The 121,896-nt window shown below is 34.6% G+C and overlaps 8 protein-coding genes and 1 long non-coding RNA gene across 16 annotated transcripts in view; 5 read left to right on the top strand and 4 right to left on the bottom strand.

The window, feature by feature from the left end:
• Nucleotides 1-984: 984 nt before the first annotated feature.
• LOC100267686 (leucine-rich repeat receptor protein kinase HPCA1) lies at nucleotides 985-7,538 on the top strand. The gene is made up of 19 exons (XM_002269383.4): nucleotides 985-1,249; nucleotides 2,208-2,319; nucleotides 2,421-2,492; nucleotides 2,672-2,746; nucleotides 2,841-2,912; nucleotides 3,027-3,188; nucleotides 3,296-3,370; nucleotides 3,516-3,587; nucleotides 3,688-3,759; nucleotides 3,872-3,940; nucleotides 4,122-4,196; nucleotides 4,313-4,384; nucleotides 4,559-4,693; nucleotides 4,778-5,232; nucleotides 5,322-5,486; nucleotides 5,567-5,703; nucleotides 5,877-6,096; nucleotides 6,301-6,536; nucleotides 6,793-7,538. Exons 1-19 carry the CDS (start codon nucleotides 1,162-1,164, stop codon nucleotides 7,261-7,263), a joined length of 2,835 nt encoding a protein of 944 aa, XP_002269419.1. The 5' UTR covers nucleotides 985-1,161; the 3' UTR covers nucleotides 7,264-7,538.
• A 10,906-nt stretch (nucleotides 7,539-18,444) lies between these two features.
• On the bottom strand, nucleotides 18,445-21,003 carry LOC100265982 (uncharacterized). The gene is made up of 5 exons (XM_002272438.5): nucleotides 20,207-21,003; nucleotides 19,649-19,904; nucleotides 19,114-19,272; nucleotides 18,883-19,029; nucleotides 18,445-18,758 (listed from the first exon to the last, which is right to left on the bottom strand). Exons 1-5 carry the CDS (start codon nucleotides 20,248-20,250, stop codon nucleotides 18,639-18,641), a joined length of 726 nt encoding a protein of 241 aa, XP_002272474.1. The 5' UTR covers nucleotides 20,251-21,003; the 3' UTR covers nucleotides 18,445-18,638.
• Nucleotides 21,004-21,021: 18 nt separating this feature from the next.
• Nucleotides 21,022-26,766, bottom strand: LOC100245372 (cinnamoyl-CoA reductase 1). The gene is made up of 3 exons (XM_002269346.5): nucleotides 25,914-26,766; nucleotides 24,233-24,582; nucleotides 21,022-21,393 (listed from the first exon to the last, which is right to left on the bottom strand). Exons 1-3 carry the CDS (start codon nucleotides 26,400-26,402, stop codon nucleotides 21,231-21,233), a joined length of 1,002 nt encoding a protein of 333 aa, XP_002269382.1. The 5' UTR covers nucleotides 26,403-26,766; the 3' UTR covers nucleotides 21,022-21,230.
• Nucleotides 26,767-34,470: 7,704 nt separating this feature from the next.
• LOC100243669 (methionine S-methyltransferase) lies at nucleotides 34,471-40,663 on the top strand. Its single transcript, XM_002272332.3, has 3 exons — nucleotides 34,471-35,968; nucleotides 39,771-40,085; nucleotides 40,271-40,663. The coding sequence occupies exons 2-3, from the start codon at nucleotides 39,792-39,794 to the stop codon at nucleotides 40,433-40,435; spliced, it is 459 nt and encodes a 152-aa protein (XP_002272368.1). The 5' UTR covers nucleotides 34,471-35,968; nucleotides 39,771-39,791; the 3' UTR covers nucleotides 40,436-40,663.
• A 23,126-nt stretch (nucleotides 40,664-63,789) lies between these two features.
• On the bottom strand, nucleotides 63,790-65,905 carry LOC104881028 (uncharacterized). The gene is made up of 3 exons (XR_787071.2): nucleotides 65,047-65,905; nucleotides 64,248-64,349; nucleotides 63,790-63,985 (listed from the first exon to the last, which is right to left on the bottom strand). It is a non-coding gene; the product is annotated as an uncharacterized LOC104881028 (long non-coding RNA).
• Nucleotides 65,906-66,546: 641 nt separating this feature from the next.
• On the top strand, nucleotides 66,547-75,924 carry LOC100265963 (uncharacterized). 5 transcript variants are annotated; one of them, XM_010659600.3, is made up of 10 exons: nucleotides 66,547-66,756; nucleotides 67,554-67,625; nucleotides 67,702-67,826; nucleotides 67,929-68,089; nucleotides 69,678-69,747; nucleotides 70,587-70,641; nucleotides 71,671-71,772; nucleotides 72,499-72,537; nucleotides 74,482-74,528; nucleotides 75,531-75,924. In XM_010659600.3, exons 1-10 carry the CDS (start codon nucleotides 66,667-66,669, stop codon nucleotides 75,634-75,636), a joined length of 867 nt encoding a protein of 288 aa, XP_010657902.1. In that variant the 5' UTR covers nucleotides 66,547-66,666; the 3' UTR covers nucleotides 75,637-75,924. The 5 variants fall into 5 exon arrangements, with proteins under 5 accessions (XP_010657902.1, XP_002269195.1, XP_010657903.1 ...); XM_002269159.5 differs by having other exon boundaries at nucleotides 66,554-66,756; nucleotides 71,671-71,754; XM_010659601.3 differs by having other exon boundaries at nucleotides 66,554-66,756; nucleotides 75,578-75,924.
• A 16,114-nt stretch (nucleotides 75,925-92,038) lies between these two features.
• LOC100248807 (NAC domain-containing protein 35) lies at nucleotides 92,039-94,234 on the top strand. The gene is made up of 3 exons (XM_002271935.4): nucleotides 92,039-92,452; nucleotides 92,589-92,857; nucleotides 93,428-94,234. Exons 1-3 carry the CDS (start codon nucleotides 92,251-92,253, stop codon nucleotides 94,088-94,090), a joined length of 1,134 nt encoding a protein of 377 aa, XP_002271971.1. The 5' UTR covers nucleotides 92,039-92,250; the 3' UTR covers nucleotides 94,091-94,234.
• A 7,274-nt stretch (nucleotides 94,235-101,508) lies between these two features.
• The window catches only part of LOC100259239 (nuclear intron maturase 2, mitochondrial), a 23,515-nt gene continuing 3,127 nt past the window's right edge, over nucleotides 101,509-121,896 (bottom strand). For 2 of the 4 annotated variants that reach the window (XR_009467115.1, XR_787073.3), the window contains exons 3-6: nucleotides 113,948-114,080; nucleotides 107,800-109,269; nucleotides 107,549-107,680; nucleotides 101,509-102,051 (exon numbers count right to left, since the gene is read on the bottom strand). The gene's annotated coding sequence lies outside the window, so the exon portion shown is untranslated. Of the gene's footprint in view, nucleotides 102,052-106,612; nucleotides 107,167-107,548; nucleotides 107,681-107,799; nucleotides 109,270-113,947; nucleotides 114,081-121,896 lie in introns of those variants that run through there. The other 2 variants (XR_002031187.2, XR_002031188.2) reach the window with 2 other exon arrangements.
• Nucleotides 111,340-111,741, top strand: LOC100253899 (14 kDa proline-rich protein DC2.15). The gene has a single exon (XM_010659602.3). It carries the CDS (start codon nucleotides 111,340-111,342, stop codon nucleotides 111,739-111,741), a length of 402 nt encoding a protein of 133 aa, XP_010657904.2.

Here is a 121,896-nt window from a genome sequence, read left to right as displayed (position 1 = left end):
ATTAATCGGACTCAATCTGCCCAAATTACAATCTTGAAATTTTACTTTTTTTCATTAAATTCTAATAAAAGCCCTTAATATAAAAGCCTATTTGAGATTTGAGCATAGTATAACAATGACATGATTGTTTCCAAAAAAAAAGTTTAGGAAGAAAATTTAGACATAAGTAAAAATATAAGAGTGATTTTTCTAATTCACTCTAAGAAAGAATTACTTGTACATGTACCTAAAAAGTTATTTTAAACACGCAACAAGTTTAGAGACCTGTAGATTTAAAATTATTCTAAGATTAATTTTAGCACTTATGACGTAGCTTGTAGCCGTTTGGATCACGGGAAGTAGGGAAAAAGGTGGGGTTACTTTCCTGTAGTCTTTGATCTGACTAGAGACGCAGAAATTCCAGTTTGAGATGGAATTAAAAAAAAATGAAGGGAAGATTGCGCAAGCGTAGAAGGTTCAAAAAATGGTTTTCAGTAATGAGTTGTATGAAAACCCCTAAAGATATTCAATAGTTTACTGGTTTTGAGCTTGACCCAAGAGAAAAGAAAAGAAACGCTTGGAATGGTGAAAAGTCCACGAGTACTTGAGATCAAATTAAAACAGTGGCGGCTCAGAACAGAGCGATGTCATCATCAACATCAACTCCAACTCCAACTTGAAGGCAGTAAAGATAGTTTCAAGGGCACAAACACAAGGGAAAGAAAAGCCCGTGAAAACAACTTGACACCAAGGAAAGGCCCACAGAAAGCTGAAAATTCCAAAGCTATTAAATTAAATTGCACTCTCTTTGAAAGTTCACTGTAGTTGAAAGTTGTTTTGGATTATTATGAGACAAGGACCTGAAAGCTTATTTTCTTCATTAATCTTCAACAAAAATCACCAATCAAACAACGGCCTATACCAACACGTCATGATAATTTGCGGATAACAGAATGCCACCCACTGACTCATCTTTCTTCCACATGATCTTTTCTTGCTATTTTGTAACCGTAGTGTTGACGTTGCAGGAAAAATATACTGAGTCAACCCCCATGAACTTTTCTTACTAAAAAGGATAAGGAAAAGCACATGTAAATCTTCATCCAGTGCTTGGATATTTCGACAACTGGGTTTCGTTCATATGAAGGTTTCAAGGCCTTTCGTTGGTCACTTTGTTGAGTAATGGATTCGAGATTAATTCTGGTCTCTCTTCTGATTGTTTTCATCCAATTTAATTCGGCTACATGGGCAAGTACAAACACGGATGATGGTAGGTTACTTAAATTCTTACATCCACTTTCTGCACTTGATTCTTCCTCGCCAGTTAGGTAGGTTTTCACTGATATCTGTACGAGAGCTTTTTATTTCTATTTAGCCTCAAAAACAGCTAGCTAGCTCCCTTTTCACCTCCTCTCCAATATTCTCTCAGTTTCCTCTAGTTCTTTAACTCCTGAATAGGTCACTGCCCGCCAATTTGGATGATTATGATTAAGAATACGTTTGGCAGTGATTCTAGGAAACACATCTAACCTTTTTAGCTTTTGAAAATTTTGATCAAAAGAGTTGTTTTGAAGCAATAGAAAGACTAGAAATACTTCCTAAAATCACTATCAAACAAGTTCTAAGTTTAGTTGCTGCTAGAAGGTGTTTTGAAGAATTCTGTAAAGATTTCAAAATAACTGTATAGACCAGTTCTGCATGTGTCTATGCATGCAGAGATGTCCTTCTGAAAGTGAACAACTGAAAAAAAAAATATGCTTGGCAATTCATCTAGCTCAGAAGAATATTTTTCTGGCAGCCTATTACCAGTGGTCTGCTCAGGGGGGTCAGGTTTTGATGTCTACGTTGTCAACTCATTAGACATGCATAAACACCATGAGTTCTGATCAAGTAGTCTTGCTCATATATATGATTTTGGTGATGCCAGTTAAGGCTCCTATTTTGAAGATTTGGGTTGTAGGTTGAGTACTGGGAACTGAAAATTACTTGGTCTATCCAAGAAGAGGCCACGTGCTATTGCTTTTTGTATAACAAATCAAAGTTCTGGAGTTAAACCTGCTTCTTTTTTCAATAATTCCTTTCTTTATTCTCCCTCTCTGGAATAGATTGGAAGGTGTTTGGTTTTGGAGTAATTGGGGTTTTGTTGATTGAACTGTTGACAATTTCACTGTGTTCTATTTTGATTATTTTTATTTAAAAAAAAAAAAAAAAAAAACATGATGATGCAGCTACAGCTCTCAAGAGTTTGTTGAAGAACCTCCCGTTCACTTGGGTGGGCGCTGATCCCTGTGTCAACGGTTGGGAGGGAATTGGTTGCTCCAATGGACGTGTGATCTCCATGTAAGTACTTTGTGTGTTTTCATCATTTAATGGTCATGGAAATTTTCCTTATTTTGCCTTGTATTCTAGACATCAACCTGACCATGCATTTCCAATTTCAGAACATTAGCTAGCATGGATTTGAAGGGTGAACTGTCTGAAGATTTCCAGGGGCTATCTGAATTAAAGATTCTGTAAGTCTTCTACTCATATATTTCCTCTATTCTCAACAAATTCTCTAGTCCAGCACGATTTCATACCTTCACTAGATAATGATTCTGCTGTTGGTGGTAGCTGTTTCTGTTAATCCGTTTTCCCTGCAAAGTATAGTTCAGATTGCTTCCTGGTGATCAGCTCTTTCATATTCATTCAGGGATCTATCTTACAACAAGGGTCTAACAGGAAATATTCCAGCATCAATTGGGAGTTTAAAGAGCCTAACAAACTTGTAAGGAAATTCTGATTGTTGTTAGACCATTGGTTATCCAGCTTGTGTGTTATGATCCTTGTAACCATCCAATTTCTTTTGCCCTTCCTTGCAGAATCCTTATGGGTTGCAGTTTCTCTGGTCAAATTCCAGATACAATAGGATCTCTAACAAATCTAGTCGTTTTGTAAGAGATGGAATTCTTTTGTTGTTTTGGTGGAACAGTGGATAAATATGCTCTGAATTATTTTCATTTAGTATATGACCAGTATAATTGAATCTCCATTTGAATTCTCTGCAGATCTCTGAATTCTAATAGCTTCAGTGGAGTCATACCGCCTTCCATTGGTAATCTATATAATCTCAATTGGCTGGATATAACTGAAAACCAAATCACTGGAACCATTCCAATCTCTAATGGGGGTACACCTGGTCTGGATATGCTCACCCAAATGAAACATTTGTAAATTCTCTTTGCATTTCTGACCTAATTAATTACCCTTTTCTTATTGTGATCACTCCACTGCCTCAACATCATTAAGCAGCTAACATTCTGTCAATTGTCTACAGCCACTTTGGGAAGAACCGGCTCTCTGGCCCAATCCCCCCTCAACTTTTCAGCTCAAAAATGACAATGATACACTTGTGAGTTCTACTGAACAGGCTGCTATTTACTAGATTCAGTATTTCAGTACTCAAATACGTAGGTTTTGGAGATACTCATTCTTAAATAAAGAAGTGTCTGGTTAGGCAAAAATGCATATCTTCTCTAATAAAGTATCTTGTGCAGGCTTCTTGACAACAACCATCTTACTGGCAGTATCCCTCCCACACTAGGACTTGCGACAACTTTGGAGATCATGTAAGCATCCGCATCACATACAAATATATCTCTACTGATTTTTACTGGTGCTCTGTATTTATGCGAAGCATTTGTAATGAATTCCTTCTCCTGGATACAGCCGCCTTGATAGGAATTTATTAAGCGGACCTGTTCCTTCAAACCTCAACAATCTTACAAGCCTCACTGAGCTGTAAGCATACAAAGAACTAAAGTTTCTAAGCTGGTTTCTTGAGGGAAGTCAGTCTTATCCTGCATTAAAAAATTTCACTTTCTAAAAGAGGCTTTTGATCATCCGTTTTCAGGTTGCTGTCCAACAATAATTTGACTGGCACTGTGCCTAATCTTACAGGCATGAACCACCTCAGCTACCTGTAAGTAGCTAATTTTATCAACTTCATCTATAGTGTAAGTGACAAGGAGGAGCATTTTCTCAACTTCTAAAAGAAATTGCTTTAAGTCCTATTTGAATCTTGTGAAGAACGAGGAAAAGGAAAAGGAAATGCTGCAAAAATCTTGAGAAAGGAATCCATTTGACCGAAATGTTTTCTGCAGGGACATGAGCCAAAATAATTTTGAAGTGTCAGACTTTCCTTCATGGTTTTCAACTTTACTGTCTTTGACAACATTGTAAGTCATCTCTATCCCTCAAAGTGTGCACACACACATGCCTGGGTGCATAAAAGCCTTTTATGAGAAGCTAAAAGGAGAAGATTCAGAATCCTTGGTTATTTTTGTACTGGCAGAACGATGGAGTTCACAAAACTTACGGGAGATATTCCTGTCGCCCTCTTCAGCCTTCCCCAATTACAGACTGTGTAAGTATCAGCTTAACCTTGAGTTCCTTGCACTATATTTTCAATGAAGTGGGTGCTGAGGAATCCAGACAAATGTGTGATTTCCTTATATTTTAGCATAGCAGAACCAACTCACATATCTTCATATCATGAAAATTATGATCATAAGCTCATTGCTTTACCATGTGGTGACAGGAAACTAAGGAACAACCAGATCACCGGCACACTAGAGTTTGGTTCTGCCTATAACAGCCATCTGCGACTCGTGGATTTGCAGAAAAATTACATTAGTGAATTTAAACCAGGACTAGAATATGAATTTAAGATAATGTAAGACATAATACTCCAGATGTTATTACTAGCTTATTACCATTTGTCATCCGGTTCAGTTTACTTCTTCATTTTTTTTTGCAGACTTGTAGGTAACCCGATGTGTCAGGATGAAGGTAATGAAAAATACTGCACGCCTGCCCAGCCCAACTCCTCATATTCAACACAACCAAAGCACAGCTGTATCATCCCTTTCTGTAGTTCAGATTTAATTCTCGGCCCCAACTGTTCATGTGCTTATCCATACATAGGAACCCTTGTCTTCAGAGCTCCTTCTTTTTCAAACTCGGGAGACTCAAGTGATTACAAATCAATTGAGCAGTTCCTGATGCAACTTTTTCGGTCCCTGCAACTTCCTGTAGACACAGTTTCCCTGAGTAATTCGACCATGGTGGATGATTACCTTAAAGTTAACCTGAAAGTCTTTCCACAGGGCCAAGATCGTTTCAATAGAACAGGAATTTTTTTGGTTGGCTTTGCTCTCAGCAACCAAACTTCAGCATTCTCCTTCATTGCTGATCCGTATCAACACTTTGAAGGTAATTACATATTCATATCAAACTAGGAGAAATTTGCTGCATAGTTTGTTCATCTCATTGTGATGCATTTATTCCCTCTCATCATCTAGAGGTACCTTCACCCCCGGGAGCAAAGAAGTCATCAAATACCGGCATTATTGTTGGAGCAACAACAGGTGGTTCCTTCCTTGCGCTATTATTACTCTTTGCAGGGGTTTATGCTTTTTCTCAAAAGAGGAGAGCAGAAAGAGCTACTAAACAGAGCAATCCTTTTGGTAAGACTAAAAGACTTGATCTAAATTAACCCTCTTCCTGAATGGGATGGTATTTATGAGTCATTTGTCATCAAATGCAGCAAAGTGGGATCAGAGAAAAGGCAGTGGTGGTATTCCTCAGTTAAAAGGAGCAAGACAGTTCACATTTGAAGAGATCAAGAAATGCACCAACAATTTTTCTGAAGCCAATAATGTTGGATCTGGAGGCTATGGGAAGGTAAGGTCTGATTCTCTTTTCACTACAGAATTAGTTTTACATGGACCCTTTTCTTCTTTGTAGAAGTATTGCAGATGGCAGACCCGTCTGCTTTGGACCCCTCTGAAAGGGATGTCTTTAATGCTAGCTCTGATTGTTATCTTTTGAACATTTTGTTGTTACCATGTTCACAGGTGTATAGAGGAATCCTTCCCACTGGGCAAATGGTTGCTATCAAACGAGCTAAACAGGAATCAATGCAGGGTGGTCTGGAGTTCAAAACTGAACTTGAGCTTCTATCAAGAGTTCATCATAAAAATGTTGTCGGCCTTGTAGGTTTCTGCTTTGAGCACGGTGAACAGATGCTGGTATATGAGTTTGTCCCCAATGGTAGTCTCAAGGAATCTCTTTCAGGTACTTCCCATCTATTTCTTCACCTTATCTATCCAATAGTAATTCTGACACCTATTGGCAAGTCAGTTTCATACCCTATAATAATCAAATGCCATTCCTGATCATAAAAGAAGTCATGTTATTCATCACAAAGCATCAAAGAAAACCAAAGGATACTGAATGCAAGCTTAACAAAGTTTACCTGGTTTATGTCCACCTATGCAGGGAAGTCAGGAATCAGGTTGGACTGGAGGAAAAGACTCAAGGTAGCACTTTGTTCAGCCAGAGGTCTGGCTTATCTGCATGAGCTTGCTGAACCTCCCATCATCCATAGGGACATCAAATCAAACAACATTTTATTGGATGAACGCTTAAATGCAAAAGTTGCTGATTTTGGTCTCTGCAAGCTTTTGGCTGACAGTGAGAAGGGTCATGTTACCACTCAAGTCAAAGGGACAATGGTAAGAACAGCATCTTACCCTCTTACTCAAGGAAGGAGAATGCTATTTTGATGAAATGATGGAACATGATCTTGGTCTCTAGAATCGTTTAAGTCATAGCCAAATCTAATAGTTTCTTTAACAAGAAGAACGCCTGTTGTCTATGACCTTAAGAAATAACGAGAGTTCAGCAATTCTGGAGGTTTGAGTTCATTGAAGATTCAACAGCATTGCTTAAAAAAATTTCACTGAAGTTGAACTTTCTTCATTGTTGCAGGGCTATTTGGATCCGGAATATTACATGTCCCAACAATTGACTGAAAAGAGTGATGTTTACAGCTTTGGAGTGCTAATGTTGGAGCTAATATCAGCAAGAAAGCCAATAGAGCGAGGGAAATACATCGTAAAAGAGGTGAAGATAGAGATGGATAAGACAAAAGATCTATACAACCTTCAGGGCCTTCTTGACCCAACCCTGGGCACAACACTTGGAGGGTTCAACAAGTTTGTGGATCTAGCACTGAGATGTGTTGAAGAATCAGGAGCTGATAGACCTAGAATGGGTGAGGTGGTGAAAGAGATTGAAAACATCATGCAGCTGGCTGGTCTGAATCCCATTATTGAATCATCCTCTGCTTCAGCAAGCTATGAGGAGTCAAGTACGGGTACTTCCAGCCATCCCTATGGCAATAATTCCGCTTTTGATAATAGTGTGGGCTATTCCCCTTCCACAGTACAGCCCAAGTGAGCACAGGTGTCATTTTCTGTTTCTTACATTAAACTTGTTAGTACTTGGCTGGTTCTTTCTGCTTAGGAGTTATCTTTATCTCCTGCCTATGTGGTGGCCTCTCCATCCAGCCTTGAACTTGTATGGAATTTGTGATGTTTGTTGAGCCTACATAATGTTTGTATCATATGGTGAGAACAATACTAAGTGCATAGGTTGTGATGGAAGGAGTGAAATTCTTGTATGATACTATATATAAATAAATAAAAGGATTACCCTGAAAGATACAAAAGAAATTCATAATCTTGTTACAGGAATCCTACACTAAGTTTGTGGTTTGCAAGCCCTCTACAAAGAATAGTTGTTTTTCATGCCAAGGAAGTGATTCTAGTGTTGGTGCACAACCTTTCCAGATGTGATGATCCAGTGACTATCCAAGTCATTTGCCAATCTTCTAGTGTCACCTCCTCTGTTGGTGGCTGCGTGTGTCTTGGCTATGTAGGAGAAGAATCTCTTTCTTCTGTTCTTCTTCCTCCTTTATAGGCTTGAGTCAGACGTTCGAGGTTGCATGGTGTACACGATTGACTTGGCAGACCTGTGTCAGGTGGCACATGACAGGCGAACCCTGATGCTTATTGCTAATATGACAAGATGAGGTTTTTCTTTGCGATTTGTTCCTTATACACGACTTGTTGTTGCCCTCGGTATCTATGCCACATGATCCATGTTGGCGGCCCGATAGCTTCTTCTTGGTAATCAATTTTTTAGTTCTTCTAAGATCGATCAGGGTGGACTCTCTACAAAATTCGACCAATACAACATCCAAGTACCCCTTCCTAGCAAAATTCACTACCCTTTAGAAGGCAGTTTTTGTAGTGAAATCCACCACCCTACTTGAGCGGGTGGGTAGACCCGCAAGTTGGTTGTCTTCTATGGTCGTTACCTATATCTAGCATATACCTTTTCCATTCACAAGTTGCCAAAAATTGTTAAAGTCTTCTTTTCATCACCAAGTAGAATAGGAGGTTGGTTTTGAAGGTTCTTATGAGGGACCTTACCACAAGTGAAGTGATTTACAGGTGAAGTGAGTTTTTGCATCTTCATTGCCCTCCTGCCTCCACTTCTTCTTGACAAAAGACTTGAAGAGTAAAGGGTCATTCTTGGGAAAATAGTGTCAAAAAATAGTGGTTATCCAAGAGGTTGCTTCTTGTGTTGGTCCTTCCTTTAAAAGAGTAGGCTTGAAAGGCTAAGTTATTTATCTTTGATAAACTATCTTTGGTCAAGTAGTTTCTTGCAGATGTTGAGCTTGCCCAAGTTTAGTTTGAGGAGTCATATTAAAGCGAGAAGTGTGATCGAAAGTTAGCATAGACACCTTTGTTTTTTGTTTTTGTTCTCATGCCACAAGTTTTATTGGATAGTTCTTGGTAGATTTGGTTCAAGTTAAGGATGGTGGCTTGTCCATATCTGATCTTTAAAGTAGTTGTTTTTCTTGTCACTAGCTTTCTTCAACTTTTTGATTTGTACTTGGTTGTTTTTTGCTCCACTTAGGTGCTAAGTACTCACATGATGGAAATGCCAAAAAATTTAAGTTAGTGTTGAGGTGGTTCTAAGCATTATAGTTGAAATTGGTTGGGAAGTACATGACATAGCTCTTAAGGGCTTGGCTTGTGATGATGCAAATCTTTTAAGAACTGTACATGATAAGGTCAAGCCTTTGAAAGATCACAAGATTTCTTTGGTATTTGATGTGAGCTTACGAGCAAGCCTTGGTCTTAATCTATCTTGGGAACGATGATAGAGAGAAGTACTTTGTGTATGATACTGAACTTTAGCCATGGGTTTGATGTTTGTTGATTAGGCTTGAGTATCTTTCTCTTTTTTCTCCTATATGCAGGTGATGAGGATTGCCAAAGATCAACTTACCATGTTTAAGGATCAGGTCACAATTGGTACTATGGTTTGAGTAGCTTGGGAATTTCTCAAGCTGGTTGTTGGGGGAATTGAATGGTGATGCAAATCTTTCTACCTTACCCACGAGTGTAAGGTTGGTGTACCTTTGTGTTAAGAGTTCTGATATAAACAAGGTTGAACCTTCTAGTGGTGATGGCAAAAAGCATGACCCTTTTGTGCTTGCTATGACTTTTCTACCAAAGTCTCTATGATTATGGTGGTATCTACCTTGTTTTTACCCCATTGTGATGGGATTTTGCTTGTATTAGGCCAACATAACCTGCTTTTGGACAACACCTATGATTGGAGCCAAAATATGTGCTCTAATGGCACATATTCGATATGATTTGTGCACAAAAGGACATTCAAATCACCCAAATTGACCTAAATTAATGCTAAGGCCCTAGGCATGAGTTTAATTTGTACTTTGGAGACTTATCTCAGGTTCAAGGGAAGAAAATGAGCAAGTTGAATCACTTTAGATTTTGAAAGATCAAGAAAATACTAAATGAGAAAATAAGTGAGTCAAGACTCATGGATCATGAGAAAAAGCAAGACGAGGATATCATGAGTTTGGAAAATGAGAAATGACCATTATGGAGTAAGAAATAAGGCAAGAAAACATGGGAAATGAGGCATAAAGCAAGATTCAACTACATGAAAATTTGGAATTCAAAATCTGGTGGCAACATGTACTCTTAATTTGAGGATAAATTTGGAGTACTTCCCAAATTCCATTTTAGGTATGCTATATATTGTTTCAAAGCTCAAGAAATCAGAAGTCTAACACTTCAAACAATGTACAAATCATAGCTGAAATGAAAAAGTTATGGTCATTTGAAGACAATTATGCAAAGTTGAAGGGCATTTTGAAGTGATTTCAAAATTCAACTTATGAATTTGAAATCCAATTCGAAATGACCCTAACTTCGAATTCACCCACTGCCACTTTGATGTTTCGCCTCTTTTACCTCAAGAATTGCATCTAAAGCACTCCATCCGCCCTAAGTGGACCCTATACAACTAGAAATCACCATTTGATTATTTTTTAATCATTTTTTAGATAATTATTTTTGTAATAAGTGGTCAATGAGAGTGTGTCACATGTTAGGTAATTGATGATATTATATAAACTCTCTTAGTTCTAGGTTTGAGAAATCTTGGATCTTTTTTCGAAGAGTTTGACATTGGAAATGGAAGAAGACGAGAACTTTGGTTTGTTTTCTTTTATTCTTTATTAAATATATTGTTTTTAGTTTCCTATCCTTATGAGTTAGTTTAGGGAATGATACGATAGGTTATTACCCGAAACTAGTGATTCTTGGTAATTATTGATCATTAGTTATCATCTTCTCTATCGTTATTTTCCCCAAAACAAAGCTATAAGGAGTAGGAAGGGTTAAAAATCCAAACCTTAAACTAGTAATCAATCTCATTCATTTGATAGTTTTAGGAATCTGTTTTAAAAATGAAAAATTAGGTTTCGGATGCAATTTCAAGTTATAGAACTCAACTTGATCATGAGCAACCAAGGATCCCAAAACCCTAAGATCATATTACTTAAAAGACCCTTGTTTTCTCTAATTTTTATACCCTAGGTTGGATTGTGGAAAGCCCCAAACTCGAATCAATGGAATTTAAAATCAATATTCATTTTTTTATTAATTTAATTTTTTTACTTAGTTTCATATTATTCACATATTGTTTTTCACTTTATGATTTAAACAAAAACAATTCATTTTGGTACTAGGAGTACTAGTATTGACAATTTCCATAAACAAATCCTTGAGGATGATACTAGGAGTACTACAAAAGTTGTAGTGACTCTTTCTCTAGTTTTTTTTTTTATACCGGAGTTACTACATAAAAAGACTAAGTATTTTAGTACAACCGAGAAGTTCGGTCAACCTGGAAATTCGAATTTGCACTATGATTTTTGCTTTGTTAATATTTCATGAGTTAATTATACATGTTTAATGATGTTGGGAAAGTGATTATGGGATGCTACAACTTATGGGATATTGTAAGCTTATGGGATGTTGTAGGCTTATGGGATGCTACAAGCTAATGTCCATTTCTCTTCCCAATGGAAGATATTGAGTTATAACCAAGACCTCTTATTGAAGTGACTAGTCCTTTGTATTGGATCGTGTGCATGTCTTGGTTGCCCTATAAAATGATCATAACTTTGATTTTATAAACCAAGCAAGCTCTACTTTTGGGGTAATCCTCTTGTGAGAGTTATCTTCTGATGTTGGGGCTTAAGTATTAGTCTATGTAAGACATTTTATGGAGGTTTCATGCCCAATTTTTCCTATTCTCAAAATTTATTGATGCAAAGATTTAATTTTTTATTAGCATCGATAAGAAATACTCAAAACAAATATAGTAGTTTGAGTGTAGTACCTTTTTAGGTGAGCTTGATTTCAAGATTGGTGTGTTTTTTTGCCACCAAGTCGGGACTACCAATACAACTTTTACAAGGTCATTTTGAATACCTACATTGGTACTTGTAAGAATCCTGACCTTTTGGTTGTAAGTTCATGTTTATCGTTGTTGATAGATCAACATTATAATCAACACTCTTTGGTTTTTAGTTGAGTAAGCCTACAAGATAGTTGAGGGTTTTTTAACCTAAGGAGGAGATCTATCTATGACTAGCTAGCATTTTCACATGGAGGTTTGATTATACTCATTGTAAGCAACCAGTAAAGATTATGCTCCATGCTATGATATTGAGTTCACAAGTTGGTCCATCTTTGGTAAAGGAAAACCTATCTTGGGATAAGCTTATCATGGTCAATGTAGTTATCGCACATCCCTTAATTCTTGTTTCTTCTTGGTATTGCCACTATACTGGTAGACCAGGTCAAGTAAAACCTACAAAGAGTAAATTTTCTACTTCTTATTGTAGGACTTGATTTTTCAATAATGCAAAACTTTGTTGTTTCTGACGCATTGGAAAGTAGTGGTTGCAAACATTAAGTCGGTGAAAGAACATCTCGAGGTTTACCCCATCTTGCCCTAGGGTTGCCAAAAAAACACATCAATATTGTTAGTCAACTATTGATGATGGCTTTATTATAATTTGATGCTAACGACAATTTTCAAATTGGTCATCCTTTCTTCTTGATTGTCAACCATGATTCTCAAAGTTATGATGTTCATTCTTTTGATCAAGTTGTGGATCATTTACAATTGTCTAACGACACTGTCAAGCTATTAACTGATCTCCAAGGATTTCTACTACCTCTTTCCCAATTTGAGTTTTTTTATGGTAAGAAGAAGTGACCATACCCTCAAAATGTACCAAAGGTTGTTTAAGAATGGTGTTGTAAGGCAAGTAAGACTTTTTCACCAAGAAAAGGGTTTTGGTTTGGACTAATCTAGTTTTTACTTTAGGTTGAGCTAATATAAGGCATAAAAAGATTCTTCATAAGAGTCTATAGTTTGGGTCGGAGTCATAACCTTTTCATTTGTTGAAAACAGTCATTGAAAAGTACATTAGGTGGACTTCCTGTATCAACAAGTATCTACCAAACCTAGTATAACCCAAGTTGTTTCTTTCTTAGTTGTGTTATGATCAAGTTGATTTGATTGATACTTGAGTGTTATCTTAGCCTTAGTCTGTTAGGTAGGTTATCCTTTACTAATGACTGAAGTAGTGGACTTCTTGGAGTTAGGGCTTTTTTAAAGGCCTCTATCATAGTGTTTTAATCGTTGTTTTCTACTTACATTATTTTTTATATAAATCGATAAACAAATTTTCTCAAGGACTCCATAAGTGGGTTAGCTTACATTGAATAGATAGTTCACACTTTTCCTTGGTCAAGGATTGTAGGCGTACTATTTTAAGAATAGTTCATAGAGCTGGTGGAGCTATGCATTGACTATATGGGCAATTGGTAGAACCATATAAGAGTGGGTTGTCATAAGTTAATAGGAAATAGTTGGAAAAGTAGTTCTTCACTGTTGTCTACTAATATCATGAGTTGCTGACAATGGTAAAGATGTTCAATTAGGTTTCTCATGCCATCGTGCAAGTTGAACCTTGGGGCCATATAGTGAATAGGCAGCTCTTTTTGAAGCAAATAGGGAATGGTAAGTGATACACATGCTTGGTTCCAATGCTTCAATGCCTTTAGAGTTAAGTCAACTTGGAATTTTTACCAATAGACCTCCGTAGATAATTCTTTATACTTACGTACTAACTTTGTTTAACTCCAAGCTTGGTCATTTGAAGGATTTTTAGTTTGAGACCAACTAATAATGAGATAGTGGTGTCTTATGATGCTATTCTCTAAGAGTCCTTCATGTTGCATCTAGTCTAATAGACTTTTAGGCCTTAAGATGAGCTTCCTGTGGAGTTGACGTGTACCACCACCTTAGCTCTATACAAGTAATGCACTTCTTTTGTGGGTCACCAACCATAAATTGGAAGTAATGTAGACAAATAGCATACCAATCCCGAGTTGTTTGTTGAAACATTCTAATATCATACTTCACCATTGGAAATCTAGTCATGCATTAACCTTTTCTCCTCCCCCAAGTGAGGCTCCTTGGTGTGTTTCTACTAGGGTTGGTCTCTTTGCTAGACTCCCCAACTTGTTGCTCTTAATTAAGAGGTTGTTATTCTATGCTAGCCTGAGATTCCCGATCTATTGTTTGAATGATCTAATCATTAGGTGAACTTATTTTGTAGTATGTCTTGCCTTGAAATGGTTCCTACATCATAAGTTAACACACAAGTTCAATTGTTTAGTTCTCATGCAATCAGTGGAATTTCTAATGTTTCCAAAGTATATAGAAGGAAAAGATTTAGGTTAAGTTCTTTACACATTGGAATTGTTAGAGTTGGCTACTTAGGTTTTGATGATAATTCAACTTTTCTAATAGAGAACACATTTAAGGACATTTTGGTTAAAGGTTTTACCACAAGGATGACACATGCATGTGATAAGAGGGACAATATTTCTTCTTCTCCTAATTGTAAGATTACATAGGGTTGCTATATATCATTTTACCATAGGCTTGAGGTTCTATATAGCTAGTACATGATGTCATGGGACAAATTTTTTTTTTTACAAGTTGACGCACAGGTTGACCGCCTTGATTTGCTAAATGTCAAGAGTTGGTAATATTTACTTTTAAGGGTTATGGCAGTTCACCAAACCTTGAGGTAGGTTGCTTCCAAGGTGCCTATTTTTGGGTAGGTTGACTTTAGGTAGCTCCTATATAGAAGTCAATCTTAATGTAAGGTTAACTCATACTCAAAGATGCAACTCAACTTAATGCATGCAAGTACAACCTATACTAGGGGGTAAAGAGAGTTCAACTTAGCAAAGAGACGTCCTGGACTAAGTTGATTAACACAAAGAGGTGGGGTTTTAGGTTAGTGTTTTCTTCAAGGTTCATAGAAGAGATATCTTTAGATCTTTTCTAGTTATTCATCTTGACCATTTAATTTTTTGCTAGACTATCAGTTAGAGTCTTTATTTTGAGACTAAGGTGGTGTTTGTTTTTTTACTTAATTCTAAATGGAACCTTAATACTTAATAGTGTTAAATATTAAGTTGTTTGTTTTTATAGTATTTTATTTCTATTAAGTATTAAAAAGTAAAGAAAAACCAATATGTTCTTTTTTCTATTTAGAAAAAGCTACATATTTTGGCTTTTTCTATTTAGTAAAAAGTTTATAATAAGTCATGAAAAAGTAGAAAAACAAACAACCTAAATTCTAAAAACAAATTGCTTTCAACAAAAAGCAAAAAAAACAAACACCACCTAACTTAGCTTTAGGTTTTTAGTTGTCAGGTTTTCCTAACTCATAAGATATTGGTTTTCCACTGTTTTCCTTTGTAGAACAAAATAAATAAGCTAGAGAAAAATAATTGTGTTAGAGAAGACTTATTTGGACTTCAACTTATCACTTGCTTGGGTAACAAAATTTCCTTCCATTTAGTTGATGTGTACGTGAGTTGATATCAGGATCATTCTTGTGCTTTCTAATGACTTCTCATTAAGGTTGGCTAAGTTAGATGACATATTGAGTTGTATTTGATTTATGAAAACCTGAGGTGCTTTGAAGTATGTTTGTCCACCATATGTTGTTGGTGACTTTTATAGCCTCTTAATTTCATACAAGTGCCTTCAACTGAGCATAAAACCATTAGCAGGTTTTTTCTGAAAGAAAGAATCTTAAACTCCCGAGCTCTTAAACTCCCGAGCAAGTTAAATGAGATGCAGCATACCTTGGGTAGTTGTTCTGATAGGGGTTTAGCTATCAGCTCTTAAGGAAAGGTGTGTTGGCTGGTAGGTACAGGTCAGGTTGCTTTACTGGTATTTGAGAATGAGGTACCTTCGGATGCCCAAGATGAAGGTCTTCTGGTTTTCTATACCTTGGCCTTGCAACTAGGTCTCTGATCACTTTCCAATGTGCAATAGCTGCTGACTTGTAAGCTCCACCTTCCATACTTGCTTCACTTCCCATGCAACTATTTTTAGGTATGATCGCAAACAAGGAGGGCCAAGTCGTACCACCAGAGGCTTAGGTCATAGAACCTAAGGTTGCAAATCTTAGGTAAACATATCACCTTAGAATTCTATCATATTCAAGAATTGCTCTCAGTATGAAACAAAGGGTCTTTAGGCACTATTCTGATCCATATTTGGTTATTTTCAATCCAATAATTTTGAAGCTTCAAAGCTAATCTTCTTTTGAATATCACACAAGACAAAAATGATTGAAGAAAGAACTATAAAGGGAAAAGAAATAGAGGAGAACTCCCCTAGAAAGATTCAGCTTCATTTTTGGTCCTCTACAACGACTTTTTGTTCTAAGCAGGGCTAAGACTTTCCCACAAACGGCGCCAATGAAGAAGCTCAAATTTTTAATAGACAATTAAATTTTATTCCAATATTAGTTGAATACAAAGAGGGAATACAGAAAAGGATCTTGTTTTTCAGAGAAGGAACTCTCTCTCTTCTATTTGTTGCCTATTTTTACAGCCACTCTTTATGTGAAGGAGCAAGCTTTTCTTTTCTGTTTTTGTGTCACTACAACTTTCTGCCACAAGCTGTCAAAAGTGCTCGAAGGCATTTTTTTCAGCATCAAGTAGGAAAGGAGGTTGGTTATGAAGGTCGTCTCTCACGAGGGACCTTACTCACAGATGAAGTGATTTACAGGTGAGGTGATTTTTTGTATGTTCACTATTGATTCGAGATTATTCACTACAAACCTCAAACAACCTGCTCCAACCGGCAGGCAGAGCTCTTCCAACTCATCTGACCCGAACCTGTGGGGACGTAGAGCAAGCCTGAGCTCATCAGACATGTATCCAAAGCTGAAATCACCACCATTAAACCTCATGGAATGCCTTCCATGATCAGCTGAATACTGCTGAGGAGAGACTGCAGGAGTAAGTTGGAGGAGCCGAGCTTCTAATGGAGCTCATCAATTTGGAAGTGAGTATCATTGAGGTGTTTCAAGAGAGTGGATAATGAATCGAAACCAGAATCAGAAGAAAGAATTAAGATAGGCGAAGGGTCATTAAGGAAGTAGAGAGTGAGAAGGTTTATGGCTTATTTTTCAAGTCTAGGACACATTTTCTGTCAATTTCATTTGTTATGTTAGTGTGGTATATATTGCCCATTCACTGCCTAGCTGATTGACAAATCATCTACAAATGCAAGTATGAAAAATCTATTTGATAATGTTTTTAAAACAGTTTTCAAAAAATAGTTTTTAACAATTTTTGGGAATATAATTCGATTTAAGAATCCAAATATAAATATGATTTTCTCGAATTTATTTTCTATGATTACACTGGGCACTTATATACAACGTAAAAAATTCTTAAAATATAATCCATACTTTAATTGTTTTTAAAAGTATTTTACAAAAGCAATTAAAAATACGATATCAAAATTGTTCTAAAAAATAAGTTTTCAACACAAATTCTCAAAAATTGTTTACAGGATAAAATTTGTTAAATGTAATTTTAAAATTAGAAAATTATTTTTAAAAAATAGTTTTCAAATAGACTCGTGAAATCTATGGGATTTTCTATCTATGAATCGTAGAAGTAGTAAAATCTGATTCTCTTCTTTGGGGTTTTTTCACATTGGAGAGTTGAGTTGACAAATTGGAGTTGGGAGGGAGAAGAATTCTCATTTTTACGTGGATTAGATAGAATTGAAGTACCAAAGCAATGGACCCCTCTTCCTCGTGAAGTCGCTTCCCATCACATGCCATGTTTCGGTAGAAAATGAAATTCTGTCTTCAGGGAGAATAAGGTAAAGGAATGTAAAGCAAGAGGGCAATGAACTAATCAGCAAATGGAAGGGATCCACACAAGGCTCCATGGATGACTTTGAACAGTAAAATTTAATGCAACCACTTTTAACATGTAGATTAAATTCCATGCAACACTCCACTTTGGACCCCATCCCAACCTCCATGGAGAAAAGCAGATGCCTCCCATTAAAACTAGAGAAAGTAGATGCCTATCCCTTTCACCTAAATTTGTTGATTCAAATAATTGGATTGAGAATGTTTGGAAATGATTTTGAAAATGGTTAAAATAAAGCATATTTTTTGTAAATAGGCATTTGAAAATTTTAAAAAAAAATTAAAATATCATTTAAAGTGTGTTTGATAATGATTTTAGAAAGTGTTTTTAACATCTTTAATACTTGAAAAATAAAAATTTTCCAATGTTAAAAATATTAAAAACACTTCCTAAAATCACTATCAACCATAATATTAAACTAATTCTTAAAATATCACTTTCAATACATATTTTTTTTGTTATGTAGTTGGATACCAAAAATACCATTAAGGTCTAGTCATTATAGGATTTTCTTAAAAATGTTACTAACAAAAATACTTTAGATAAAAGCATTTTGACTTTTAACTATAATAGGATCTAATTTTTAATTCCATGTTATTGCACACCTACGAGGCTACGACAATGAAAGCCATTTCGGGGTTCATTTCTTGAACCATGATCCTTCGGAAAGCCTAATAATCCCTTTCATCCCCTAACGATGAGGCACACGTGAGTCAAACCCATGACCTAACTGCGATAGCCTATGTTAAAATCAAAGTTTTACCCATCTCATCCAAAAGCCATTTTTACCCAAACATAATCACAACCACACAATTTATGGTGTTTGGTGTGGGATATGATCTGGGAAATCCTCCAAGGCCTCTCTGGCTACTTCTGACCAGTTCTTTAAAAAAACCACCAATAATAATAAACCGACTTATATTATCTTTTCATGACTCTGGACTTGCTTGAATCATAATGTTCTAGTTAACTAAAAAGTCAAGAACAGGTTCGACATAAGCAAATCCCAAGTATTGATTGCTTGGTTACAATAATCCATGTTATGGCTAGTAAATATCTCACTTTTCTCTCCCCAAGGTATACACAATGTCATCATCATACATCACCATTAATAGGACAAGCTTGCACTTGCTTCCTAAGGTTCTCAATGATCATAACCAGTTTGGTGTTGAGTCGATTCACAAAGCACTTGGGCAGCCATCCAGCAGGATCTAACTGGATTTTTGTAAGAAAACAAAAACAGGGTTGATTCAAGTCAATTTTGTATTCAAAGTTATCCAAGAAAATAGGCGAATCTGAGTTCCTGTTTGGTACATAATTTGCTGAGCAGTTTGGTTACCTGGATAACATATGTGACCATGCAAGAGTCATCCTCAAGCTTCTCCACAACCCAGCCTGACTGCAGCAGCAATGCTCTGATTGCATTATTTTGCTTTGGATGCAATCCAGCAGCTATCTCTTTTGGCAGTGAAGCTACCGCTACCACCTGCAAACCCACAGCTCAGTTTCTCTAGCAGTGTGAATAATGAGGGTTGGTAGAATAGATACTCATATGATAAAGACTTGTTACCAGGGTTCCATCATCCATGGTTTCACGCCGCTCATAGACAATGAACTCCCTGTTCCTAAAGAGGGGCTTAGAGCTCTCTCCAAACCTGAGGCGGATGATGCTGAGGTTGTCTTCGAGATCCTTGATGTACTTGGCTTCTACAAGATCAGAGTCCCATTGCTAGTACAATAATATAAAAGCCAATGACAAAGTTAGCACATAGATACGACATAGAGCAGTTCGATGCTGTATTGTTAATCGAATCAGAGTACTATCCTAGACTACGAATTTGCCAAGTTTCTTGTATATAATAGCCAAAATACAGGCATATTTTGTCACTTGCAAAGAAGACAATCACCTAAAGGAAAGGAGTAATGGACAATGCTTATAGAGACAAAAGTTTTCTTTTCAATTTTTTGAACCGGAATCCAACCACTGCAGTTCTATATATAGTTAAGATGGTCAAAATCTCCCTGTTAGAATATTTGTGTGGTTCTGGCTTAGCAAGTCTGATTATGCTGATCATCTTCACAGTTGGGAGAAACATGGGATTCACCTTTGCAGCATCAATGGCATTGGCCACGGTGATGAATTGTTCAGGTGAGACTGATCTAAGCAGCCAGCGGCTGCGAAAGGTGTGAAGCGATCCAGACCTCCGTTTTGATATCTCCACTCCATTGTCGAGCGTGAGGACTTTCCACCCATCACTGCTGTTCCCAACCCGGGTTGTGTCTGAGGCAGATAATAGCTCCTGTATACAGCTCTCACTGGCAAAGTACACATACCTTCTCAGGGAGTCCTCACTGATGGACCTTCAGAAACCAAAAGGATGGAAACAATGAAAACCCGATTCTGAGAATACAATAACGAATGTAATAGTCTAAAGAGCGACCAAAAAGTTAGGCTGATCCCTGCAAATGAACCCTTGGAAACCAAACAGAAAATTCAAATGGAAAACACAATTCTGAGAGTTGAATAACGATGAATGAAATAGTATGAGGGTAAAAAGTTAGCGTCTTTGAAAACCAAGAGAGTTATAATCCAGAAACAATTCTGATGATAAAATAATAGAATGATGAAACAGTACAAAGGGGATGAAAAGGTCAGTATTTACCAGGATCGGGTGCAAGGTGCCGGACTGCTCATCTCAAGGTACATCCACTGCTCCCAAGTCTTCGTTCCACATTGAGAAAATCAGGAAGATAGAGAAATATATATACAAGATTGAGAGAGAGAGAGAGAGAGGGTACAAGTTTAAGATTGGTTTAAGGGGAAGGAGGAGAAGTGGTGTAGAATAATATGAAGTGGGCCTATATCATTGATGCACATGCAATGCCAGAAGAACCTCCATAATTAGAATTGCACGTCTCTCTCTCCCCACCAACGCTTCGTATCTCTCTCTCTCTCTTAAAAGCCACCAACACTCCATGTGCATCATCTTCCCCACCCTTAGCCTTGATGCTCTTTTACAAGGAAAGAATCTTTCTTTTATCTAGAGAGAGGGAGAGAGATGAGCAAAAGACTAAAACAAAAGCCAGACTAGTAGAGGTTTAAAGTCACCTACATGTTACCAAAGTTTTGCCTGGTTATGGGTGACAAAGACACTATTCAAACACTGATAGGTCCCCAATCACATGCCAGGGCAAAGGCTAAGTCTCCATACCAAACATCAGGATGGACAAACCCAGTCCCTTTCTTGTTGGCCATGTATAGTAAAATTAGTGAAGCACTAGCTCATCACCTATTACCATTACCTGATCTCGATATATAAAAGGTCTGATATTTCAAGATGGTAATATTCTGCCCTGTGATCGTAGCTCGAGTTTTCAACTCATTCTGTCGATTCCCATTTGGCTGCAGGGTCGGTGTGGTAAATGACACAAGATGTAGTAGGTTCCTCATAATTTGTTCATCAACTAAAACAAGAAAGAACCCTGAATGTTTCATATCGTGATAATATGATAGAATATTAAAACTCTTACCATAAATATTTACATTCAAATTCTAGTTTTAAAGTTACTTTTGTACCAAAGAAAATAATGACAGTAATGATAACAAAAGAAAAAAGACATTTTATTTTCTTCATCATTATTACTAACCAATTTAAAAAGAAAAAGAAGTTCCAACTCTAAAAGGATCTAAGATTGCTTCTTTCCCTGCTCCAGGAAGCCTTTTGCTTTCAAGCTCTCCACCGCATCCTTAACAGCATCTTCAACTGGTGTAAAGACTAGTCCCAGATCTATCAATCTTTTTGCCGCATCTTTGCAAGCCATCATGCCTGGTTGGGTTTCTCCAATAAATCTGAAATCAGATAAGAAACTTAATCAAACAAAGAGGAAGAAAGTATTATTTGAAAGCACATCAAATTAATGAAGGTTATTTTTGTAGATGCATTTTTATTTCTTTTGGTTCATTAAAACAAAAAATCCAGGTTGTCCTGTTTCCTTATAACATTTGTTGCCAGCTGACCTTGCTCTCATTTACACATCAAAAAAAAGAAAAAAAAAATCCATGACATGGTAGGTCAAGGTAGTATTATCCTTAAAAGCAAACAGTCCTTGAAAAGATTGAAGATCACAAGGACAATGCACATAGCCATAGAATGATAAGTAATTAAAAGATGACTGTATTCTGGTGGCCTCTGAGGGAGGCCCTTGGGAAGCAGATGAAAGGCAACTATTTATATTAATGCCCAACACTTTATTTCCATCTTTCTTTCTTTGTATCCTACCCCTTTTTTTTCCTTTCCTTTTTTTTGACTAAATGCAGGCCACTTTTGATCTCACATTTTTCACAACTACTGTTAACTGCAAGCAGGTGTAAAGAGAGAACTGATCAATAATAATATTTGACTAAAGATTTAACAATTCATTTAATAAGATTAAAGTGGCAACAGAGAAAATCAGTTACAAGGCTACCTAATTTCCAAGGGTCAGGTGACTATATAATTATCTCTGCACCAAAGCCCTATGGATACCTTAACTAATCCAATGACTAAGGGGGACGTAATAAATGAACTACCAGAATTGTTTTCCTTTTTCCCATTTCTAGATCATAAAAAGAGCATTACATCTTTAGTTCTGAAAAGTCGATATCAACATATTCTATACAAACCTTCATCATAGCTAAGAAACTTCAAGAGGAATCCAGAGAAGCATCGGGATTGTAAAGCTTCAACACAGCCAAATAGAGAGCTACCAAAGCAAAAGGCACACTACATGTACAAATTAAAATGACCAATAGATATAAGGACATGTAGTGGAGTTTAATGGGACCAGGTTAAAGAAAGGTGGCACTCAACAAAAATGGGCATGTTTGAGCAATAAGAGGAGTTCCTTCTTGGACAAAGTAGAAAGAGGTCCTACAGAAGGACAAGAAAACTTGCATCCTTAGGTACACTACTGCTGAAGAACCAAAACTGCAATGGTAGAAGACCCTGTCTCGTGGGTGGAGCCACCACAAATAAGAACCCATTGAGAGGCTGAGATAACATGATGAACAATGAACACTAAAGAGTTTCTAATAATTGAAGATATACAATTAATATTTTGTCCACATGTGCACCACATGGAGCACATTTAATACACTCATCGGGTTCATCCAATTTCAGTGCGGGTAACAGATTATCCACAACATGCTGAACAATCATCCCCTACCTCAACTTTAGCATAAAGGCGTACTATGTTTCTTTTGTATTCTCTTCATTTTCCATCAAAAACTTCTATAATTATTATTATAGAGAGGGCAAGGTGCAATCAAATTATAAGTGCACAGGAGATTAACTTCATAGCAAGTGCAGTTTGTGGACAAGGAGTAGCACTGCACTTGAATGCAGCCACAATTACAAGGGACCATGCTTTTCGCTTCATGAAGTAGGCAACGTTGTAGTAACCTCTCTAACCCAACCACAATAAACACACATGTGGATGTGTGAGGTTGTCTATGATTTTCCTCATCCTTATAGGCTTGTATCAACAGTTATAATCTAACAGAAAAGGAATTCTGGTATAATCTGAAGAAAAGGACTAGTACATTAAACAGAGATATGTGTCATGAATCAGAGCTTGAAGTTAATGGTTAAATCCAATGCTGCTCCAACCATTACATTTGATATTTTTCTTTCCCTTTAGATGAGTAACAAAGCTGCTGATGGGGATAAATCTCCAAGATCTATTTGAAAAAAGGAAGAAAAATGGAAATAATCTGAGTCCTTTTTAGAACCAGAAAAGCTTCTTTATTAGAAATTCTTTTTTTTTTTTTTGATAGACAAAGAGAAGAAAAATGATTAAAACACGCCTAAAAAGGGGCGCTCCCTATGTACACAGGCAGTATACAAAGAAAGTCAAACCCAAGGCCACAAAAACAACAAACAGACTAAAAAAGAAACAGCTAAACTTCAACCCCATCACCCAAAAAAATCAGAAAGGAGAGATAGTCCAAGTCCAGAAAAGGTTTAGACCACTCTAGAAGAGACCGAAAAAAGAGGTTCCTTAGACTCGTATCTGACATTTCTTCCTCTTGGAACGTTCTTCGGTTTCGCTCTCCCCAAATGCACGAAAAGAGACAAATAGGCGCTAATCTCCACGCTGCTTTCCTTTTCTTCCCTAGGCCCTTAATTTTCCATTCGCCTATGTACACAGGCCCTTTTCTTTATTAGAAATTCTTATCGCAAGAAGTTTCTTTTAAGTTTTAGGTTTCTAATTCTGAAAGAAAGTTTATATGTTCTTTATAATTCTATTATTTGGAAGATGTAGGAGTTTTAGAAAAAAGAATGAAGGTCCTAATACTAAGTTTTTCGCATATCTTGCAATTTTCAATTATACCACCTCATTACTTTTCTTCTAGGTGAGATTCCTAAAAGGCAATTGTGAGACTCTACAGTTTCCTACCTTTTCATCTTTATCTTTTCCTTTTCCTATATTTTAAGTCATCGTTCCCTTCCTTAAATCCTAAAATATCTAAGCCCTATCCCACCCATTTAATTATAGACAACCATCTTAAGGTTGTCCTATATCAGCTACAGAATTCCTTGTCATATAAATTGTCAAGTAGAAGATGGACTGATAAATTATTGCATGAGAGAGACGACTAGTAACATAGACAATATTTTACAGAAGTAAAATAATGTCAGGGAACAGACCTGTGAACTGGAAACTCTGGGAAGAGTTTGGAGACTCTCTCAGCAAAATCGGCAAACTGATAGATACCATCGGTGCAGAGATATCTACCAGAAGCAGCAGGAGTCTCAAATAGCAATACTTGTGCCTTCGCTACATCTTTAACATGCACAGCCCCCAGCCAGTGATATTCCTGAGTTTCTGTTGATCCTTCGAGCAGCTGCTGCAATACAGCACAGCTCGCATTCAATCTTGGTTGTAACAGTTCGCCGAGACATGTGGCTGGATGGATAGCCACTACATCTATTCCATGTTTCCCTGCAAATTCCCATGCTGCTTTTTCTGCTAGTGTCTTCGACACTGGATACCATTTCTGCCACATTCATAAATTCAGAAAGGAGCAAAAGACGGACCTTAATATATCATAGCTGTGATAAAAAAACCAATGTTTAACTTTGATTTCAAAGTGGTTAAACAGTACAGGCATATAACTTCTATATCAGAGGAAGACCCAATTGGTTCATTCTTTGTCTATTTTCTTCCCCTTAATCATTGGGGAAAAAAGGATCATGCACCAATTTGTGGATTCATCAAAATACAACCATTGAGCAGACTGCTAACCAAAATGGGGAATACCCACCATTGATTTACAGGTATAGCACATGGACCCAAAGACATTATTGTGATAATTAGACACTAACATTAAGTCTAGATATCTTCTTCCTTTCTCTCCTTCTATGTCTAGACTGATACAAATCTTGGGTTTAATCAAAAACAAAATGAAACATACCATGTTCTCAGCTACAAGACACCTAACAAACAGATGAGAAAATGTAGCTATTGTTAGAGTACATGATATATGTGGTCAGCCCAAATCCTACAAACTTAAGCTTGGATAATTGATTGTTTAAAATGGTATCAAAGTCCCATTTAGCAAGAGGTCATGTGTTATGTGTCTCTTTATGTGCAGGTATGGGTCAGTACATATGCACATGAAAGAGGATTCTGGAGTGCATGATGTGCATTGTGAATCCAAATCCTACAAACTTAAGCTTTTAAGATAATTGATTGTTTAAAATGGTAGCAAAGTCACATTTGACAAGAGGTATCACATATGTGTTATGTGCATGATGTGCATTGTGAATGAATCTGAATCATATAACCAGTTATATTATACCAACCAATTGCACGACCAATAAATTGAAACAAAAAACATCCACATTAGTAGATGTGTTACTTAGCATCAATCCAACTTTTTCTTACATCATATTTGGTTCACGGAAAGTACAAAGGAAAAAAAAATAATACTAAGAAAAATTTCTCTCTTGTTTAATTTAAACATAGAAAATACAATTAAATGAAACTAGTTTAAAATTTTATTAACTTAAATCTATTTTTTATTTTACTTCCTTTTTCTTTTCCTGATTTTCCCTCAAATTTTCCAGAACAAAACATAACCTAATAGTTTCCATTTGGATTTAGGTTTGGTTGCAAAAACCAAACAGCTGGGCTCAGGACCACATCGATGCTACTGAATTGCCTTTAGTTTTATCCCTTCACGCATTCATTCAATTTTATGAGATTGGCCTCTTCAACCTTTATAAGCCTCATGATTAACACTTGTTTAGTAATTTCAGGCAAAAAATTAAGAAAAACAATTTTCTGTAAGATTATTCAGCGTAGAAGAGAGGAAAAAGAGAAGACCTGGCGAGATTTGCAGTAATGGAGGTCAGTCCAGGAGGTCTCGTTGAAGGGAATGTTGGGGGGCCAAGAGGGGTTGGGGACCAAGGCCGAAATGGATGAGGTGAGCACCACGCGCCTCACCTGGAACCTTCTAGCAGCTTCCAGAACATTCTTTGTCCCTTCCACCGCCGGCATTAGCAGCTCCTTCTCAGGATCCTTAGGGTCCTCGAGACTGCAGGGGGACGCCACGTGGAACACCCCGGTGCAGCCCTCCACCGCCCTGGCCACCGCTTCGGCGTCGAGGAGGTCAGCCTCGTACACGACGATATCGGCGGCGGCGGCGCCCGGGAGAGAGAAGAGGTGCGAGGCGTCGGAGCCGGGGAAGATGGAGGCGTGGATGGTGGTGTAGCCATGCTCCACCAGGGTCCGAACCAACCAAGACCCAATGAAGCCATTGGCTCCTGTCACACACACAGCTTCCTTCTTCTTATCCGCTTCCAATTCAGCCATCTCTGCTCTGATTTCCTCTTCTTCTTTAACAACCCACTGCCCTGTAATTCTATATTTCAATTTCTCACAGACTTGATCATTTAAAGTAATGGGTTTTGGATATTGGATTGTGATAAAAAGATTAAGATGGATTTGTGCTTATCTCTTTGCTAATCTGCTTCTTCAATTGATTACGTAACCTACAAATTGAATGATTTTATTTGGTAATGATTATGTTAAAAAATAAATTAAATATTTACTTCAAAAATATAGGATGATTTCTGGCTATAATTCTGCTTCTTCCCATTATGTAAAATAAGAATAACAGATATCAGAAATAAAGGCAAATACTTCTACCAAATATCATAATAATATTTCCATCTTTTTCTCTCTTCTTTTTGGGAGGGAGAATTATTTTTGGGGTAGATGGACCCCCAAATTAACAAAAAATCCATATAACTCTTCAATATGAAATAGTAACGGACAAATATACCCTTTAAGAACACATATAAAATATTTTATAAAATTAAGTTAAATAATTTTTTTTCAATAATTTTTTTTTTCAAAAATACTAAATTAAATAAAAGTAGTTTTCAAAAATCTTAAATTAAATAATTTTTTTTCAAAAATATTAAATTAAATTAAAGTATTTAAAAAAAATATTAAATTAAATATTTTTAAAAAATATTAAATTAAATAAATTTATTTTTTAAAAATATTAAATTAAATAAATTTATTTTTAAAAAATATTAAATTAAATAAAAGTATTTTAAAAAATATTAAATTACATAAAAGTATTTTTAAAAATATTAAATTAAATAAAAAATATTAAATTAAATAAAAGTATTTTTCAAAAATATTAATTTTTTTTCTCAAAATCAACAAAGGGCATTTTTGGAAATATTGAAGGATGATATCCTTCAACTCAATTTCCATACTTTCATTGGGTCTTGAATTCAATTTAAAGAGTTACATGAACCTTTTGTTAATTTGGGGGTCCATCTACCCCCAAAACATAATTCTCCCTTCTTTTTTTTTCAATTTTTCCTTATTAAGTTTAGATCTGGACCATCCAAAATGAATCATGAAATTTAAATTCTTGCATGAAGTTATAAATATAGGAGATTGGGTACAAAGCCAAGGTCCAAATCATGCGTTTTTCTTAGCTTATGTCTTGATTTATGTATCTCTAACATGTAGACTTTCTCAAATATATTTGTCTTTATTCTCTGGTTGAACAAAACCGACCAAGATCAACACCACAAGATGTTCTAATATTGTCACCCAAGCACCTTCATTCTTTCTCATACCTTTCCTTATTTTCATCTCAACCTTCTTAAATTAATTCATCTCCTTTTGTCATCTACATATCACCCATGTTCACCTCCCATTGATTATAACTTCTTGAGATCCTTTTAGTTCCCCTTCTTCTAAGTCCCACTCATCAACGCCAGCCCGATCTATGTTTCACCCAATTCTCTTATCAAACCTACTTGTATTTCACAAAAATTGAATATTGATGAATAGAGATAGGCAATGTCTAATGAGTTCGATGCTCTTATCTAGCATAGAATTTGACAACTTGTTCCTTCCAATTCACAACAAAATCTCATTGGTCGTAAGTGGGTTGTTCATGTCAAGAAAAATCCTAGTGACTCTATTTCTTGATAAAAAGCTCGTCTTGTGGCTAAAGGCTTTCACCAATGGCCCCATCTTGACTATACCCAAACTTTAAATCCAATTATCTAGCCTACCACTATTCATCTTGTTCCCTTTATTTCCTTCTCACATAATTGGTTAATCCAATAACTTGATGAGAACAATACATTTCTTCACGGTCACCTTTCAAATGATGTTTACATGACTCAACCACTTGGTTTTATATATCCAAAATTCCCTAATCATATATGCAAATTACAATAGGCTTTATATAGGCTTAAACAACATTCTCATGTTCAATATAATGAACTAGAAACTTTTATTTTATCTATTGATTTTTCCAATGCTTGATTTGGCACATTCTTATTTATCTGTGCTCATGATGGAGTCATTATTCATCTACTTGTCTATGTGGAGGATCTTATTTTTGCCGGTTACCATTTATCTTTTATGACATTTTTTATTAAATAGTCATCCACAAGGTTTCCCATTAAAGATCTTAGGTACATTATTTCTTGGGTGTCAAAATCTAGATGCTACTCACCTAAAGCAAGTACATTTAGGATGTTCTTTATCATACCAATATGTCCAATGCTAAGGAGGTACAAACCCCTCTTTCTACCAACCCAATTTTACTCTTGATGATATTGCTCACCTTATTGATGCTACTGAATACAAGTGTGTTGTTGGCAGCTTACAATATCTATTTGTTACACGTCTAGATTTTTTTTTTTTTTTGCAATGAACAAACTCTTCTAACTCATGCCTCAAACCACTATTGCCCATTAGGTTATGCTAAATAACTCTTTGTTACTTGAAAGGTACTATCTCACATGGCCTCTTTTTATGCAAGAATTCACCACTCTTCTCTAAGCTTTTTGTGATGCTAATTAGGGTGGGAATAAGGACGATTAGACATTAACCATTGCATAAATCGTATTCCTTAAACACAATCTGATTTCATAGGTTTCTAACAAGCAATGCTTTGTTGCTCATTCATTTACTAATGGAGAGTATCACATAGTTGCCTCTATTGCTACTAAACTTTCTTAGATTCAATCTTTACTCACAGAACTTATCATAACAATCTACAATATATTGTGATAATATGGGGACAATTTATCAATGTGTCAATCTTGTTTTCTGTTCTCGCATGAAGCATATTAGGATTGGTTTTTATTTTGTATGTGGCAAAGTCTCTAATAATAACCTCCACATCTCTTATGTTTCAACACAAGATTAGCTTGTCGATGCCTTAACTAAGCCCTTATCACACCAACAATTGCTCTCATTATGGTCAAAGATTGTTGTCATTTAAGGACATCCACTCTTACAAGGGCATAATTGTTAAGATAAAGTCTTTGAAAGTATGATATAATGTAATAGACTTTAGTTTCATTAATAAATTTATTTATTAGGATTTTGATTCTCTTTTTCTATTCTTATTTGCATTAATTATTATTTGAGCATTCATTCCTTTATCACTTGTATTGCAAATTACTTAGGTGCATTGGAACTTGCACACAAGATCCAAGTCATGTTTTCCTCGCAAGAGAATGAGTACTTCATAGTTGATTCATGGATTTGGGTCATCCATCAAGGACTATAGTGCACTATCTCTTAATTAGAAGATTGACTTGTCTTAGTCATCAAGATAGTTTTCCCATGATGAGTGAACTAGTGTGTATGGTTACATATTTGATATGAGTTATGATGAATCATAACATTAGTTATCGAATAGTCATGATTCACCAAACTACCATATTGCATAGACTCTCAACCTTAAGAAAATATTGAACTAGTGTTAAGATCATTGATAGCTTTAACTTATGGATGACTCTAAAGTGGTTATATATTCCTTACAAATTAGATCACTATAGATTAAGGTGGATGCCAACAAATATTCTAGATAGAGGCACCATGATATCTCATGGGTTTGAGATAATATGTCCTCTTAAATGATCCTGAGGACATGTGATTAGGAAAATTATAGTCATAATAATTCCTTAATTGGATTTTGACATATGCTCTTTATGAACTAGTGTATGTCAGTTAATTACATAATAGGAGGATTTAAAATTCAAGAATCAGAGAAGTAATCTTGAGATTACAAATACCTATTCATGGTGAGTCTACACGTAGTAGAAAGTAGGTCATGTCCGCAATCTAATAGGATAGTGTTATCAACCCATTAAGATTACATCTCTAATCCTTAAGTTGTAAGTCCTCTTATTATGTGATCAACTGATATATTTTAACTCATAAAAAACATATATTAAATTCCATTGAAGGAGTTACTGTGACAAAAAATTTCATGATTACATATTCTTACGATCACCCAAAAGGATACGCTATTTCAATTTCATGAGATATCATTGTGTTTTTGTTGTAAATATTTGTTACAACCAACCTCCATCATTAGTGACTCAATTCATAGAGAATATCTATTTTATTATCTCACCTGAAAGTCAAAGCCTCATATTGATTCTAGCACATAATCAATATCTTCTAAAGGTTGAAAATTCATAAAACATAATAACTTAGTGAATCATGACAACCCAATAGTCTTACGTCATATTATACTTAACACAGTTAAGTATAATAGTTTTAATTTACATAATCAAGTGTATGTCATGTTAAAACCTCTAAAATATTTTTCAAAACAAAAACTAAATAACTCACTTGATTGAGATCAGTGATGAAGGATTACAAATACTAGCATGCAATCAAATTAACTATGTACATTTCTTACCAATAACCTACTTTTTTTATCTTAATTTTTTTCTCTTTCCCCTTTTACTTCCTTTACTTCCTCTTTCTAACTTTTTTATTATACTTAACCATTTTCGCTAGGTCTTTTTGAAAATGAATCGGTACATCCCCTTACATTTAGGAGAAGATTTCGTTTCTTTACATGTGAAGGGGGATTTTGTCATTTTTCTACTTTTTGGATAATGGTTTATAATTAGATTACAAAATTGACATTCAAGTAATGACAAAATTTGACACGTAATTAAAATCTAAAAGGTCGTATTTATTGTGAGATCTTTTATCAAAGGGTCCCAATATAACATCGAATTAATATACACTGCAAAATGTGATTAATTAAGTCATACAATATGTATATTTAAATTTTATTATTTTGTATAAGTTCAATTTTATTATTTTGTACCTTAATCTTAATCTCATTGTTTTTAGTTCATTTTAGTATTTTATTTCTTCATCACATTATTAATATCTTCGTTCAACAATCTATATTTTTCTTGCAAAAAAATTGTGTGTTGTGTAAGCCAAATTTGTCATATTTACATAAATATTTTCTGAACAATCGCACTTTTTAGATATTTCTTTCATTTACTGTATAACCATCTAAAAATATGAGGGGGTGCTTTTTTATTTAATTTTAAATAGAATTTAAAGTATTTAATAATGTTAAGTATTAAATTATTTTTTTAATATTTTATTTTTATTTAAATATGAAAAAGTAAAAGGGAAAAAAACAACAAAATTCATTTTAGTTCTGAAAATTTATTTTTAATATTCAAAGAAAGTAATACAAGGTATACCTAGTGGTGATTATTAAGGATTTTATATATATATTTGTACTATTCTTTTAAAATAAATATTTATGAAAAAAATGGTAGGTATAAAATTAAGTTGACATTTATAATAATTAAAATAATAATTTTAAATTTGCAATAATCTGTAAAAATGTCAATTAAAAATGATTTGAAATAATGTAACGAAAACATTGAAACTATCTTTTGAAAAAAAAAAATAGTTTGAGTATAAATTTTTAATTTTAAAATTATCTTTTAAAGACAATTTTACATTTTAGTAATTGAATTAAAATTTTAAATTTGACATTTGATAAATTATCATAAATTTAAAAATAATTTTCAAATATAACAAGTTAAAAAAAAAAAATCAAAATCCCCATTTTTGGTTATTAGGATTAAAAAATAATTTTCAAATATAACAATTTAACCTCTATTATTTTTTATCATATTTCGATAAAAATGCCTTTATTCTTTTCTCGTAAAAATTAATCATTTCTTTCAACTAATTGGGATTTATGTAATTAAAGGATATTTTTGTAAAAAAATTGATTATTCTTCGTATAAAAACATGAAAGGGTTTAAATTTATGTAGGATTATTTTATCCTTTTTAACCAGGGGTCTCCAACGGGCGAGCCAGGCCGGGCCGGGCCGTAAATAGGAGGCCCGTGGCCCAGCTCGGGCCGGGCCTATGGGCTCGTTGACTGGTCAACGGGCCGGGCCAGGCGGGGCCATGCTAAAATGCTAGACCAGCGGCCCGGCCTGTGAGCCCGCGGGCTGGCGGACGGGCCGGGCCGGCGAGCTTTTTGAATTAAGCCAAAATGGCTTTCAAAAAAGCCAAGGGAATGGGGGGATTCGAACCCCTCCTCTCATGTTTAAACTTTAAGCTTCTAACCAACTAAATTACATTTTTTTTATGTTTATTAATTGAGTTAGTTATATATATATATAAATAAAGTATATTATTTTTTAAAAAAAAATTAAAGGCTCCAACGGTCATGTGACCGTTGGAGCCTAGCTCCAGCCCATGTGACCGTTGGAGCTAAGCCTCCAACGGTCACATGGCCAATTATTTTGAATTTTTTTTTTTTTTTTTAACCTTCCTATAAATACATTTTCTTCCTTTTCATTTTTTCATCAAATTCTCTCTATTTCTCTCTCTATTTCTCTCACATTCTACAATATTTCAAATTCTTTTATTTTTCCCTCAAATTATACAATATTGTTGGTGGTGCAAAACAAGCATTGGTGGCTCCAAGAGTTCAAATTTGCTAGGAATTTCTACATCGGTTCTCTAATTGAGTAACATACTTCACCCCTACTACTTTATTTTTTTGTCACATTTTTTTTTATATTTATTACTTTATTATTTTTGGCATAATATTTTATCAATAATTATAATATGACAAGTGCTTCTTCATCTAGTCCATGTGATGAAATATCATCAAACAAAAAATTTACTTCAAATATATGGAATTTTTGTGATAGAATAGAAATAATTTTAGAAAATAATAAAAAAGAAATAAAAGCAAAATGTAAAATTTGTAATAAATTTCTTACTGGTGGCTCAAATGTAGGCACAAGTCATTTAAAAAGACATAATGAAAATTGTAAAACTAAAAATAATGTAGATATTAGAAATTATATGCAATTAGGTAAAAATGAAAGTGGAAATTTAAAAACATTTTCTTATGATGAATCTAATTGTCGTGAAGAAATGATTGATTATATAATAAGAGCAGAACAACCTTTCAACATGATGGAAACTCATGATTTTGCAGGAACAATTCAACGAGGTATTAATTCTCAATTTAAAGGTTGGTCTGGAAATACAGTTAAAAGAGATATTATGAAAAAAAATTATACACAAAAAGAAATTTTAAAATTTTTTTTTGCAAATTTTGAAAGAAATATTTGTTTAACATCTGATATTTGGACATCTTTAACTCACACTGGTTTTTTATGTATAACTGCTCACTACATTGATAATGAATGAAAATTAAATAAAAAAATAATTTCATTTAAATTAATAAATGCTCCACATAGTGGTAAAAATATAGCATCTTTAATAAATGATGAAATTGTCGATTTAGGCATTCGTGATAAAATATTGACAATAATATTAGATAATGCTACTAATAATGATGCAACAATACATAGACTAAAACGATATTGGCAAGTAAAAGAAGATCATGCTAAAATATTTCACGTGCGTTGTTGTGCACATATTTTAAATTTAATTGTAAAGGATGGATTAAAAAATGTTGATAGTACATTGGAAAAAATTAGAGGCATTGCATATAGTATTAATAGTTCTCAAGCAAAACATGAATTATTTTTTTATTGTTGTAAAATGTTAAATATGAAAAGAAAAAATATAAATTTGGATATGGCCATTAGATGGAATTCCACATATAAACTTTTACAAAATATTACAAAATATAGAAAAGTAGTCGAATTATATGAAATACAATTAATTAACAATGATTGTGAAGCAGGTATTTATGCATTAAATGATTATGATTGGCATATTGCGGATCTTTTAAGAGATTTTTTTGAAATTTTTGATACTTCAACAAACATTTTTTGTGGTGTATATTATCCAACTTCAAATCGAGTTATTATGCAAATAACTAATATTTTTATTGTACTTAAAAAATATTTAAGTTTTGAAATATTTAATGATACAATATTTGCAATGATAGAAAAATTTAGAAAATATTGGGGAGAAATACCTTTACTTTTTTATATTGCTTTAATTGTGGACTCTAGATTGAAATTTGAAGCTTTGGATGAATGGTTAACAATTATTTATTTTAATAACCAAATAAAAATTGAAGAAATTAAAAATGAAATAAATTCATTATTATATAATTTATATAACTATTATAAAGAAAAATATGGTAATGATATTAATACTATTAAATTACCACCTACATCTACAAACTCCTCATCTTTTTATAAAGGAGCTCTAGAAATGTTGAAAAGTCGAAAAAAGACAACAAATAGTTCTCCAAATAATACATCTGATTTAGATAAATATCTTAATACTGATATAATTTCATTTGAAGATCAAGAAGATTTTGATATTTTAATATGGTGGAAATCACATCAACACAAATATCCTATGCTTTCTATAATTGCTCGTGTTGTCAAAGGTTGGGCTCTAGGTGAGGGTGGGTGTTGTCTTTCATCTCCCCTCTTTGCTTTTGGTTATGCCTTTATACGTTTGTCGTATAATTCTTGAATGCTTTGGGATGCCTTTTGGGCCCGCTTTCTTTTATATATGCTTTTGTTTTTACCTATTAAAAAAAAATGTTAACAGAGATCCTTCTCTAGTAACCATTGCTTCAACGAATCAGATGCCTTAAATTTGATTGTGTTTGTTTTCTAACAAATTTTGATTTTATTTTTTTGGTACTTGGTTCCTCTGTCAGTTTTTGGTTCATCCTTGATCTCAGCTATTCAACAAACCTAAGTGATTGAACCATTTATACTTGGTGTAGTAGACCTCTATGAAACAATAATATCTATGTCCATTTGCTCTAGCTTTGTCCAATATATTCTCACTTAATTCTGCTATATGATATTTGGTTCAGTTTTCTGTCTTATGTGAGTAAAACTTGGAATTGAAAGTTGAATATAATATCCATTTGTTCTATGTCTTAACAGGTTATATGTGTGTGGTTAGTGTATGTATGGTCTGAGAAATACAGCTTATAGTGCATAGTCTGAGATGTAATCTAGTGATATTTTGATGTGCATGTTGATACTCTTTGCTCATGTAAAATTGGTATCACTTTTTCATTGCATTATTACTGTGGAATCTTATGAATGTGCTTGATGTGTACTGAATTGTGAATGCTAGAGAAGCTATGCTAAGAAACAAACTCATTTAGTTTTGCATCAGTTGGGCAGATCCTGCAAGTGCTTGTTTAACTGCTTGTTTATTGTAAGTGTTCAGAATTTCAATTCTGAAAAATTAGATGGCTTAAGAATTTTGTATTGGAGTTCTGATATGTATCAGTTCCACATTTATAACTTAGAACATATTTTAAAATGTAGAAGAGCAGGGATAGGCTGCCCTAGTTTGTAGAATGGTCCACTTTAAACGTACAATTTCATTATTTAGGGAGTTCTAAAAATCTTCTTTATCTGTTAGTATTGATTTTTTTTTTTTATATTGTGTAGAGCAAGTTGCATTTCTGACTTGTTTTTCTCAATTCATGCGCAAGAATGTTGTCATATTTCCTTCAAAGGCTGTACCAATTGAGAATGCTCTTCAATTATTCTCACCCCGTCTTGCAATTGTTGATGAACATCTGACTTGACATCTTCCAAGACAGTGGTTAACATCCTTGAAAATTGAGGTATGGCATAATTTGCAATGCTCTTATACTTTGTATTTTTATATGTCCAAGCTTCACCATGATTTTAATTTTTTTTTTTGGTACTAAATTTATTGCACATGCACATATATGTATCTTGCTATGCAGTTCATCTTCTCTAGAGGTGGAATTTTTTTGTTAATGGTAAGATTCCCTAAATTTCTATGGTAAACTGATGAGTCATTTGTATGAATAAAAATTAGTTAGGCAACAAGATGTCTCGGGTTTAGAAGAGTGAGAAGAGGAATATATCTTGTGTGGTTTTCAAATATCCCTCTAGATGGTCTAATCTTCACATGTGATTCCCGGATCTCAATTGGTCAGCTCCTGGCATTTGATGTCCTTGGTTAGTTATATATGACTGGATGCATTTGTTTAAAAACTATCAACATATGGTCATCATGATCATCTTCTTCATCTTCTACTTCTGAAATCATGTCCAAGGCATTAAATTTATGAATAAACATGAAAATTTGTTTTGTGTGGGTCAATTAAAAACCCTGTCTCATATTTTCTTGATGTACAGTGAATTGTCTTTCATTTTTATTGCATTTATAGTTTGTATTTTTTGTCCTTCCCTCATTACCAAAACAATATTTAAGGAAATGAACTAATTAGTAACCATTAATCATGTAAGTTTGTACTTTTCTTGTCTTTTAACAATTCCATTCACATGTTGTCTTCATATGTTTTTTAATATGTGTTTTAATAATTGGGATTTGTTCATTTAACATTCTTTATAGGATGATTATTTTGGTAATGGCTTTGACTTTCTTCAAGATACATTCTTTAAGATGCCTTTTCTTGTTCCCTAATTAATTGGTTAAAAGGGATGAAATAATCCCCAAATTTGTAAACCTAACCTCTACCATGTTTTAACTTGAAAAGTAATCCATTTTTAACATAATTGCCCTTCAACATTTTGATTATTTACATATAGGTTTTAAAATATAAGGTTATTTTTACAAGAAAATAGGTGAGGGCATTTTTATCAAAAAGAGGCTTAAAAAAGGATGGAGGGTTAGATTTACAAATTGGGAGTTTTCATCCCTTTTAGTCAAATAACCCTTAATTAATAGAGGAAGAATTTGTGCCTTTAAATGCTAAAGAAAACTAGTGGACCATGCAATGTCCATGGAGAATTAAAACTGTTTGTTTAATATATTATTTGGCTCATTCCCAGCAACTTAAATTTTTGAGGTGACAAGTAGCTCAATGTTATGTCCACTAGCAAGAGGAGTTGCTGTATTCATGAGGCAAAGGAGTTGCTGAGTAGGATTGTGTTAGGATTATCTCATTTTTTATTTAATTATCTTATTTTTATTTGTTTTAGGATAATAATAGTAATCTGAATTGTTATCAGATTGAAGTATTAAGAGTTTGGTTAGGAATAGTGTTTATCCTTATCTAGGTGATGAGTGGTTTAGGGATGTAGGAGTTGTTTAACTTTGTAAAGCTATTTATAGAGCTTCACGGCATATCAATGGGGGACAATCAGAATATTATATAGCAATTTGCTATTGGGAGGTCTGGTTTTTCCTAGAATTAAAACCATATTTATTCTCTTGATCAGGTTTGTTACAACAAAGAATCACCATAGCTCCTCGTGGCAAATGTGCTGGAAGCCGTGGTCGAGGCGGTCATAACAACTTCAACTTGGTATCAGAGCAGGTCATGGATGAATCACGCATTGATCGTTTGGAGACAGAGATAGGCTCTATAGCAGCAGGGCAAGATAGGAAGTTCTGGGAGTTACAAGAAACACTGATGCAAGCGATAACGTCAATGAATACCCGATTAGATCAAATATCGGGCAACCAAAGTTTGGAACGAGGAGAGAGTTCACACGATGGTGGGGGGTCTCGGTGATTCAATTATAGAGGCCCTCGAGACTCCACTGAGTCTTATGGTGCGGTAATTCCAAGGGTCGCTAAACTTGATTTTCCTCGCTTCAATGGCAGTGAAGATCCAACGAGTTGGATTTGTCGAGTAGAGCAATTCTTCGAATTTCAGAAAATTGCCGAGGAAGAGAAGGTTCCGCTAGCGACGTATCATCTAGAAGGCGAGGCACAATTGTGGTATCAAATACTGAAGGAAGAAGGGGAAGTTACATGGTTCACGCTCAAGGAAGGGCTGAATTCGAGGTATGGGCCAACGGAATTTGATGATTTTTTTGGAGATCTTACAAGACTCAAACAGGTTGGTTCAGTACGGGAGTATCAAAGCCAATTCGAGAAACTCCTCAGCCGAGTGGGGAAGTTAAATCAGTCTCAACAGGTTGCTTGTTTCATTGGTGGTCTGAAGGAAGATGTGAGGATAGATGTTCAAGCCATGAAACCACCAACGTTGTCTGCAGCAGTAGGTTTGGCTCGGCTCTATGAGGTTAAATATGATAAGCGATCCAGTTTCAACCTTGAGCCAAAAAAGACTGTATCAACGAACTCAAGTCACCAGTCGCCCACTTTCATCTACTCCCGCCATTCGAAGATTGTCACCAACGGAGATGAAAGAACGTAGAGATAAGGGCCTTTGCTTCAATTGTGACGAAAAGTTTGCCCCTGGGCATCGGTGTAAGAAGCTTTTTTTGATTGAAGGATGCTGGCCAGAGGAGGATAGCGGTGACGGAATTGGAGATATCGAAGAAAATGTTATGTCCACTAGCAAGAGGAGTTGCTGTATTCATGAGGCTTCGTTTTCCTGATATCACCCTTGAGGACAAGGGTCGAATTTAAAGGGGTAGGAAATGTTATGTCCACTAGCAAGAGGAGTTGCTGTATTCATGAGGCAAAGGAGTTGCTGAGTAGGATTGTGTTAGGATTATCTCATTTTTTATTTAATTATCTTATTTTTATTTGTTTTAGGATAATAATAGCAATCTGAATTGTTATCAGATTGAAGTATTAAGAGTTTGGTTAGGAATAGTGTTTATCCTTATCTAGGTGATGAGTGGTTTAGGGATGTTGGAGTTGTTTAACTTTGTAAAGCTATTTATAGAGCTTCACGGCATATCAATGGGGGACAATCAGAATATTATATAGCAATTTGCTATTGGGAAGTCTGGTTTTTCCTAGAATTAAAACCATATTTATTCTCTTGATCAGGTTTGTTACAACAAAGAATCACCATAGCTCCTCGTGGCAAACGTGCTGGAAGCCGTGGTCGAGGCGGTCGTAACACTCAACATGGTACTAGAGTGAAGTTTCTAAAGATCTTGAGTTGAGCCTTCTCAGTCTGTTTATTTGGCCAATTGTTGTCGTGACCCATAACGTGCCTGTCCATGTGCACAATGAGGTGGCATACTAAGGAGGATATTAGTTTGATATGCATTGTTGGATGATTCCCTAACAGCCTAAGCTTTTGGAGCATACTGTAGTTCAATATGGTATAGAGTCAAGTTCTAGGAGCTTCAAGTTGAACCTTCTCTATCTATTTTTTGATAGGTTAAGATCAATTGAATTAACAGTGCCTAACAAAAAGTATACACAATGTGTGCAAGGCACCAAAGGCCAAAATCAGCCAAGGGAGACACAAACCCTCTTGATCTATTTTGTCCCCCATTTATTTGTTTATTATTGGTTGTCTGCCTCTTCACCTGTTGATTGGATCTGTAACGAGCTAGAGTGGTTGCTTGAGATACAGTATCGGTCCATTCCCTACTAACTTAAACTTCTGAAGCAAATGGTAGTTTAATAGAAATCGCCTCAATGCTTGTTTATAAGTTGCCAACTGTCTATGCTACCTATGCAAACAATGATCACAAATATTTCTTTATCGTTGAGTGCAGAAACAGATAATCCTTCAGGGGATGTACTCAGTGATTGAAGCCCCACGCCAGTCAGATTTAATGATAGAGCTCATCAAAAAGTTGAAGCCACAGGTGGTGGTGGTTACAGGGATTGCTCATTTTGAGGCTGTTACTACCTCAGCTTTTGAGCACCTTTCAAATATTACTGGAAAAATTGGATCTTGCCTTTTCTTAGACATATCTGACCACTTTGAGCTATCCTGTATTCCAGTTTCCAACGGAGTCCTAAAATATCTTTCAGGAACTCCTCTGCCCTCCCATGCAGCAGTTATATGTGGCCTAGTAAAAAATCAGGTACTTATTTGTTTTGATATTATAAATGTACTGAGTCAGAATGTTAGAAGTAGTGGCTATTTTTCTTTTCATTTAATCAAACAAGGAGTCACAAATTGATCCCAAGATTGTCTTATAAGTTGATACCTTAGTTTGTTGTATTTTTTTCCTTTTTCTTATTATTGATAGCTTTATACTCTTTCCAGGTTTATACAGATCTAGAAGTAGCTTTTGTTGTTTCAGAAGAGGAAGCCATCTTTAAGGCATTGTCCAAAACCGTGGAATTACTGGAAGGGAATACTGCACTAATTAGTCAGTATTATTATGGTTGCCTTTTCCGCGAGATTCTGGCCTTTCAGCTTGCTGATTGACATCCACCTGCAGAGGCTTGTTCTTTCTTTTATTTTTGAAGTTCTTTTCATTTAATATGCATTTGAATATCTGATTGTTTTAGAAACTTTACACATTTGATAAATTAACCCTTCATTTGACAATGTGCCTTGTGGTCAATATCATGACCAAGAAAGAAAGCCAGTTCCCTGTCAAAGGCATTAGAGAAGGCAACAAAAGTATCTCTTTCTCTAGTAATTTTCAGCATCCTATATCTGTTTTCCATTTCTGGTGAAGAATGTCTAAATATTTTATATTACTGGGAAAGAATCAGGTCAACATTTGTTCATGATCATCCTGTGTTTGGGTTATGATATGCAGCATGAAACCTGAAAAGACTTCTATTGTTACATGTCATGATCTGGACCATGCAATCTTGGATATATCTGATCTTTTGATGCCTACCTTTAGGGTCTTGAAAATAGAAAACTTTTAAAAACACATACAAGGTTCGCCACCACAAGGGGGAAAAAGACAATCTGAAACTTTTATTGAGTTGTTATCTGTTAAATAAAAATTTCAAAGTGCCAAAAGTTCAGTATGATGTTTTTACATCACAAGTTTTTGAGCAGTCCCTTGAAATTCTCCATAAACCTGCTTTTTCTTTGTTTATGAGGACAGCTTTTCTAACTGAATTGATTTTTACTAATGATCTTCAGAGGGTATGTGAAAATGAAAAACCTGCTGAAATGATCAGCTTCGCTAGTTCTGCCCTTTCTGTTCTTGATAATGCAGAGTTGTCAATTACTGAGACAGAAAACTCCTCAGTGATCCACATGGATGTAAGATAAAAGCTTATTGCCATTACCATCTTCAGTCAAGGCTTTCATCTTTGAGATTTTTTCAAGACAGAACATGGTTGAGTCAGAAACTGATATCACCACCAGCATCAGACAATTTATTACGAGCAACTATGGGTTCCCAACAAGTAGTGGGACAGAATTTATGTATGCAGACTGCTCACTAGCCCTTTTCAATAAGCTGGTTCTTTGCTGCATCCAAGAAGGTGGAACCTTGTGCTTCCCAGCTGGCTAAAATGGGAATCTTCTGCTAAATTTTTGAAAGCAAACATTGTGAATATCCCTACCCACTCTGAATTTGGGTTTAAGCTGTCTGAGAAGATTTTTACTGGGGTATTTGAGCGTTTGAATAACCCATGGTTGTGCATTTCTGGCCCAACAATCAAACCTACTGGCTTGGTATACAGCAATGGGGAGATGAAAACATGCTATCTATCTGTGCTAAATTTGGGGCAATAGTTGGAATATGACATTGAGGGTTGTGGTGGCTGGGATTTGGAAGGCAGTTTGGCGAGACTGTATTCCCCTTCTAAACCGTCTAAGATGCTTACCGGAGGGTTCACATGCAGATGTTTGGGTTAAAGATTAAGCAAAACTCACAGTACCGTTAAATACACTATAAAGAAGTTGCTAGGCGAGAGTGGAAAGTAGGGGGCCTACTGGATGCCATTGCAGAACAGAAAAGAATTTTATGCCGCAGAGCTAAGCGCTAGAAGCAGGTATGCATTTATATGATTGTATCCATTGAAGGATTTCCATCTGTCATCTCCTTCCTATGATTTAACCCATAGAAACCATGAAACCAACTGAAGGCCAGCCAACAACCACCCGAACTTACTACTCAATTACAACCAAGATCATCAACAAAATCAAAGAAAGGGATTGAAATACTCTTTGCCACCCTTAGAAGAAAGACCATGCTTGACATAGTCTGCACCAATTTGAGATTCAGGAGCTCTGTATCTTCTAAATATCTCTTATTCCTTTCTTTTAATGCTTTAAGCTTCTTGGCAAGTACATAAAGGGAATCTTAGAACTAAGGACTTTCCCAGTCCCACTGACTAGAAACCATCACACATGTTCTCAAATCTACCAAAACTTTTCACCTACATAGACACCAAATATCCAGGGACTGGAAAAATGATTGTATCTCCAACGCAGCATACACTGCCTGATATCCAAATAAAAAAATGCTTTTCCCAGTATGACATTATTGGGAAAATGTAGTATTGAAGAATCTCCCTAAAATTTGGGCCATTTGAATAGCCCTCCTTCTAGCTGCCAATCCACTATATAGAAATTCTTTAGACCATGTTTGGTTTCAGGAAAATGTGATGAAAAATGTCACAAAAGGAAAATAAAGATGAAAGATAAAAGAAAAAAAAAGTAAAAGGAAAATAAGAATAGATTTAAGTTAATAAATTGTTTTTATATGTTATTTTAAAGTTATTTCACTTATTTTAATTTTTGTAAGATCAAATAATTTAAAAATGTATAAGTTGTTAATTAATTATAATTGTATTTGATTTTTTTTTTTCATTTTATATTGTAAAACCCAACGTTGAAGGCTAGGTTTACAAACGAAAGGCACCAAGAAATTAACAGAATGCATTAAATGCAGCAAGAGAAATAATAAGCATGGCATCCCAAGAACAAAACAATAACTTCTCTATCAACAGAAGAAGTTATAGAATGCAAATTGAAATCCATCAACAAAAGAAGATGTTTCAAATGGGAACATAAATCGATTTCAATTCAATCACGTAGGTGAATCCATGAATAGAAGCAGAAAACGAATCCATGAACAGAAACAAAAAACGACTACGATGACGACATAATCTTTTGCCATTCTTATTTCTGAGATTACACACCAAGAACAAACCTTAGCTTCCCTATCAACAAAAGAAGACATTGAACACAAATTGCTTGAAAAGAGGAAAAAATTACATAAATACTTGAGCTTCAGAAGATTCTTAACTAAAAGATATATGAAATTCTTACAATTATTGCTCCGTTTAACTTGGGATCTAAATCAATGTCGTATCCTTGTATATTTGTAATGATTCCATTTGATTCATCCTTCGCCTTCTGAAATTCACTTTTTGCAGCTTCCAACATTGCTTCTGCCTTCGAAAATAACTTTATGGCCTTATAGGCAATTTTCTTTTCAGTTTTCAATTGCTGCTTGGCCTTCTTGATCTTCGTTGCGGCTTTTGTTACATTTCGGTAATCACGAGTCAGACAATTGATGAGTCGTGTCGACGCAAAGCATTTGTGTTTCTTGATGCGCTTTGATCGCTCGATTAGTCGATCAATTGATGAATTGCGCTTTGATTTATGTTTCCTATTATGTTTTCTGGCCATTGTGTATTGCGTCGAATGAAATGAAGTGACTCAGGTTGGTAGAGAAAAGGAAAAGAAATGAGAGGGAATGATAGGCTTACGGTTTTCACTTTTTTGAGATCGTTTCTCTTGCGGAAGAAAACTGGAAGGAAAAAAATGAAATTTCGAGTCATGGATTTAGTCTTTTCCTAAGCTCGTGCGACACTTAGATAAGTTAAGACACTTGATCTTGCTAAGTCAGTCTTACTCTCAATGCTTAGCTTATTAGGCTAGGATGCTTACGACTTGGAAGCTTGAGAAGGTGTAGTGGGCAACTCTTAAAAGAATGAATTTTATTGCTCAAAGGAAGCTTTACAAGTGCTTTGGGAACTCGCTTGGTGTCTTGCCAAATGAGGCCTCACCTATTTATAGGCACCAATGGAACTCTTTGGAACCTTGGAGGATTCCTTACAAATCAAGAATATTTTAGAACACCCTACACTATTCTAAAATAAATAAATAAGAATATTAATGTGTTATTTTAGAAAATAATTAAAAAAAAAAAGGCATTGGAACTTTATTTTAAAGATAAATTGACGCAGCTGCTTGGAATGTAGAAGACGCTAGCAAGTAGAGGTGAATAGGTCATATACGATATGTCCAAGTTAAAGCGGACCGCATATTTTGGCTTCTGTGTTTTTCCAGCCCCATTGACATCTTGTTTTTCTGTTATTGTGTTGTATTATTTTCTGAAGATTAGAAATTACCCTGCTATGATAAAAATTTTCCCTTTATTGTGTTGTATTAAATCATTTATGATTATTTGAAAAAAAAATTGTTTTAAATCATTATTAATTTTCTAATGTAATTTAATTTTGCAATATTATAAGATAAAAATATAAATTAAAAATACAATATCTATACCATATAAATGTATTTTATATTTCTATACCATACAAAAATAATTTAGTGAACCAATTTATTGTTTTGATAATTATTGATTTCATATTGTAATTTAATTGTAGAATATTATAAAATAAAAAATCTTCATAATATAATGAAGTAAAATTGATTCAAATATAAATGTAATTTTTCTATACCATGTAAATACATACCCTTCATTCCATATTATTAAATTATTTGAAAAAAAAAAATTTAATAATTATTAATTTTTTAATGTAATTTAATTTTGTAATATTATAAGATAAAAACATAAATTAAAAATACAATATTTGTACCATATAAATATATTTTATATTTTTATACCATACAAAAAAGAATTTAGTGAACCAATTTAATATTATAAGATAAAAAATCATACAATTTAATCAATTAAAAATATAATCTCTATATAAAATAAAAACATTACATATAAATATATTTAATATCATCATAATATTATCATTATGAATTCTCCAATTTCATATAAACATTATTTTTCAATTCTTCAATTTCGTAAAAAAACATCTAAACATTACTTTACACTGCATACATGAATTTCCTAATTTTACTAATTTAAATACATGTAAATCAATTTAATATTATAAAATAAAAAATTACATAATTTAATAAATTAAAAATATAATCTCAACATAATAAGGTAAATAAAATTTTAAATATATTTTTAATTGATTTAAATTATGTAATTTTTTTAAATATAATCTCAAATTATGAATCAAATTAGCCAGCAAAATATAATTTACCAATTTATATAATTAGATTAAGTAAATTAAAAATATAATCTGGTGTGACTACGACAGTGTGGGTATGTTGATTTAAATAAGGTAAAGTTAAAAATATAATCTTGACTGCAATGTAGGGTGTTTTGATTTAAAGTTAAAAATATAATGTTGATTGCAAGTTAGAATAAGGTAAATTAAACTTTACATTTATTAGTTATTATCTATTGGCTTATTCCCAAACCCTTGCCCTCTATCTTCTTCCCCAACACCACAAAGACCGATCTGCAGTCTTGCTATCTTCTTCCCCAGCACACCACGAAGACCACGATGCACGATCTGCAACCTCTCAGACTATCGGACCTTCCCACTGCTACCATACAACCACGATCTGCTACCTTCCCACCAGCAACGCACCAAAGACAAAAAATCTACACTCCGGCAATGGTGGATTTAAGGTTAAGTAAGTTATTCTTCAACCGAGACTCTTTTTAAATACTTTTGAAAGGGTCACGAGTTTGTTTCAAAATTTCACGGGTTTTCTTTTACAGAGGAATCTCTTATTTCTCTGAAAATTTGATTCTTCTTGTGATAGGTTTCTTTTGTAGAGAATCTGTTGATTAGTTTTTTTTTTTTTTCCGTGTTAACTCGAAATATCGGTCGAGTCACCTGAGTCCAACCAATTCAAGGCCGAGTCTAAGTATAAATTGTATCTGGTATCGGACTCGTCGTAGTTGGCGTCGAAGCGGATACGACTCGATCGATTTTTTGAACCCTGTTTGTGCCACTGTGCATAGTGTGAGTGTTTTAGTTAGGTTGGCAATTCTAGACAAAATACCTAAGTGTCTACTAGTTATGGTTCTCTAAATCTGTTGTTGGACTATTTGACTTATGAAGATCAAGACTTTGGATTTGTTAAGAGGCCAAGGTAAGTAGTTGAGTTTGTGGTTGAATGAATTTGAATCAATCCCATTTTCAAAATGTTAATCGTCTTAAATCTTGTTAAAAGTGTTAAGGAAGTTGGAAGAAATAATTTTTGGTAAAAGTTGTAAGTTCTTCTTTTTTTGGATCAATCCAAGTGCAGAGGCAGTTTGATCCAAATAACCTCTTTTTGAGATTAGTTTTTAGCCATCAGACTAAGGGTTTCATTTCCTTATAAAATCCAATTTCTCATATTTCTGGAGGTAGAGAGCAGTAGTCGTGAGAAAGAGCTCCTCATTCCTTTCCATTTTGAGGTTGTTTACATACTAAGAAAATCCCATCCAAGTTTTCCAAGAAAATTTTTAAAATGGATTTTCTAAAAAGAAAAATGGGTTGATTCCTTAAACATTCATATCTAATTATTTTGGGTTTGGGTGAAAACCCATTTTCTTCTTGATAGAGCTTCAAAGAGAAGGCTAAAATCAAGCTTGGGAAGGAATCCAAGCATGTTCCTAAAGATGAAGGTGTGGCGAAGAGGTGTGAAGGTGTTTGTCAAGTAGTCCGTGAGGGATTGGAAATCTTGAGCTAGGTAAATCCTGGTACACCTTGATTGTTCTTCATAGTGGAATTTTTTATCGGTTGTAGGCCCATGGTTTTTAACCTTTTAGGAGGTTTTTCATGTAAATTTTGGTATTGTCTCATTGGCTCTTATTCTCCTTTTCATTTCATTTTCAGATTTAGCTATCTTTAATAATTTGGATATCTATGTTTTGGGAATGTTGAGATAAACTAGATATGAGTTGCCTTTTATGTTGTTTCTGATTTTTTTTATCATAGGGATATTGAGATATCTTGCTCTTGTTGTTAATCAAAAACTGTTTGAAGGTTTTTGTTGAGGAATGTTAGAACATGTGCATGTGACTTGCATTTTATTCTTGTTGGGGGGTGTTGTTGCATTCATATTTGCATGTGTTCTTTAATTTGTGTTTCTTAGAGTTTGTAAAGAGAACAAAAATTTGTAAAGATTGTTAAGGTTTGTTAACAAATTGGTTTTATAAAGTTATTCAATTATTTTTTCTATATCTATAAGTTTTTAATCAAATTGGTTTTATAAAGTTTTTCAATTATTTGTTCGTTTGTATAATTTTTACACATTATGTCAACAAAGTTTTCTTGATCTACTTGTTCTTCTAATATCATTGGGTTACTAAATTCTTCTAACATTACATTAACTAGTTATGAATTTCTATATAGGTTTTCTACTATTTCTATATTTAACAAAATGTCTTCTTGTATTATGATAATACTTACAAATTCTATCTCACTATCTGACTTTATCTCTACATTTATAGTTTTATAATTTCCAAAATTTATAGTAAAAAATTGGTGCACTTGTAAATATTAACCTTTTAGATATTAGAAATAACACAATAGGAAGAGCTCTTTTAGCTAGTGCAAAGGTTAATATGAACCAAAATTATGTAGTTATTGGTTATATATCTCAATTTTGTATAGATCTTTAGGAATTCACAAAAAAGATAAAAATAATTGTCAATACTTTTATACGATTATAATCTAAATTATATATACCATGAGGATAAGGAATAAAAGACATTAATTCATATCAAATCAATAGATTAAATTTCATAAAATAGATAGATAAAATAAGCAAATCAAGTAAATATAAACATACTTTTAACAGGGTAAGATAAAGTTCGATACTCTGAAAAATTAATTTGAATCAAGAATTATTGTTTTTAATTAATATATCAATACACATAAGCTCTAATACTAACTTTCAGAGTTTTCACAATCAAAGCAAAAACTTTTCTTTTCATCATGCAAAGCAAAAGACCTTTTAGTGTAAACACATTTTTTAAGATCGGATATGTCAAGATTTTTTCATAAGCTCAAAATTTTAAAGCATCACTTCGTATTAAGATAATACCCCTCTTCTGACCAGACAAAGTCTCCCTAACACACCAATTTTTCAGCAAACATTAGTCCAACCAGTATAATTAATCCAATATAACAAAAGAAAACTAATATTAATTAAGTATATTTCAAATGTACTAATCATAATTAATAACATAACCTTAGTATTACCTCAAACTTATCTTGTACCTACTATAAGTTTATATTATTTTATTTTAGGGTTAAATTTTGTGTATTCTTTACAAGGAGGTATAATAATACAAAATAACCAAGTTAGCTTTCATCTTAAAACCACAACAATTGTTTATACAAATATAGAAAAAATATCAAATAAATCTCATAATGCAACCTCTCACCAAATTAACAAAATAGAAAAACAAAAGGATTGTGTAATAAATGATTATTTAAAACAATTAAGGAACACAAGTAAGATAAAGAAACCTTATATTAGAAGCGAAAAAAATGGGAATTATAAGAGAATACCCACAAAATATTAGAATAGAGATAAAACAACCTATAAAATACCAATTAAGAACCCAGATTTAACAATAGAAACAACATATATAACATGTAACCTTATAGATACAAAGGAATCTAAAACTCAAATAGAAGAACTATTGCAAAATAACCTCATTAGGCCAAGCTTTAGTCCCTATAGATCCTCCACTTTTTTAGTCAGAAACCATAATGAAGAAAAAAAAAATAAAGTTAGGACTGTTATTAATTATAAAAGATTAAATGATAATACATATGATGATGCCTATAAGATTCCGAATAAAGATTCTTTAATTAATTCTATTCAAGGATGTAAATACTTTTCTCAACTAGATTGTAAAAGTGGATTTTGGCAAATTAGATTAGAAGAAGATAGCAAACCACTGGCAACATTTTTATGTCCTCGTGGATTATATGAATGGAATGTAATGCCATTTGGACTAAAAAATGTTCCACAAATATTTCAACGAATGATGGATAATATTTTTAGTAAATATTATATATATATATTGATGATATTCTTGTTTTTTCATATACCTTTCAAGAACATATAAAACATTTAGAATTTATTTTTGAAGAATTAATTAGTCATGAGTTAATAGTAAGCAAAAAGAAATTGAAGTTATTCAAAACACAAATAGAGTTTTTAGGAGATCCAGTATATTTTCAAGAAAAAACTTTTGAAATTCTCAATAACCTTAGATGTCCAAAACATCAAGATTTCAAGTGGTATAAAAACATGTTTTTAGTCAAATTCATGGCCAGACCTTATTGTGGAAGTCATTATTGGAAATAAAAATTTATATCAAGGTTATCCACTTTATTTGCTGAAAAAGTTAAACAAAAAATTAGAAATGTTTATAATGGAAGAATTCCTTATGAATCATTAACATATGGAGAATTAATTACTTTTATCAATAATGAAGGTTTAGCTCTCTATACAGATCTCAAATTAAAAAGTCAATTGGAAAAAAAAGAAACAAGATAGTAAAAAAGAATTAGAAAAATTTTGTTCATATTATGGGTACGACGCTGTAGTGGCCCCTTCAAAAAGAAAAGGTAAACAAAATAATATAAAGGGGAAGAAGCCATCAACCGAGTCAAAATATCAAAATAAATTTGTAAAAAATACTAATAAATCAAAATCTTCAAATAAAGCAATTTTCAAAAGGAAAACACCAACTTGTTATAAATGTGGAAAAGTAAGTCATTATTCAAAAGACTGTCAACTAGAAAACAAAATTAATTTTTTAGAGATAAATGATAAACTCCAAAATTTAATGATAAGATTAATGATTAATAAAGAAGAAGAAAAAGATTCAAGTGAGTATTATGAATTAGAAGAAGAAAATCAAATATTAATAACTTAATAAACATCAAGTGAAGATGAATCAAATGATAAAAAATATTGTGATGGTATTTGTGCATGTTCTTATAAATAACGAGTCTTGTGGGTGTTGTGCGCGTGTAACAGAAATAACAGACTATTGATGAGGCGAAATTCCTTCTGGTTCTTTTGCAAGTACTCAATCAACTTAGGAACATCTGGCCTGCTAAAGATGTCCTAAACAGCTTCACCATGGCTGGTCATTCTGGTGAGATACTATAGTGACCATTTTGGGAGAAAGACTTCTTCCATAAGCATGGGCATGCAGCAGAAAATACCAAACCAAAAGCACTATTACGCGTTAATGCATTCTGAAATCCACTCGAAACCCGGAGAACTATGACACCTGTTGCGAACTGGGTCATTGGATGAGCTGACGGTGGTAGAGCATCTATGACTTTATAGACATGATCTAGAATAGTGGCATTAGTGCTCAAAATCTTCAGATGAGAGAAAACCAGTTGCCTTCTCCAAAATTCAAAGGGTAAACTATATATGTATAAATGCAACCAATCTAACCAGGAAAGATACCAGCATTCTTGCCAAAAACTGGAAATCCCTGTTCTCTACCTTTTCCCTGACAATATTGGACCTTCGATTGATTGGAATACCTCCTGAATTTGGTATTTTTAGACTGGAAGAATTTCCCTTTTCTTTTCATGTGTGGCTTAAAGAAATTAATCCTCAGGCGGCTTACCATATTTTCTTGGGTGTCTTCCACATCACAGCTCACATGACTTTTGGAGCAAAATTCTTGATGTAAAAAATTGTATATTTGGCATCAGGATTGGGCAGGACCCTATCAGTCTTGCTGACAAACTTCCCAACATATGTCTATTTGCCATCGATAATGAAGCCATTCAGCTTCTCAATGGTAGCATTTGCATATTCCTTGGACTCGAATTGAACAAAACCATACCCTTTGCTCTTCCCATCCCCGGTCACAACCACTTTACAAGATAGAATATCGCCAGATTTATGAAACATGGCTTGGAGACTCACATTATCTATAGAGTCGATCAAAATTCTTAGCAAACACATTCCCTATTCCACTCAAATTCTGAAAAAAAATAAAAATAAATTAAATTAAAAAAATATTAAAAATCATTCCATTCAAATATGTTTATCATTATTTACGACTTTCATTTTAAAAAAAAAAAAATTCTGTTATCTATGGCTATTAATATTAGTAATTTAATGGCCCATAATAAATTCAAAAAATTCTTTTCGATTAATCCTAATTTTTTCCCCTTAACAACAAAAATCTTATAAGTTAATTTCGTGTATATGATAATATCCTCATAAATCCTTTTATTATTTAAATATTATAAAATACTATATTTTTGTTATTTCAAAATTTAAATTAAAAATGCATTTTCTACCCAAAGTCCAAACTAGTATTTGAACCTCTCCTAATCCGTTTCAAGCAACCATTTCATACTACAAATTTACATAATTAACCCTTTTTTTTTTCTTTCATCTTTGAAAAATGATAGAGATGGATTTAGTATATAAATAATATTATCATAAATCCTATTACTATTCAAATATTATATAAAATTAATTTGATTGAGAGTCATGAATGCACACACAAATATTAATCCTGTGATACCTAAAAAATTATTTAAAATATAATACAAATTTTAAATTAGTGAAATAGAAATTGGATATTTTTTTTCTCTCCAATAAGATAAAAAAGAAATTTATAAAATGATAAAATGAAAATATGATAAAATGAACTTGTAAAAGATGTGAAATTAAGAAACTACTCTATCAAAACCTAACAAAGATTACAAAATTATCTCCTTTTCTACTCGAAAAAATAACAAATCCTGACATTATCCAATAAAAAGTTTAGCATATTCTTTTTATTATTTATCAACTTGGTATTTTCTATCCTCATGTACCAAACAAATTTATTTAATAAATTATTTAATTATTTTTTATTAAATAACCTATTATTTATTATATATTAACTAGTAAAGAAATATCTTTTAAAAAAAAGGTTAATTCAAGAATTTTCAATATGTAAAAAGAGTATTTAGGGAGAAAAAGTTCAATGTATTCATTTACTTTCTGTAAAAATTAAAAAAAATTTAAAAAAAAACTTTCAACTATTTATTTAATAAAATATTTCTTGATTTTATGTGTATATATATATATATAAAGAATAACAAATTAAAAGAGACAAAAATCCCTCAATCTTGTAAAACTAACCTTCCAATTTTAATAGCTTCCAAAATGACCCAATCTAGACAAAAATACCCCTTAGCTACATCAACTCCTTTTTCTCTCGCATTCTAATTTTATTTCCCTCATTTCACCTCTTTTTTATTCTTTCTTTTACTTTCTCATTTTTTTTTTCATTTTCTCCTGTTATTCTCGTTTCTCTCTTTTCAGTACATTTCTTCAAGTTTCACACACAGTTTCTCTTCAAATTTGTTCAACTTAAAGCACTTAAAGTTGTGGTTGGATAAACAATGCTCAAAGTTATGACTGGATAAACAGTGTACGTTTTTTTTTTCCATATATTTTTTCTTTCATGTTTTATTTATTGAATATTTTCAAACATTTAATGAGATGTAGTAAATATTTAAATAAGTTTGAAATTGTTATAATTTTTTTAATATCATTTACAACCATGAAAAAAATGTTAAAAGAAAAAAACAATCAGCTTAAAAAGTATAGTGTGAAGAAACATTGTCCATATGGAAAAATCAAATAATGGTTAGTAATAAAACTTATGGAATTTTATGATGGTTTTGGTATTGTTTGCATATTTGTTCTTTATATAGATGTAAATATATGTGTTAATAGGGTTTTGATATAATATATAAAGTTATCTTTTTTAGTTATATATCAAAACCTTATGGATATTAAGTTGAGTTTGACGTAAGTTAAGATTATATATAGTTATTTTGTAGTAACATTATATTATTGTTATTTTATTTAATTATACTCAATTTGAGTTGAATCATTTGCAAATTACCTTTGACATTAAATGAATTACAACATAACCAATCTTTTAGTAAATAAATATATTTTTATTATTTAAAATAGTTGAGAGTTACAATATCTGAATTTATTTAACAACTATATACATTGTATTTCTATAGCATTATTGGTATTATTTGAAGTAGTAAAGATGATTAATAATATTATTTATTTGTTGTTTATTAAAAAAATAAATATGTGTAATGAAATAATATGTATTTAATAATGAATGAGTTTTTTAAAAATTAATACCTACTTATTGATGGTAATGCTATGATGTAACTAAAAAAAAATTCTAATATTGTATGTTGATGCCAATAATTGAATTATTTTGTTATTTCAATGGTTGATGAAGTAGGAATAATGTTTTTATATGAAGAAGAATGGGTACGAGATGGAAATGTTTTCTATTTCAAAGGAAGTAAGGGTAAAGGCATTGAGGTCTCGAAAACTATATCATATAAAGAGTTATTAGGGGTTGTCCATCATATTCTAAAGCTAGATCCAACGAATTGTTTTCTTTCAATGAAGTATGTATTCAATGCTAACATACCCACAAGTCCTATACAACTAACTGATGATGGGGATGTGAAATTCTTTATTGGTTTAAATTGTACAAATGGTAAGCTGCATGTTCCATTGTGCATCATAGTTGAAAAGAGAATTGATAATCATAGTCAAAAATCAATTTGCAATTCTTATTCCGAATATCATATGTCTTCTGAGATTGATAAAGAATTGAACGGGGACTCAATGTTGATGCATAAAAGTACACACATTCATTGTGAGTCGGTTGAAACTCTTACTGTTGATGGTGAAAATGGACTAAGATTTCAAAATGAGTCACTTGAAAGGTATAAAGTTCATGATTGGAACATGAATGAGACTGCAATTAATGGGTAGGATTATAGGAAGGATACTAACCCTACTAATGATAAGCAAGCGACCCAAATTGGCTCATTCAGAATTGGTTCAGCTCAGAGTGTAGAAATCTTGACCATTATTGATACAAATGATGGTTTCATACATGACAATCCCACTATAATTGAAAGTATAGCAAACGAAGGACAAAACATGATGTGACAACCTATAGTTAGTGGAATTAGTGATGACCATCTAGAAAAGCACCAAATATACTCAAGTAAGAAAGAATTACAAAGGAAGTTGTATATGATGGCTCTCAAAAGGAAGTTTGAGTTCAAAACAACTAAATCCACTACTAAGTTATTGCTTGTTGAATGTTTTGATAAAGAATGCAAGTGGCAAGTGGCAAGTTTGTGCTACCAAGTTGGTGATTTCCAATATGCTTCAAATAATGAAATACTATTCAACACACACTTGTCGGTTAGATATGATGTCTTGTGACAATCAACATGCAAGTAGTTGGTTGATTGGTTGTGAATTTCGAACAAAAGACATTATAGCAGACATTCGAAAGCAGTATGTCGTTCAAATCAGTTATGATAAGGCGTAGAGAGTTAGAGAACTTGCTCTAAGTTCTATTAGGGTATCACCTAAGGAGTCTTATAACACTTTATCATCTTATTGTTATGTTTTAAAGCAAAAAAATCTTGGTACCATTACTGATATAGTTACTGATTGTGATAATCAATTCAAATACTTTTTTATGCCGATTGGTACATCTCTTGTTGGGTTTCACACATCAATAAGGCATGTGGTTGCAGTTGATGGGACATTTTTGAAAGCAAAGTTCTTAGGGACTTTATTTATTGTAGTGTGTAAAGATGGTAACAATCAGATATACCCTTTAACCTTTAGGACTGGTGATTAAGAAAATGATGTCTCCTGGGAGTGGTTTTCACAAAAATTGCGTGATACAATTGGACACATTGATGATTGGTTTGTGATATCAGATCGACATGGTATCATTGAGAAAGTAGTACATAAAGTATTTCCCCATGCGAGGCATGGTGTCTGCACTTATCACGTTGGACAAAATTTGAAGACAAAGTTCAAGAAACCTGTAACTCACAAGTTGTTCCATGATGCTGCCCATGCTAATTGTGTTTCAGAGTTTAATTTTATATTTGGGCAACTAGAGATGATTGACCCAAGAGCAGCAAGATATTTTATGGATATAAGAGTTGATTGATGGGCACGTTCATATTCTACCTGAAAAAGATATAAAATCATGACGACAGGGATCTTTGAAAGCCTTAATGTTGTGTTGAAAAATGCTAGAGATCTTTTGATTTTGCAATTGGTTGAAGAATTGAGAAACTTACTTCAAAAATGGTTTGTGACTCATCAACAACAAGAAATGTCAATGTCAACTGAACTTACCATGTGGGTTGATGGAGAACTTCGTTCAAGGTATAATATGTCAACAACATATCTAGTGGAACCTATCAACTCCAAAGAGTGTAATGTTAAATATGCTGGCATTAGTACTCAAGTGAATTTAAACACTCATTCATGCACATGTCGACAATTTGATCTTGATCATATTCCATGTGCACATGTTATTACTATTTGTAGATTTTACAACATTTCATGTTACACTTTATGCTCCCAGTATTTTACTACTAAAGCATTGTTATCTTCATATTCCAAGTGTATTTATCCAACTGGAAATGAATTAGATTGGGTAATACTTGATCACATTCGTAACAAAATTGTGTTACCACCTAAAATGAGACGCCCAACAGGAAGATCCGGGAAAGTAAGAATTCCTTCTGGTGAAGAGAGTAAGCGCACATCTTGTTGTAGTCGATGTGGTCAATATGGGCATAATCGGAAAACATGCAAACGACCAATCCCTTGATATTATGATAGCACTCTATGAACTTACATGGAATGAAAATTGTAATACTAAGTTTTTTTGTTTTTTTGGTACCCATGTGAATGGAAATGTAAGTTACTTTTTTGTATAAGGTGATAGGATAAGCACATAGATGAATACTATAATAATGATCCCCTTTTTTTGCATACCCCATATAAATGGAGATATTTGTTACTTTTGTACATATATATTATGATGAGTTATGTATAAAGTATAAATGAAAATTACATGTTTATTCTTAAACTATGGACTCAACTGTCCTCACATTTATTGATAAGGAACTTGACAATAGTTAAACTCAAGTTTTTTCTAAAGACTATGGACTTAATTACCTTCAAGTTTGTACATAAAACAACTTGATAATAGTTAAGTTCAAGTTTTGTCTGAAGACTGTGGACTTTACTAACTTCAAGTTTGTACATAAAATAACTTGACAATAGTTAAGTTCAAGTTTTGTTTGAATTTATAGACTTAACTACCTTCAAGTTTGTATATAAAACAACTTGACAATAGTTAAGTTCAAGTTTTGTCTAAAGATTGTGGACTTTACTACCTTCAAGTTTATACATAAAACAACTTGACAATAGTTAAGTTCAAGTTTTGTTTGAAGATTGTAGACTTAACTACCTTCAAGTTTGTACATAAAACAACTTGACAATAGTTAAGTTCAGGTTTTTTCTAAAGATTGTGGACTTCACTACCTTCAAGTTTGTTCATAAAACAATTTGACAATAGTAAAGTTCAGGTTTTTTCTAAAGACTGTGGACTTAACTACCTTCAAGTTTGTTCATAAAACAACTTGACAATAGTTAAGTTCAGGTTAAAATGGCAACTATAAACAGAACTTCCTATAAGTCTATATAAGATCAACTTGATACATGTTAAGTCCAAATTAAATATGTTATTCTGGAATAGACTTCTACTTAATATCTTTCAAGTTTGTTCACAATTAACTTGATAGTAGTTAAGTTTAGGTGTTCTACTAAGACTGTGGACTTAACTACCTTCAAGTTTGTACACAAAACAACTTGACAACAGTCAAGTTTAGTTTAAAAGGTCAATTGTAGATATAACTAACAATCAAAATATCCAATACATATATCAAGTTATCCAACTACATTTATCAAAATGTCTAACTACATATATCAAACTATCCAATTACATATAACAAACCATCCAACTACATTATCAAAATGTGAAATATCAACATGAATTCATTATATAGGCAAGTATTTCATATAAAATAACTCTGCTGCCATCTTTTCCCGAAACCAGTCCATTCGAGCACTTGTTAATGACTTCAATGGATGGTTGTGCATTAAGTATTCAACATATTTGATAACAAACATGCCACAGTCACCACTACATGGTAAACAGATAATCAATGTTAGAGCTATTATTAAGGATTGAGTGTATAAGATGTGAAAGTAAATTTAAGATCACTTACTCATGTTCCTAATGAAGAATATCTTGTAGTCGTTCAATTTCCCATTCCTGGTAGTTAAATTTTGTGTCACCGTGAAACCCATAATATGCTATGACATTCAATATATGCGGCAACAATTTGGCTAATGGTTTAATGGCAACTTGCAATCTTACATTATTATCGATGCCCATCAATGAGTCATATACATATATAATCCTTCGACGAAGGTGGACAACTCCTGATACCCAGTGACTAGTCCGAAGATTGATGGGGACATACACAATGTCAACATCAGACCATTCAACATAATAAAGAGATTGCAAACCATTGGCATAATCAATAAGAATGTCATTATTTGGTAATTTGAATGGGTTCCATTTCTTGTCATGCTTAATCCATCTTGCTTGAGCATTTTGCTACATAGAATAAAGTTAACATGCATAAATAAATAACCAAGATCATAAGATTCATTATTACAAAAAATTAAAAATGATAACTAAAATTCAAACTACACATACCCAAAACATAGTATCCACTGTGGTAAACTTTTGGGAAAAAATATGAGGATTTTCTATTCGCCCCTTCCAGAAAAAGAAGAAGACAACATCAATGTGCTAACAATTACAATAAATTATTAGTTATATTATTTGGTTGTAAGCTGAACATGATAATAAATAAAATAAAAAATAAAATGCATCATTTACAAACTGTGTCAGCAAGCCATGAACCATGATTAGACAGTAATTGAAACCATTTTTTATCCATATGCAAGTAGTCAATGTCAATTGTGGACCTTTAACATCAAACTAGAAAAAAACATTAGTAATTTTATAACTTGTGAAAAACACAAATTTACAAGTATGGATGTATACAACTCACCCTTAGTCATCACTCATCCACTATTGAAAGGACTCTAATGCTTCTTTAGAGGTTGGACGCAAAGGATCAAATAAAGTTAATGGATCTTTATTCTCTTTCTTAGTTTCGTTCTCTTGGTGGGATCTATAAAAGGGTGTTGCAAGATACGAGATTTTTTAATCTCACGTCTTCGCTTAAAAATGGTAGGAGATATATAAACATATCAAACATATAAAAGAAATTATAATTAAAAAAAAAAAAAAAAAGACCCACTCACCATAGTTGTAGTTTGATTCACTCGCTGCTCCCTATCACACTGCTCTCTGTCCTCCTCTAAATAACCAAGGAAGATGACAAAAATGCATGAAACAGAGAATACAACTTTGCCACAATTAACTTGCCATGTCATCAGCTTCCACGCCTCGTGTTACTTTAATTGCCATGTGGCGTGTATGTTGAGAAATCAAAATTTCATAAATTGATTTATCACTATAGTATCTATAATTAAGTTCCCATCTGGCTAAAAATACAAAAAAATAATAAAGTTGGTCCTTACGAATTAAATTATTTTAAGGTAACTAAATCATGGTGGAATCATGACTTTTAATAAACCAATTCTCTACCTATTTGCTATAATTTTGTTAAAAGAAGCTTATAACTTACAAAGGAGGTTGATATGAAAACACCAAAATATTGCTTTTTATAGAATTTTTATTTTGACTTATAAAAGAAGTTATTTTATAATAGATAATTCTTCAAATTGATAAATGGTAGTTTTTTCATTCATACTTTCATTCGTTCATGTACAGAGTATATATAGAGGGTAATCACCATTCTAAGAATGGAAAAGAATGATACAAGGAAATAATGATATAAGGAAATAACAACTAATATCCTAATATATCAACTTTCCTAATATCTAAACATTCCTAATATCTCAACACTGAATGATATAAGGAAAGCATTCATAATCTCTCAATACTCCCCCTCAAGTTGGTGCATAGATGTCACACATGCCCAACTTGTCTAAAAAATTTGAGAACACTTGACTTGAGACAGCTTTGGTGAGGATATCGGCCAATTGATCTTTTGATCGAATCTTAGGCAATTCCACAATCTTATCATCCAACTTTTCCTTAATGAAGAATCTATTCGCCTCGACATGCTTTGTACGATCATATTGTACGATCATGTTGTACTGGATTATGAGCAATGTCACATGCGGCTTTATTGTCACAAAACAATCGGATTGGTTGCCTAGATAGGTAACCTAAATCCTGTAAGAGGAGTCTTAGCCATAATGCCTCACAAAGTCTTAGAGTCATACCTCTAAATTCTGCTTCTACACTTGAACGAGTGACGATATTCTGCTTCTTACTTTTCCATGTCACAAGATTACCACCTACAAAGGTAAAGTAACCAGATGTAGACCGCCTATCATCCACTGCACCAGCCCAATCAACATCAGTATATACTTCTATACTCTGATGATCAACATTTTTAGCGAACAAAATTCCCTTCCCAGGAGCATTCTTCAAATACCCCAAAATACGCATGATTTCATTCATATGTTGCTCTCCAGGATTATGCATGTATTGACTCACTACACTCAATGCATAAGCAAGATCTGGTCTTGTATGAGCTAAGTACATTAATCTCCCCACAAGTCTCTAGTATCTTCCCTTATCGGTTGATACTTGATTAGGCTCAACACACAATGTCAGACCTTCTTTTATTGGTGTATTAACAAGTTGACATCCCGACATTCCAGTCTCCTGTAAAAAATCTAAGGCATACTTTCTTTGAGACAGAAAAATTCCTTTACTTGATCGAGAAACTTCAATCCCAAGAAAGTATTTCAAAGGACTTAGATCTTTCATTTTGAATTCTCTAGATAGATAATTTTGCAGAGCTTTTCTTTCTTCAGGATCATTTCCTATAATTACCATGTCATCCACATATACGATGAGTGTCGTAATCTTACCATGTTGCTTTTTCAGGAACAAGGTGTTATTTGAATTACTTTGATGATAGCCAAAAGCTCTCATTGATTTTGTGAACCTTCCAAACCATGTTCTCTGGGATTGCTTCAACCCATACAATGACTTCTTCAATTTGCACACCTTCTGACATTGCTTTTCTAACACCATGCATCTTAGTGGAAGATCCATATATACTTTTTCAAATAACTCGCCATGTAGAAAGGCATTTTTCACATCGAACTGTTGTAATGGTCAATCTAGATTTGCAGTTAAAGACAGTAATACTCGAATTGTGTTGATCTTAGCTACAGGTGCAAATGTCTCTGTGTAGTCAATTCCATAAGTTTGAGTGTACCCTTTTGCTACCAGTCTTACTTTAAATCGTTCAATACTACCATCTGTCTTGTACTTCACAGTATAGATCCAACGACACCCAACTGGCTTATTTCCTAGTGGACATTCTATGAGTTCCCATGTTTCATTCTTTTGCAATGATTTCATATTTTCATTCATGGCCGCTTTCCACCTTGGATCAAATAAGGCTTCCTGCACACTGTTAGGAATAGCTACAGTAGATAATTGATTTACAAATGACTTATTTGATTTAGACAAACGATGGTTAGACACATAGTTGCTCATGGGATATTTGACTTTGGTAGACAATTCAAGTTCATATGTGGGTTTAGGAATACCTCTATTATGACGGTGTGGTAACCGTTTCATGAATGGATCAGGTTCCAAATTAAGAACACCCTCAACAGACGACGATTGGTTTGGTATTTCAGTGAAGACATCTTCGGACCCAAATTGTTGACCACTCATATCCAACTCACCTGCTTCCTAGTTCACTAGTTCAGATTGTCTAGATTCATCCTCCTCAGAGATATGATAATCATAATCGAGAGTCTGAATTTCCTTATGGTACTCCCTCTGAAGTTTAGACTCAGATGAAAAATATATCGAATATTCATGAAACACCACATCCATTGTAATAAACATTCGTCGAGTTAGAGGATGGTAACATCGATATCCCTTTTTATGCAATGCATATCCAACAAACACACATTGCAATGCATGGGAAGTTAACTTGGTGCGTTGGTGTTTGTGTAGATGCACAAATGTCACGCAACCAAAAACACGAGGAGGTAGATTTGGAACGATTGGGGCAACTACGGCATTAGTAAGATCTTGGAGAGGTGTTTGGAAGTTAACTGAGCTGGAAGATACCCGATTGATCAAGTATGCGGCAAATGTGATTGCTTCTCCCCAATAAGATATCGATATTATTGCTGCTATCAAGGAAGCACGAACAACCTCTAACAAGTGCCGATTTTTCCATTCAGTGACTCCATTTTGTTGGGATGTATTGGAACAAGTAGTCTGATGAATGATGTCATGTTCTTCCAAATACTTTTGAAGATTAGAACTCTGATATTCTCCACCATTATCACTACATAGAACCCGAACCTTTGCATTGTACTGAGTTTCAATCATTTTATGAAAATTTTTAAACAACAAGTTCACTTCATCTTTGGTCTTCATCAAGCATAACCATGTTATTTTGGTACAATCATCAATAAAAGTAACAAACCAACGTGAGCCACTCAAAGTTGGGACTTTGGATGGGCCCCAAACTTCAGAATGTATAACCATAAAAGGAAGCGGACTTTTATTCAAAATTAACGGAAACGAAGCACGATGGCTTTTAGCCAATTCACAAATATCACAACGGAAACCAGAAATATCACTCTTTGCAAACAAACTAGGAAACAATTTTTTTTAAATAACCAAAGGAAGCATGTCCTAGACATCAATGCCACAACCAAATTTCAAACTTTTTCTTCTCCTCCTTAGATCCATCTGTCATCGAGGCTTATTGCAACTTATTTGAATCCTTTGACTGCAAGTCCAAGTAATAGAGTTTTCCCCGTTTAATACCATAACCAATTGTCTGTCTTGTTTGGATGTCCTTAATCACACAAAATTCAGGCCAAAAAATGACAATACAAGATAAGGCTACAATGATTTGAGAAACTGACAAAAGATTATAATCTAAAGATGAAACAACTAAAACAGAATCCAAATTCAAAGTATTAGTAAGAGTTAAGGATCCTTCCCCAATGACTAGGGTTGTGTTACCATTGGTTGTGGAAACAATTTTTTGTGAGCAAGGTCTAAGGGTTGAAACCTGTCTACAATCAAAAGTCATATGATCTGTAGCATCAGAATCAATTATCCATGCACTATTAATAACAGGTGTAAAAGTATTTAAAAACTTACCACCATGATCTGTAGCGGCTACCAATGCAAAGGCTTTCTCAGCAACATTAGCCTTTGTTTTTATTTCGGCAACAGTTGCAGTTGAGGTTTTCTTGGAATCCTTCTTCCGTTGATCACGATTATTATCATTAATAACAAAGTGGTGATAACCTAAACATGATCTAAAGGTCCATGGTTCAAACCCTCAATTCCTCATTGTTTTCCTGGTCATACCAAGAATCGTTGCTTTGAAATTGTGGGATATCCAGACTGGTGGGATCAGTCTTATTGGAGTGAGTGCATTTGAAGGTTGACTTATCAATATTAGGGCTTGTCTTAGGATGGTTGATCGCTATCGGACTACCATAGCAACAAAATATCCAGGATTTCAGTTCCATGGCTCTGATACCATCTTCAAATTGATAAATGGTAGTTTTTTCATTCATACTTTCATTCGTTCATGTACAAAATATATATAGAGGGTAATCATCATTCTAAGAATGAGAAAAAATGATACAAGGAAATAATGATATAAGGAAATAACAACTAATATCCTAATATCTCAACTTTCCTAATATCTCAACATTCCTAATATCTCAACACTAAATGATATAAGGAAAGCATTCTTAATATCTCAACAATAATAGTAATATTATCTTTTTAAAATTATGGTTTTTGTTTCTGCTTCTACCTAAACCCAAATACAATATTGAATTTTTTTTTTAAACAATAGTTGGAAAATGACTCAAAATTCTGGTTGAGTTCATTTGTAAGCCTTTCATTTTTTATTTATTAAAATACATTTTTATTAAAAAAATTAACAAAACAGTTAAGTGTATATCTTGAAGCATCAAAATGATGTCTTTAGAAAGTTCAAGTAATAGAAACTACGACGAAGAATATATGTAATATTAGAATAATACTAAAAACAAAAAATTATCATCTTATCCCGGAGATATAGGCTTTAATCTAAACCATATAAATTAATTTATATTTCTTTTTCTTGTCATCCAAACATGCATAAACTATATTAAGTGCTAAAATAGTTACACATGTTCAATGCTATTTGAAACTAAGAATGAAATGGTTTTCAAACAATATTTTAAGAAGAAATTTCTAAATCTAAGTTTTCTACAAATTAGATAAAAACCTCCTTTCGCTTGCTGTGTAAGTCTTGAAAAACCACTTCATTAAAACTCGTGTCAAACGACCCTTAAAATAATTTTGAATCTACAGGTTCTTAACCTTGTTGCTGCTTGAGAGTTGCTTTTAAAGGAGACCTTAGAAATAATTATTATGCAATTGCTATTATCTTTAGTAAACTTTTTTTTTTTTTTTTTTTTTGTGATAACCACACTTGCAATGATAAATCAAAGAATTATCAGTGGTGGGATTCGAACTTAGGACCATGTGTCTCTTACCGGGACCACACCTCTCAACATTAGCCCCGACTAATTGGGCTACCCTAACGGGCTTAAAGCAAACAGAAACATATTCATTTGAAATCAAGAAATCCGGTCCTTGGAAACTTTGGACAGACATGACTATATAATTGCAGAAGTTCACGCTGATTATCAAGTATTTATGTTCACTTAACAACAATGTTCCACCCGATGAAATGCCGGTCCAGCCCTTATTGAGATTCCTTGGGCACAAGATCTGTCTTGGACCTAAACAAAGAAACAAAACGAGGGAGAAAGTTTCACCAGAAAATAGAAATGATGGTTCCTATCTTCTACTCAGGCATATATGAATAAAGAACCAAAACGAGGATCAGTATGTAGTGCTAGATTAAGTCAAAACATAGAAGAACTAAAACTACAAACTGATGTAATATTTTTTTTTCATTCAAGTTTTCTTCGGTGTTGATAACTTCTCAATAGTTCAACCCATCAGTTCAACTGGTGTATGAGAACGGACTGAAGTACAAACCTATGATGGGACATAGTCGGGCTGTTTTTCTTTCATAGCATCTTGGAATGCTGGCAATTCATTGTATGCATCATTCAACCTTAATAAAAGGGGAAATTCAGTCTGCAAAAACAGTTCAGGGACAAGAAATGAGTCAGTTGCACACATCTGAAAGCAACTGATGCAGGTTAAGAAATGCAATGTTAGGATAGTCCATAAGACATTAGAACCTATCAAAAGAAAAAAATTGAATAGAACTTAGTGAACAACCAAATTTAGGGGGAAGATGGATTGATTTTTCATGAATTGTACTCACAATCATTGAATAGCAAAAAGTGAAACTGATAAGTACACAGATAATCATAGAAAAATACTGGAGTGGTGGATGAAGAGACTGAAATCATTCTGAAACAGAGGCAAGATTTACAATAGCAGAAGTAGAAACACTACAAGCCAGATTAACATTGTTCCAACTAAGAAGATCCCAGTAAAAATCTGAAGGCCAAGGTCCAGTGGAATGGAAAATTTTACCAATCATAGACTTTATACAAGTCCTAGCTGATAGGACAGTTACGGAAGTTTGGGTCGTTTTGCACAGTGCCCTACTTAACATATCAGAAGTTAAAACTATCATAAAATAAAATATAACTTAATGATTGAAACAATGCAAGAAAGGACATATGCTAGTCTTGATAACTGATGAAAATACCAAACACCTCCACTGATCTGGAATTTTTCTTTCTTTTTCCTTCCAAAAATGGAAATAATACCAAAAAAAAAACAAAAAACAGGATGCATCAATTTATAGAAGGGAGATTACCATGTCCACTTTGAACCATTTAAGTGCAGCATGAATCTGGGGTGCTAGAAACAAATCGGCCTGCAAGTGATAATGAACAAGTTCATCATGTCTGGAAATAACCTTTGCAGCATTAAATTTTTGACAAAAGCTTCCTTCTACGGCACACTAGGAAATGAAGGACCATGTTTCTTTGGCAGAGATGACTCCAATGTATATGCAATATGGCTGATACAAGAATCAGCCACATCATCTTTTTAACATCAGCAAACAGTTTCTAAAGCTTGGTTAGTTTCAGCTCTTAGAAACTACATTTGGCATTAGACCATGTAATTGCATTCCTGAAAAATGAAGGTCGGCTCGTATGTTATAAGTTACAACTGATGCTAGGACAAGAGTAATGGTTGGTTTGCATACCTTGGCTTGCAATGATGATGTGAGCCAGCAAAGGGAAGCATTATTTGGATTTCTTTACACTACCATATCCACTAGATCATAGTGGCCTTAGAGGGTAGAATCCTTCTGCGTGGTTGATTTGCTTGACCCAATAAGGAGCCTCTAGGAATGTTTGGCAATTCAAGCACATAAGAAAGATGGGTGCATGCTTCTTTCAACAATACTTTAACGTGTTGAAGTTACCCTGGCAGCCTGGTTCAGACTTTTATTGTATCATTTTCGTTAGGTTTGGCAGAAAAAAGGCATTTAAAATTGTATACATGAACCCAGATAGCTTTCTGTTCAACCAGACAGCTACACCAGTGTTGCATTTGAATTCTTAACTAAGGGATTAAGGATTCACCCTCCAAACACAACAACAGCCCCTGCACACTAAACTAAACCCATTACATGTGTTACTATTACTCGCCAAACCCAACCACATTGCCATTCTAAGAAGAATATACTATCAAAAAATTTTGTAAATATGTTTTTCATTTATTATACAAGAACTTAAAACAACTTAATAATGTTAAGTATTCAATTGTTTGCTTTTTAATATTTTATTTTGTTTAAGTATAAAAAAGTAAAAGAAAATAAAGGTTCACTTTAGTCATGATAATTTATTTTTAATACTGAGAAAAAGCCAATATATTTAATAATAGAAGATATACCCTATTCCACCAATGGTGATTATTAAAAATAATTTAATTTATTTTTTTTTATATTTGTACTATTCTTTTAAAATAAATATTTATAAAAAATGGTAAGTATAAAATTATCTTGACGCTTATAATAATTAAAATAATATTTTTAAATTTGCAATCATATGTAAAATATCAATTAAAAATTAACACTATCTTTTTCTAAAAATAAAAAATATAGTTTGGGTATAAATTTTAAATTTTAAAAATATTTTTAAAGATAATTTTACATGTTAATAATTAAATTAAAATTTTAAATTTGGCATTTGATAAATTATCATAAATTCAAAAATAATTTTCAAATATAACAATTTTTTTAAAAAAAAAAAAAAAAAAACCATTTTTGGTTATTAGGATTAAAAATTAAAACCCATACAAATCCAATCAAATCTATTCCACCTTAGCTTTTTCTGGACCCGTCTCCTCTCCTCCTCTCTTCCTCTCTCCAACGTTTGGGGGTGTTATGGATGGGTGAAGAAGAAGAAGAAGGCCCATCAATCCCATGAAAGCTATTTCCTCACCACTCTCTCAGTGGCCTTCTAAGATTGTGGCCAGAAGCAAGAAGTCATCCCAACAACCTTCTCCTTACAAGGTGTCTCCTTTCTCCCTGTCTCTTCATCTTAATTTTCGACTTCATGCTGTTCATGTCCTTTCTCTTTCCTCATTCTTCTCTAGAAATGATAATTCTTTGGTTTTCTCATAGCATTTCATTTCATTTGAGCTCCCATAATTCAAATGATGCCCCATTTTTCACCGACAACAGTGTTTTGGGACCCCTCTATTACTCTTTAAGATTCCTTTTGGTTCTTGGCAAAAATGGGACCATTTGGTAATAGAAAATGGTTAAATAAAAAAGGCCCCCTGACCATTTTCTTTTCTCCCATTTGTATTCCAGAAAATTGCAGAATGAATGAAATGTTAGAATTATCACCTGAGCTCTGTTCTTGTGTTGTATGGAGAATCTGAAAGCAAAAGCTAGCAAGAGGGATGATAATCTTGAACTTTAGCATATCCATAGGGATGCCCTTTCTTTACATCAATTTACCCTAAAGCATGCTCAAGATCAAAGAAACTGGCTCCAATGTCATGTTGGGTGGTTTAGCGTATTGATTAAATAGCAAGAAGTCTGCAGTCTTCATATGCTTAATAGTGTGTAATACATGATTCCGCAAAGGGTACCGACTTCTGAATTAAGAAAAAAAATGACACTGCAAGAATATTACTAGTAATATTTACTGAAAACAACGAACCAGGATGAAGATTAGGGAACTTTGTAGTATTTAACTGAGAACAATGGTTATGGCTAGTCCATCATCAATAATTCACTTAAGACTTTTATTTGTTTATCCACTCTAGGTTGTTTAAGTTTGACAAGCTTTCTGATGATAGGGCTCTGAGTCAACTCCTCCGAGAATAACGACAAATGTCAAGCAGAATTTGCAGTTTTTAAAGTTATGGAAGGTGGGTTATTAACTGGCATCTATAAGGCCATTTTTGGGATCTGATCTTTAGTCTCTCACAGTAAAAATTTTTGTAGGAGTTCCAAAAGAGAAAGTCTAGCACACCTAAGCCCGCTACTAGTTACCGCAGAAAGAAAGTGCAGAAAGATGACCTTCCAGAAGACACAGAGCTCTATCATGATCCTACTGTGACCCTTTACTAGTAATGTTTTTTTGGTTTCTTTCCTTCCCAGTCATGCTGTCAATGATGTACTCTTGTGCTGTTCAGAAAAAACATTGCCCTTTGCTAATTTTTTCTTTACAGTACAAATCAAGGTATAGACACTGCAGTACCCGTTTTGCTTGTTGACGGGTATAATGTATGTGGCTATTGGATGAAGCTGAAGAAACATTTTGTGAATGGAAGACTCGATATTGCTCGCCAAAAGCTTATTGATGAACTGGTAACCTTCAGTCTGCTAAGAGGTTTGTCTTTTGCTTCTTGACGTAACTATGTAAGAAGGCTTCGACATACAATATGTTAGAATGAGGTAATGGACTTTATTTTAAATATAAATTGATGCAGCTGTGCTTGGAATGTAGAAGATGCTAGCAACCAAAGGTGAATAGGTCATATATGATATGTCCAAGCTAAAGCAGACTGCATATTTTGGCTTCTGTGTTTCTCAAGGCCCATTGACTTCTTGTTTTTCTGTTATTGTGTTGTATTATTTTCTGAAGATTAGAAATTACCCTCCTGTGATAAAATTCCCCTTCTTTATTTGTTTTTATTTTGCAATCTATTCGTTTTTATTTTGCAAACTAGAAAAATCAATTCCTTCCAAGTTAGCTGATATAAATGCATTGAGATAGATGCAACACAATGAGGAGAGAATGAGAAATGAGCATCTGTAAGAGAACTAGAATTAGATAAAAGGGAGTTTATTTGGTCTGGTCATTTGTATAGAAGACCTATGGAAAGAGTACTTGGAAAGTACACTCCCTACTAGTTGACCTATGACATCAGATGTGAGAAAGTGTGCATACTTCGCTAGGGGCTCTTGAAGGGCAAGGATTAAGTGAAATGACACTTTGAAGCTAATGGGATCGGAGTTTTCAGTATCACAATCGAACAAAACATAGGGCTTTAAATAGGGTGAGATTTTTTAATATATTCTGTGCAGATGATCATATAATGATTGAGATAAAGTTTAAAATAATACACTAAATGGCCAAATTTTATTTTAAGAAATAGAAGAAAGCTTAGGGAAAACATTTTGTGAACACGTGCCATAAATTCTTTACAATGTTACTTTCTCATTCAATGCTGTTGGTCCTTATTGCTTCATGCTGGATATTCAGATATGCATTTTTGTGCTTTTTCCTGTTTGTTTTCAGATTACTTGTTAAAAATTTTCACTGAAATTGGTATTTTTCTCATCACTTCCTTTCCTTTATGGAAATATGAAAATCTAAAGTTCAGCCACCTAACTAGAAATATATATCAAATATAAATCTATTGCTTTGTACTTTTGATGGTTTGTTTGACAATGCCACTTAACCTTTTTATCGATGGGAATTCAGCACCTACCAAAAATAACCAGAGTTAAACTCCTCTCTATCAAAGGGAAAGGACCATACAGCTCTTGCTGTTTAGGTCTCCTTTAGTTTGAGATGGTTAGCTATAGTTGGTAGAGATTCCATATTCTGTGAGATTTTTTCATGTGATCCTGTTTCTTCTTTGTTTAGTTCTAACAGGAGTCTTTAAGTTTTTATTTTATTTTATCTTGTTATTATATTTTATTTTACGTTTACTTGTTCATTCAGACGCATGCTTCTTTTGTCAAGTAATGAACGATGGTAAGGCAACATAAATTTGTAGGTCCATGCATTTGTGAGATCTATATTAACAAGTTTCTGCCTTCATTTGAGAAACTTTCACAATAAGATGCTATAGACTGTTTGAAAGTTGTTTCAAGTTGGATAATTCAAAATGGAATGGCTCACTTCTTGAATTTTTTTGTCCATGTATTGATGTCACCACTTCACTCTGTTAATTCTGAAAATTTTACAGAGGTGAAAGTGGTTGTTGTATTTGATGCCATGATGTCTGGACTCCCTACGCACAAGGAAAATTTTGCTGGGTAGTACTTTGTGAACCTAAACTATTTCACCTTTGGAATAGCTAATCATTGGTTGTTTAGTTGTCTATTTGTTGGAAATGGTAAAGCACTTGTTCACTATATATTATTGTTTCATGGAAGGATGCTTATTTTGCCATGTCATCCAGTCTTACTGATATAGATTTTGGAAGATTCCTTCTGCATTCTCAATTATCATCTCAGTTTCATCTTTGCTATATATGTAAATTTGTGTGTGTGTATGTATGTATTATGTTTCCTAGTGTTCCCAAAACTTTACACCCTCTTTTGCCCTTGAGGCTCGACTCAAGTGGTAAAGGGTCAGGGTAGAAATGTGGGAAGTTTCAAATTCAAGTCCAATAGGAACCACACCACCCCCCACCCCTCAAAAAAAATAAAAAAAAACAGGAGGGGGGGCAACTATCAAAAGAAAGGGAAAAAAAATGTAAAACTTTACCCCATTTTCATTCAGTTTTTTAAGCATTTGCATTTCTGAGCCAACTGGAAGAATATATCAAAATTTAACTTAATTCTTTGTAGGCTTATCTTTGCAATGTGCAATATACTTGCATGTTAAGACCTTTGACATAGCAGAAAAGACTACAATAGTGCTGTATTCATTAGACAAGCTTTTCGTTGAATGCTTTTCTATGTTATAAAAACTCTAGAAAAAAGAGCGAAGAACCTTTTTGTATTGAGGACTTCTTTATTCCTTGAGGTGTAACATCAAGCTAAGCCATCATTGTTGGAATTTTGTTTCATTCAATTATATTATATGCATATAACAGAATCTCCTTATTGATTTTAACAGTGTGTAATCTGAAAAATTCATATTGCTGCAGGATTGATGTAGTATACTCAGGTGAATCATGTGCTGATGCATGGATTGAAAAGGAGGTAACAAATGACATCAAGCTGTTGCCAATTTGTGCTTTTTCTTCCTAAATATTAGGACAAGGGTTTAAAAAATCTTGGCATTGAGGGCTGGGAGAAAATCATGAATGCTGGGAATTAGGGACAGATGAAGGGTATGTGGAGTGGCCAAGGGTGTAACATTTAACCGAAGCCTAATACTGATGTTATGATTTCTTAGATCTATCTACATTGGTCACAATAGTTAGGAAAATTCTCACCCTTTTCTTTATCCTTTTTTTTTTATTGGAAACAGAAAATCCTATTAACAGAGAAGAGAAGGCACCTATCTTAGTAAAGTTATTAGTCTTCATTGACTGTTCTCAGCTTCCACACAAAGGGACACCTAATCCATACAATATATCAACAATCTGGCTTATCTACTAGTTATACTTCCGAGACGGCCTCCCTGGGATGTCCAGGATAAAACAGTTACTAGATCCCCTCCACAATGAGATTCATTATGCTCTTGTTCTCACTTTATATAGTAGTATCTATAAATAAAGGGTTCTGAAATAATTCAAGCAACTTTATTCCTCTTTTTCTCTCCAATACATTTCTTTTTTGTTTATTTATTTATTTGATTGTATCATTCAATTCACAAATTTCATTTATTTATCTATGTACATTGATTATTTAAGTTTCTGATTTTTGCTGGATATGTGTGAAACTCTTAAAAGTGTTTTAAGGTCTCCCCTTCCATTTACTCAAGTTGCATTGAGAATTTTCTTTGTTTTTCTAGTTGTTCTGAAGGTATTCATTGGCTCCATCAAAATTGTAAGCCATGCATTTAGGAAGATAAAAGTTCCTACCAAAGTTAAAACTTATAGCATTTTCTATGGATATGGGGTCTGACTTTATTTTCACAACCTTTTCATCTATCAATTGTGAAATTGAATTACTCTATGTCAATTTCCTTTAGAGGCTGTTGCAGAAACTAGTTTGGCCTGTGTAATTTATTTATTTTTTATTTAACCTTTTGATTGTAGCATGGTATCTTATTTTTGAAACCAGGTTGTAGCTTTGAGGGAGGATGGATGCCCAAAAGTTTGGGTTGTGACATCTGATAATTGTCAGCAACAAGCAGCACATGGAGCAGTATGCATTTTCCTCATAGTTAGGCACCTTTGTGATAATAATGAGATGTTTTTCTTAAGTTTCCATGTGAATTCTTTCCCTTAGCTGCTTAACCAATCATGCACCTCATTTACTCCTCTTGAATCTTTAAAAACCTTATAGCCTTCATTTGTCCAGGATCTGTTCTCTCAATTCAGTCCCTTAATATTATGTTCTTACCATTCAATGACTCATTTCAAGCTACTGTAATGCACATCTGAATCTCAACTTTATGCACTCTTGCATGCCCATATATCAGCTTTTCTTCAGCATAATAATATGTATGAGATTTTAATGCTAGATAAGCTTTCACTGATTGTTCTTTTCCTCTCATTTGTCTACTGGTTAGCCTTTCCATCCCAGCTCATTAATTTATACTTTTGACCTTTTGATTTTAGCTCATGCTACTGGTACGAAGAGCAGAAATTTTTTCCTTTTTGGGGTCATCCTAATTGGTCAGAAATTCTTCCTATGTCTTAGTTAGTGCTCCCAAGTAGAATATTATTCTGCTGCCCTTTTAATAGTACCTCTTTTCAATTATGTAGCTGTTTGACTCTTATTCTATATGTTCTTAAAACTCAAGTTTCTGTTTTTGTTCTGGTGGATGACTCAATGTGTGTGATTTCCATTTGGTGTTACTTTTTATCCTATGCATTAAAAGCAAGTGGTATATATATCTTGTAAGAAATGGCCTGATGGATGTCTTCTAACTCTCATAATTTCCAGGGAGCCTTTGTTTGGAGTTGCAAGGCATTGGTTTCTGAGGTGAGGCATATAAATAGCTATTAAGCGTTCTGCCATCTACTTGTTATGCCACTCGTGTGCATATTTATTGGATTTCTTTTTTCAAAATTAAATTGATATTCATCTTCTGTATGTGTTACTTCAATCTTATCTTAGTTCAGAAAGACATTTAAGTTGTTGGGTTAATTACATTAGACATGCCAATGATCTAAGTAGCTTCAAAGAATTTGGTATTGCTTGATTATAATTAATATACTTTTATTTGAGTGTCAATTGGCTTATTTTCAAATGTTCATATATAGAGTAGTGGCATTATGCTTTTTGCATTTTGAAACCTAGAACTTAAACTGCTTTCATGTCCTTTTGTGTGTTTTTCTTTTCCCTAATGATAATATGTATATTTTTTATTTCAATAAATACCCTGGCAGTAGGTCAATCTGATAATTGGATGGCTATCTGTTAACCCTCAATTAAGAAGTACATGCTTTTACCTCCTTCAATGCAGTTTTTAATCTCAGAGCTTCCTTGAGGATTTGGCTCTCTCTCTCTCTCTCTCTCTCTAAATTTAATGCATTTGCACCTAACTGATCATGACCTTAAACTGTGAATCAGAACCTTCTTGGGCAAAAACATGAGAGCTCTTGAACTTTATCCTATGAAAAAGGTTTATACACCCTAGATGCCCAAGGAGCCACCTTTTGAAGCAATCACATAGCATCTATGGAGGGCAATCCTCAAGTCAGAATCCAGCACTTTAGCACTTTACTGATTTTCACTGTTTGGGTTCATGGAGAACATTTTCGAAAAAGGATAGAATATGTGTGAGCACATCATATACATGTGTATGTTTTTATGTGTGTGTGCGTGCAGTTGAAACTATAGCAATTAATTGTTTCATTTATCACGTCACAATTGCTTATGACTTGTAGATCCTGTATTGTGTGCTTTTTAGTGTTATATATATAGTCACTTTGAAGAACACAATGAGATGGGTGTTTGTATCAAATTCATTAGTAGGAAGGGATAGGAGAAACGAGTGGTGGGCCCCATTTGCTCAGCTTGGTGCCTGTTGAAGGAACAGAACAAATAATCTTGAAGGAGTTTGGAACTTACAAAGAAAGCTTAAAAAGATTGAGGACTGTAGAGATCTTTGCATGCTTGCAGACAACCTTTTGGATGAGAAACTCACTTTCCTGGAGTTCATTAATAGTTTGGAGCATGTGATGGTTCAAGAAGCCGTTTGGCTTTTTCGGTTGTGGCCCCATTTCTTTCTTTACATTTTCCTTCTGCTTTGTTTGTCTTTCCTTTTGCTTGTAGGGTGGTAATTTGTGCATACACCCATATGTTTAGATTCCATCGTTTCTAGAGCTTTCAATGGTATAATCAAAGCATTTTATTAAATGAGTTGGACTAGAGCAAGAATTCTTTTGGGCTATTCCAGCTCTTCAAGATCCCTGCAGCATAACATGGTAGAGGTCTTTGCTCTAGGATCTCTCGTAGCCATTGGTACAACTAGTTCTTGTTGGTACAAAACCTTGTTATTTGAGAGAAAAAGTTTTCTTATTCACCAATGAATTAATACAAAGTGTTTAAATATAGTCATCAAAATACCATAAAAGATCAAATTAACCCTTACTAAATAAAATTAGTACAACAACCTTTAACAAGTATCATATGCCAAATATTTTGCTCTAATTTGGCTCATTGCGGACTAACCCAAGAGTTTGTATTGACAAAATGTACAACTAAGTGTATTTATATATTAGTAATGTAGAGTAAATGTGCTAATCCATGTTACCTGAGTTTTCCATTTAGCTAAGAAAACATTGGTTTTTGTTTCCTTAACCCAAAATTGACCACCCCACCCAAGCATCACACACACACATTAAAGAACCCACTATGATAATTCTTGTTGCTTCACATATATAAATATTTTTCCCTGGTTTGATGTTGTGTACCATATAGATCAAAGCTTCACACAAGGAAGTTGAAAGGATGCTTCAAGAACAAAGGTGGGCCTTACTTGAGATAAAACGTTATCATGTTTTATCTTATATTTTTCATGCATGGAAATATCACCTTATATGTTACTGTATTGTATTTTTTGGATTAAAATGCCAATGGGTTGGACTTTATGATGGGGGCTGAAATCAGTGTTGGAGCCAAAAATTTTATTGGATGGAATCAAATAATTTTGAAGTCATGATCAATATCATTAAGTTTTCATACTTTTATTGGGAAGGTGCATTGTACCTCTTGGTGACTCTGCCGTTGGCTGAAATGAAGACGGATACCCTGTAGAGATCCATCTTCACTGTGAGGCGGTTATTAGTGACATTGTTCTGACGAAATGTGAAAAAAGAATCTCACTACAAATTTTTTAGGTCAAAATGGTAGGTTACATGATGTTATAATTCCTGATTAGAAGTTCTGCAGAAGAGGTTTCTTAAAATGTTGATTCCTACATTAATGGTCTTGGGCTACCCAAATTAGAATTTTAAAATTTTCACAAAATCTAGCTTCTTGGTTCACATTTTTTTGCCAAGAACATGGGTTTTTTAGGCTGGATGGTCATAGAGATCATGTCACATTAGTGGAAGTTTTATGCCGTGAAGCAAAGAACAAAGTATTAAGGTACTTTTGACATGTAAATAGGAGACCACTGCATGGTAAAACATACCGAGCCAGTAGAGGTTAAAAGCTCTAATAGAAAAGCTTCAACATCCTCACACGATATTTAATTATTTTCATTGTGGCAATTAGTTTTGATCGTCTGTCTGATGGATTTAGGATTGACCCTTTGATCTTACAATCAATCAAATAAACCCTGCCTAGGCACAAATCTCAGAACATATACTTGACATGGGACCTGCAAAATAATAATTTATTAGGATTCTTATAGAATGCATTCAAAATGATTATTTGTTTTCTGGCTGATATGGGTTTAATCAGCAATCATTGTAAACTACATCTTGATACCATATGTGGTTTGGTTGGTTTGCATGTTTTTTCAGATCTACTTCAATGCAAGGTAAATTACTAAAGCACAATCTTGATGCGGAAGTTGTAGATGCTCTGAAGGATCTGAGGAAGAAGCTATCAGAAAATGAGTTGACATAGCCGATCAGGTTTCCTTGGACCATGCTTCTGAAAATGCAGCTTGGTTTTATTTTCCCTCTGCTTCCTCTACATTTTGATCTCAACTTAGGTTTATCTGAATTTTCTTGTTATCAACATATAAGAAGCTTGTGTCACCGACTTTAAGCAGTTATATTGATTCACTAGAGTGCATAACTAACTCTTTTACACACTGCAATCCCAGAGTTTCCTGTTTAGTGAAAACTATGTACCAGGATGACTTCTCATGTAAAAAATGGTTGATGTTAATCAGATCAGCTTCCTTGAACAGGACAATTGCTTTAAATTCAGGTCATTTTACAAATCTAAAGAGGTTTTGTCAAGTCATAAAATATGGTTTTCATTATGCCATCTGTTTGACAACCTTATTATTATGCTATTTGTTCGACATCCTTTAAGATTGAGTTGTGAAAGCCCCAAACAAGTCCCTTTAGGGGGCAGTGGCAATGAAGAAACTAGCAGCAGTACTACTGTTTAGTCCTTAAGCCATCTATTTGGTACCGTTTTTTGTTAAGCCATCTGTTTGATATAGCCTTTAAATTGTAGTTGTGAAAGCCTCAGATGAGACCCTTCAGGGGGCAGTGGCAATGAAGAAGATATCAGCAGTAGTCCTGTTTAGTCTTTATGCCATCTATTTGGTAGCGTGATTCGTTAAGCAATCTGTTTGATATAGCCTTTAAGTTTGAGTTGTGAAAGCCCCAGATGAGACCCTTCATGGGGCAGTTGCAATGACGAAGCTAGTAGCAGTGACTCTGTTTAGTCTTTGCCCTATCTATTTGGTAGCAGTATTCATTAAGCCATCTGTTTGATATAAGCCCCTAAGTTTTAGTTGTGAAAGCCCCAGATGAGACCCTTCAGGGGGCAGTTGCAATGAAGAAGCTAGCAGCAGTGGTCCTGTTTAGTCTTTGTGCTATATATTTGGTAGCGTTATTCATTAAGCCATCTGTTTGATATAGCCTTTAAGTTTGAGTTGTGAGAAGCCCCAGATGAGACCCTTCAGGGGGCAGTGACAATGAAGAAATTATCAGCAGTAATCTTTAGCTGTTATGCCGTCTATTTGGTAGTATTATTCATTAAGCCATCTGTTTGATAGGCTTCAAGATTGAGTAGTGAAAGCCCCAGACGAGACCCTTCAGGGGGCAGTGGCAATGAAGAAACTAACAGCAGTAATGTTTAGCTGTTATGCCATCTATTTGGTAGCGTTAAGCCATCTGTTTTATACAGCCTTAATTGTTATGCCTTCAATATTTGGCGACTTGAATTGTCATGTCATAGATTTTCTGGCTTCGAGCTTTGGCATCTATTTGGCAGCTTCAGTTTGTTTTGTCATATACTCGAGGGTTTGGCTTGGCCATAGTACAGAAATATGCTCTTTCAATATCTATTGAAAAGACGCCACCAATCAGGTGGTGTCATATATATATTTTTAGATCTTATTGTTTGTATTTGAATCTTATTTATTTGTACTATACTTTGATCTCATTTGTTTGTACCTTCATTCAAGGATCTAAATCTCATCATGCATATTCAATTGTCCAGATCTTTTGTTCAATAGGTATCACTATGGTACCTTAGCATTTTCCTACACTTGAGCCTTGCTATACAATTCATTAGTGGTTAAGCCATCTATTTGGGCCCTGGGGTGCACCCCTTTTGCCTCATGTCCCCTCAAAAAACAGATCCTCTATGTTCTTTTCTCTGTAAGTCCAATGTCACACTAAACCTTTAGCTTCCATTCATTTTTGGAACTGACATTTCTTCCCGACCCAGATTTTGTTTGGTTGTGTAGTTCATTAGAGTAACGTTCAAACGTGTATTAAGAATGTTGTGCAAATCATGACAAAGAATAATAATAGGGAGAAAAGAATAAGAAAAATGAAAAATAAAACACAACAATTTACATGGTTTAGCCTTGAGCCTATATCCATGGGCAAAGACGAAAAAGAACTTTCATTATTGTTAAAGGAGATTACAACTCTTCAAGCTCTCAAATCCCAAAGCCCTAATTTATACCTAAAAAGAGACTTACTATTTTGGTCAAAAAATCTCTTCCTACATTTTTTTTCCTAATTACAAAGGAAGTTTCTATATAGAAACAAATTGTTCAATTGTTAAAGATACCTTTTCTTAAATAAAAGATCTCATAATAGGATATTTCCTATAATAATAGGAAACCCACTTTCAAGAATATCTTCTATTAGGAAACTATCAATAACTTTCCAAATTGACGCAAAATATAATTTGAGACACTTTCCAACAATCTCCACCTTGACTCAAATTCCCAAGATTCAAACAAATTCGAAGGTCTTCAAGATATTTCGCTCCCACACCCGATAAGGGGTCTTTAGATACCACTAACACCAATTAAGTCCAAGCAATGCTTGAACTTAATCATAAAAATGGACTTAGTCATCATATTTTACAAGATTGTCCACCATAGGGATTTTTTTCAATACAATAGCACCCTGTGCAATCACATGCATCCCTAATAAAAACATCAATATGTTTAGCCCTCTCATGAACCATCTGATTTTTGGTCGAATGTATGGCACTTTGGCTATCACTATACACAACAGTCAACTCCTATTGTAAGCCTAAATCGCCAACGAAACCTTTAAGTCAAATAGCTTCTTTCATTGCTTATGTGGTTGTTATGTATTCTGCTTTAGTGGTTGACAAAGCAATTGTAGATTGCAAAGTTGCTTTCCAACTAATAACGCTTCCACATAAAGTAAATACATACTCTGCTAAAGATCTCTTATGTCTAAATCTCCAGCATAATCAGAATCAACATAACCAACAATTTCCCCAAAGATGTCAATATTTTTATCATATACTAAGCCAACATATGATGTTCCTCTCAAGTATCGAAGCATCCATTTCACTGCTTGTCAATGGATCTTTCCAAGGCAATCCATATATCTACTTACCGCACTAACCGCATGTGAAATGTCTAGCCTAGTGCAAACCATGACATACATAATGCTCCCAACTTCATTAGCATAAGGAACATGTGACATGTACTCTCTCTCTCTTCTTTGGTCTGTGGTGATAAAGCACTAGAAAGTTTGAAGTGAGCTACTAACGGAGTACTCACTGGTTTTAACCCTTGCATTCCAAAGCGTTCTAACACTTTCTCAATGTAATTTTTTTGTGATAAGTACAATTTCCCTACTTTTTGGTCTCTATGAATCTCCATACCCAATATTTTCTTCGCAGTTCCAAGGTCTTTCATTTCAAACTCTCCTTGAAGTTGAGTTTTTGACATGTTGATCTCAAACATATTCTTGTAGGCAATTAACATGTCATCAACATATAACAATAAATAAATGAAAGAACCATCAAACAATTCCTTATGATAAACACAATTATCATACTCACTCCTATGGTAGTCATTAGACTCATTACCAATCATAAAAGTAACAAACCTTTTATACCATTGCCTAGGAGATTGCTTCAAACCATAACGAGATTTCTTCAATAAACAAACATGGTCTTCCTTTCCCGAAATAATGAATCCCTCGGGTTGATGCATATAAATTTGTTCTTCCAACTCATCATGTAGAAAAGCAATCTTGACATCAAGTTGCTCTACCTTTAAATCAAATAAAGCAACCATAGCAAGTAACACCCTGATTGAGCTATGTTTCACAACTAGAGAAAACACTTCATTGAAGTCCACACCCTAAGTTTTGTGTGTAGCCCTTTGCCACCAAGCGTGCTTTGAACCTAACATCCTCTACTCCTAAGATTCCTTCATTTCTTTTGAAGAGCCATTTGCAACCAACAATATTTTGATTTATAGGTTTCTCAACTAGTTTCCAAGTGTGGTTCTTTTGAAAAGATTCAATCTCCTCATTCATTACAACAATCCACTTTGTAAACTCTCTACTAGTGATAACTTCATGATAAGTTTGAGGTTCCTTATTTTCAATGTTTTTTGCCACACTAAGTGCATAAGCAACCAAATCTACATAAGCACACCTTTATGGTGGTTTAATCTACCTCCTTATTCTATCTCTAACCAAACAATATTGTTGCTCTTCTGGTGCATTTTCTTTATCATCAAGAAGTTGTACTTCTTCCTCCTTTGGCTTTATTGAAATTGTTTTTTCTATAGTTTCTAAAGCTTTAGTCGCAAACTCCACCTTTTCTCTCACATCGGGGTCGTTTTCTGTATGAAATTGCTCTTTCCTAGGCCTCAACATTGCAAACTCATTAAAAGTTACATCCTTGCTAATAAGAAATTTGGAGAATTTTGAATCTGGGCACCATATCATGTACCCTTTTCACTCCATCAGCATATCCTAAGAATATGCACTTCCTTGTCCTTGGTTCCAACTTACCTTCATTCATGTGAGCATAAGCAAGACAACAAAAAAATCTTAAATTAGCATAATTAGAAAGGGAATCAAACCATACTTCTTCAGAAGTCCTATAATTAATAGGAATTGAAGGAGATCTATTCACAAGATAACAAGCTGAATTTACTACTTCAACCCAAAATTCCTTTGACAACCCTGCATTCAAAAACATGCATCATGCTTTCTCTAAAAGAGTTCTATTCATTTGTTCTGCAATATCATTTTGTTGTGGAGTATGCTTAACTGTGTGGTGTATCACAATACCTTCATTCTTGCAAAACTCATTGACCTCTTTCCCACAAAATTCCATGCCATTGTCAGTTCTCAAGCACTTGATCTGTTTTCCAATCTGTTTCTCGATCATGGCTTTCCATTACTTGAACTTCCCAAAGACATCATTCTTATGTTTTAAGATATATACTGAGACCTTTCTACAGTAATCATCAATAAAGGTCAACATATATCTTTCATCACCATGTGATACAACCTGAGAAGGGCCCTAAAGATCCGAATGGATATAATCCAAAATACCTTTAATTCTATGAACACCTGCACTAAATTTCACCTTGCATTGTTTCCCGAATACACAATGCTCACAAAAATCTGGTTCTCCTGTTTTTTGTCCATCAAGCAAACCTCATTTGCTCAAAATTGTCAACCCTTTCTCACTCATATGCCCAAGTCGTATATGGAACATTAATCTAGTAGTCTCTATAATTGATTTTGAGGTTGAAACTACAACTACACCTATAACTGTGCTACCCTGCAATGTATAGAGACCATTAATTTTCTTTCCTTTCATCACAACAAGAGCACCCTTTGAAATCCTCAAAACTCCATCTTCAACTTTATATGTGCATCCGTTGGAATCAAGTGTCCCTAAAGAAATCAAATTTTTCTTCAATTTTGGAACATGCCTTACATTAGTTAATGTCCTTATAAAGCCATCATACATTTTAATTCGAATTGTGTCTATCCCAACAACCTTACAAGCTTCATCGTTTCCCATGAGAACCTTCCTACCATCTATGGGTTGGTAGGTACTAAGCCAATCCTTATTGGGAGACATATGATAGGAGCACCCTAGGTTTGTAACAGTAATTGAAAGAACATCTGTAGTATCTAAATTTTCTTCTGCAATTGTTGCATTACCAGAATTAGAAGTTTTCTTTTTTTCTTTTCCTTTACAATTTGGACGATTTTTCTTGTAGTGTCGTTCTTTCTTACACTTGAAACATTTGTTGTTTCCCCTAAACTTTGATCTAGATCGACCTCTTCTGCCATTATTTTTCTTTCATGTTCTTCCTCTAACCACCAAACCTTCACCTGAGTCATCTTCTCTATTTTCGGACATCCTATTCTTCAACTCCCTTGAGTTCAAGGCTGCTCTAACATCCTCTATGGAGAGAGTATCTCTACCATACATTATGGTATCTACGAAGTGCTCATAAGAATTTGGTAGGGAACACATCAAAATTATGACTTGGTCTTAATCATCAATTCTAACGTCAATATTCCTCAAATCTATTATAGTTTTATTAAACTCATCAAGGTGGTCTTTAATGGGCGTACCTTCTTTCATCTAGAGAGTATACAATCACTTCTTTAAATACAAGCGATTTGTAAGAGACTTTGTCATGTACAGACTTTCCAATCTCAACCATAACTTGGCAGCCATATCTTTTTCTACAACCTCACAAAGTACCTCATTACCCAAGCACAATAGAATAGCACTATGTGTTTTCTCCTTAAGTTCATCTTTCTCTTCATCAGACATTGTTGTTGGTAAAGCCTCTTTACCCTTCAGTACTTTGGATAACCCCTGTTGAACTAATAAGGCACACATCTTGACACGCCACAAACTGAAATCATTTCTTCCATCAAACTTCTCAACCTCAAACTTTGTCATCATTCCGGGTCTAATAACCTTAGCTCTGATACCAATTTGTTGTGCAAATCATGACAAAGAATAATAACAGGGAGAAAAAAAATAAGAAAAACGAAAAATAAAATACAACGATTTACGTGGTTCAGCCTTGAGCCTACATCCATGAGCGAAAACGAAGAACTTTCACTTTTGTTAAAGGAGATTACAACTCTTCAAGCTCTCAAATCCCAAAGCCTCAATTTATACCTAAAAAGAAACTTACTATTTTGTTCAAAAATCCCTTCCTACATTTTTTTTCCTAATTACAAAGGAAGTTTCTATATACGAAACAAAGTGTATAATTGTCAAAAATACCTTTTCCTAAATAGAGGATCCCATAATAGGATATTTCCTATAATAATAAGAAATCCACTTTCAAGAATATCTTATATTAGGAAACTATCAATAACTTTCCAAATTGACTCAAAATACAATTTGAGACTCTTTCCAACAAAGAACACAAATTACTTCCAGATTGTCCTAAATACCGAACATATCCGTTTAAAGCATGACTGTGTATGCTAACTTACTAAAGGTGGCAATGAGAGTGATACAGATGCATATGTTTAATAGCTTGAATTATGCATGCTGAATTGCTAGTAATAGCAATTAATAACAGTGAGACATTCTTGAGTAGGTACAACAGTTCATGTTGCAATGATGATTCGCTTCGCTTCGTCTTAAAGATGAAAGAGATGATAATGCACTCAACAGATTTACTAGCTTGCAACCCTTTTGCTTTAACTTCTAAAGCAAAGTTCAGTTGTATGCATTTGTACTTGTGGATTGTCACCTGATAGGAGCATAAGATAAGCAAGCTTGGATGTTATCAGGTTTATAGAACACAGGGAAGTTTCAGAAGCTTTTATATTTCAAGCTCAGCACAAAGATAGGGATATAAAGAGGAAGAGCTTAGGCTTGAGTCGCTTGACCATAATAAAACGGAACAAGAGATGGCCGGGCTCTGGACCCTTTGGAGCCAATCCTACATCACTACTCTTAGGTAGCTTGAGTCACATGGGTTCCCTAGGTTGATTTATGCCCAAGTAGGCCACACAAAGATGGTCATCATCAAGCGCTTCTTGGGTAGGGGTTTTCTGCATAGTAGTGTATTTTTTTAAAACATTTTTAAAAAAATCATAACATAAAAATATAATTATAAAATTATAATATTTTTAAATTTCGAGTATGATTCATTTTTTCAAAGGATGAGTTCAATGTAAAAAAAAAAAAAGTGACCAATTTTTTAAAAAAAAACAAATCCAATACAAAAAGTGATATCGACTTTTGAAAAAACGAATTTAATATAAAAAGTGAATTTATCTTTTAAAAAGATGTTTAGTGCAAAAATAAAAGAAGTAATGAAAATTGTCAAAGTAAAACTTAACCTTGGATAGGTTAAAAGGTAATCCATATCAAACTCACCTATATATATGGCTTGTATGTCAAACCCAATTCAAAATCTAGTTGGAATCTCCAATTCGTGTCAAGCTCGAAAGGAACTCGAGTTCCACAAATGATTGCATAAAACAATTATTTTAAAGTCTATGTAAAGTAAAAGATTAAAAGTTAAACATCTTCAAGATCTATTCATTATTGATTTAACATAAATGATAACCATAAACTCAAAATTCATTATTTTAAAATGCTTTAACAATTAAAAAAAATGATAAATCCAATCTAACACAATAAAAAGGTGATAGAATGCTAGATTTTGTTCCTTATCTTTTTATATTTTTCATATTTAAAAAATAATAATGGATATTATAATTAAAAATAATAAATAAATAATAACATGCAGGTACAGATTTTTACATGCTGAAAGGGTTACTCAATCCAAAAATCTGAGCCTAATCCATTCAAACCTTGGTTGGGCCAATGACAATTTTATTTCTAGGTTATTTCAAACATTGCCTTTGAAATATATCCCAAGTATCCAAAGTCGTAGAAAGGATTTACTTCGTACTAATATGGTCTGGCCTCTAATTCTTAAATCAGGTCATCGTTGAGGATATAGACATTAGATTACATTTTCATATTTACTCGTGTTATTTCAAGTGAAATAGATAAAGCATACTTAGAATCATGACACAGCACTTATTTTACTTTTATATATCTTAATTACCAAGCTTCTGTTGGTAGTCTAACGTGATTTTAGCCCCATTGCTACCTACCTGGCTTGCTTGAGCTCATGCACAAACCTAGGCATGAACCCTAGTCTTAAAAGGCACTGAATTGTAACTTAATTCATCGAGAAAATATGTCTTTCCAACCTGATCTAGGTCAAGATTGTACCCATAAAAACAATCCTTCTTATTTTTCTTCTTCTAGATAGATCTGACTTCTCATTAATTACGAGAAATACCGGGTAGCTTAATCTTTTAGGTTAATTAATAGCTTAATATGATTTCACGCCAAATCAAGGGCATCTCACTAATGCATCCATTGACATTTCAACAATGCTATTGAACCAGAGCAGCAGGCTCTTCCATGAACTATGTATATAACAAGGAGAACTCCTTACTTTTTTTGGACAATTGACACACCACCCTCCAACTTCTACTTTGGCAAGTTACTTAAGGCACGAGACGTAGACAAAACACCACCATGCACTTTGTAGCAGTGGCATAATGCTTACTTGCAGAGTTATAGCAGCTTCAGTGTTACAACTGATTTAGCTGTACGTGACATCTCAATCCACCAAACCCTAAAACCATAGGCATAAAACTAGGAATCTAAGATCAACTGTAAAACACACACACACAAAAAGAAAATAGAAAAAAAAAAAAAAAAGTAGGTAGAAATGCATTAAGTTAGAGTGTGGACTTGTAGCTGAAGGCGTAAAGACTGAATCACGGGATTTCTGCTTGAATATTTAGTAATATTAATAAGTATCCAACAAGAAACAAAGGCATCTCCATGCATGTTTCTGATCTAACTTTGATCGGCATTTAATTTCAAAGTCAGATGGTCAACACTGAGTCAGGGTCAGACAGTCAACATGTTGACTGATCTCTCTTTATTAGGGTTTTCAAATGATTGAAATCCAACGGTGCTGCTGGCCCCTCCATCTTTATTTCTTATGCCCCCACCCCGCACACTGTTGTCTAGTCTCATTCCCCAACACCAGGCCCTCTTTATTTTTTCTGAGGAAAATTCTATATAATTTGCAATTAAGAGTCGGCCGATAATTATATCCATGTTTCAACCAACCACGCTACTGTCTCCACTTGATATATACGTTAACCAATTGTGCCAATTGTACATTAATCACCGTGTCTCATCGCACCGGATGGATGAGGATGGAGGATCAAAAGATTATACTAGCCTAGCTATGAGCTAGATGAACCTCATACATGTATTCATTGGTTCACATGTGTATCAATCATGTTTACTGATCACCTACACAAAACACAAATGCTCCTAATATTATATACATTAATATTATATGTCGTAGCAGAAAGGTAATCGACGTGTCAAATTGACAACTTGAAATATTTTTCTTCACAATTTTAAATTCTCAATTATCAAACGTTGATAATTCTTTTTAGTTTGTACCATTTCTTTAAGTTATTTAGTAATCATAGGCAATGGATACTTTAAACAAAAAAAAAAAAAGTTAGAAGAAATTAAAGAGATAGTGATAAATACCCATATCCTATTTTCCCTTGATATAACAAAGTTTAGGCACTTAGTGTGAATATTTTGATGGTGGAACACTTTTTTCTTTTTCCTGCAAAAGACAATATATATTATGATATTCCTCTGTGATCTGTCTTGTTCCCTTCAATAAGGGGCAAAACAATTGATGTTTGAAAGTGTTGATGAACAAAGCTTTATTAAAGAGTGGTTGTGTCCAAGTCACAATAGTAAATGACCCAACCCCTTTGCCTCTCTTTGACCAGAACTACTACAAAGGAAACTAATAAAAGAAAACACATGCATATGTACTAGCCACTTACCTATAATATCCTTATGGGTCTTCAATATGTGAAGAGATGTTTCAGCTCCACTGTGAGGGTCAAGTAGACATTGGAACTCAATATTCATGACAGATATCCATCAAGACATAGAAAGATACAAATATCTGGTTGTGGTTGCAGAAAATGCCCAGAGAGAAGAGAGAAAAAACAAAACAACCTTTTATGGGTTTTGGATATTTCAAATTACACTTTTTCTGGTACTTTTGAGTTAGCCCTTTTAATTTTATCAACAACCCCTTATCATTATGCTTCCCTAGTGGTATAAACCCTACCCTGTTCACCAGTTAAAAGACATCCCTTTATTTAACTTTTTGTTCACCATGCATGATGTCAAATTCCATACTCAATACTGTAGTGTTGTTAATGAGTTACTATGTCATCATTGTTGGAATTATCCAACTAAAAAATCTAATAATACCACAATCATTCTTGACAATGATCCATTAATTAATTTATATATTTGCATATTGGAAAAACTAGAACTTATTTGAGATCAATCATGATAGCTATGGTTGTTAATTATTGATGAATACTCTAGATTTACATTAATTTGTTTGTTGGTTTGCTAAAAAGGTTTGACGAAAGCATGACATTAGGAGGCTGACTGCAAATCTACTGATATATATCTTGCAGACATGGATGTGTACTCTTGATAGATATATTTTCTCTAATGTGTGGAGGGTTTAAGACTAAGAGATGTTTATGGTTGGAGAAAGGCTAAGGGGTTTGGAGGAAGAAGATTTGAACAGCGACAGATCATCTGGTGTTAGAGTAGAAGATTGCTCTGACGGTTGATGATGAGCATGGCAGCTAGATAGGTTGTACCTTCACAGTCCCACCATATGGTCGGTGATGATTAGGGAAGACCAGCTCCACCACCCCCTCCCCCACCCCACAAGTTGATGTTTGGACTTGGTGTTTTGTGATTACTATTAGGTCATTTCCATCGTATATGAGAAGGGTGCAGTGGGGGCGGGAGGATTGACAACCGCCAAAATGGTCCAGACCACGAGATACTTGTGAGATAGCTACAACTCAACCAACCCATTGGGGCCCCTTCTCCTCTCTCTCGGCCACCACCACCTCCACCTTTTTATTCTACCTATTATATATATTATTATCACAGTTGGTTATGAGATATTTGTTTGAATTTTAGCAGACGACGAGGTGACTATAATATTATGCAATTCCAAAGCAGACTGTAAGGCTTATGACCATGCATCTATATGTAAATGGGTTCCACACAACAATGGAAAACTTGTGACTTTGTGCAACCTTTGCCTGAATGTTTCATTCCATGTGAAGACTCTGAATGATTATGATTATGACTGCAAATTAACAATGAGAAATTATTGGATACCCATCTTCAATGGGAAACAACTGGTTTGGTATATATTAATGCAAGTGAAATTCAATGTCCATATGCTAACAAATGATCAAAGTGGTGGAGAAGGTGGTGGCAGCTGTGGCATGGCTAAAGAATCCCATGAACCTTCCTTTTTTTCTTTTTAATTTGCTTAAGGACTTCTTTTATTGATTAATTAATCAATTAAAACAGCTAGCGGAAATCTCATTAAGAGGTATGATATCCTTGATTTGTTTGTAAAATTATGGACTTCCTCCCCTAATGCCGAAGAATATGGAAAAAAAAAATAGTCCTATTAATTGCAAATAAATTTAGCTTGTAGGGGAGGGGAAAGACAAGAAAATTTTGTATGTTCTTATAGTTATAGCAACTTTCATGTTCCTTATTTGAAAAAACCGATATTTTCTAATAACTATATCCTTGATTAATTAATCTTTGCACCTTCATGTACTGGATGTTGAAGTTCTCTTCTCCCTTGAGTTGCAGCATAGCTAGCATTAGATATATAGAAGCCATAGATAGAGCCTGAGTCTGATTAATTGATATGATGGAGACCAACCCAACCTGGCCAAACCTATCTTTATATGCGATCCATGGTGTTGAAACTTTGAGATTCATCATAAATTAATATTAATCAACCAATGCCTAGCTAGCCTGGGAAGATTAATTCATGCAAATTTCACAGTTGTGGTGGGCATGGAAATTGATTCATCTACCCACCACTGGATCAAGCTGCACACGTTTGTGTACTTAATATTTATAATCAAATGACCTAGTCGGTCCGCATGATCAAAATACATTTGTCAGTGACCCTGCGTTCGAATCCACTAGCATGCAACCTATATACAGTTTAATAGCTTGAAAATGAGATACAAACATGAACAAACGGACAGTAGATCAATCCACAAAGCCCTAGCTACAATTCTGCAGCAATAGTTTGACAATACTTCTGTGACATTCAGCATATGTGAGCAAACCCTAAGTTAAGAATGATGCAGTCCATGTTTTGTTTGGGATCCATGCAAATTACAACCACTACTTTTTGACACTGCAGGAAAAATAGACCTAAGACCAGTGTAAGATAACTATCACCTTTGAGATTTTAATGATAAAATCAGTGATGAAGACTTCTGATATGATTCTTCAAGGGTGTGAGACTTGTTCAAAAGATTTACTGTAGAAAACTTTTGGGAAGATTTGGACAGCTTCACCACAGAGACTTTTCATAAGAAACAGTTCATCTTAATGCTTTTTTAGAGGGTTTTAACACCAACCCATTTGCCAGGTCTGATCCAGAAACCTATTCATTTGTAGCAGAAACCTAACTTTTACTAAAAATATGAAATCCAATGAGTGAGACCCCTCTGTCCGAGCTTGGGTGGTGGGGTAGAGAGCCACATATACACACATATATGTATATATATCCTCCTCTCCATTGAGGAGGTCACTTGGGGAATTTCCACCCTACTTCAGGAGACACATTCACGGGTTCTTCACTCTATGCGATAAGAGTCAACCCACTTCTCTTGGCATTTGTCACTGATGATTTTTCAGACATCTAAGATATTTGGACTCTCACCAAAACAGTAAGCATCTGTCGTTAGATTAGATGTCATTATATTATCTTAATGAACACGGGAAAAGGATTATTTGAAAAAATGCATACATGTATATGTATGATGTGATACATGAATGAAGATAAAAGGGATCAGCAGCCCCATGTTAATAGGGAGAGCCATCTATTCCACATAGCTTGTGTTCATAAGTCCACGTGAAATGTACTAAATTAGACAACGATCACCTTTTAAGCCATGGAAAAAATTCCCTTTCACATTAGTCCCCACAGAAAACAATCCTCTAATTGCCATTTGATTTCAAACAGAAAGCTCAAAGACTCCGCATGATTCTATCACAGTAACACGCATGATCCACAGCTGGTGACAAAACGATAAATCAATCTCAATAACTGTAGTGTAGCGTGAAAGAAAAAGAAAAAAAGACTGGCAGGTCAATGCATACATGTATGGCTTGGAAAGAGGCACACACCCATATATATATATAGGACAGTAAGGCGGGGGCTACAAGTTTCCAGTAAGGAGTACATATATTTTTTGATAGAATGTAAGATTGATCTGTATCCGAGTAAGAAGCCAAATGGGCGGTCCATTGAAAAGGACGGCCACATAAGGGGTTTCCCATTTTATATATATAGCTAGAAAGTCAATACTTAGTAGCGTAATTGTTGATTTGATTGTATTAATTTTGTTTTTAAATTTAATTTAGTGAAGTGGGTGAAATCATTTTATTCATGATCAACCCTAATTTTCATGCTTCTTGTTAAAAAGCAAGTTACCTAACTGTAATCAAGAATCTATTTTATTAGCAATTAATGGATTTTAGTTGGTAGATGAAATGACTTACTCCTTGACTCCATACATATATATACATATATAGTAGCTTAATTCTTGAAACATGTTGCATATATATGACTCTAGATCCATCTATCTTTCTAGGAGAGACGTCGCGAATGTCCCTCCTACCATGTATAATTTTCTTTTTTAACTACTGATAATGATGAGGATGATGATGGGAGCAATATTGGAGAACTGTAATAGAAAATTATATATATATATAGATAGATATATTTCTTTGTAGCTTGGAGGTGCATGGAACCTGAGAGTCAATTGATCCTTCTGGAATATGTCCACTTTCCGCCCATTTGAAACTAGAGAGAAAAGACAGAAGCAACAAAGTCAGACAGTCGTGCATATAAAGATAAAAAGATATTGATCATCAAAGAGTTGTCCTTGGAAAAACTTCCCTGTTGAGGTTGCTTTTTTTCTTTCTTGAGTTTATAGGAAGATATTGAGAGAGATGTATATTTATATAAATCCTTTTTTTTCCAAGGATTCCAGAGGACCCATGTTGATGTTTTAGGTTGTATAATGAGACACGGTTTAGCTTTTTCAAAACAAGGCCATGGATATACAAAATCTAAAGGGGTGGTGATGATGATGATGAATACATTGAAAAGAGAGAGATTGATGATATATATGATGAATAGAACAAGTGATAATTCTAATAAATGCAAAAAGCTCTCGAGAGGATTCTGTGGTGCTTAATACTCAATACTGAACACTCATGGATGCGTGTATATATTTCTGGAAATTAAGAGACAAACATGAAAGTAATAGGTAAAATATAGATATATAGGAAAGGGAAGGCAAAAATTTGAAAAGGATATGAGAGGAAATAAGAACAAAGAGAAAGATGGCCTTGTTGTTGTCATCATCTTGGGAGAGTGGTCACGGGTTTCCCTTGACTCTCTCTTCACTCTCTCACACACATGCATAATACACACAGATCATCTCCAACCCATCCCCACCTATGCATTCCCAACAATTTCTCTCCTCTTTAAGCCCCACAACACCACCACCACCATCATTCATCATCATTCATCATTCATCATCATCATCATCATCATCATCATCATCTCTACCACTTGTATGATTTACGCGTTATGTACAACATGCGCGTCTACTTCCAACGCGCATTTTTTTCTAAGTCAATTCATTCTAGATACGATTCTGACAGACATTAAATTCTTTTCTATATAAGACCGTATTTGAAATGAAATTTTTTTTATGGTTCAAATACGGTCAAAAACTCTTTTTTAAGCTTAATAAATTTTATATATATATATATATATATAAGCCTTTTTGTTCAAAATTAAAACAACGCAATAACAATATTACTTTTTATAGAAACCCATTTTGACTTCCTTTTTAAGAGTTCAATGTTTTATGAAATCTTCTTGATAACCAAGATTCTCTTTTCAAGGTTATAAACTTAATAAGGACTTAATTTCTAATAAAATAACAGTTGTTAATATAAACATATGATTATATGTTTGATTTCACTCCTATGGTGGGTCTTGCTATACTATGTTAATGTCACATTCATTAAGAGTTTAATTAATAAAAATTCATATGCCTCACGCATCATCATTGTTAATTTCTATTTTTATTTTCTTAACATCAAAGGGTTCATTAATTTTTTTAATAGCAAAACAAATTATATTGAAGTGTCAAGAGGGTGGAAATTCAACACGTATGTTGGACGATGGCGTGCTTAATAATTTTTTACAAATTAATATAATTAATTTAAAATACTATGAAGAACTATGTCTTATATTCAATAAAATTTTCAACAAATACAATAGACTAAGTCCCCAATAAATTTTCATAAATCGATACATCCGTGCATCATGCCTATTGAAAAGTCCATTAAAGAAGTCAATTTATTAGAAAAGTCTTCCAAAAATGTTATGACCAATATATGAAGGAAAAAAAAAAAGAGATAAACCCTAATTAATAAACATGGGTACAAAATAACAAACATTTCTAGTTTGGTAGATATTCTTTTCTTTTAAACTAAAATTGATTATCATTTAAATTCAATTTAATTGTGAAATCAGTCTGAATTAAGGGTGATAATTAAACAAATTAATAGAAAGTGGTATTTGAGCTAAGTATGTATACATTTGAAATGGATAGAGGAATACATACATACATACATACATAAGAAAAATATTGAAGAAATGACCGTAGAAGAAAGGTCCAAGGGCACCGCTAAAGTGGGGGTGGTGTGGCCACTCTGTCTGATATTGAGATGTCTCTTTCTCATCTTAAAAACCTTTAAGGGCATACCTCTTACCATGTAGGGCCTGAAAGCCATGTAGATCTTTCTATTGACTCCAGAGGGAGAGAAAAAACCAAGCAAGAGAGAGGGGTTAAGTTGTTGGGTGTAGTACCAGATTTTAACCATCTCTTATCTTCCTCCACTTGCCCCACTCCAAAATTCGTACATTAATAGGCTCTGTGTTGGCGACTAGTATAAAGAGAGGAGTGTTAAAGGCAATTTGGAATTGATTACAATATATATTGTTTACAGTTTATGGCAATTGCAGCCAACATGAGCCAAGAAGACAACAAGGATGAGCATGAACATGACATGGTGATGCCCGGCTTTCGCTTCCACCCTACCGAGGAAGAACTTGTCGAATTCTATCTTCGCCGTAAGGTTGAGGGCAAGCGCTTCAACGTTGAACTCATTACCTCTCTAGATCTCTATCGCTATGACCCCTGGGAGCTGCCTGGTACACTTTTCTACATGAATTCCCTCATCCATTTTCATTTCTTAATTTTTGATGCCCTCTCTACCTTCCTTTATTTCCTTTTTTTTTTTTTTTCTTTTTTATCATCACCATGCATTCATCTCTCCTGTATGAGTAGCCCTGGCTGCAATTGGAGAGAAGGAATGGTTCTTCTATGTGCCCAGAGACCGCAAGTATCGAAACGGGGATCGCCCCAACCGGGTCACCACTTCTGGCTATTGGAAGGCAACAGGAGCTGATCGGATGATCCGGACCGAGAACTTCCGCCCAATTGGCCTGAAGAAGACTCTTGTTTTCTACTCTGGGAAGGCTCCTAAAGGCATCCGAACAAGCTGGATCATGAACGAGTACCGCTTGCCCCAACAGGAAACCGAGCGCAGCCAAAAGGTAAATTATATCAGGCTAATCATATCTTTATAAGGGTTTCTCCCCCACCTGCAGATGATGATGATCAGGACAGTAGCAGTACTGTACATCATCTTTGATTTCTCACCCATATGTACTGCTTCTCAAAGATGCAATTCAGAAGGTGTTCTTCCTCCTCCCTCCACAATCTGTTGTTAATTCATCCGCCATGGAAGAAAATTTTCTGAGTTTTGACACCTTCATCCTTGCCACATCAGCCATACTTTTAAAGAAGAGAGTTCAAATCCCATGGAATTAATAAAAGAAAAAAGGGAAGAAACAAAATTAAATTGTGAGAAACACAGACAGTACTGAGTGCTGACAGTGGAGTCTCCAATCTTGGTTTTATTTCGTATGTTGGGTTATTTAATAGGCACCGCAGAAATTTAAAACACCATGAATGAACTTTAAATTCAGTGACACATGATCATGACCCTTTTCTCTTACTTCTCGCAACTACAACTGATCCTCAATGTCAGATAAATTTCACTTCAGTCCCTCACTTTATCATAAATTGCTTCCTCCATTGATTCTCTCCTTTCTTCCTCTCAGGCTGAAATATCGCTTTGTCGCGTGTATAAGAGAGCTGGGGTTGAAGACCACCCTTCACTCCCTCGTTCTCTTCCGTCCAGGCCATCATCATCGAGAGGATTACAAGCTGATAAGAGGCAGCAAGATGCAGCTCAGCATGCCATTGAGAGGTTTCAGGCCTTTGGAGGACAATCTCAGCAAGTGGAAATGGAGAAAATGATCGGTGAAAGTGAGGGAAGCAGCAGTACTGATGTCACCACTGCTCTTGGGCTTTCCCAGCAGAATGCCTACGGTGCAATACCTGCACTTAGCGCCACCCTCGCGCCACCAGCTCCTGAGGAAGAGGATAGGCTTCTACTGCACCACTCAAAACAAGCTTGCTCTCTGGTACCGCCTGCCTGCACCACCCTCTTTACAGGCTCATCTTCCTTGCCGCCGCACGCAGTCGATGATCTCCATAGGCTAGTCAACTACCAACAAGCTTCAATCAATCAGCAGCAACAATATCATAACAATCCTAATCAACCCTCTCACCAGTTCTCAACTCTACCAGTACCGCAATCATCACAGTCGTTAGCCCTCAATACATTGCCAGGCTCACTTCAAGCTGCCTTCTCCGACAGACTGTGGGAGTGGAATCCAATCCCAGAGGCAAGCAGAGATTACAACAGCCCCTTCAAGTAATCAATGAACTGCATATACATACATAGATATATATATTTTATATATCTAGTGATTTATCAAGTCTTAACTTTCACTACTCTATTGTTCTTAGCTTTCAGGATGATCCATGTTTTTCAATATGATTTGTTGCTTTATTAGGGTTTACGTTTAATGCGCTCACTCAATTTCATGTGGTAGTTAACTTTCAATTTTAGCATCTATAATTTGTGCTTAATTTATTTAATTAACCTTAGTTGGTGGGGTTGGTTTGGGTTGAAACTACTCTAAGATGGTTATTGGGCAGATTAGGGTTGTAATTTAGACTGTTAAATTGTGGTACCAGCCTCAAAAAAGGGGTGTGTGTGTGTGTGAGGCTCTTAGCCTTGGAAGTGGAGTTTTGGGAAAGGAATAACAGATGGGTGGGTCTGAGACGCAAACATCCCTCTCACCCAAAAACATTGTTCACTATTAGCCATGAGAATGATGACAGCATGATTGATACTCACAGACTAAGAGACATAGGTGTTGGAGAGTAGTGGAAATTGGACCCATCTCAAAAGCCATTATCCACAATGAGGACAGGATGCATTGTCCCATTTTGCTTCTTCTGAGTTGATGAGAGGGGGACTAACTAACCCCAAAAGCACTTTTGTCTTTGTTCTTGGTTTTCAGTCTTGCAGAGAAAGGTGAAATGTAAAAAAAAGTACCATCAACTTTGGAGAGGGCCACACCCCACAAAGCATCTCTCTACAACCAACACCCAAGTATTCAGTATTTCCATATTTAGTTACTCTTCAATCTTCGTATGCAAAAGCATCAGTCCATCCCACAAACTTAAATGGCAGTCCTCTCTACATACACTTACACAGTTGCACTCACATTTATGTAATTTGTATTGTAGCTCAAGTCTAAGCCCTCAAGACATTTATAGCTTTTTTTTATTATTATTTAGCAGATTGTAACAATTATTTCATACTGCAAACCCACAGAGACCCGCATGTGTAGCGTGTATGCAACTTGTGGGCGTGCAATGCATTGGTGTTAGAGAGGTCCATCCTAGATATATGACAGTTCTGTGTACATATTGTGTGTGAGCCTGTGACTTTAGTTATTATCCTCCCATTTTATCCTAGCTAGGCAGCTGCCTATATATTCTTCATGGGAGCTATCATATTATACATTCCAAACAGGCAAGGCTATAAATTTCCTAACAGACCTGGAGAATGACTTTTCTATATATGGTTGATGATTTAGCCTTCTTGTCACCCAAAAACCAAAATATTTTTAGAATCCCCAACATATATGTAGGGGTACTAGCTGGGTAGAAATTTCAGTTTATTGTTTTATTGTTATATATGCTTAATTTGTTGCAATACCCTTTATTTGTATTCCGATCATCCTTCAATTGGATGCATGGTATATATATGTGTATATATAACATCCTAATTCCATAGGCTTAATTAGCAGGGCAATTCGCCTACTGGGCTGCCATAGACATTGTAGATATTATCGGAGGCGTCAACTAGCTAGGGTTATGGGAATTTTGAGGGGTTAGGCATGAGGAGTCATTGGAACCCTAATTGCTAGGGAGAGCACATTTGTCTCCTCTCCCTAGTGGCTGGTGGACACAACTGGACTGCGTGCCCATCTCTATCCTCACAAATTGCCATCCCACATCTTTCTTTGGAGTACTCAATCCCAAACTCCCTAGCTTTCCCCACCATATAGCCTCCTCTCTTTGGAACTTTATTGAAGAATTTTCATGATTCGTGTGACTTTAACATTCATCAATAGTTTTTGTCCATAAAATATTTCACAAGATCATGCATGCATGATGGAACTTTACAAAGTAAAACTTCTCATATACAATTTCATACAACAATTATATATATATATATATATATATATATAGAGAGAGAGAGAGAGAGAGAGAGAGAGAGATAGCGGTGTGTATTAATTGAATGAAATTCTCCATTATTTGTATTCATGAGATCAAACTCCATAATTCTTCTGCATGCACAACCTGTAGTGCATGGTTCATGCCTTCCTCTCTGTGTGTGTGTATATATATATATTTCATAACCCATATACTACAATCCGCTTGTAACTTAGTTGATTCAACACACTTAGCATACATATTATTCTACATTTTGATAGTCTATATGACACTTTCCAGATTTTCTTGCAGCCTTTTGTATACTCCGGTGCACCCTAAATCTGCAGAATACTTTTTGGCACTTAAAATATATGACTAGTTTTCGATACAATAAAGAAGAAAAAGGATCAGAAAGGTTTCATGGTCTTGATTTGAAGATAAAGAAAGAATAAAGACTGGTACTGATTCTAATCTTGACATTATCCTTTTCCAAGGAGTTCGATTTTGTCATGCACAAAACTGTCCATTGATCTAGCTAGTAATGATAGCTGGTGACCTACTGTTAGCTTCTCCTAGGCTTAGAACCAGCTTTAATTTAGGGGGTGTTAGCTGATTTGTATGGTTTATACTACTTCATTTGGTGCATAGGAGGAAACTTTAATGTCATTAAATTTGTTCACGAGAAGTCTGGGAGTGGCCATTTCACCAAGATCCTGAGTGCTATGACAAATAGCTTTTTTATTCCAAACTGCTTTCTTAATGATTCGACGCTTCTCTTAACTGGGAAGCTGAAATCTACTCCATATAATCTTCCAGAAAGTGTTGTCCTGGAATTTGGAGACTCAGTTCACATCTAAGGAGTGGGAAGTTCTTTTTCATATATATATGTTGCTTTAGATTTGATATCATTAAACCTGGAGCTACGTAGTTTTGGTTTAAAAATACGTGGCTTAATCACCATTTTCTAAGATTATTTTTCTGTGTTGGTGGAATAGGAAAAACCTATAATTCTGTTAGATAGCACAGGTTAGTGCTCAGAGATCTTAAGCCAACTAGAGATAATTAAGCTTTTGGTTATGGATTTCTCATGCATGGCAGTCTGATCATATTTTGAAAGTTCTTATTTCAGAAGTAATAGAATTCAGCAGTTTAAGGAGACCATTTACGAGGTAGAGAAAAAGTATTTGGAGTGGTATGGATCTACTATCAACTAATGAAGTTCTGAGCTAGAATGAGGACTATGCTTAGACAAAAGTTTCCAAGCGTTAATCTTTTCATGGTATTCTAGCTTAAACACAAATTGGATTTGTGAAAGCTTTTTTAAAATTTTGGTGGACATTCTACTTGCAGGATCACTAATAAATGGGTACCAATACGTTCCAAATTAATGTACAAGGATTTCACTCTTAATGACTAGTTTGAATGAGCTCTAAGATCATATCATCTGATCAAGTGGCATAGGGTACAATTTCCTTACACTGAAGAAGCTTTTGCTTAGGCCAAATAATATCGTGGATGCTTTCTCGTGGATCATCTGCTTAATTCATATATTAATGATTCATCAGACAGGTGTTTAGACAGAAGATTGATCGATGTTTGCCATCCCTATTTGATCATATGATCTTTGAGTAATTATTTATGAAGGCGTTATGAGAAACCAAACTTTTCAAATGGGTAAAACTAATCTTTTATCTATATTATGTTATAATATTTTGTTCCTTAATGATACAAGAATCGTAAATTTTTTATATGCTAAAACCTTCTTAGAGGGACTAGGCCATTAAATCAACAAGTTTAATTAGTTCAATCCACTGCAAAAATTGCAATAGCGAATATTAATTTGTTCAAACCGCCTTGATGATGACCATTTGTTTGGGTTTAGACTCTCAATTAAACTTAAAAGTATCTTATTCTCCCTGATCTTTTGTGAATCCTATTCTTCTATTGAGAAGTAATGCGTTGTCAAGCCTCAATATGATTAATTCAGGCCGCGGTTGTATTATCATGACCACTGCATCTTTTGAACTACCATTAGTGTTGTGGTAATTGAAATAAATTTAAGAAATATTAATGAGCTTTTTTCATTAGAATGGGGAGAGTAGCACGAGAAAGATCACCGGGTAAAGTACCAGCTCAACACACGATAATGTGCAGTGGTTTACCCTGATCAACATTTCTCAATTCAGTGATCACCATCAATATATAGGGTTTTAAATATAAGGGGTTGCATGTCAAGGATAAAAACAAAGAGATTAATGGCAGGCCTAAAGCTTCACAAGGCATATTATTGCTTTCATCCCCTACCATCTTGGGATTTATTTGTTGCCAATGAGTCCAAATTAGAAAAACTAGCAAGATTCTGATGAGAAAGTCTTTGGGCAGACCAACTATATTTGTCTTGATGGATATCATCACGTATGGTTGACCTTGTCACGTGTTCATTGGAACTTCAATTTCCAGCCTAATTATAATTAACTAATGACCCAATGATCAATTGTTCATTTTTGTCAAGGGATATTTATCTTACTTGACCTGATATGGTTTTTATGTTTGTTGGTCCCTTGAAGTGAAAGGAATCCTAAGTGGTCTTTCTTACATTTTCTGAGTCCCTTTCCATGAGTTCCAACCAGCCTACTAAGTTGGTATGTTCCTCACAAGCATCACTGAAGTTTCAAGTTCATATGAATTGTATCTCATTCACCTCCTATATCAAGAAAGAAGGAAAGAAAGAAAGAACTTAAAGAAAAGAAGAATAACTTTCATGCCCTCAGATATGTGCATACATATGGGAGGGAGAGCAGTGAATTAATTGAACTAATGATGTTTAATACACTGCCCCATACCGATAATGTAATTAATGTACCATTTCTATGCGAAGACTATCCAGTGCTCGGGTAGCTTTTTCACATATCTCCATCCTCTTCATCAAAAAGATAATAGTTCCATGCTTGGCTAGAAAGAAAGGGAAGATAATCAGCAATTTTGTTGGATATGCATGACATCTATTATTCAAGTGTTATCGGACAACCGGGGTTTATTGAGGATAAGGATCATATGCATAGCGAGACACAATGGTCCAAGAGCTCAACCCATAGAAGCATATATACTCGTGTGTTCATATAATATCTGGGGCATCAATTAGGGTTACGTATTAAAACTTGGGCCAGAAGTTCAAGACATGAAACTAACCCTAATTTTATGGTTACGTATTAAAACTTGGGCCATAAGTTCAAGACATGAAACTAACCCTAATTTTATGGTTAGTAGTGCTCCTTGTTTCCATCTTTCGATTCACGAATTAATCCTGTGTAAAGAAATGGGAAGCAATAAATACAAGGTGTAGAAGTTTCACAACAAGATCTAGAATATCTTTAGCCTTTGGCATAAGAGGATGAAGATTGTAGAATTATCCTCAAAAGATGGATGGTGATAGATAAGACTACACAAGAAAATCACCAGGACTCGAATCTCCCAGACGACACGACAAGATCTACAATAGGTTGATGGCAGATTAAGACGGAGAAATATTCAAAGCCCTGGAAGCATCAAAGCATCTTTAATGGAATTAGTGCTTTTGGCCAGTTCCCATGAGGAAAAGAATAGTTCACTTCTTCAAGCTTCATAAATACCCCATCCTACATATTAGGGAAACTCATAGATCATTGCAGGTCTTCAAGCCAACAAAGGAGTCAAAAAAAAGCGGTGATATAAGCATTCATTACAACTCATCAGCCACATACTGAAAGAAGTCAAATCAGGGAATGAGGGATGGATGGAGGGGATTGTTGATGTTGTTGCTTGTACTTTTTGTTTTTTCTTCATCCAGTCAACAAAAGCATTGAAGAATATGGTATCACATGTCACAGAAACAGAATTTTTTAGGAGAACTTGGAAGAAAATAAAGGAAAACGATGAAGCGTTAACGTTGACTCGGCATCATCAATGGAGGCAAAAATCCTAGTTGATCATGGCAGCTAGAGACCTCACAGATTTTGTGTTTTGGTAGTCCAAACCATTTGTGCCTGAATAAGCCAGAATACCTTTGATACTTGAGCAGATATGGGATTGTTCTAACAAGTAATAATGTTGCATGCAAGGCTAGCTGCCTACTAGAATTGGTCCCAAACCCTAGTAAGAAACCTGCACTTTACATATATGTATATTCTCTGTTGTAATAATTTTCCTGTAGAATGGGAGATGCTTTGATGAGTTTATAAACCAGAAATGACACCCAATTTTTGTGGGTTCATGGTGAAGGTGAGCTGATGAAACTTGACAAAAGAAAAAAGGAAGGCAAAGGATATAAAGTCATGGAAGGTACATTTCAATGAGTCTTGTTGGTATGGATGGTAGTGGGAGGTCAAAGTTTAGACAACTCATTCCAGTAAGGCTGGTTGGATTGTGTCTATATGATCCGATGTAGTGTAGGGTCCACTCTATTTTCTTTTAAATGATGAGACTCGGTATATTTTTGTAGATTTCATTCGTAACTCCTACATAGGAGATTTTGAAAGTGTTGGAAGAAGTTTTGCTATTCAATTAGCTACACATGCAGTAATCACTTGGATTAATCCTAGTAATATATTGGATATAATAATGAATGGCGGTCATCCTTTTTAGATAAAATGCTCATGTATCTCTTCTCACGGTATTATTGGGATGGGTATGATGTCAAATCTCATAAAATGTTTGACTTCCCTTTCATTGATTTTCAAATGAGATAGATAAAGTTAAATTAAATAGGTGATATCAGGATGAAAAGTCATAATTAGTTTGAATTATTGGAGGATGGATTATTACTAACACCTCTAGAAACTAAGAGATGATACCAACTTTGATTGTTACGGGTTTAAGGTGAGAGGATAAAGAGACTGGCAATAAATTTTAGAAGGATGGAGTTGGGTTGAAAGTTGAAACTTTGAACCACAAGGGTGTCCTTGTCCTTGTCCACATAGTAACCTTTCTGCTTCTAGCCGTTCATAAATTTGAGTATGCTTAATGTGGGCGGTGGCTATGGCTGTGGGGGTGGGTGTACTGTAAAGAGGACATTGACGAGAGATGGCCATCCCCACCACCTCCAACTCCACCTCTATGAGTAACTGCAAACCACCTGAACAAAAAACCATGCATATTGCCTGTTGGGCCACCCTGTCAGGAACCAACCATATCCTCTTGGCTTCTTATATGCCCTTACAGACCATCTCCTGACAGTCAAAATCACCCTATATAAGGCCAACCAAATTACAATGACTAGCAGATTTCACATGCCCACTTGCATACGTCTCTATTTCATCTCTCCACAAATTTGCTCTCTCACCCACCAAAAAAAAAAACGAAAGAGCAGATAATCCTTCTTGGATCATAAAATCCTAGTCCAGAAGGTTTCAGCAGCATGGCCAGTTCTCCTAGCATCATTTATTGCCCTTCAGACCTGTCCATAACAATTATGTAAAATGCTGATCACCAAGTCCTAGTGAAGGACCAGTCTGACAGGTCCAACCAGTAGAGTGGGCCCATGTATCAAAACATTACTGGTTTTCATGTATAAACATTTTCCTCCATGAAGCATCCAATGAAGATGGCATATATAAATAATAGGGCATGGCTATCATTACATTCATTCCCATGGTTCTTACATAGGACAATGGTATTGGACGGTACAAAGACCTTAAGAACAGTCCCTAATTGTGACCATAGGATTATGAGTAATGAGTTCAAACTCAGCATCTTATTAAGCTTTATGGACTGGCCCAAAACATATTCGCAAAAATGCCTTCTATGTAATTACATTGGCGTTTTCAGAAGTGAAGACACTTCTCTTGTCAGAGGAGATCCTTTCAGCGGTTCTTCCAGCAGATGAAGTGCTTTTGGTATTGCCAATACCCCCTACTTTCTTTGGAATGGACCGCTGCATGATTCTGATGGGAATACCCCCCAAATCAAAGTCTTCCTTCAAAGACTTTGTCAAGAACCTGAGGTCCGTATTTGAGAGCTGTGCCTTCCCACCCATAAAGGCAACAAAAGTTGGGGGCCGAGCCTTCACCTGGGTGAAGCACTTGATCTTGGGTTGTGCAGCCTGATCTTTCCAAGAATGCCTGCTCATAACCTAGAGAGAAGCAGAGTGAAAGACAGATTAAAACCCAACTTACATATTTGAAGGATGGGCAGGACTAAAAGAGATTATTGTCATACTTACCTTGTGCAACCAACGGTTAAGACGAGCCGTTGACAGTCTTAAACACCATTTTTCATATGTATCAATTGTCACACCCCAAAACCCACTCCAAGGGTATGACGGTCATTTCACACCTCAAGCTCAAATGCACAAAATAGAAACAACACAAACATTCGTATTGTAACAAAAACTTTACCATTTACTAATTACCAATTTCCTATTCAAAGTCATAGAACAAAAATTCTAAAATCTCCAAATAACAATTTTTGAAACTTATCGACTCTATTACATAAGTTGATTCCCTATTTCATGGCCACATATCTTTCCGGCTAAGGAATGGGAAACTAAGTGGAGGTCTGAACCGATTGATGTTGAAGAATCAACGGATGAGTTGTGGTTAGGGGTGAAATGTCACTCGAACCCAGAGCTAGCTGGTTTTCCCCGAAATGCGTTGAGGCGCAGCGATTGACTGGACATCTAGGGGTAAAGCACTGTTTTAGGGCGGGCCGCGAGAGCGGTACCAAATCGAGGCAAACTCTGAACATTTCCTGGATAAGCTTCGTGACCAGGTGGTCTTAACACATCAAATCAAGTGTTATTGTCCAAATAACTCCAAACTCAAATAATACTAATGGAAAACAAATTTTAACATCTAAACAATGCTAAAAAATAAAGAGAGTTTTGACACATGTCCTAACAAGCCAATTTCCCCTCCTAATCTTCACTCCTCGCCCGAAACTGAGGGTACCTAGAAAGTTATCAACAAAGGGGGATGAGCTCAAAGTCCAATAAGGAATATTAACATAGTTTTATTGATCAAATGTCTTCAATTATACTTACAAATAGGAGATATATCATATACTCTATTTAAAAAACTTTTGAATTAAACATACTAATGTTTTTAAACAATTCAACAAACATTTTCATATATATAAAAATCATTTCATATCCATTTTAAATCAAATACATTTCAATTGTTTTTACTCTAGTTATCAAATAACAAATAGTGTCCATTTAAGTGGGACTTTACAAATAGGTGGTTAGCCTCAAATGTTCCTTTTAAGGTGGACGGAACCAAACACTACTAGTACTAGTAAGCTCTAACCGAACCCTAGAGGTTGGGGTCCAAATTAATTACATTCTCAACCACGAAAATGTAAAGGTCAACTATTATATCTCGTTGACAATAGCCGAAAAATCAACTATTATATCCCGTTGACAATGGTCGAACAAACCAGAGTCAAATTCTTTGTTTTATTCATTCAACTTACAAATACAGAATATCATATCTCCACAATTTTCATTTTTCATAAACAAAGAAAATGTTCAAATATATTTTTCATACAAAACATATATTTGATCCATGCATAAGAATAAAAATAACATTTTTGCACATTTCAAAATATAATATAAAAGAAAATTATTTCCTTTTGCAAAATCTGCATTAATTTTTCTTACCTCAAAATAAGTCCTCAAAAACTTTGAAAAAAAATAATTCTAGAAAATCTATTATTTACCTAACAAAGTATAAGAGAAATAATCATTACTATTTATCTAAAATTATAGGTTTGACAATCCTAAAATTTTAGGTATTTAAATTAATGTTTTTAATTATGAAAGATAATTTAATCTATTTTTATTTTATAAAAACTAATAAATTTCTAATTCATATAAAACTTAAATTTTATTTTCAATTTATTTCTTGAGATACAACATAATTTAATTAAACTACAATTTATTTCACTAATTAAATTTTATGCTACTTATTAACTTAATATTAATCATTAATCTAATTATAATACTATAAATTTAACTAATTTGTACTTCACATCGTTTATTTATACATAGTTTATTCTACCACTCTCATATTTTTCAACTATCATAACACTGACACAACTATCAATGTAATATATATATATATATATTTATATATATATATTACTATACACTCACTCACACACTCCATGTACAGTGCATGTCTCATTATTACTTTCATCATTCTTCTATCTTTCCACACGCATGCATTTTTTTTTTTTTTGACCACTATTCACACGGTTTCAAAACCTATTTATTATTATTATACACTTTTAGAAATAACCCAATATATTGAAATCTTATATTTTTTTTTTCTTCCTAATATTTTCCAGTCCCTTAAGCCACATATAATAATATATTTATTTACTTATTTAATTTTTGAAATTTCATTGCTTAGATCTACTTATCTAAGAAAATTTTGAATTTCCCTATTTTCATTAATGGGAGAACCTATATTCATAATTTTAATATTTTGACCTAAAAGTTTTAAATATATTAACCCTAGCCTAAATCAAAATCTTCCAAAGAATCCCTTTTTTTTCATCTAAAAACTTAAGATTTCTTAATTTTCAACAATAAATCAACTCATAATCTTAAATTTCCAATATTTTGATATTAAAAAAAATTAAATAAACTAACCCTAATCTAGATTGAATTTTTTTTTTTTTTCAAAGAATATCTAGCGTGTTCAGAATTAATTAACGAATATAATATATTGATTTAGGGTTAGAATCTTACCTAGAGAAATCTGAACTTCAAACTTTGAACCTCTAAACCTTCAGCCCTACGATCTCCAATTATCTAATTTTGGTTAATTGAGTTTTCTAAATAAAGAAGGCAAGAAGAAGAAAAAAATCTAATTTATAACTAGAATTATTAATTGTAAAATGATTCTTTCACCCTTAATGAGTTTAATTAATTAATTAATTACTTTACAATTTACTATTTTGCCCCTAAAGTAAATTTTGGGGTGTTACACCATCCCTTCCTTAAAAAAAATTTAGTCCTCTAAACTTGACATACTTGGGTCTTGAAAAAGATATGGTCCCAACATGTGGGTCTTGAAGTACTTCCCTGACAGTGTAACACCCCAAAACTCAGGTATATCAAGTTTAGTGGACTAAACATTTTTAAGGAGGGAAGGATGTAACAAACCAAAATTTACTTTAGGGACAAAATAGTAAATTATAAAGTAATTAATTAATTAATTAAACTCATTAAGGGTAAAAGAGTCCTTTTACAATATATAATCTTAGGTATAAATTAGATTTTTTTTTTCTTTTGTTTTCTTTATTCAGAAAACCCCATCAATCAAAATTAGAGAATTGGAGATTGTAGGGCTAAAGGTTTAGAGATTCAGAGTTTAAAGTTCAGAGTCTTCCAGGTAAAATTCTAACCCTAAATCAATATATCATATTCGTTAATTAATTCTGAACACGCTAGATATTGTTTTAAAAAAAAATTAATCTAGATTAAGGTTAGTTTATTTAATTCTTTTTAATATCAAAATATTAGAAATTTAAGATTATGAGTTGATTTATTGTTGGAAATTGGGAAATCTTAAGTTTTTAGATGAAAATCTATATATATATATATATATATATATATATATATATATATATATATATATATATATATATATATATTTGGAAGATTTCGATTTAGGTTAGGGTTAATCTATTTAAAACTTTTAGGTCAAAATATTAAAATTATGAATATAGGTTGTCTCATTGATAAAAATAAGGAAATTCAAAATTTTCTTAGATGAATAGATCTAAGCAATGAAGTTTCAAAAATTAAATGAGTAAATAAATATATTATTATATGTGGCTTAAGGGATTAGAAAATATTAGGAAAAAAAATTATAAGATTTCAATGTATTGGATGATTTCTAGAAGTGTATAATAATAATAAATATGTTTTGAAACCGTCTGCACAATGACCAAAAAAAAAAAATGCATACACTATTACATGGAGAATGTGAGTGGGTGAATGGTATATACATATTTATATATATTACATTAATAGTTATGTGAGTGTTATGGTAATTGTGTTTGAAAAATATGAAAGTAGTAGAATAAACTATGTATAAATAAACGAGGTGAAGTACAAATTAGTTAAATTTATAGAATTATAATGAGATTAATGATAACATTAAGTTAATAAGAAGCATAAAATTTAATTAGTAAACTAAATTATAGTTTAATTAAATTATGTTGTATCCCAATAAATAAATTAAAAATAAATTTAAGTTTTATATGAATTAAAAATTTATTAATATTTATAAAATATGAATAGATTAAATTATCTTTTATAATTAAAAACATTAATTTGAATACCTAAAATTTTAGGATTATCAAACCTATAATTTTAAATAAATAATAATGATTATTTCTCTTATGCTTTGATAGGTAAAGAGTATATTTTTCAAAATTATTTTTTTTCAAAGTTTTCAAAATTATTTTTTTTCAAAGTTTTTGAGAACTTCTTTTGAGGTAAGGAAAATTAATACACATTTTGTAAAAGGAAATAATTTTTTTTTATATTATATTTTGAAATGTAAAAGGAAAATATTTTAAAAATAAATGAATTGGTTATAAAACCACTTTTAGAACGGTTGAATTATTAATTTTCCTAAAAGCTTAAACTTATAGGATTTGGACCACAATGAACACCATGCTCTCTAACACCCTCCCTCACATACAAACCCATACCCATGCATGGAGAGATACAAACCCATACCCATACCCATGCATGAAGAGATGCATAAGCCCACATAGGTGATAGACCCATAAACAAACAAACCACAAACAACCTCCTTTAGGATTACACTCAATAAATTGGAAATCTAAACATTAGATGAAGTTTGAAAACATGACCCACCAAATGCATACCATTTTGAAGTACCAACTTTCTTAAAAGCTTAAGCTCGAAGGGGTTAAGCCACAATGAAAATCATGCTCGCTAGCAACCAGCTTCACTCTCATTTCTTATATCCCAAGTGCAAATCATGCAAGCAACACTGCTACCAGTTTGATTCAGAAGTAGGATACACAATCCCATTGCCTTCCAAAATCCACACTCTGTCTCTATAGGAAATCAAGATTTTCCTCATACATATAAAAGGATATCAAAAGATACAAATCACAGACCTAACTGCACCCCAAAGCATTACAATATCCTGTGGCAGAGCCACCTTATGCCCAGGAGGGGGAAGTGCCCCACCTGAAACTGTAAAAAATTTATACATGAAATAAGGATTTGTACCCTTTCAATAGGTTTTGAAGGATTTCACGGCTACCATTAGGCTCCATGAAGAAGTTTCGGCATCAAATAGACAGTATATGCAACCTTTTTAAAACCACAATGCTCTTTGAGAATTTCCCAATTATGTCAAACAAAAGCCATAGAAGTGACTTGTACAAGAAAGCGATGAAAGCAGGTTTTATTTTCTTTTTTTCCCCATACTAAAGCCTTGGAAGAAGGTGGATGTTCCCAAAAATAAATAAATAATTATTAAAAAACTTAAGCAACAGTTCGAAGAATTTATCATGAAAGCACGAGAATGCAAATTTCAACTTGTAGAATCAAATCCTTAAGGAATGAGGCTTACCATCTAAGACCTGGAGCATATGTTCCTCAAGCAAAGGCCTAAGAGCTTCATAAAGTTCTGCCATACCAAGGCCAGTCTCTGCAGATATAGCAATAGGATCCCCAAACCCCAATTCATAAGCTTCACCAGCAGCTGCAGCAAGCAAGCCGGCACACCATCATCAAGTGATTCAGATTTATTCATCACTAAGACAGTACAGATTCCAGGTGCATAGTGACAAGTTACCTATGAAGAGAATTTTGACAAGTTACCTGGACTCGAAGGAGCCTCAGAGGATTATTGGCATGCCCTCAAAACCTAGTTCAGCTTGAAAGAGCTAGAAAGAAATTATCAGAAACAACTGGGAAGAGGAAACCAAGCCCAGAAGGCAAAAATTCAATCAAAATTTGAAAGAGACAAAACTCGAAAACCCACCTCCAGAGAACTAATTTACAGTGAGGGTAAGGTACCTCAATGGACGAAATGAGAATGAGAAACCATTCGACAATGAATTTGGTTGAGAGGGTTTACAATGGATTTGTTCTCCGATTGCGGCCGTCGATGGCTGTTGAGACGAGGAACGGGCATTTGAGCCTGGGGTTTTGAGGAGGTTTTACTGGTTTTAATCGACTTATTCCATTTGAAAACCATTTAAAAAATAAAAATAAAAAAAGGTTAATTAGGGCTTTTCCACTCCAATTTTGATATACCAAGAAATAAATTTTAGGTTTAAAAATATGAGATTATTGAAATAAAACTAAAAATTAAGTATTTAAAAATATTTTAAAAGACATAAATATATTAAAAAATATATAAATTCATAAAAACTATTATTATATTTTTACTTTAATTTTCAAAACAGAATAAGGAATCTATAACAAAAATTTGGTCTCAACCGGTATGATTTATGCTTTATCAAATACTTAAAATTTTGGAAAAATTTGTACCATACAATACCGGATGAATATAACAAAAATAGTTTCATTTTCATATGCTACCCAAAGAAAGTTGACTTTTTATTGAAAACATAGGGAAAAAAATAGTTTTATGATTCTGCAAACACATTTAACAATATTTCTTACAATAAACAAATTTTTGAAATTTTTTTCAAAATATTTATATTATTTTTTAGAATAAATTTATGGTGTTTTGAAATGAAAATATAGAGAATATTTGGAAACCTATTTAAAGGAAAATTATTTTTTATATTTAAATTTTTTTTAATAGAATTTTATTTGGGGCCATTTTTAAGAATTATTGTTAAAAACTATTTTTTGAAAATTGGATTCGAAAAACTTTCCCCCACATTGCCTTTTCAAGGTTGAGTTAGACAAATCCAAATCTAACTTGTCATCTTTTCAGATTTTTAAAGAAAAATATTTTATCCCACTTACAATTCAAATTTATATATATACATTTAAAAAAAAAAAAAAAAAAAAAGATCCAATTGAACATGGATAAACACCTCTATTGGGTTGAGTTTGAATTTGCCACCAACCTAATCCTACCAATCCAAGTTACAGTTTTTATAATCCATCCAAGTTACAGCCCTAATTTTCGGATCCTACCGATCCAAGTTACAGTTTTTATAACTCATTCAAGTTGCAGCCCTAATTTTCGGACCGATGCTCTGGTGTGGCAATGAAAGCTACATGCAAACAATGGAGCAGCAAGATAAGATGAACTTCCTCCCATTTTTTTATCAACTTGGCGGGGATGCTTCTGGGTTTTAAAAATATGAGCTGCCAACAAGAATATGAAGATTGAGTGAGCCATGCCATTCTCAACGATACACATTGAGAACTTTCAACGACACTAAATTCCATTCCAAAGATTACAACCCAAGTACTAAAAGCAAGAACAAGTGAATATGAGAGGAATCAATGCAACATATGAGAAGATATCAAAAGCATAAGAGCTTTTCTGTTGTTCTTTGTTTGTGAATATCAGCAAGAAATTAACACTCAGGCAGGATCAAGGAACTGGGTTCTGATTGCTTTTCAGTAGGGCATTCATCACATTGGCCTCTGCTCATACCATCCAACTCAGGTTTCGCAAATCAAGAGCAGTGATTAGTGTATTAGCAGAATGTCGTGTATGTAGTAGATGAACAGACTATTCCTGCATTCTCCAAAACCATGTTTTTTTCTGCAACAAACCTCCTAGTGCTATAGTTGGTGCTCCCAGGACTGTTTCTACCCTTTTTTTTGTGGGAAAATTTGACACCTTAAGGAAAGAAATACTATGAGGTTAAAAGAAAGACAAAAAGGTTGAGTCTAAGTTAATTATTTTCCAGCTCAAGAAGATCGCTTAAAGTAGATCAAGACTTGTAACATTAGTTTAACACTTCAGGTAAGAAAGCTGCTAACATAAAGGAACTCAACGATAAGGAGTTGCCTGTAAACGCCCACATTTTCCAAATGCCAAATCCAGGAAGAAGGAAAACAACAAGAAACAGGTTCCTTCTACAAATCCCCTCCACCCATATTAGTACTAAACTTATGGCAGCAGTCCAACAGAAGATTTGTTAGGATAGCTTACGATATATGGTTTTCTTATAGCAAAATAGAACATCGGGATATAGTCTTAGAGAGCAACACCATCACTATATGTTGATTTGTGTGTTGGACATACTACTATTGTATTGCCATTCTCTTGCCTTGCTGGTATGAGAATTGGCTTTATGTGAAATTAACTCAAATGCTTATTTAATATCCCTAGGTAAGTTGTTGGGCCTTTTCAAGTGACGAAAAGGACATTTAACCTGCATATTAAGTTAAGAGTATGGATTGTGATACAAGTAGAAGATGGGAAAATAGAATTACATAAGTGGGGAATTTATTGCAGACACCCACAATTGTGCCCTTAACCTAAAACTTTGGCCATGGAAGCTTCTTACTGAAATGAGCATCTACTAATACAAATCTAAGAAAATACTAGAATCCATGGAGTCTAACCTGTTGATACCTTTTGTAAGATAACGTTTCTTAACTAAACATTAGCATTTAATCCAAACAGCTAGTTCTTTAGGATGGGACTATGATTCAAGAACCGTAGGTTTCAGATTATCAACTTCGACCAGGATTGAGCTGGTTGGATAGAACCATCCCTCAAGAACCAGAGTCTCTGGTCCATCGACTTCTACCAAGATTGGACTGGTGAAAGTCAGGGTTTAACAGAAACACTCTCAAATGAAACACTAGATTTAAATTCAGGAATTCCTTTTTCCATTGAAAAAGAACACTTTTAGACCCTGCCCCATCTTACAATTCTTCTCTAAAATAGCTTATTTTCATCACAAGAAAACAAAGAGCCAGATACCAAATGAAAGGATTTGGCGTCTTTTGCTTTCAAATCACAAATCCAGGTATTTAACATATAATTACGTGCAAATAATAAAATTCATCTGTATGAATCTCAAATCCCAAATCCAGATATTAAAAATATAATTAATCTTATGCACCTGCATGCTTGTGACAGCTGTGGAAAGTGAGATTATTTTGTTTCTATTGTGAGAAAGAAAAGACAAATAACCAACACAGCAAACTACAAATTCAATGTTATCCTCCAAGATGCAGAGGCAGGTTGTAATAGGTGGTTTCATCCAGTGCACTCACACAAATCCCTCTGTATTTTCTTATATCCCAAACAGATCAGACTCCATCTATAAAACCCCAACCCTCCTTCACCATTACCATCACTTAGCATTATCCCAAATACAAACCCAACTCACAAACCAAATCAAAGGTTCGTTTTTCTTTCCCTTTTATCGGGTGTTCCTTTTTTTTTTTTTTTATCAGGTGTTCTTTAAGATGGCTTCAAAGGTTATAGCATCAACCAGCCTTCTCATGTCCCTCAACCTCCTCTTCTTTACTTTGGTCAGCTCTAACCATGTCCTTTGCCCACAACCCAGAGAAAATCCTAGACGCTTCCTCCACAACTCACCGGCTACACCCACGTGCTCTGTGGACACCCTAAAGTTGGGTGTATGTGCTGGCTTATTGAATGGTTTAGTACACCTTGGTGTTGGAACCCTAGCCAATACTCCATGCTGCAGCCTCCTTGACAATCTGGTTGATCTGGAAGCTGCTGTTTGCCTTTGCATGATCATTAAAGCTAATATCTTGGGCATTAACCTAAGCGACCCAGTTGCATTAAGCTTGCTGTTGAATTACTGCAGAAAGAATGTTCCCTCTGGCTTCCAATGCGCATAGTTTCTGCTCTACTTCTCACTATATGTCCACTCATCAACACTTCCTGTTTTCATAGGTTTGTTTAGAGTTTGCAGTCTGCCTGAGGTATTGTTAATGCACATATAGTGCATGTTATTGATGTTGCACTTGTTCACTATAGCTTTTATTTCAGTTCAAAGAAAAAAGGCACCTCACCTAGTGTATCCTTGGTGTTTCTAGTGACAATAAAGATAACACAGCAGTAACAATAATCTTCAGGAGGGAACTGAAACTGTTTGTTTTATGGATTTATTTCATCCTTTCTATTTTGTTCTAATTTCTTATCCTATAATGTTTTCCATCCATTGGTCCGTAACTAAACTTTGTACTAAAAAGCACATGTTTCTGAGGGTACATCTTGGATCAGATATTGGATGATTTTGAATATAAAATGCCAAATCCTGGAATTTAGAATCTTAACCAAATTTTAATAGTTTGGTTACTGAGCATACATGTTAAGTTCCAAATAATTTAAATGGTGGGATAATGGTGGTTGTGGTGGTAATAGTGAGTTGGCAGGAATGGTGAAGGAGGTAAAGGTGATAGGGGTTGCAGTAAAGGGGGGGATTTAGGCCTAGTTCTCCCAAAATTTTAGAAATTACTTCACATGATCCACCAAACAAAGAAACTTGACTTGAAAGGATTACACCATATGATTGGAGAACAAGTGATTCCACGTGTAGATGATCCAGACTAAAGATTTAGTTATTGGAAGCCACTTGATGGTTGCAAAAAATTCCATTCAAGGACATTTAGCATTCTGAAGCCCTAGAAAAGACAAGACATTTAAACTAAAGTTGTTGTTGATGATTATATCAAGCATCCGTAAATTGGATGAAAGACCAAAACCTTCTCCTCAACTCATATATCAAACTTATCAACTTCTATGAATCTTCATATATTTTACTTCCTCGAGGCAACTAGGACTAGAGCAATTCCCTAAAATATGTCTCAAAAGTGTTACCTAGTCCATTGTAGCTTTACTAGCTTTAATAATACTGTTTAATACAAAGATATATAATCATACATGTGTGTGTGTGCACGCGCGCACACACACACACATATATATGGCATATTTGATAAGACAGCATACTCCTAAAAACAAGTAAGAATGATGAAGCTTCCATGAAAATAAAGGAATTGATAGGGAGGGTTACCAATCATGTTGTCACATGGAAGCCTTGAGATTTTGGGCTTGCAACAAAGTGCAAATACTCCCACACAAGATTTGAGCAATAGCTCTTGACGAGTTTCTCAAAATACCTCAAAGATCCTAAGGCCATGAATCAAGTCAAATCAAGATTGCAGCCTTCACGCGACAAAGTTCATATGAAAGTAAGATTACTTAAAAAAGCATCAAAAGTTAATGACCATGCCAATGGAAAGAATGGTTGATGGCATTCTGTTTAATACAATCCTTATTTACCAATCAAAGAAAAAAAAAGAATGGTTGATGGTAATCAATCCAACATTGTAGATATACTAGAACTGGTAAAGAAATGGCCAAGGACGAAATCAACCATATAACCCTTTGTTTGATGAAGAGCTTGGAGCAGTATGAGATATTCCTCTTGTTAACAAGCTTACAAGGGAATTGAAGTCAAATGAGAAACCAATGCATGGACCAAGAATGCATGAGGCAGGTTCTTAATTTGATTCAAGAATGTTATGACCCATGAATGAGAGAAGCAGGTAGACCATTTTATAGAAAACCTTCCCATACAAGAGTTCCGTGGAGGATATAGGGCCCCAGAGTTTACATTATTCTCTATAAAACAAAAGAGAGAAAGAGAGAGAGAAAGAGAGAGAGAGAGAGAGAGAGAGAGAGGGAGGGAGGGAGAGAGGGAGGGAGAGGGAGGATAATGATGACAAAGATTTGTCTCCCCTCTCCATTCTCATCTGTCAGTTAGATTTTTGGATACAGATCTCAAAGATATTGGCCCTTTCACAGCAAAAATCCATGAGAAATAAGAAAAATGCAAGAACATCTTTCTTGTCAATTTCTCATTTGTGGCAAGGAGCAAGATCTCAAACAAATATGCATTTCCTTGAACTTGGAAACACCAAACACTGCACAGAAACTGCCAGGGTTCGATGGAAATATTGTGCAGCCCACACCATCAATAAATACAACTCTGTAACATCAGTGAACTACAATGAGAACATGGAAATAAAAATCCATACATACCTTGAGAGTACAACGAGTCCATGTGCATCCTCAGGCACAACAAGGATGGGAGATGTGGATTCTGGCATTTCAAGGAACACTGCATAGTGAATTTCAGCTTACTGATTGACGTCACTCCTAAGATGGAGAGCAACTAGTAGTAACAAAATACTTCGTTAAGCAAGCATCACATAACAATAAGCAGAACAGGAAGGAAAAACAACAGAGCAAGATGGTAACAAGATCTTACATTGTCTGTAGCAAACAACCCTTGTTAAAGAAGAAAATAATTCCCAGAACTGAGAATAATAATTTCAAACATGTCAAATTTTTTGGTACAATGGTGAATAGCCTACACAATGGCGGGTTAGTCCATCACTATAGCCAGGCATGAACTCTCCAAACCTGATGAGGGTTTCAGTCCGGATTTCTTGTACCACCTCTTATGACAAGCCCACTAGCAAATTATAATGTACTTTATCAATGAAAAAAACAAACCTGAATCTTTCAGAACCATTAAATCCAGTGATCTTTTTTCTTTTTTTTTTTGATAGATTTTAAATTCCAGTTCAATTCTGAGTCATAAACACTGAACCAATTAGATTGAAATGTCTTATCCCAGTTCCTACTAGAGTACAGACAATTTAATTGGAAGCAGATGGCTGTGGCAGGTATAGCTCTCTTCTTAATCAGGACATTACAAGATTTCAAAAGTCAACTATGAATAACTTCAACAAAGTTCTAACTTTACCAACTACAGTTTTTGACAGTTAGTTGGCAACCATTTTTAAGTTTAGCCTTGTAATTATGATGCTTGTTTGAAGTATCCTATCATCCATGGGATTTCTTTGCTAATTTGATTTTATCATAGCAATCAAGCTACCATAGTAGAGATCATCTTTTCAACGCTTAATAAGAAGTTTTAACACCTTTGCATCTTTTAACTACTCTTTTCCTCATTTTGTTACACAATTTGTTTTATCCCACCCTAGAAGATACGAAACTCGTTAATTTCGAAATGAAGTTTCATGATGCACTCATTTGAAAGAGTTCTCTAGTCTTTAGAAATACATTAAAATACTTCTTAACTCTCCCTAAATTTTGACAGTAATTATTCATCATTTGGTTGCTAAGACCATGAAGGAAAAAATTAAATTCAGTAAATATTAAATATAATCATTAAACCCTTTATCAAGGTTGTTGGGATAAATGCCATGGTTGCTTCGGAGGTGAGAGGTGGTAAATGTTGGTTTGCGGTGGAGTCCAAGACCTTTGAAATCTCCATTGAAGTAGTCTGAGGTAAACCTAGAGGGATTATTTTGGAAAGGAGCAAAGGCTTACCCTCTTGGATAAGGTTTGGAAAAAGAAGTTTGAGCTACTTGTTGAAAGGTGTGGAAGCTTGGTGTAGAGGAGAGTCAAGTTCGAGGTGTCTAAAAGTTTGGGAAGATGGGGGAAGAAAGTTCAAGTTGCAGTGCCGATCGAATGAAGCTAGTAGGTTTTTACTCTGCTCTGTGCGAGATGTGGAAGCTAAGAAGTATTGTCTTGTTTTTCCAAAGGGTAAAGGATTAGGGTATAAGAAGTTGAGGGCCCTAGGAATCTCCACTCCAGCAATGAACAAAGTTTTTCTTGGTGTTCCCATCTCTAAAAAGGTTGGGTCTAGTTTCAAAGAGAAAGAGAAAGGAATTTATGCAGATGCTATAAGGGTGAAGACAGGGGAGCTAGGAGAGTCTTTATGGCTACATTTAGGGGATCGAGAACTTCTTTGTAGGGAAGAGCGATTAAGTCATTGCTTGGTTGGTTGTTTTGGCGACATTTTAGACTCGGTTCCTCCGTTGTCATCCTTGAAGGGTTGGGCACATGCACGATGGGCTTTGAGGGGGGGTTTAAAAATCTCCAAGTTGGGTAGGGCCTTTTTGCTGCTCGAGTTTGAGAATAAAAGTGAGGCTGATATGGTGCTTTTAAGGGGCAACATGAGAGAGAGTTTCAGATGCAAAGATGAGGACTTGAAGTGGGGTGTTTTTGGAATGGGAGCCATGCCAAGGAAGTTTAGGTGAGGATTGTAGGACTCCCTTTCCATTTTTGGAGTAGAGAGGTTTTCAAGAGGATTGGGGAGAGTTGTGAGGGTTTTGTAGCTGTAGATGAGGAAACAACTTTTTTTTCTCAACTGCAATGGGCACGTATCTTGGTGAGAACCACTGGGAAGGATTTGCTAGGGTCACTGCAGGTGGTGGTGGTCGGTCAAACTTGCTTTGCGGTTCGTCTGTGGTGGGAAGCCCCTCCATGGGTTTCTCAAGTAGTGCCATGGTCTGAGTCTTGTAGAAGTGCAGGACAAGAGGTTAGGGATGAATTTGTGGGTGGCTCACGCACCGGTGAAAGCGTGAGGGAGAGTCAACCTGTTGTTCAGAAATTGGGGTCAAAGGAGCAGCTAGAGTATGGAAGGAGTAGGGGTGCAATTGGTGCAGCAGGTAGGCTAAGGGTACTGTTCTAGACTCGGATTTTCTTGGGCCTAGGTCTAGGACAGCTAGCTGTGTGGAGAAAAAGGGAAAAGAGGTTTTAGGCCCAAGTGAGTGGGTGCATGAAAAGCCCACGGGTGGAGCGAGCTGGGGTGTGGGCTCTAACCCTTTCAATCCTATGGGTGTGGGCCTGGCTAAGGGCTTTTAGGGGCCTATTGGGCCTAAGATTAAAGAGGCCCATCCCCCTTCTTTCCTTTTTGGGCGGCTCTTTTCTCCTAGGGCTTCCCCAGAGACCGACGTGGGAGCAATGGGATGGAGTCGGTGATGCTGGCCTACAAAGACTTCACCACCGAGAGGTTGCTCTCAGGTTGACCGACGCTCACCAACAAGGCGTTGATGGCGGAAGCCTCCAGGTACCCTGTTTCTCACTCCCGCTCACTTTTTTCTATGGGGTTTCGAGGTGAATCTTCTTTTTCTCTTTTCTTGGGGCCTGACGAAGCTATATTAGTGTCGGAGGGGGCTTCCAGTGGGTCGAAAGGCTCAATGGCAGTGGCTATGGACTGGGATCCTCTGTGAGTAGTGTCTTCTAAAGATACTTTGGTCCTCGATGACCAAAAAGAGCTTCCTTGTGGTTCGGTAGGCAGTGATGGTGCGACTAAACTTGCGATTGTCCTAATTGGGTCGGTTTTTGCGAGGCCACTGAGGCCACTGGCAGAGATGACTGATTTTCAACTGGAAGAGGCAAGGCGGGATGAAGGGTGGAACTCTAGCTGCCTTGCAAAATTCAGTCGATGCCTTGGTATGCCGACAGAAGGTTTTGAAAAGGAAATTTTGTACCTTTTGAGGAGGATGGAGGGGAGAATTGATCAAAAGGGACAGGATGGGGCGTCTAGAAAGACGAAATCATTGCCTTCAAAATTTGTTAGGGAACTCAAGAAGTTGGAGTGGACAATGAGCTATAAAAAAGCTAGGGTTGATACCGAATTGGGTAATTTTGTTGGGGCTTCTTTGTCGGGGTGCAAAGGAAGATAAGAATTTTATCCTAGAATGTTAGAGGGGCAAATGACAGAGATAAAAGGAAGATAATAAAGTCAATGATAAAATCTCAAAGGGTGGACGTGGTTTGTTTGCAGGAAACCAAAATTAAAGAAATGACTATTGAGCTTGTGCGTAGCCTTAGGGTGGGAAGACATTTAGACTAGAGTGCAGTCAATTCAAGGGGAACAACTAGTGGCATTCTAGTGTTTTGGGATAATAGGGTGTTCGATTTGGTTGACTTGGAAAAAGGGGAATACTCAATTTTGTGTCATTTCAAGAACTGTGATGGGGTTTTGTGGGTGTTCACTGGTGTGTAGAAGGGAAAGAGAGGACTTTTGGGAAGGGTTTGGGGCAATAAGAGGTTTATGGAGCGACCCTTGGTGTGTAGGTGGGGTTTTTAATATGATAAGATTTCCTGAAAAACATAGTAGGGGAGGAGGGTTATCTTCAACAATGAGGAGATTTTCAGAAGTGTTAGAGGATTTGGAGTTGAGGGACATTCCTCTGTAGGTGGGTCCATTTACTTGGAGGGGTGGGTTGAAAAACCAATCCCAATTCAGGCTTGACCGATTTTTAGTGACAGATAACTGGGACAGCCTGTTTAATGGGTTTGTGCAAGGTGTTTTACCCAAACCGATTTTTGATCACTTTCCCATTCTGCTAGATTGAGGAGGTATGAAGAGAGACTCTCTCCTTTCAGATTTGAGAACATGTGGTTAGAGGTGGAGGGGTTCAAAGATTGGTGGGTGTGCTTTAATTTTACTAGGACTTTCAGCTTTGTTTTAGACGCAAAATTGAGAGCCTTAAAGCAGTATTGAAGGCTTGGAATAAAAAAGTGTTCGGTTTCATCGAGGCTAAAAAGGGAGAAGCTCTCAGCCAGGTTGTGTATTAGGACGAGAAGGAGAAAGTTTCAGCCTTGAATCTGGAAGAGTGTGAAGCATGAAATGAGGCTAGGGAGTCTTATAAGACTTGGGTTTTGAGGGAAGAAATCTCTTAGAGACAAAAGTCAAGGGAAGTGTGGTTAAAGGAGGAGGGTGATAACACCAAATTCTTCCACAAGATGGCGAATGCTCACATTAGAAGAAACTAGTTGTCCAAGGTGAAAGTGAATGGTTGCTGGTTTACCGAGGAGAATGATTTAAAAACTAGTATGGTTGGGGAATTTCATAACCTCTATTTAGAAAAAGGGGGGTGGCGTCCCTGTATTGATGGGTTGTCCTTTATGGTGCTAGATAGCAATGAGGTTGAGAGGTTGGAGCTTCCTTTTCGAAAGAAGAGGTGTTTGCAACTCTCTCAGATCTAGGCAATGACAAAGCTTCAGGTTCGGACGGCTACACCATGGCGTTTTGGCTTTTTTGTTGGGATGTTGTAAAGGTAGAGGTTTTGGGTTTTTTAGAGAATTCCATGAAGGGGGCAAATTTGTAAAGTCTTTAAATGCTACTTTCCTGGTTCTTGTTCCTAAGAAGGGATGTGCAAAAGACCTGAAAGATTTTAGGTCGATTAGTCTTGTGGGCAGCCTTTATAAGTTGCTAGCCAAGGTGTTGACTAATAGACTTAAAAAAGTAAAGGGAAAAATGATTTTGGAGTCCCAAAATGCCTTTGTGGAGGGTAGACAGATTTTAGATGCAGTTTTGATTGCAAATAAGGCCGTGGACTCAAGGTTGAAAAGCAATGAAGGTGGTGTGTTGTGCAAGTTGGATATGGAGAAAGCGTATGATCATGTGAATTGGAAGTTCTTGATTGCAGTGCTTAGAAAGATGGGCTTTGGGGAGAAATGGATTAAATGGGTGGAAAGGTACATCTCTATTGTGAAATTTTCTGTTTTGGTAAATGGATCTCCTTCTAGTTTTTTCCAAAGTTCAAGGGAATTGAGACAAGAAGATCTCCTCTCCCCTTATTTATTCGTGAGAGCCATGGAGGTGTTTAGTTGTCTCTTAAGGAGGGCTATTAGTGGGAGCTATTTATCTGGTTAGAGGGTGAGAGGTAGGAGTGGTGAGAAGATTCTGATCTCGCACTTGTTATTTGCTAATGATACTTTGGTGTTTTGTGAGGCATCTCAAGACCAGATGACTTATCTAAGCTGGCTTCTTATGTGGTTTGAGGCTTGTTCAGGTTTGAGAATCAATTTGGAGAAAAGTGAGTTAATTCTGGTGCGAAATGTGCTTAATTTAGAGGACTTGGCCTTGGAGTTTGAGTGTAAAGTGGGTGGTATCCCTTCCCGCTATTTGGGTCTTCCTTTGGGGGCCCCCTTCAAATCAGTGATGGTGTGGGATAGCGTTGAAGAGAGATTTCAAAAAAGGCTAACAATGTGAAAGAGACAGTATATCTCAAAAGGAGGAAAACTCACTCTAATTCGAAGCACTTTGTCTAACATGCCCATCCATTTTATGTCCCTTTTTTGCATGCCAAGACAAGTGAGGTTGAGATTAGAGAAGATTCAGAGGGATTTTCTCTTAGGTGGTGGAGCTCTTGTGCAGAAACTGCATCTTGTTAGGTGGAACATGGTTTGCTTGGAGAAAAGGAAAGGTGGTTTGGGTGTGAGAAATCTCTCTTTAATAAATATAGCTCTCTTGAGCAAGTGGAATTGGTGGTATGTCAATGAAAGAGGGGCCCCCCCTTGGAAGCAACTCATCAATCAAAAGAATGGTGAAGAGGATGGGGGGTGGCACTCCCGCGAAGTGAGTGACAGATATGGTGTGGGATTGTGCATAGCTATTAGGAAGAAGTGGAATTATTTGAGTGGTAGGTTGGCCTACCAAGTAGGTAATGGGCACAGAGTGAGATTCTGGATGGACAAGTGGTGTGGAGATGAGCCACTTTGTGAGTCCTTTCCTTTCTTATTTACCATTTCTTAGTCTAAGGAAGCTTGGGTAGCCGATGTTTGGAGCCTTAATGGTGATGGGGGTGGATGGACCCCTCTTTTCTCAAGGGCCTTTAATGATTGGGAGTTAGAGTTGATGGAGCATTTTCTGCAAAAGATCCAAGCTTTTAAGGTGCACAAGGATGTGGAAGATAGAGTGATTTGGTTAGTTTCGAGGTGTGGGACCTTTTTGGTCAAGTATCTTTATTCTATCTTGGAGCCCGGAGATTCTCCTTTGTTCCCTAGTGGTAGTATTTGAAGATCGAGTGCGCCTCCTAATGTGGCTTTCTTTACTTGGGAGGCCTCTTGGGGGAAAGTCTTAACTTTGGACCAACTTCAAAAGAGGAGGTACTTCTTGGCAAATAGGTGTTTTCTTTGCCTCTTTGAAGTAGAGACGGTCGATCACCTTCTTCTTCATTGTGCAAAGACTCGGGTTCTTTGGAATCTTCTTTTTTTCCTCTTTGGTGTGTCTTGGATTCTTTCTTATTTAGTGAAGGAAACTCTTCTTGGGTGGCATGGGTCATTTGTGGGTAAAGCTCATAAAAAGGCTTGGCAAGCAGCCCCTTTATATATATTTTGGACAGTTTGGAATGAAAGGAATCTGTTAGCGTTTGGTAATGAAGAGCTTTCGCTCCAAATATTGAAAAATTCTTTTGTATGTAACCTTTGGTTTTGGGTTAGGGTGTCTATAAATTTGAGCCCTTTTTCGTTTGTAAGCTTCATTAATTGGTTGGACTCTAAGTAAGGGCAGGTGATTTTTTTGTTTTTATCCATCCCCCTCTGGTTTGAGCCTTTTGGCTTCTTTTGTATACTTCCTATAAACTTTGAGGGCATTGTTTTTAGTGTCCCATCTTTTCTTTATATACAACTTTTCCTTATCTATCATTAAAAAAAAAAAATTAAACCCTTTATCAAAAATATATATATATATATAATCATTAAACCCAAAAACTACAAACTCCATTAAACTGAATCTAAAAATAATCCAACACAATCATTGTTGCAGTCAAATGGAGTTTTTCAATTTCCCTGATCCAGAACAGAAAAAGCTAAAAAAATAAATAAAACTAAAAACTTTGATTTATCTTCCTTCCCTTTGTCCTCTAAGCAAACAAACAAAGGGTTTCCATTAAGAACCAAATGCCAACGGTATTTGTCTTAGTTGAGTTAATGCTCTTGTTTTTCAAATCCAAAAAACAGTTAAATGAGGTTCAGATTTCATTTTCTCTTCTTTTTCTCTATTTCCCAGCATCCAAGTCAGGGATTGAACTAGGAAAATCCAATTCAACTAAGAAGTGTAACATTACCTAACTAAATCAGAAACGGAGAATTTAGTAAACCTATTGAAACAGAGATTGACTCTCCAAAATCCAGATATTGAAGCTAATTGCTCCAAATCCAAGCTAACAATTCATCTAACCAACAAAGAAGACCATTAGTGCAATAATAAGCTGAAACGTTAAGCAGATGAAACCTCAAGGGAGGGAAAATGAAAAGGAGTTGACAGAACTAAATTTAAAAAAACCTAACATTCCATACTTTAAAGTAGATAGATCTCAGTTCTGATAGGTTCAAAGTTCATACAGAGACTGAAAATCAGCAGAGTTTGTACATACAGG

This window comes from Vitis vinifera, chromosome 12 (genome assembly GCF_030704535.1).
Source record: "Vitis vinifera cultivar Pinot Noir 40024 chromosome 12, ASM3070453v1".
NCBI classification, from domain to species: Eukaryota; Viridiplantae; Streptophyta; class Magnoliopsida; order Vitales; family Vitaceae; genus Vitis; species Vitis vinifera.
The sequence above is the reverse complement of the archived record's forward strand: the minus strand, read 5'-3'. Positions and strand labels throughout refer to the sequence as shown.

What these genes read in the sequence shown, in the direction of transcription:
- LOC100267686 (XM_002269383.4), top strand. Translation starts at nt 1,162, where the DNA reads ATGGATTCGAGATTAATTCTGGTCTCTCTTCTGATTGTTTTCATCCAA. An exon ending in TTACTGTCTTTGACAACATT is followed by an intron (nt 4,197 to 4,312) that starts GTAAGTCATCTC and finishes TTGTACTGGCAG; the next exon opens with AACGATGGAGTTCACAAAAC. An exon ending in CTTCCCCAATTACAGACTGT is followed by an intron (nt 4,385 to 4,558) that starts GTAAGTATCAGC and finishes ATGTGGTGACAG; the next exon opens with GAAACTAAGGAACAACCAGA.
- LOC100265982 (XM_002272438.5), bottom strand. Translation starts at nt 20,250, where the DNA reads ATGTACCTTGAGATGAGCAGTCCGGCACCTTGCACCCGATCCTG. An exon ending in ATGCCATTGATGCTGCAAAG is followed by an intron (nt 19,273 to 19,648) that starts GTGAATCCCATG and finishes TTATTGTACTAG; the next exon opens with CAATGGGACTCTGATCTTGT. An exon ending in TGGTCACATATGTTATCCAG is followed by an intron (nt 18,759 to 18,882) that starts GTAACCAAACTG and finishes ACAAAAATCCAG; the next exon opens with TTAGATCCTGCTGGATGGCT.
- LOC100245372 (XM_002269346.5), bottom strand. Translation starts at nt 26,402, where the DNA reads ATGGCTGAATTGGAAGCGGATAAGAAGAAGGAAGCTGTGTGTGTGACA. An exon ending in ATTACTGCAAATCTCGCCAG is followed by an intron (nt 24,583 to 25,913) that starts GTCTTCTCTTTT and finishes TGAATGTGGCAG; the next exon opens with AAATGGTATCCAGTGTCGAA. An exon ending in CCAGAGTTTCCAGTTCACAG is followed by an intron (nt 21,394 to 24,232) that starts GTCTGTTCCCTG and finishes ATCTGATTTCAG; the next exon opens with ATTTATTGGAGAAACCCAAC.
- LOC100243669 (XM_002272332.3), top strand. Translation starts at nt 39,792, where the DNA reads ATGTACTCAGTGATTGAAGCCCCACGCCAGTCAGATTTAATGATAGAG. An exon ending in GTGGCCTAGTAAAAAATCAG is followed by an intron (nt 40,086 to 40,270) that starts GTACTTATTTGT and finishes TACTCTTTCCAG; the next exon opens with GTTTATACAGATCTAGAAGT.
- LOC100265963 (XM_010659600.3), top strand. Translation starts at nt 66,667, where the DNA reads ATGAAAGCTATTTCCTCACCACTCTCTCAGTGGCCTTCTAAGATTGTG. An exon ending in AGTTTTTAAAGTTATGGAAG is followed by an intron (nt 67,626 to 67,701) that starts GTGGGTTATTAA and finishes AAATTTTTGTAG; the next exon opens with GAGTTCCAAAAGAGAAAGTC. An exon ending in AACCTTCAGTCTGCTAAGAG is followed by an intron (nt 68,090 to 69,677) that starts GTTTGTCTTTTG and finishes AAAATTTTACAG; the next exon opens with AGGTGAAAGTGGTTGTTGTA.
- LOC100248807 (XM_002271935.4), top strand. Translation starts at nt 92,251, where the DNA reads ATGGCAATTGCAGCCAACATGAGCCAAGAAGACAACAAGGATGAGCAT. An exon ending in TGACCCCTGGGAGCTGCCTG is followed by an intron (nt 92,453 to 92,588) that starts GTACACTTTTCT and finishes CTGTATGAGTAG; the next exon opens with CCCTGGCTGCAATTGGAGAG. An exon ending in AAACCGAGCGCAGCCAAAAG is followed by an intron (nt 92,858 to 93,427) that starts GTAAATTATATC and finishes TCTTCCTCTCAG; the next exon opens with GCTGAAATATCGCTTTGTCG.
- LOC100253899 (XM_010659602.3), top strand. Translation starts at nt 111,340, where the DNA reads ATGGCTTCAAAGGTTATAGCATCAACCAGCCTTCTCATGTCCCTCAAC.